We start from the raw sequence: 107500 nt of genomic DNA, 5'->3' as shown, positions 1-107500 counted from the left end.
TCATTAACACTTCATTAATAATTCATAAGCAATCATATCACATTAATAAAGAGGGCAGACATGAGCTGTTCTATCTGATGAATATGAATGTGTGATGAAGCTGGCAGGTTTAGTGCTGACCGATGGAGACAAAGATCAATAAACATGAAAATCTGACCTTAAACAGTGTAAATGAATGACGGTTCAGCATCAGTCCGACAGCAGGTCACAGTGGCCTGTTTTACGTGTTGTAAATGCTTATTATCAAAAAATGTCAATGTGGTCAAATTGGCACACAGCAGCTCTGTCTCACTGTACTCTCTAATAAGCACAGACAGGGGCACATTTAACCAACTTGGGGGGGCTACAGGAGGTCTTGGGCCCTATAGGTGTAGTCTCACACACACCTCCAGCACTGCAATGTATCATCTCTCCATTACTACACAAACATATATGAAACTAAAGCAGGTTCTCTGTTGTATTTCCCGTCCCACCTTAAATGGTGCCACAATAACATTCTGACACCTGCACCATTTAAGGTGGAACAGAAAATTTGACCATGAAGCCTCACCAAACTGTGGGGTTTCACACCTGCCTTGCTTGGTATGGGTCATCAGACTTTTCAGTTTGAACCAAAACAGCAGGTGTAAATGATGCCACAGACCACAGTCTAGACCAAAGAACCAGGATTTGGTCCAGCTAAAAGAGGTGGTCTCTGTCTGGATCAAACAATCATGGTTCAGGTTGCCTGCAGAGTGAAAACACTTTTTAGATGGACTTTCGGACCAATTACAGGAAGCTGAGAACTACAGATCAGAGTGCTGTGATGTCGGTTATATGTGTTTATCGTCCTCTCTCGCCTCATTTTAGCACTATATGACACATTTGGCTTCATGTAATTAGCCAAAAAAAAAAAGCCTAGTCAAATGATGAGTAGCAAACCATGTTGCACAACACCATCAGTCGCATCACCCCGGCGAAAATTTCAGCACCCACAGCTTAAAACATATTGCGCGTCCCTGCTATGAAGCTTCTTCAAATTTAACTAGCTGGCTAATGTGAACATTGTTCACGTCATGCGCCAAATACTGAATAAAAATCAGTGTGTTCACAGTTTCTGATAGTGTTTTTAAAATGTAGCACTACTGGCTCTTTCACTCTGTATATCGGGGGTGTCAAACTCAACCACTAAAAGGGCCGAATTAAAAAATCTCAACTAATCCATCAGCCAAACAACGGTTACGTTTCTATTCCTTTTCAATTCATTTTCTGTTGTAACCCAAACTGGCCATTGTTTATTCAAAATATGTAAAAACGTCAGCAGTAAAATATAGGCACTTGGAGTAGACCATGAAATATTACATGAGTCCTTGAAATATTGAAAGTTAAAATAACCCCAGAAGCTTGGTTTTTTAAATTGCTTGAATTAGACACCTGGCGTTTCTTTGCTGCAAGTTCATTAATACTGAGCGAATGTTAGGTGTAAATGAAACTAATGCGTTTGGTGATTTGACTGAGTGGAATTGTGTAAAATTGAGGTGTAACCACTGTCCCATAAGCTGTAGTTGGGGTAGGAGAGTCAGAGTGCACATTTTGTAGCATTGCATGCTGGGGACTGTAGTGCAGTGCATTGTAAAACAGGCCAATATTAATAGAAAATTAAAACACTTTTGTGAGCCAGATAGGATTGGGCCTTGTGATTGACACATGGGCTGTTTATTATAGGTTTTGAATGAGATCTATTGTTTAAGGTTTTATCTGAAATCCTTTGCAGAATAAGAGCCCCGCCCACAAGACTGATATGATTGGCTTACATCTTATGAGGCCTGATATGATTGGCTAACAATTTGCGAGGTCTGATATGATTAACTAGCAACTTACATGGTCTGATATGACTGGCTAACAACTTACAACATGTAATGGCTGGGAGCGTTGAGGCGGACGCATGTGTGGAGAGAAGCGAGACGAAATCCAAAATCAGGGTCAGAACAGTCCATGGTCAGAGAGCCAATATGGAGAGCAGAAGGGACAGACATGGCAAACAAAGAACACAGAACTCCAAACAGGCCAGAAATAAACAAAACATACAAAAAACCAAAACAAAGAAGCACAAGGACAGGACTGGGAAGTAAACACAACACGAGCACACGGACAGGACTGGGAGGGGCCAATCATGACACAACATGTGTTATGATTGGCTAACAACTGAAACCCCCCTAAAGCTGGTATAGCAATGCCCATGTTTTCGTCTTTAACATTTAGTTAATAATTCTCTTTTATTTAATTCTGTTAAGTTAACATGTGGCAGCTGCACCAAGCCGTCACATGTAAATAGACAATTCAAATGTAGAGCCGTTTTAGCTTCAGGGCTTTCAGGGCTGAGAGATGATGTTCTAAGAAGTTCTACTGCACTTGTTTTTGGGGCCAGTATCATCAGCGCTTTGTGAATAAGAACGAGTTTTCCTTTAGTAGGACACTGGGGGCTATTCTTAGAATGACCACATCAGGTGGATACTATAGTGCACACAATGTAGAGTGGGAGAGAGTTAGAGAGAGAGAGGTTACAGAAGGACAGGAGTATGGTGTGAAAGTGGATCAACCGGTATGTTTCTAGAGTTGCCTGTTCACACACACACACACACACACACACACACACACACACACACACACACACACACACACACACACACACACACACAGCCAGGTGTGGCTGCCTCAAAAACACACAGCTTCACAGAAGAAGAAACCACACATGAGCCTCAACAGCTAAATCTTATATCAGCTGTGTGAGTGTTGAGTGTGTCACTCTTTACCTTTATTACAGCTCCCTTTCTTTTCAGGTGACTCACTTTCAGTTTCTTAGAAAATCTGCAGACACACCTCCAAAGTTCAGTCTTATGGCTCACTTTTGCTCAATGTTAAACACAGATTAGGACAGATGGATGTACATGAAACGGAGCAGTACCACTGGAAGCCATTGGGGGGCAGAGTAGCCAATAGTTCTTGTGAAATATGATGTCAGTTTCTCTCATTGGTATTATTAGCGTAAAGACTTCTCCGTCCCCATGTCGCAGAGTGTTTAACAACCTCACAGAGACCACAGACTACAGTGCTGCCTCTTTCATAGTTGGTACATTAGCTGTGCTCCAAAGCCTAGGCTGCAGCCGAGGTAATGCGGCTCATCGGTACGTCTGTCCTAGTAGTCTGATAGTCACACAAATGGAACCGTTCTAACGAGGCTGCATTGTGACGTCACCAGAAAGACCTGGCTCTTGCAATTGTGGCATGAAACTTGTGAGGGAACTGGTGAGAGAAACTGGAGGCTGTTGCATTGAGCTTGTTGGTAGTTAATACACCAGTGAGCTTATGTAGTACAATAAACTACATAGATACAAATACTTTCACTTTAATTAATCAATATTTTACACTTTAAGATGAATTCAAGGACGTGAACAACTTACTTTTTAAAACAAGCTCTGCTCCAATGGGATAGTTTGTGCAAATTTCATGGTGCTGTTTTTTTTCTTGGTGTTGTTAGAGCACTGAGTACTGTGGGTAACTGAAGGACACATCAGTTGTGTCCTCAAAATCACTGCATTTCTAGGCTGTGAACGAAGGGTCCTTCACTTTGGAATAGGCTTCTATGACGTAGTGGCTGAGAAATGAAGCCTACCTTGGCTGCAGCCTGGACTACTTTTATGGCCTCCTCCACTGTCGCCAGTGTTTGTTGATGTCAGAAACTTTTTTCTTTGCAACGTAAGTATGTGGGCAGTGTCGGTTACATCGTTTGAAATAGCCGTGCTCTTTTTTTCCTACATAAAGAGTAAACATGAGCCTTTAGAAGCTGTTTCATCAGTGATGTTGAGCTCTGGATTTTGGGGTTGCATCTTCACGTGGCATTGATTAACTTAAAAAACACTCAAAAGGCCATGTCACGAAACGCCAGCGCAGTGGATTACAGCAGACACAGGAGGGAGTGGACGAGAGCCACAAGCACAGCCCAAAGTAGGTGGGTATGGGGGGCATGGCGTGTGGCTAAAGCGAGCAGGCACGGACAAAGATCACAGTAGACTTCACTCCAATCATCCTCAAAGTTCCCTGCATAGTGAACTGCACAGTGTAATCAGATATTTTAAGGGCGATTCCAAACCGCAGGGAGTGAAACAGTTCTACTGCACAGAGAGTGAACAACAGTTTATCACTTCACAGGGAGCTGCAGGAAACTTTACCCATCAGTCATTACAGGTCTTCAGAAGATGCGTGTTTGATTATGATGCTTCTGGACATTCAGAATTAAGGTATTGCTCAACTGCACTTCCCTTAACCGACATTCCGTACTTGAGTGTGTAGGGAATATAACGGCACTGCTTAGGGAGCCTGTGGTCCCTGCATGCTTAGATTTTGCAGGCACATGTGGACATGATTAATGGTTGAATCAGGGAGCATTAATAATCAGGCCCATGCAGACCTGTAGTCAGAGCTGTTCACAGTGGTGGTGATAGGAACCAGACGTCCACCTCTAAAATCTCCCTCACAGAAAGTTATTACATGAAATAATTGTATACACACTGCGATTTGAGACGTTTTTGGCCAGAAACGTAAAATCTATTCATGAGGTAGAGGTACATGTAGGGAGTTGTAGCAAGTCCCAAAAAAGACTTCTTTACTACTCTACCATTATCAGTATTCCACAGCCTATAAAAACTTGTGTAGGTGCACTGGTCATTGTAGATAATGGAAAGAAGATGTCTGGTTCCTATCACTGAAGATAACCACAGCATCCACACACACACACACACACACACACACACACACACACACACACACACACACACACACACACACACATACACACACATACACACACACACACACACAGACATTCACTATAAATAACTGAGGAAATGAATAAGAAATCATCTACAGGGAGAAAATAGCGCAGAGCAAACCGCAAATCAATTGTGCATGAGAGTCAAAATCACACGAGTGGCACAAATCAGACCGAACACACCTCACTGAGCAGCTGCAGCTCCTGAGAGGAAGGAAACATTCACATTTCACAACATGAATATCAGTTAAAGCATGAAAACAGTTAACCTGTTCACTGTCGCCCCATTTCAGCCTGTAATGGAATACCCAAAGTAAACGGGGAGCTGTTCACACTGCTCTACAGTCATGATCCTGGTCTCGTTTGAAAGGAAACAGTCGGAATAGCTGCCTAAATGACTGACAGAGTGACAGAGTCTAGAATTTATTTCCTCCTGACTCAGATCTCTAAACTGAGCTCTGATTTTGGCCTGATCGTGGTTTGCAGGGTGCATTTTTGGCATCAGCGATCTGAGTGGTGACCTGGTAAACCAATCCTGGTAAACTGCTAAACCAATCATAAAGCTGAAGTCTAGTCTTTTATGGCTGCTGATAGACACAGACCTTAACCATCACTTCTATTTTCAAGGTGTTGAATGTGAAAGTAACAGACAACGCTGTTTGTAAACAGCTTGATGTTTTTCAGAGATGTTAGCTAGTGGAGTTTGAACCCAGTGAAGCTCAGCCGCATTTCTTTTGAGAGAGAGAGAGAGAGACGAGCAGCAGCTAAGGACGAAAGAGCTGAAAGGCTCTAGTGAAGAGAAGGACTGAACAATCTACTTCGCATAAGCCATGGAAAAGTGGCCAGCTTAACGTAGCGCTGGTTTTGTTTGGTTTATTTTGTGCATTTATTTGGGTGAATAAAGAAAAATGGCTGCTGCAATCCTGAACCCTGCCTCCAGCATCCTCCTTGAGCCCGTGGTAGCACATGCGGTGTTACAGTGCCATAAAATGGTTTTCGGAATCAAATCCTGAGATTTCCAGCTTTCTAATGGTGTATTGCAGCATCACTGCTGGATGACTGGACATGTAAAAATGAGATATAAAAAGTGAAGGCTTTGATAGAAGTGTGTTGGTACCGTTGCAGTGATCTAAAAAATGTAAAAGAAAATGACTTTACACCCGACATCCTTTGCACAACCTTTAACCCTAAAACCTGAGTCTATACTTATTTCCTTGTATCAAAATATTAATGAAAAAATATATTGTTGCTGTCATTTCAGTTCCACACAATCCTTTTAAACTAGTTCAGTATTACTCATTAAAGTGTCACTGCATTTACATACTTAAAAGTTGGGAATGTTTGTCCACCCCAGTCGCTGGTTTAGAGATATGATATTTTGCTCAAGCAGTGATGATATGCCAGTTGCGCTGTTGCCTTAATAAACTGTAAACGCTCTGATCTAATCAAACTGGTGAGCTTCAGAGCAGAGGAGTGCGTTCCAGAGCAACAATCAGGCTGCTGCTTTCTCCTCGTGTTAATGAGGGCGTGTTCAGAAAAGCCTGAGCTAGATTACAGTGCCGAGGGGGGAGAGAGATAAAGAGAGACAGAGAGAGAGAGAGAGAGAGAGAGAGAGGAGCAGATTAGAGCTCCAGTAAAGCCCTGAGAGCAGAAGAGAAACCCAAAGACAGAGATTTCACACATATTCACTGTGCAGATAACATCCAGCCTTCACTCTCCATCGCTCAACACTCCCCCTTGCTCTCTCTCTCAGCACTGAGATGTATACGAGCCATAATGAGGAGAGAGCAGAACAAGAGACCTTTTACCAACATATCCCATAATTAGATGCAAAAGAGGAACAAAGGATGGAGCGCCGCAGGGAACACCACATTAAGAGGAGCGCGAGGAGGAGCAAGAAAGCTCGGAATAGAATTACTATAAACAGCCTGTTCTCCACACAACATACCTGGTATCACCACTATCACTAACATAACAAACATCACTAATGTAACAAACATCACTAACATCACATAACATCACCAGCATAACCAACATATCTAACATGACCACGATCACTGACATTACAAACATTACTAACATCACCATCATCACTAACATATACATCACTAATATCACCATTATCACTAATATCACCATTATCACTGAGATTACAAACATTACTAACATCACCATAATCACTGACATTACAAACATTACTAGCATCGCCATCATCACTAACATAAACATCACTAATATCACCATTATCACTAATATCACCATTATCACTAACATTACAAACATTACTAACATCACCATTATGACTAACATAAACATCACTAATATCATCATTATCACTAACATAAATATCACTAATATCACCATAATCCCTAACATTACAAACATTGCTAACAACACTATCATCACTAACATAAACATCACTAATATCACCATTATCACTAACATTACAAACATTACTAACAACACCATCATCACTAACATAAACATCACTAATATCACCATTATCACTAACATTACAAACATTACCAACATCACCATTATCACTAACATAAACATCACTAATATCACCATTATCACTAACATTACAAACATCACCATCATCAGCATCACTAACATAAACATAACTAATATCACCAATATCACTAACATTACAAACATTACCAACATCACCAATATCACTAACATAAACATCACTAATATCACCATTATCACTAACATACACATCACTAATATCACCACTATCACTAACATTACAAACATTACCAACAACACCATCATCACTAACATAAACATCACTAATATCACCATCATCACTAACATAAACATCACTAATATCACCAATATCACTAACATTACAAACATTACCAACATCACCATTATCACTAACATAAACATCACTAAGATCACCATTATCACTAACATAAACATCACTAATATCACCATTATCACTAACATTACAAACATTACCAACATCACCATTATCACTAACATAAACATGACTAATATCACCATTATCACTAACATTACAAACATTACCAACATCACCAATATCACTAACATAAACATCACTAATATCACCATTATCACTAACATTACAAACATTACCAACATCACCATCATGACTAACATAACAACCATCACTAACATCATCATCACCACTAACCTTACCATTATCACGAACACTACCATCTGACTAATAACATCACTGACAAATGTAACATCACATCACTGTCACATCACCATCAACATGACTAACATCAACAATATCACCATCATGAAAGTCACTAACGTCATTAGCATTATCATTATCATTCTGTCACCATCATCACTATCACCATCACCAACAACACTAACATCATAAGCATCACTAACATCATCATCACCAATGTCATCATTAATATCACCATCAGTTTCCCACACCATCACTATTGCCAACGTCAAGACATCAACCTCGTAATCATTTACACCATCATCATAATCGTCACTATCACCAACATGACCAATTGCTCACATCAATAAGATCACTGTCATATACATTAGCAATGTCAATAACATTGACACCACTGCTAACACAACTAACGTCAATAACATTATCAGCGTCATAATTATTAAATCACCACCAACAATAGCAACATTGCTGCTCTTACAAAGATCACTAATACCACTATCACAAACATCACCAAAACTACATCATCATTGCCATTACTAACATAATCTGCTAAAATTTCTGGCTTTGTTAGTGTTTTGTAAGCACTGAGGGCTCATCGATTTCAATATTAACATAAATATCTCTCTGTCTGGGTTTAGTGATCAGAGCCAGAGATTAACTTTACTGATGTCTGAAACAGTGTAAATGCACAGTTGCACTGATACTAACATTTGGAAGTGAGTCCTAAAGCCTGAGCTGAAATCAAAGCTAGCAGAGATGTTAGCAAGGCCGCTGCTGTTCTGGGTCAGAGCCTCCTGCCCTCAGGGCCTGTTCCCCGCATGGCAGGCAATCAGAGAGTACACGCACTAACGTAGCGAAGAGATTAATTAGAGAGCTTAATTAAAAGCACTTCTGAGGCGGTCCTCTGAGTCACTGAGGGATTACAGAGAGAGAGAGAGAGAGAGAGATGACAGAGAGGAGGTGCAAAGGTAGAGAACTGAATGAGTTATATAATTTATAATGGAACAGAAATACGCTGTGACCGACATGCAGATACATCAACACAGTAAATGTAACGGTGTGATTGCAACAGCATGTCAGACAAACAGACACAGCGGGAAGACAGTGCTTAGAGTGATATGCCATTACATCTACAAAAACAGATAGATAATGCTGCTGTTTGTGTTCAAAATGCAGGTCATGAATTGGAGGTGATGCACATTACAGGCTATACAACATAACATGTCATGCCTCATTTGTGTACAGTTATATTTGATACTGTTAGCGAGTAATTAGAAGAATAAATAATAGAAATACAGTTTTTACAAGCATTTCTCCAATACATCACCAACATCACTATTGTCACCGTCACTGGCAGCATGATGATGACAAGCACAATCATTACCAACATTGCTAGCATCACTATCATTATCTACAGCAGAAACATCACAAATGTAATCAGTGTTGCAAACGTTCAATGACACTGCTAACATCACCGTAGCCACCATCCCTAACGTCACCTTTCCTGACATCATCCTTACCAAGATCACTGATATCACCATCACCAACTTCACTAACCACCAATGCACCAACATTACCAACACTACCATCATCTTTACTAACATCACAATCACTAACATCACTAAAATCACAATCAACAACATCATCTTTACTAACATCACCAACACACCAACATCACTAACATCACCAAAATTACTAACATCACCACCTATATCACTATCACCAACACTCTACCATCACTAATATCACTAACTTCACCATCACTAACATCACTAACATCACCAAAATTACTAACATCACCACCTATATCACTATCACCAACACTCTACCATCACTAATATCACTAACTTCACCATCACTAACATCACTAACATCACCAAAATTACTAACATCACCACCTATATCACTATCACCAACACTCTACCATCACTAATATCACTAACTTCACCATCACTAACATCACTAACATCACCAAAATTACTAACATCATCACCTATATCACTATCAGCAACACACCACCACCACCACTAACATCACTAACTTCACCATCAACAACATCACTAACATCAGCACCTATATTACTAACACCATCACCAATGCACCCACATCACTAATGTCTACACCAACGTCACTAACATTACTGTCATCACTAACATTACCATCACCAACATCACTAACATCATCACCTATATCACTAACACCATCACCAATGCACCCACATCACTAATGTCTACACCAACGTCACTAACATCACCAAAATTGCTAACATCATCACCTATATCACTAACACCATCACCAATGCACCCACATCACTAATGTCTACACCAACGTCACTAACATTACTGTCATCACTAACATTACCATCACCAACATCACTAACATCATCACCTATATCACTAACACCATCACCAATGCACCCACATCACTAACATCACCATTTCTAACATCACCAACATCTTTAACATGACTACCATCAACAAAGCCAACCTCACTAATATCACTATCACCATTGTTACCAACATCATCACTAATAAATAATAAATAGTAAAAGACAGAAATACAGTTTTTATAATGCATTTTCCAAAATTGGTGATTAGAAATGCTGAGCTTGCTGTATGGCCTTAAACTCACCTCCACGAAGAGAAAGCAGGGAACGATGTATTTGCTCTTCTTCAGTCCTCCTCTTCCTACCACCATTCTTCTGTCCATCCCTCTCCTCTGTCAGGGTTTCACAGACACTGTGCAAAAAGAGAAACAAGTCAGCTAATGTAATATTCTTCACTAAACCCTTAGATGTATAGAATTATTATTGTTGTTTTCCAATACTTTATATACCCAATTGCATGATTACATAACTAATTACATAGTTAGCTGCATAAATGACATTTACATTAAATTTACATTCTGTATGAACAGCATTTCTGCTTGTTATGACACCAAAAAGCTTCTATACAGAAAGTTATTACATTTTACAAGTTATTACAACCATATTATTACAATATGGTTATGAATACACTAATTGATGTCTGAGACAGTGTTTTATGACAGTTTTGAGAAGATGTTTGCCTAAAAATCCATTCATGGTGGGGGGATACATAATATGCATGGTGCTGTAAGGTGATTTTTCCATCATCAACATTCCATATAAAACTCAAAAGACACGTGTAGGTTCACTGGTCTATTTGGACAGTAAAAATGGCTATATTTATGTTGTAGTCATGACGACCCCTGGTTCATATCCCCACCACTGTAAACACATCTGAACCAATTTCACACCAATACACTCTGAATCACTCTGTTTACATCTCACATACTCATTTAGGGAAGAATCTCCCAGGCACTTTATCAGAAACCAATCATAGGAAGCACAAGGTGGGTGTTTCTAATAAAGTGGCCAGTTAGTGGAAGCACAAGGTGGGTGTTTCTAATAAAGTGGCCAGTTAGTGGAAGCACAAGGTAGAGAGAGAGAGAGAGAGAGAGAGAGAGTGAGGGAGAGAGAGAGAGAGAGAGAGAGAGAGAGGGAGAGAGGGGGAGAGAGAGAGAGAGAGAGAATGAGAGAGAGAGAGAGAGAGAGAGAGAGGGGGGGAGAGAGAGAGAGAGAGAGAGAGAGAGAGAGAGAGGGAGAGAGAGAGAGAGAGGGGGAGAGAGAGAGAGAGAGAGAGAGGGGGAGAGAGAGAGAGAGAGAGAGAGAGAGGGGGGGAGAGAGAGAGAGCGAGAGAGAGGGAGAGAGAGAGAGAGATATAGAGGGGGAGAGAGAGAGAGAGAAAGAGAGAGAGAGCGAGAGAGAGAGAGCGCGAGAGAGAGAGAGAGAGAGAGAGAGAGAGAGAGAGGGGGAGAGAGGGAGGGAGAGAGAGTGAGAGAGAGAGAGGGGAGAGAGAGAGAGAGAGGGAGGGAGAGAGAGCGAGAGAGGGGGGAGAGAGAGAGCGAGAGAAAGAGAGAGCGCGAGAGGGAGCGAGCGAGAGAGGGAGAGAGGGAGCGAGAGAGAGGGGGAGAGAGAGAGAGAGAGATCGAGAGAGAGAGAGAGAGAGAGAGCGAGAGCGAGTGAGAGCGAGAGCGAGAGAGAGAGGGGGGGGAGAGAGAGAGAGAGAGAGAGAGATATGAATAAGGCAAGAGGCAGTAAAGAAGCCTGCAGCTGTCATCATTTATGCTCAACAGCTTCTGATGGACAAAACAGAGATCAAGCTGTAAGATCAGCCTGAACTGAAGCCCCACTAGAGGATGTGCAGTGAGAACTGCCTCTCAGTGATGTCTTACAGGTTTGTCAGCACTGGAGGGCGCTCAAGAGAGAGCCTAATATGAATGGGTCCCTATTGAGCTTTTGTACAAAATTATAGTTTGTGCTTGTTCAATCAACCAATCAGCACTCTGTAGCAGTACTGCTAACGAATCAATCAGTGACCAGTAGCACTAAAGCTAACCAGTCAGTGATCAGTAGCATTAATGCTAACCAATCAGTGCTCACTAACAGTAATGTTAACCAATCAGTGCTCAGAAGCAGTTATGCTAAAGCCTTTTTATTCAGTGATGTTGCCAAGACACATCTCAGAGTAAAGTGACAGTACTTTTTCTATTAAATGTAAAACATATTTTTTATTCCAGGGTCCAAACACAACACCAGGTATTTACCCTATCTTACCCTACTTGTGACAGCTTGTGTGCTTCTGACTAAAGTACATGCTGTAGATATAAATAATATGAACCAAAAGCTTTTTTATGATGTTTTATTCACCGTTTTTCTTCTTTTGGGAATAACAATAAATTATTATTATAAATGATAAATTATTGAATTATGAATAATACTGTAATTATCTATTTACTGTCATTTCTGGTTAGAGGATTACTTTGAGATTTGCTATGCAAATATGAGACCATCTGTATGTTCATTTTTACCCCAACGTCCCACAGCTTTCTCAGCTCCATCTGGAGTCATCTATGTTTGTCTGAATTATATTAGAATCAAACTAGAATTATACATTTTACATTTTAAATTCAAATCAAAACATTTGAACCTTTTCGTATTTTCAAACAAATTATAACCCCGTTTCCAAAAAAGGGGACAAAACAGAATTCAATGATGTGCAAATAAGTCCTACGTTTTATGAAAATGACACAAAGGCAACAAATCAATGAAACGGGCAGCCAGTATTTGTTCCTTGCATACAGAGATTTCTCTGGATTCTCTGAATCTTTTAATGATATTACGTACTGCGGATGATGAGTTCCCTACTTTTTGGGAAATGTGGTTATATTATTTATGTTTTTTTTTTTTTACTCAGTTCTCCCCTTCAGTCGTATCCAGTTCCCACCTGTTAGGTAGGCCTATATTACAAAGCTAGGAGGATGAAGGCTAGAATGAGCTTCCTCCAGGACATTTGAAGCTCCACCACACCTTTACAAACTGTACACACACAGTGTTGGAAATATCCTACTACACACTGCTCGTGTACTGATTCTGCCCAAAAGCAGTGAGCGACCATTGTTCTCTCAATTACACCAAAGAGACCCGAGTGGTGTTCTGCTCTGGCCAGAGCTGTCTCCGTGATATAATCCAAAACTGAAGATACACATGTTCCCTCTGCTGGTCTTGAGGTGGTTTGGTTACTTTACTTTTGTTAATTTTCTGAATAACGTTGATAAAACAACAACTCAGCTGAACAATCTGCTCAGTATCAGGTTCTCAGGCTCCACACTGATTATCATTCAGTCAGACGAGCTGATATTACCAACTATATGTGTAATGAAATGACTCGCAAACGGAGGAAACCAGGTGTGTTTGAAAACCACACAGGTTTACCACACTGACTAACCATGACATTTTATTTCTGGCTTTGGAGACGAGTAGAAAACCCCAACCTGCCCTCTGTCATGGTATATGGTGTATTTTAAGTCGCAGAGGTTCATCTCACCAAACACCAAAATATATGCTGAAAAGCAGCTAGCAACAGTTGGAGGGCTGAGAAAAATGGGGTGGGTCTTGAGATGGCCTGACTGGCCCAGTCTCTGATGATAGCAGGCTAGTCCCGCCCCTTTTCTTTAATACAGCACACAGATTGTGTTGTGTACTGGATACAGTGCTATACACCACTGATGAAGAGTGTACAGTATATACTGACGCAGTACTCAGTCTGCTTTTTTGAATGTCACTCAAGCTCAACACGCTTGGAGGAGAACACTAATTGCTAATTCGTTTAGGTCAACTAATAGATACTCATGCTGGACCACTCTCCCCACCCACAGAAAGAGAGAGGACAGTCATGATCTCTAAGATGCTTGGTTATCTGCTCTTCACATGACGCTCACAGGTTTCATATCAAAACGCTCCGTTGTCTTCATTGACTTTCCAAAACCACTGCAGCAACTTCAACAGCTGTAAACTCTCTGCAAGCCATTTCAAATGTGTCTCCAATGTGGACTGAATGAAGAACGAAGGGTTTCTAATGTGATTGGAACCTATAATGTGTCTGTATCTCTGTGATGATCCAGCTTAGAAACACAGCTCAAACATTTCCATTCCATCTTATCATGAGATCACATGTGACTCTGGAGTCATGAGCCTATGAAGAGGAGCTGAAATACACGTCATCTGCCTCTCACCACGTGGAGCTGGTGGATTTGCGTTTCCGTCTACATTCTGTATGAAACTGACCAATGGACACTCAGGAAATCACTAAGGACTGACCCATTAAACTGGAAACCCTTCATACTTCATTCAGTCCACATTGAAGACACATGTGAAATGGTGTGCAGAGAGTTTACAGCTGCTGAAATTGCTGCAGCGGTTTTGGAAACCAGTGATGAAGATAAAGGAGCATTTTCATAGGAAACATATGAGTATCATGTTATATGAAGAGCCTTTTAAAGAGAATCAAAGAACAAATTAGACCCCAGAGGGTTAATGACTTTGGGATACTCAGTGGTATTCGTTTGTACTGCCCTAGTTACAGCAGCGATGTCAGATCTGCAATGCAAGGATTTTATATTATTGAAAACGATGGAATGTTTAAATGATGACTGTGAACATGGAGGAATTCCAACAAACCCACTGTTAACACTACACTACGGAGAGAGAGAAAACTGGAAAAGAAAAACTTTTTAAGAAGATTCATAGAGGCTGAGTGTACTTAGGGTAAGTGCTGTGTTTGGGTTGGAGATGAAGATCAAGTTAAAGTGTCAGAGACAGACAGAGGCGGTTACTCTGCAGCGCTGCATCATTAAACACAATTACAATGAGGGATCACATTAGCCTGATAATGCAGTGATGTCAGAACACAGTTTCGCTGAGCCAGACATGATGTCAAATGCACATCTGGGGATGATTTGTTAAACTTTTGGTGCTGGGCTGCCACTAAAGGTCCATTGGCCAGGGGTGTCCAAACCTTTTTCAAAGTGGGCCATCGTACTTTGTCAAAATACCTAAGAGCAAAAATATTATTCACAAATGACATGAACTATTACGTTTTAAAATATTAGTGCATAGAGGACATTGGTAAACACATTATGAGGAACCAAAACAATTTGCCCACATGAATAAAGCTATTTTCACGAGGAATATTAAGAATTTCGAAAACGGAGCTGAGATTGTTCTGAACATTTTTAAATATAACATGTGGGTATCATGTCACATGTAAGAGTCTTTAAAGGCACATTTAACATTTAAGGATATATGCAAAAATCAAGAAAATGCCCTCAGACCCCAGAGGGTTAAGTACCGATGACATCTACAGTACTCTCAGAAAGGATATTGTGAGATAATTTATCACAATAATGATGAAGTATCATCACATTACCCACCCCTAGATATGCCCTTTCTAAATCTCACCCCCAAGTTCCGGGAGTTCGTTCTTTAACAAAATAATGGTTCTTACAAAAGCACATGAGCCAAACAGGTGGGTGTATTGCGCTGCTCATATGTCAATTACAAAGTTGCGTCTCAACCTCATAGAAGTTCGTAACAGATACATTGCTAGTCTGGCCACACCCACCATCACAGAGCATCAGTAGATTGTGTTCATGTTCAGAAAATCTGCCCCGTGTGCCCATTACCTTTACAGAAAAATCACATGGCAAGTGTCTAGAAACTTAGTGATCAGATGTAAACATGTGAAAAATTATGCATCACATAATATGTGATCAAATGTGGCATGCCCTGAAATGGCCCGCGATTGCATTTTTCCACGTGATAGCAAGCTCTTCCACATGTGATTACACAATTTTCATGCCACATGCTCACAAAATGCAAAGGCAAGTCACACATTTTTCATGCGCCATCACAGTTTTTACATGTCAAATATCCGTCCACATGTAATTAGGTATTTTTCACAATTGATCACACATTTTTCACTTAGTCATTTTTGCATGTGGTCACACGCTTTTCCGCATTTTTAACGTGATACTTTTTTCACAAGTGTGTGGAAAATAACGTGTCATGTGATTATTCATATGTGAGGTATGTGTTTTATCAGTTAGGATTAGCATTAGTATTAGCAAGGTTTTAGGTGAGTGAAGAGTTACTGCAGCATTACAATATAAAACACACACACACACACACACACACACACACACACACACACACACACACACACACACACACACACACACACACACACACACACACACACACACACACACACACACTCACATGCACACATTCATGCTTAGCTTCACTTAGTGCACCAACAGATTCACACACACACACACACACACACACACACACACACACACACACACACACACACACACACTCACATGCACACATTCATGCTTAGCTTCACTTAGTGCACCAACAGATTCACACACACACACACACACACACACTGATGTTTTTGTGGCTCTAACCTGTTTTAATCACAGCTCACCATACAATATAAACACTACAGGGACAGAGAGAGACAGAGAGAGAGAGAGAGAGAGAGAGAGAGAGAGAGAGAGAGAGAGCTCTTACCTATGTTCGATCAGACGCTCTGACGAGAGTGCAGCTACATCACACACATTCTCACACGCACTCACACACACCTCCGGGCAGAAACGAACAGCAGTTCAGCTCCGAGAGTGCAGAACAAACACTCACTATACTCACTCTACCTCTGGCTCTCTCTCTTTATCTCACTCTGCCCCTCTTGCTCTCTCCCTCCCCTCTCTCCTCCTCGCTCCACTCTCTCTCTTTCTCCCTCTGCCCTCTCTCTGTCTCTCTCTCTCTCTCTCTCTGTCTTCCCTCCCTCTACTCTCACGCTCTCTGCTTTCTCTATCTCTCTTTATCCCTCCCTTTGCACTCTCGCTCTCCCTCTGCTCGCTCGCTCTCTCTCTATCTGCTTCTCTTTATACTCTCTTTACTCTCTCTCCACTCTCTCCTATTGCTCTTTCTCACTCTGTCCCTCTCTCTTATTCTCTTTCTCTGACAGCAGTGACACGCCTGTCCTCGGATCAGAGAGGCGTATACACTGGAGGAGCAAAAGAACTGATGGATCAGACAGAGAGAGAGAGAGAGAGAGAGAGAGAGAGAGAGAGACAGAGACAGAGACAGAGAGTGTAATAGACATGACAGTATGATCTGGTGTACTGGGGTAAACACTGGAAATATTTAGTGTGTCTATATTAGAGAGTGAAACAGACACAGGGATTAAAAACCTAAGAACCAGAACCTGAACAGGGACATACAACTGGGGAAAGTGACCAGGACTGAGAAGGGGGAAAGATAAAAGCAGAACCAAGAACAAGAACAGAACTAGCGATGACAGCAGCAAGTGAAACAGGGACAGGAACAGGTCAAGGTACAGATGATGCACCAGGGACAGGAAAAAGACAAGGTATGGTTCTGAGACCAGGGATAGGAACAGAACCATGTATGGGGCTGGACCAGGAACAGGACCAGGTATGAGTGCTGGACCAGAGGGAAACAGGGTTATTGAAAGGACCGGCCGTTTTTGGTCCGTTCATGAAGAGGAACCAGAGAGAGGCCAGACAGGTACAGGAACATGATAAGGTGTTGGTAATGGGTGAAGGACAAGAACAGGAACAGGTATGAGTCATACACCAGAGACAGGAACAGGACTAGTTATGGGTGCTGAACCAGGAACAGGAACAAGAGATGGACAAGCAACAAGGGGAGGACCACGAACAGAAGCAGCACCAGGGATGGGAGCAGGACCAAGGACAATAGATGGCGTAGCAATAAGAGCAGGACCAGAGCAAAACTATCACAACAAACAAGAGCAGGGCCAGTGATAAAAGCAAGACAAGGGGGAGGAGATGAACCAGGGACAGAAGCTGTTCTAGAGACAAGAGTTGGACCAGGGGCAAAAGATGAACCAGAGGCAGGAGCAGGACCAGGATAAATACAAAGAACAAGACTCGGAACAGGAGGTATACCAGGGACAGTAGCTCAATCAGGTACAGGAGCTAGAAAAAGGACAGGAGCTGACTTAGAGACAATAACTGTACAAGAGCAGGACCAGGGCTGAAATCTGGACTAGGGACAAGAGCTGGACCAGGGAAAAAGGACAGGACGAGGAGTTGGAGCAAGGACAAGAGCAGGATCAGTGATGAGACCAGCGCAAAGAACATAAGCAAGAACAGGAACAGAAACTGAATCAGGAACAAGATCGGGATCAGAGAAAAGAAGAGCACCAGAAATTGGACCAGGTTCAAGACCTGCACAATAAACAAGAGCAGGACCAGGAACAGGATCAAGAAGAAGAACAGGACCAGGATATAGGCCAGGACCAGCAACAGAGGCATGAACAGGAACTTGATTAGGGACAAGAGCAGGACCAGAAGCAGAGACAGAGGCTTCTTGCTGGAGGGGCTGAAAGTGTTGTAAGAACTCAAAATCTAGTTCCAACTTCTTGTCCTCAGTGACCCATTCCCTCACCAAACTCACTGCATCCAGGTTTGTTGGTGTAGTCACCTGTGACAAACAAAACATGGAGACAGATCCTAACAGATAGAAACAGAGAGAGAGAGAGAGTGTGTGTGTGTGTGTGTGTGTGTGTGTGTGTGTGTGTGAGAGAGAGAGTGAGAGTGTGTGGGAAAGCGAGCGAGTGAGACTGAAAAAGACAGAAATAGTTTTGTATTGTGGAGCAAAAAAAAAAAAAATCACAGCCAAAGACAGAGAGCATCACGGAGACACTCAGACGAAAGAGATGGAGAGAAGGTGAGCAAATGACTAAGTGACTGTGTGAGGGAATGTATGAGTGAATGAGTAAGAGCTGAATGAGAAAATGAATGAATGACTTAATGAGTGAAAGAGTGAATGTATTAGTGAGTGAATGAGAGTGAGAAAGTAAACAAATGACTGAGTGAATGAGCAAATGGAAATATGAGTGAGAGAGTGTATGTGTGAGTGAATGAGTGGGTGAGTGAGGGAATGAATGAGTTAGAGAAAGAAAATTAAGGAGAAAGTGAATGAATGACTGAGTGAGACTGACGGTGAATGACTGAGAAAGTGAGTGACTGAGTGAGTGACTGACAAAGAGTGAATAAGTGAGTGAGTGAGTGAGTGAATGACGGATTAATTGAGTGAGGGACTGAATGAGTGACTGAGTGAGTGAATGAGTGAGTGAGTAGAGCAAAGAGTGTTAAAAACATTACACACACACGGTTAAAGACAGGGTGAGAGGTGGATTCAGTGTTCCCATGGAAACCCTGACACTGTCACACACGTAGAAGGACACACACACACACACACACACACACACACACACACAGCTTCGGTTTTTTAGAAGCTGAGTATATTGTGATTAAAGTGAAAATCTGGAGAAAAATCGAATTCCCACAGCGGCAGATCCAAAGATCCAATCCCCCCAATGCAGTCAACAGACATGTTTGGTGTCTGAAGTTTGCTTCTGTAGTTTTACCACTAAAGCTATGAGACTAACATAGCTAACTAGTAATGGAAGCTTATACCCACCAATTAGCACAGTGCTAACTGGAGGCCTCAAAAAGAGTGGAGCTGTTCAGTATCTCTAATAGACTTGATTATGTGGTTTCTGTCTCTAAATGACTCAGTTATCTATAAACATTTTATATGAAATTAGACAAAACCTGAAATTTCCCTATATTTTTGCCCATGTGATTTTTTCCAAAAGTCTGTAATTGTACACCTACAGTGGAACAATAAAATAGGTGTTTCTAATAAAGTGGCCAGTGGGTGGAAACACAAGAGGGTGTTTCTAACAAAGTGGCCAGTGGGTGGAAGCACAAGAGGGTGTTTCTAATAAAGTGTCCAGTTAGTGAAAATACAAGGTGGGTGTTTCTAATAAAATGGCCAGTTAATAGAAGCACAATGTATGTGTTTCTAATAAACTGGCCCAGTTAGTGGAAGCAGAAGTGGCCAGTTTGGGAAAGCACAAGGTAAGTGTTTTTGAAAAAGTGGCCAGTGAGTGGAAGCGCAAAGGGGTGTTTCCAATAAAATGTCCTGTCAGTTGAAGCACAAGGTAGGTGTTTCTAATAAAGTGGCCAGATACTGAAAGCAGAAGGGAGGGTTTCTAATAAGGTGTTTCAGTTTATTTCTCTCTTGTCTCAATCTGGGTTTATCTGCTGCTCTAGAAGAAAAAAGCCTTGTCAATATGTTGACTTTGAACACTCGCAACTGTGGAACAGACACAAATACACACACACTAACACACCTTCCCCACACCAAAACACTCTCCATGTGAACAGAGCCGTTTGGTGATCCAAACTGGGTCAGATCGAAGCTGCGTGCCCAATTTTATTTATGCTATGTGGACACTCACCAAGCACATTTCCTTGAAGTGATTTTAGACAGGCATGGATAATTTATATGACTGTGAAAATGCAGTGAGAAAAGACTAAACGAAGGATAAGTCGAAGCTCCAGCAGGAACATACGATGGTAATGAAGAAGAGAGAAGCCGACTGTATGTGTAATCTTCAGCAATCAGTCCACTGTGCACTTAACAGCCATCACCTTGCTGAGAACACCACAACTTCTGATGAAGAGCTGCTTGCTTCATTGTGAGTGTAACAGAGCCCAGAACAGACACTTTCAACAAGAACAGTACAAGTGATCTGCGCAGGTGCCATATGGCTTAGGCAGGAATCATAAGGCCTGTGCAGGTATCATAAAACCTACATATAAAAACTACAAAGCAATTAGAATTCTTATATGTAAATACTTACACAGCTGCTTTAAGACCTATATAGGTATTATACATATATCATAAGCCTTCATAAGGCATCATAAGACCTGTACACTTGCACCTATTAACAGACCTACACATGGGCTATAAGAACTATACTGGTATATAAAACCTATACCGGCATCATGAACCATTGATAGGTCTATACAGGTGTCACAAAACCTTTGCAGGTATCAAAATACTTATGAAATTTTCACAGAAGTTATGTAGAGAATATCATAAGAACTTATAAGTATCATAGGCTTATATTGGTACTATAAGGTCTCATATAAAGGCCTTACAGATCATAAGATCTGTGTCAGTATAATAAGACTCCCAAGACTACTTATAGGACTTACAGGTATCAGAAGGCCTATACATGTATTATATGGCTTATGCAGATATTCAACATTCACAGGTATTAAAAGACCTGTATAGTCATCATAAGGTCTAAACAGCTAATGTAGCGCTTATACAGATATAATAAGACTTATATAGGTATCACAAATGTCAGTGTTATAAAATCTGTGTAGGTATTATAATGACTGTGCAAGATATTTACAGGTATCATGATACCTGAACCGGCAGCATAAAACCTATACAGGTATCACATTATTATAATGGTACTATAAGGCCTATGCATTGCCCTGTTATAAAACCTACACAGACGTTGTATTGTAAGATCTCCTCAGGCATTATAAGACTTTATTATGACTTATATAGGTATCATTACAACTGTGCAAGTATCACAAGGGCAAGTATTAAAGGACAGGTATGATATGACCTGTACAGGCATTACAGCACTTATAGAAATATTTTAAGGCCTTTACAGGTATCTTAAGACTTATATAGGTACTGCAAGGTCTATATAAAGGTCCTATGGTCATAAGGTCTATACAGGTATCATAAGACCTATACAGGTATCATAAGACCTCTACAGGCATTATAGGTCTTACATGAATCATGAGGCCTATGTAGGTATCATAAAAGCCTGTGTAGCTATGATAATACCTGTACAGGCCTCTATCTAAAGATAGAGGAACCTAAATGTGTGTTTTCCTGCTAATGAAGTGAATCATGATCCTCTGGGCCCAAAATACACGTCTTATGAAAACCTTCCCAAAGTCTAATAAATATCTGCTTTATTTCACCAGCATTCTCCCTTTTAATGTAAACTGGGTGGTCCTAATAGTGTGTAGTGCTCTGCATTTCCTCACCAACCAAACGACAGATGTCACCGACGTCAAACCAAACAGTTTCAGAGTCTGAGAAACTAATGATGCCTTTCCACTGCATGGTACTGCCTCAACTTGACTCACCTTTAGTACTAGCTACTTCGTTCTCCACTGCAGATATAGAGCCCCCCTCAACGTTGAAAGAGACAGATTTTGTTCAGAAGAGGGTGACGGCAGTGAGTATGTATTTAGCATTTATCTCCAACCAATCAGTAATCAGCTTTCTTACATGACCTTTTCGTATCGGCTCAGCTGATTTAAAACCCCAGTGGAGGTGACACCACAAATAGTACCAGGTACAAGTTTTGCCCAGTGGAGAACCCAAATAGGTGAGTAGGGCCGAGCTGGTACCATGCGGCAGGAATGAAGCCTTAGCGAGGCCTTACATCTGTTAGTTTGTGACTTTTTTCATCCACTTAGCATCACATAAAGGCTGGATAATGGTGTTAGCCTCTGTATGTGGGCAGAAGCTTTGTTGGATGTTTAGTAGAGCATCCAAGTTCAGTATCATATAAACATTTTTAATATTTTAACTAAAAAACCATTATAACACTTACACACTTACTCATTATAAGACCTGTACAGGTATCAAAAGACCTAAACAGCTACTACAAAGCTCATATAGATAAGGCAGGTATCACAAGGCCTGTTGCAGGTATAAAACCTGTGTATGTATCGTAGCACCTGTATAAATGTTATAAGATCCGTACAGGTATCATACCATCTATACAGTCATGCTAAGACCTAAACAAGTACAATATAGTACGATCTATGCCAGTATAACATATACACATGTTATAAGTGCTAGCCATAACATTTATACAGGTCTTATAACACCCATACAGGCGGTCCTGAGTCTTAATCAGGTATTATTAGACCTATTCATCTTTAATACAGGTGTAAACAAGGTTGGGTCAGATATATACACGCTAACAAATATGGTTCTTCAAAGGATCTTTTAGTAAAGACAGTACTTCTAGAACCATTAAGCATTTTGGATGGTACATGATGAAATGGTTCTTTAGATTGATGGAGAATGTGTTGTATATGGTCCTATATCGCACCAAAAAGGGTTCTTTTATTGTTACGAGACTGACATCACAACGCAGCAGAACTTTTTTGGTGCTATAGAGAACATTTTTAAGAGTGTGGTGCCACGGTTCTGCAGAATGTGTTGTATTTGGTTCTATACAGCCAAAAAGGGTTCTTCTATTGTATCAAGTATAGTGACATCACAACAATAGAAGAATAGAAACACCTTTTAAGTGTTGCGTAACAAAACGCTCCCCAGCGATCTGCAGAACCATTTCATCATGAAAAGGGTTCTTTGAACCTTCATAGTCCTACATAGAACCTTTGTTTTGCTAAAGAACCCTTGAAGAACCTTTACCAGTGCGGCTGGGAAAGTTTCTACTGTCCTCTAAAAGCGCAACAGCTGAACTTCACTAACCTCACGCACGCACGCACACGCGCACGCGCACACACCCCACCTGTCTGCGGCAGGTAACCGGAGCGCGCGCTCAGCGCGGCCAGAAGAGGCGGAGAGAAAGAGAGAGAGAAAGAGAGAGAGGAGGAAGGAATAGAGAGGAGTGCAGGCTCAGAGCTCAGAGCTACACCTCCCCGCAGCAGCGCTCGGCTCACTCTGAGGGGCTTCAGCGCGAGTTTGAAGTGGTCTAATCTGCCGGAGCGCGCGAGCCAACTGCACAAAACTTCCGCGTGGAGTCTCGGGCGCAGCTCGCGAGGACATTACAGCCAGGTGAGCGCGTTCAATCACTCATTAATCATTCATCGGTGCTCGCGCTAGCCTCACTGCTCGTCTGTCGGCTCGCTCGCGCCGTTACGGGGCGCCTCGCGCGCAGCTGGGCCTGTGTGCGTGTGTGTGTGTGCGTGTGCGTGTCTCTGTGTGTGTGTGTGTGTGTGTGTGTGCGTGTTTGCGTGTGCGTGTCTGCGTGTGTGTGTGCGTGTCTGCGTGTCTGCGTGTGCGTGTGTTTTAGCGCGAATGTAAACAGTACTGCATCAAACAGAGACAGTTTGCATATTCATACTAAACTGATACATTTGCGTTAACCAGACAGTCTGTTACAGTTCTAGACTGTTCTAGATAGCTAAATCACACCCACACACAGCTTTGATGATCTGGGAAGTCAAAACACTTTATAAACTAAGAGTAAAGAAAAATAAACATAAATACAGTAAAAAAGATTCAAAAAGCTTGTTTTCAGTAGTTGTTGATAAGCTGGTTATTATTATTATTATTATTATTATTGTTAAGCGCTGTCAACTCAGTTCCAACCAGACGCCCTAAAAAGAAAGAGATCTTCAAGGTTCTTTAGTAAAGGCAACAGTTCCTTACAGAACCGAGAACCCTTTACCATGTTTGATGTTACGTGGATAAACGACTCTTTTCTATGATGAAAAACCAAATGGTTCTGTAAAGAACCTTTGTGATGATGTAGAACCACTTTTGCCAAGAGTCTGTGTGGTTTCTCCACAATGTCCTGTCTCCTGTTTGGGCCTTAAAAATAGTTAGTCATGGGTTCTTTAGCAAAAGCAATGATTCTACATAGAACCATGAACACTTAAAGAACCATTCGAATGGTTTGATCGTCCTTTGTACATTGCAAAGCTAAATGGTTCTTCTCTATGATGGAAAACCTGTTCCAAATGGTTCTTTAAAGAACCTTTGTGATGATGTAGAACCACTTTTGCCAAGAGTCTGTGTGGTTTGTCCACAATATCATCTCTCTTGTTTGGGCCTTAAAAATAGATTGTCAAGGGTTCTTTAGGAAAAAGCAATAGTTCTACATAGAACTCTGAACCATTTGAATACGTTAATGGTTCTATGCTAGGGAAAACCTGTTGTAAAAGGTTCTTTAAAGAACCATTTTCATATATGTAGCACCAAAAATGGTTTCACTATTGTTATGTGTGTGGAGAGTGAACCTCCACAATACTTCTGTTTGGGCCAAAAAAGTAGAGGCAATAGTTCTATATAGAACTGTGACAACTCAAGAACCATGTGAATGTTTAGACGGTTCTTTGCCTGGTTCCAATGAAGGAAAACCTGTTGTGCATCTGATTCTCTGAACAATCTTTTTCAAATAATTCTATATAGCACCAAAAAGGTTCTGCAATTGTGTTCTAATAGGATCTTTTTGGTTCTGTACATTTTTTCAGCCTTTTTGAGTGTAGAAGAACACAGGTTTGGCTCCTGACCTCTAGTTGAACTCTAGCCATCACATGGATCTGTCCAGTTCCATCAGCAGAACCTGATTTAATTTAATGAAGTATTGATTAGATAAAGCAGGTATTGGACTGTAATTGTATAAAAGTGTAAAACAATAAATTGTTTAATTAGTAAATAAGTGCTTACTGCACAGATAAACAACCTTACAGATCATTTTCTTGACTTTTGCAGTCCCACGCACTCTTCAAGGGTTCTTTAGTAAAAGGAATGGTTTGATTTAGAGCCATGAGTTCTATATAGAACCATTTCTATGGTACCATTAGGATCGTAACAGTAAAAGAACCCTTTTTGTGCGACGTAGCAAAGAAAGTGCTCCTTTATAGAACACACTCAAAGAGCCCTTTGCTTGATTAAAGGGTTCTTTGTGTCATGAAATGGTTCTTCAGATGGGTAGAGAATGTGTTATATATTCTATGTAGCACCAAAAAGAGTTCTGCTATTGTTACAATGCCAAGAACCATTTTTGACTAACCCTTTTCAATGAGGCATGTAGAACCATCTACAGCACATTCTACATCAAGCTGAAGAACCATTTCTCCATGCAAAGAACCATTTAACCGCGCAATGTCTTCTTTGAGTGTTCTTGGTTCTATGTAGAATCATTTTCTTTACTAGAGATCCCTTGAGGAACCATCTTTTTTTGAGGGTGTATATTAAGGAAAGCTATGAAGCTCACAGAATCTTACGGAGCCCTGCTGGTGACATCCTGTATAAATAAAAATAATGCGTGGCCGTGACTTAGTAAGGTGTGAGAATGAGATGATTAAGTCGTGGCCACGACTTAGTAAAGCGTGGGAACGAGATTCTAATGCATGGCCACGACTTAGTAAACCATGATCTCGTTCCCATGCCTTACTAAGTCATGGCCATGACTTAACTATCTCATTCCCATTCCTTACTAAGCCACACATTATTTTTAGTTATAAAGGATGTCACCAGTGGGGCTCCATAGAATCTAGAGAGATTAGAACAGAATACCAGAGAATATTTACATGTAATATAAGATGAAGTTGATCAGATGTAAAGGTGATTATGTTAAGTGATACTTTTTTAATCCCACAAACGGGGAAATTTCACCTCCACATTTAACCCATCCGTGATGTGAAACACCACATACACACTAGGGGGACAGTGAGCACACTTACCCGGAGTGGTGGGCAGCCCTATCCACGGCGCCTGGGTAGCAATTGGGGGTTAGGTGTCTTGCTCAAGGACACCTCAGTCATGGACTGTCGGCGCTGGGGATCGAACCGGCAACCTCCTGGTCACAGGGCCAGTTCCCTAACCTCCAGCCCACGACTGCCTCCTTAATAAAGCTAGGGGGCAGTGAGCACACTTGCCCAGAGCGGTGGGCAGCCCAATCCGCAGTGCCCGGGGAGCAGTTGGGGGTTAGGTGTCTTGCTCTAGGACACCTCAATCATGGACTGTTGGCGCTTGAACCGGAGACCTTCTGGTCAGGGGGCTGGTTCCCTAACCTCCAGCCCATGACTGCCGCATTATGTCATTGTTTATAATGTGGTTGATTCTGAAATCCTTTTGTTCTGTGATGAATTGTTACTTTATTGTTTATTGTTGTCTTTGTCACACCAGTGGAACTCTAGAAAGCCTGTTTTTTTTCTGCGAACTAAAATATTTTCATTTTGTTGTTTGGTTTTGGCTTAAAAACAAAGTGGTTAAAATCTAAAGTCCAACAGATAATGATCCTATCAGAATTGTTCTGTCTGTGATATCTTGGTAGATACAGTTGAGTGAACTCTCCTGTTGGTTAGGACTTCCAGAACTGGTGTGAAGGCCTCATCTCACTTTATTTGAAAAGTCCACTAAAGTCCTCTATAGATTATCTACAGTTGTGCAAATCTGTTGAAATTCAGTTGATTCTAAACAGTGGTGGGTTTATGGTTAGGACAAGGGGCAGGGTGAGCGTTGAGTTTAGGTTGTAGGCTGAGGTTAAGGTTAGAGTTAGGATTAGAGCCAGGTTTAGAGAAAATTATGGTCAATTTAGTAGATATTTAGTTGAATGTAACTTGAAAGTAAATTATCTGCAAAGCATCAAAAGTGGACTCTCCAAATAAAGTGCTATCAAGGCCAGACACATTAGATTTATGAAGTGTTTGAGTGGTGTTGGAAAAAACTAGGGAATAACAGTTTTCCCACCTGTTAATTTGTTCTCACATGGCTGAAAAAGTCGTATCTATAACTGGTAAATACACAATTATAGATCATATAGTTGACAACCTTTTACCTGAGTGAAAAAAGTTGCTAGTTAGTATAATTAGAAAATGAACCAGTCACATTTTGATTAACAATGGGTGGGAACAAAAAAAGGAAGTTCTGGATATGTCACTTCTGGAAGTTCCACTTCTGGAAGTTCTAGATATGTCACTGACTGTGAGTGTGAGCTGAAGTCTAAGCAGCTGTATGTAGGACTCTTTACTGATAGAGTCACCCTAACACTGATACATACAAGCTTAGATATACGATAATAACTAGAGGTATAATGATACTTTCACAAGTTTCAAATATCTGTGTTTAATCTAGTATGTTTAAAAAGTTCATGTGCACCAGCATTAGTTTAGTGCTTAGATTAAGATTTGAGATTAAGTGACCCTTATTAGCCCCACAATGGGGAAGATTCACCTCCACGTTTAACCCATCCGTGCACTGAAACACCACATACACACTAAGGGTAAGGGTAAGCACACACACTAGGGGGCAGTGAGCACACTTGGCCGGAGTGGTGGGCAGCCCAGTCCGCAGTGCCAGGGGAGCAGTTGGGGGTTAGGTGCCTTGCTCAGTTATGTACTGTCGGTTCAGGAGATCAAACTGGCGACCTTCTTGTCACAAGACTGGCTCCCTAACCTCCACCCCACAACTGCCCCTAGGGCTAACACGCTATTTGAAATTCCTTAGGGTTGCTAGCAGAAATGAGCATTATTATAGAGGTGTTTTTTCCCTTTTTTGCCCAAATTTTGACTGTATGACCTAAAATGAAGGCCTAGTGCTAAGTTCACCACTGACATACACAGAGCTCTGCATCCAAATTGCGTTAATGGACACAATTCAGGCTGATACTGTTTTTCGCTTTGCCTCAATGTTTATAGATGACACATATAATGATATCTATTAGCGATACTGAACAACTCCACCCGGTTTGAGGTGAGCGCATGATGATTCAGGCATGTAGTTAGCAGCTAATTATGCTAATACATTAGCTTCCATTACTTGTTGGCTACCTCGTAGCTCCAGTGCTAAAACTAAAGAAGTGAACTTCAGACTCCGAACACGTCTCAGCTGATGGGCTACGCTTGGGAGAAGGTGGGGAAATCTTAACCAAGCTATCACTTGAAATGTGAGGGGCTGAGCACTAGCATTGATTTTGGTGGGGACAAAGCGTCAGCGTTTCTCTTGACCATAAGGTGTCATCTGAGTTAGTGCGCCACTGTAGCGGTAGCATGCTTTGTTGACAGGGCGAGGTGAGAAAACAAACAAGGGTAAACACACTTCCTGCCTCATTATGGCTGATAAGTGGCCAATCAAGCGCGGAGGAGAGCAGGGCGTTGGGGTGTTTCAGTTACACAGTGAGTGTTCCTGCATGCAGAGAGCTGAGTCAGCTACAGCAGAACACACTGGAGCATTTTAACCTTCACTAATCTCTCACACACACACACAGACACACACACACACACACACACAGACACACACACACGCAGACGCACACACACACAGGTGCACACACACAGGTGCACACACACACACAGACGCACACACACACACACACAGACGCACACACACACACACACACAGACACACGCACAGACGCACACACAGACGCACACACACACAGACGCACACACACAGGTGCACACACACACAGACGCACACACACACACACACAGACGCACACACACACACACACACAGACACACGCACAGACGCACACACACAGACGCACACACAGGTGCACACACGCACACACACACACGCACACACACACACACACACGGCATATACATATACATAACAACACTGTCTGTTAAAAGTTTGGGGACACAACACTCTTAAAAAGACGGTTCTTCAAGGGTTCTTCAGTAGAACAGAAGAACCTTTTTGGTACTACATAGAAGCATTTTCTTTTATTAAGGGTGCTATATACTACACATTCTCCATTAATCTGAAGAAACTTTCATGATGCAGAGAACCCCTAAATCATGCAGAGTGTTCTTTAAGTGTTCATGATTCTATTTAGAACAATTTTCCTTACTAAAGAACACCTGAAGAACCATCTTTTTAAGAGTGTATGCGTACACATCTGAAGACAGAAACAGAACTAGGTTATACACTGTTAAAAGTTTGCAGACTCTTAAAAGATGGCTCTTCAAGGGTTCTTTAGTACAGACAGTGGTTCGATATAGAAGCATGAACACACAAAGAACCCTCTGCATGATTAAGGAGCTCTTTGATAGCATTACATAGAAAAAGCACATTCTCCATTAATCTAATGTATCATTTCACCATGCAAAGAATCATTTAAGTGTATGAATAGTCGTTGAATATTCATGGCTCTGCACAGAACCGCTGTCTTTACTAAAGAACCCTTGAAGAACCATTTTTAAAAGAGTGTAGTCACTCTAGGCTTTTTAAACACCGTGTTAACTCACTGTCCACTCTATCAGACGCTCCTATGTTGTTGGTCTACCTTATAGATGTAAAGCCAGAGACGACAGCTCATCTGCTCAGTTTGTGCTTGTCATCCTTCAGTCCTTCATCAGTGGTCGCAGGTTGCTGCCCACAGGTTGCTGCCCACAATCCGCTGTTGGCTGGATATTTTTGACTGGTGGACTATTCTCAGTCCAGCAGTGACACTGAGGAGCTTAAAAACTCTAGCAGCCCTTCTGTGTTTGATCCATTCAGACCAGCGCAACACACACTAACACACCACCACCACGTCAGTGTGCTGAGAATGACCCATCACCCAAATAATACCTGCTCTATGGGGTCCTGTGGGGGTCCTGACCATTGAAGAACAGGATAACAAAGTATGCAGAGAAACAGAAACAGATACAGAAACAGTCAGTAGCTGTAGAACTTCAAAATTCTCCTAAATGGTCAGTGGACCTGATAAAATGGACAGTGAGTGAAGAAACGAGGAGATATACCTAATACGGTGACCACTGACCATCCTTATAGTCAGATTTTCCACCTGGGGACCCCTGAAGATCTCTGACCCAACCCTGGCCAGTGTGCTTTCACATTATTCACTGTACGATGAACTGCGCAACATCTACAGCTCTGCATGTGAGGAGTTCTCCCTGCAGGAACCTGCCGTCAGCTTTTGACAGCGTCAACTATTTTCGTTTCACCAGTATTCACTTTAACGTTGGTGAACGTTCGCCTCAAATGCACACACATATGCACAAAACCTGCCTGTAAAGACGGAGACCGTTTGACAGCTGCTTATGCAACATTTTATGTAACATATTTTATGCAGTATGTTCTCTGTAATACTGCATTTTGAGCTGTTTAGCGAAGGTGAAGCTCTGTAGACAGCCTTTTACTTTCCATACGCGTTAATATAGACTCCAGCAGCATGCGCTGATTTGACCTCCAAGAGCTGCTCATTTATTCCTGTTCATTCTTTCTGATCCATCAGAAACTCTCAGCTCACTTCAACCGATTAAATTCTCCCCACACAGACGTTATATAATCATTTAACAGAAATCTATAATAAAATCTGCTCTGTACACCCACACAGCCGCCAGACACACCGCTCTGAGCCGCTGAATCAATGAGAAGTGAGTGGATGTAAACTGCACCCTGCTGAAAAGCACAGAACAGCCAGCATTTCATGTTGTTTTATGCTGGTCTGGTTCTGCTTTAGCTGGTCACCCCAGCACGGTCATAGTGGTTGACCAGCATACTAGCATCGAAACAGGGGCACAGCTGTGAAACTAGGTGTAAACCTTCATACACTGCAGGTTACATAAGCAGAAGAAGAAGGAGAGTGAAGATACTCTCTGTTTCTATGTCTGTTCATGTGATTCACATGCAGGCCTGAGATGTGGCTTAAAGCGATAGTACAGTAATCAAATTGTCACAACCATAGCATTTTAGCTAAGAATTGATAGCCGCATAAATAATAGCAAATGACACTTTGGTTGGCTCAAGTAAACAAACAATTCAATTCAATTCAACGTTATTGTCATTATACAATACAGGGTAGTACAGTATAACAAAACACTATGGGGCTACTTTTCCAGTGCAGTAATGAAGATGCATAGTAAACAGTGCAAAGACAAAAGAGTGTAAAAGACAGACAAAATGTGCATAGTTGGTAGTTACAGGTGTCGAACGTAGACAAGATGTGCGTAGGCAAGTGTTATAGGTGTATTGGATGTATAGACAGTTAGTGCATAGTCAGATATTCAAGTGTATCAGGTATATAGACAGAAATGTGCTGGTGAAACACTACTCACTGCTGCCCTCTGAAGGTGCTGTAGCACCAGTCAGACATTAGAACCACTGTTATTTTTGTTTTGAGTCTCAAAAAGTTTTCATACAGGAAAAATGCACAGAAAACTTCGTTAAGATTTTAAGTGCAAAAACTTCCATTTTTTGGAATGCAGAGTGATGTGAGGCCGAATAATGAACTTATTATTATGAATATTATTATGAATTATTATTTATTATCACTCCATCATCAACATTCCATATAAAACTCAGAAGACATGAGTAGATTCATTGGTTTTGGATAGTAATTAAAATGTCTATATTTGTGCTGTAGTCATGGTGACCCTTCCTATAACCACCACTCTAAAGAACATTGAAATGAGAGCTAACAAGTCTGGAAAATTATCCAATAATTCAGATCAGGCGATGTAATACGTAATAAATGTGACCCACTTTTTCCAAAGCAAAAACACAATTGATGTTCAGGACTGCACTTTTAAACTGATCATTCTTTAAAAAAATCGAATTTACCTAGTTTTCTCCCCTTTACCGCAAACTAATCAGCCAAGATAATATGGTGGCTAGATTGTTCTAACTGAATTACTTCATACTGCAGTCATACCGTACTAAATTACAGAGAAGTTGTCATTCAGTGAGTCAGTAAGCATTTTTAATTTTACTGATTTGCCTTTCAAGGAAATCCACCGTTAAAAGGCCATTAAAAAGTCAATGAGTAGTCGTGTTAAATAATCGTAATCTCAATATGGACCAAAATAATCGTGATCAGGATATTTGCCCTAATCGAGCAGCGCTCCTACATGTTTCATAACAAAGTGAGCACGAGTCCTGTTTAGTTAGATTTAGAGAAGTGCAGTTTGAGAAACATTGAATAAAGCAATTGTAGCTGTAGCAGCAGCCCTGGGATGAAGGATGAAGCAGTGGCTCAGTCTGGCCTGCGTCTCACTCCGGCTCCACAGAGGTGATAAATCTGATGAGGTTTGTTTAGCTGGTCTGGTCAGACTTGTGTATCTGTTCTGTGGTGAGTATTGTTGTGTGTTATTGTGTGAGTGAGCGCGGAGGTGGCTGATAATCCCTGAAGGACATTCAGGCTGCTCTCTTCCTGCCTTCTCATAACATCTGAAAACACAGAGGCCTTGCTGAGCAGAGCTGGTGCTGGTGCTGGTGCTTTCCTCAGACGGAGCACACCGGTTCAAGCTGGCAGTTTACACAGCACAAATCAAATCACACACACACACACACACACACACATACACAAACATACATATATATATATATATATATATATATATATATATATATCTCAGAAGAAAACCTTGTGTCTCCATTTTTGGCATTTTTAAGTTTTTTGACATAATTTGAAAGTTTCTGTTACTCTTTACATTGTTTGTAAATTTTATGATGAATGGCCTAAAAGAAATGACCCAAAATGACATGGGAAAAATTCTGGTTCCATTAACTTACATTGAAAGTAAAGTATGTTATTTCCTTCTCCTGTAAAGTCACTACTTTGGAGATACAAGTTTTTCTTCTGACAGCAGTGATATATATATATATAAACACAATTGACAATACAGTATCGTTACAAAATAAGTACATGAACTACCCTTTTATCTGGTGTATCATGTACAGTATCCTTTATAGAACAGTCACACACATTTCACATGTGCACACCACTACATCTGTCTATAAGTGATCACACACTTTTTCCACATGTGATTAAGTATTTCTTTCATCTCTGAAATGTGCACAAACCCTGTCTTTATCCACACGTGAAATTCATGTGTTTCTTCTGACCTCTACCACAGTTCAAGCTTTGCTTATGGAGGGTGCAGTAACAGGTGGCTACAGGTGTAACTGTATACCTACACTGGAAATGTTTGTAATAATATGGCCAATGACACTAGCAAAAAAATGGGTTTGTAACACACTGGCAACCCAGTCTGTGGCTATTCTTCTATCAGACGTTTACACTGAGGTTAAACTTCTGATTCCTGTTGCTGTATTAACCTACCGGGAGGTGCAGACTGACATGCAGTGGAGCATTAAAACACATGGAGCAAAGTACACGCTCTGTGTTTCTGTAAACCCAAAACAGCAGGAAGAGGAAAAGCCACACAGGCTGGTTTTCGCTAATGCGCTGCTCTGAAGGCCTTTGTGTGTTTGTGTATTGTGTTGGGGCATTTGTCCCCTTGGCTATCACAGTAAGTGCAGTATGTGCAGAGCTAAGAGGGAATAGTTACTGGGCTGTGATCTTTTCTAACAGGTCATTAAATATTTATTGCCCCACTACCGTTTATTGACTCTCTGTGGGATCTCACTGGTACTTCTGACCCATTGCTGACCCCGTTGGGCATCAGGAGGCTTCATATTTGACCTTTTTCATGTGGGTTTAGACAGCACCATACAAAAAACAACCCACATTCTGCTGTCACTCACTATATCAGCCGCTAAGCTGGACTATTTAGTGCCGTCAGTCTGGAGTGTTGCTGAAAATTCCTGCTATGACTGAATTTCACTTTGAAAGCAAGCAACAGAAAAGCAGGGAGTCTGTTTCTAATAAGGTAAATGTTGTTCTTGCAAGTAAACATGTACAACGTTTACCCTAATGTTCCCATGATCAATAAATATATATTTCATCATATTTCTTCACTCTATGTAAACTGGGCGCCCACACAGAACAGTGTAAGAGTCAGAGCAGCTTAGTGAGCTAAACCTAGCCCTTCATAGCCAAAAGGCAGCGAGGCAGCGCTGCCTGTCGCCCACTCACGTTTTTCTGTCCGTCTGCACGATTGTGACTTTTTTCACCCAGTTATCATCACATAAAAGCTGGATAATGATTTTAGTGCTGTTTGTGGGGCAGAGCGAGCTAGAAGTGTTGAACAGAGAGCTGTCTATCAAGCTAGCCACACCCACCCAGTTCTCAGATAGGTCTGATCAGCTTTTGTTAAGCTCAAGTTTAGTATCATACTAACATCCTTAATATTTTACCCTGAGTCTTTAAATATGTCTTACAGAAGCACAGAGTCCAGTGCCTTTAGCTTGAGCATTAGCTTGCATATTTACTGAATAATGTTTATTAGCAATCAAAATAGCTGCATTTAGTCCTTTACTTGAAACTGAAGTCAAAGTAAAGCTGCTGTGATTAAAGTGTTTAAGAGAAAAATGTCCTCGAGTTGCTGTAATTACCACCTTAACCTGTCAGTCAGGTGTGATGATTGCGTTAGTGAGAAAAGGAGTGACTTGTGTCAGAGTTGTGACATTATGTGACGTGTATTTAGTCTAATCCACCTCTAATCCTGAGCTAACGTTCAGCGGAAACCTCTTGTTAAAACACAGGTCCTGTGTGTGTCTGCTGAGGTCCGCTCTCTACAACTAGAGCTTTAAACAACGACTGTACAGACGGTGGAGGACGGTTCTGGGTTGATTTCATACTGATTTTATTTGCTTTTATATGCAAGTGTTGGTCTATCTGGCAGATCTTCATATAGAACTTAATAGTTTTGCCTCATGTCTGTAATTGTGATTAATTCTGGTGTGAATGTTGTGGACCAACAGTGTAGTTGGGACAGATTTTCATCCATTACTACTGCTCACTTTACAGTGTGTTGGCCAGATTTGGGCCAGGGGCCCAGTTCTATACTGGGCCACAACAAAAACGAGGATGTGGTCCACAGATGTGCCAGACAAATTATGTTAACTGGGACAGCTTGACGAAAAGCTTAACAAATTTCCTTTTTTGCCCAAGACAAAATGTAGATGACTGACCAAGACGTGTCTGATTTTTGCTTCTTTAGTATTAACCCTGGAGCTACGAGGTTAATGTAGCTAAGAATGGAAATGTATGTACACAAGTTAGCGCTACCTACAGGCCTAAATCATCACATCATCACCTAAATCATTTCTTGACTGTGTGCTTTCTGACATACATTTATCTGTAAATAAGGATTAAAGTACATTAGCATAGCCAAAACAGTTCAGTTCAGAATACTTTATTAGTCCCAAAAAGGGCAATTCATTTGCAGCATTCTCGCCCATACAGACTGTACACACACACACACACACACACACACACACACACACACACACACACACACACACACACACACACACTTTAAAAACACACAAATAAACAAAACACCCTTACATATGTCAGACTTGCTACTCGAGTCGCACACTATGAAGCTCCCCGGAAGAGAGTAGCAACAGCTGCCCTTAAAGTCCTTAAAGATCTAATTGGCCACTTTTTACCTTAGTTAGTTTACGTCCTTTGTCACCTAAGCAAAATCCATAGTTGTAATATTATTCAAAATACATAATTCATGATTTTCTGTAGTCTTTCACCAAAATGTAGTGATTTCTGTGGCCTCTAAACGCTGTTTGACAGTTGGTTGCATCCAGTAGGAACAATTATACTTACCAATAATATTGTAGCATGTTAACTCTCTCACTTTTGTCGGTAAAGGTTTTAAAAGTAATAACTTATGACTTATTTCATCTTTTTTACTTGGAAAACCTGTGTTGATGTTAACAGGAGTGAGGCAGTTCAGATATGTGGCAGTGTTTACACTGTTTGCTAAAGATTTCTGAGAGGCTGCAGTAAAAGTGAGAAAAGCAGCACAGATACAAACAGGCTAGCCTGCTAACTGACACTTTTAAAAAATGAAAAAATGAAAAAATATTCAAATCAAACTTTCAACACATGAATCGTGTTTCACAAACTAGAAAAAATACACAAAATATTGTATTACTTCATTTTCTGACAAAATATGTTTGTTTTCATGTATTGTTTTTCTTTATCTTCTCTATAAATCGAACAGATTCCGCTGACCACCAGAGTTTACCACTTACCACTATCCAGTAAAACCCGAGGTATAAAATCAGGTCCGGCCCACACGCCTCTCTGCCCTAGTAGCCTTGGAAAGATGTCGGGTTAAGGCAGAAAAATGTGTTCTGATTTTTGATTCACATTGTCCTGAATTTTATCCACTGTTGTCCAATTTTAGCATCATTAGCTTCATAGCTCTACTGCAGACCTTAAGAATAAACTTCAGTTTGAACACTTCTCAGTTGACTGACTGGATTTAGTGATAGTATCTGTTTAAACATTTGAGTGCAAAAAACTGGCCTGAGATCAGCACCCGACACGGTTAGCGTAGAATACAGTGATATCGGTGATTAGCGGGTGTCGGAGCGTGTTTCGCTCTCAGACCCAGCGGCGTCAACACCAGCAGTGACTCAACCACGTCTGAGGCCGGAGGGGTGAAAATATGAAAAGTTCTAGATTTAGAATCTGACAGGCTCTGAAAGTTCACACGTACGGTTTGGAAACGAGTTTTAAAAGTTTAACTCAGGGGGGAAGAGAATTCTGCAGAGAAGTAAAGTAATATTAATGTTTTTTCTTTATTTGCCTTTAAAAAAAAACTGTTTTAGTGGTCTGTGGTGGGGGGTGGGGCGGGGTAAAGGCTTTCAGCTTGTAATTTCCTGTTTTTTTATTCCACATTCATTTCTCTGCGTAATTTACGTCTGTTCTCACTGCGATCAGAGCAGGAAGAAATTAGCACTAAACAATGTCTGGGCTGCTGTAAAAGGCGAGCAAACTACACGACACCTGTCAGCACCGCCTCAAGACGAAAGGAGAAAAAAAAATTCCAATTTATATATATATATATATATATATATATATATATATATATATATATATATATATATGTGTGTGTGTGTGTGTGTGTGTGTGTGTGTGTGTGTGTGCAAAATGATAGGTATTTGTACATTGGTACATGTACAGTAACTGTGCCAATATGAATAGGGCAGTAACAGGCTGTACAAATATAAGTAGTGCTTGGACATAAAGTACACTAACAGTGCAGTACTGAAGTGTCTATATCTTTCACTTTTCTTATATTTTCTTTTTTAGAGGGCATTGAGTATTTTTATGTAGCAAAACTACATACTTCATTTTTACAACCTCTTTTTATCCCCAACAGGCCGATTGTGATATCTGATCAAAAGATTATTTTAAATTATCTTTGATCTATTATCTGATATTATTTATTGTTTATTGTTACTTTTGCGAGTTAACTGGGACCTCGAGTACACTATTTTGTTCCACCTCAAGTACCACATGTGAAGCAAATGACAATAGAGCCTTATCTTATCTTATCTTATCTTATCTTATCTTATCTTATCTTATCTTATCTTATCTTATCTTATTTCTTATGGTGAGATGGTTGTAAGCTTATTATGAGAGCCTTTCGCTTAGTTTCAGTTGTTTTAAGTGATTTTATTATGTAGAATCTACCTATATTGTGAGATAATTTTGCGTATTTTAGGAAATATCCAAAAGGAACTGCCAATTTAGTGAGATAATTTCAATTAATAAAAACTGAAACAAGTGAAAAATGTGTGTAATTACTAGATATAAGAAGATTTCCCTTGCTCAGATGTCATTTTTTGCAGTGCCTACTGTGCCTTTAAGTCTGGTAACATGTACATAAGATGTCTTCTGATTTGTCCTTAATTGTTGTGTTCAAGAATTAGCCTCTTTACACTTATACTCTTTATAATTTCTTTATAATAAATTTCATTGGTAATGGGTGGGGCTAAACTGCTGTAGGTTTAACAAACATGTTTATTGAAAGGTGTTGTTTTTGTGACATCACAAAATTCAAAACAGGCTCTTGTTGCCGTTTTAGTTTTTGAAAGGTACATTTTGAAGCATCAGTAATGTATATATCAATCTCTTTAATTAAAAATCGTGTGTGTGTGTGTGTGTGTGTGCATGTGTGTGTGCGTGTGCGTGCGTGTGTGTGTGTGTGCGTGTGTGTGTGTGTATTCTGAGCTGCTGTGTAAGTGGAGCTTTTAAAGGATTACACCTGAATTGCATTCCCCCAGAACCTGTTTGAGTTCAGCTCTATCACCACAATGCCGCAGCTGCAAGCCTCTGCAAGCCTTCGTAGCACCATTACAACACATGGCAAACATGTCAGGAGACTGCAGCGGAAATGAAAATGAAAACAGTCTCTGTTTCTATATCTGTTCATATGATGTACAACATGAAACTCATTCGGCCAAAAACAGAACGGAGGCAGCCGCCGCGTGCTAGCACTGACACAGCAACTGTAACGTGAGGGCGATATGGCAGAAACATTATATCACAATACTTAAGGAGGGCGTATTACAATACCCATTGCTTAGCAAAGGATATACTACATTGTGCTCTATGTAGAAAACAATACATCTCCCTGCTGAAAAGCCTTTAGTTTTAGCATAGGAGCTATGAGACTAGCTAATGATGAAAGCTAACACCATTTAGCAGTTAACTGCAAGCCTCGCTCGCCCTCAAACTGTGTGGAGCTGATCTCTAACAGACTCAATTATGTCAGATTCTGTCAGAACACCAGAACACTGTTATTCACTGTTATCTATAATCATGGGCTAAAGCACATTAGCATAGCTAAAAACAGTAGCGGCCACCCTGAAGCTTTAATTGTGTCCATTGCTACAGCTTAACTTCTGTAAATAAGGTTCTCCTGGTATTAATGTCTGACTGTATTACAGCTGAGCTAGTATAGTTCCTCATTCTGAAATGCAGCAGCAAGCAGAACATCCTCCTCAGGATCTTTTGCACACTTTCAGATTAAATGTGTAATGAAGCGTGCAATAAATTACCTGCTTAAGTGCAGGATATCACAGCGAGGACTCGTAATGGCTAATTAAAGCAACACCTCTCTGAGCTCCTCCAGATAATGACTGAGTGCTCAGAGGGTTTAATCAGCGTCTGCTGAGACGAAGCTTCACTAATTTAGCACCCAGAACATCATCTCTACAAGCTGCCTGCCTCGTGTCATTTCTGTGAGCTAAATTAATTTAGGTACAGAGCCACCTTCAGTGATTCAACACCTCGTTCTTACCAACAGGGGAACTTTATTGCCACACAGACTTCCTATCCTGCCATAAAGCATTGTGGTGGAACTTTCTAGACTTTTATTTCCACCATAACGGGCACCGCGCATGCAGAGGCTTGCAGACGTGGTGCAGCGTTAAAGCTCAAACAGGTTCTGGAGGAATGCAGCTGTAGCACTTTTAAAAAGTCACTATTGAGCGCTTACAGGCGTCTGTCTGGCTGTTTGACCCTGACAGTTAACCATTTGATGTCTGTCTTTCTGCCTTTTGATCTTCTCCTTTAAAAGGCCTCAGAGTAATAGTGGGTGTTATACAAGTTCATCCAGTATAGCGGTACAAATTCGGTGTAAGGTGCTGAGATTTCACAGCAAAACATATTTTGGCATGTAAAACCACCCTATAGCTAAAGAATGTATCTAATATATCTCATTCCCATTGCTGTAAGTATATTCTAAAATTAACTAATTTATTTTTAGCCATTTTTACTTGTTTTAACTCCTTAAAATCTCAGTCTTACATGCTAAGGCTTAACATTCAGTGACTACAGGGGCCTCAATGTAAAATGGCTGAACTATTCTTAGAGAAGAATACAGAAGTGTGGGCTGTGGCCGTTTAAGGGGTTAAGTAATTTTAAGTAAATCGGTCTCACTATATGCTAATATGCTAGAAAATGCTTAATTATCTGGCAGTAGAGTGAGATAATTTCACTTAAAAAATTGCTTAAAACAATTAGAAATGTTAAATAATCTTACAGCAAACTCAAAATGGGAAAAATTAGACGTTCACTAGATTTAAAATGATTTCACTTCCCAAACTTGCATATTTTGCTGTCATTAACATTATACTGGTATGTGGCAAATAATGCAACATATACATACTTGCAAAACACCTCCTGGGCAGGGAGCTGCCATCTGAGGTAAATTAGCCCAATTTGTTGTTAAAGAAGCAACAATGGGCAGTAATGAGTTAATGAGGAAAAGAGAGCGGAAGCAAAAGCTGTTCTCTTGGGGTTAGCCGTTAGCTCCTAGCCATTAACCTAGCATGGAGACAAACCTGCGTTAGGTGACACCGTGATCTCTGTACTCAGTCGTAGTACATTTTCAATGTAGTGAAAATATATAATTGCAATACACAAAATGTCACAGTATTTAATTTTTGGAACAGTGAAGAAAGAGCCAGGTAGTGCTACATTTTTAAAAATACTTTCAAAACCTGTAAACATAGTGATTTTTTTCAATATTTGCCACTAAATCCAGTTAAACAGGACTAATTTTGCTCTCTTCATAATGAAACATGCAGTTGGTCAGTGTGTACATGTACTAACAATATGCTCAGAAAAGCATATTGTATTGATTTGTGATAAAATTCATCACAACAATGACACGTACTGTCATATTGCCAAGCCCTAATCTCATGCATGAGGCGGAAAACTTCTGAAATTTGTATGTAAAACAATATTAAAAACTGTAATTTTTAAATCTTTTGAACAGAACAGAAAAAAAGGAACAAAATAAACCAGAGACGTTTGATAACCAAGTACAAATGCATGTGTTGAAATTCATTGAAATTCTTTTAAAATCATTGCCTCAGGGCCTGTATGACACACTGTTGCCTATAAAAATGTGCAAAAGTTCAGAGAAATTCAGTTTTCCAGGTGACTGCTATTGTTTTTAGCTATGTTAAAGTGTTTTCGCCCATGTCTATAGATAACACGGAGTCATACAGTGTCAGAAACCACATAATCAAATCTATTAGAGACACTGAACCGCTTCACACACTTAGCATGCCATTAGCACCATGCTAATTATACTAATGCATAAGCATCCGTTATTTATTATTTACAGTAGGCTTGTAGCTCCAGCACTTAAACTAAAGAAGGAAACTGCAGAAACCAAACATGTCTAACGTGGACAATTTTCTTTATTAACATATTAATTTATTGGAGTATCACTTGAAAATTTGTGCAGTACATACTTGCTGACCTTTGACCCTGCTGCTGCATTATGAGGGCAGTTTGTTTTTGTTTTTTGTGTGTTTGAGGTGAGGTGTGTGAAGAATGTCGGATGTTTTTCTTCTGAATGACGTGTTGAAGTTTACAGCCCAGATACCCCCCCAAAACACTCCCACCCTCATCATCAGGGCGTGTGTGAACAGGAATCTGGCCTGCTGTTGTGTTTTTATCTTCACTCTTCACCTTCCTGAGCTCGTTTCAGTCTCTGTTCTGTCTGTGTTCAGGATTACTCAGCGTTCTGCTCCAGTTCAGCTGCTCAGACACATTAAATACTGCACATCTTCACTCTTTCATATGCTGCTGGCAGTGATATTGAAGCTCAGTGCCTGTTGGAGCTGGATTAGGTTATCTGGGGAGGTGCTGCAGTTTGGGTGATTACAAATGAGATCTGTGCACAATACAGATTTTAAAAAATGCTGATAAAACTCAAAGTCTAGTATTACAGGGGAGTGTAAGCACACAGTGAATTTGCCAGTGTTAAATCTACACTGTGATTGTTAAGGAACACCACCTTAAACGTCAAACTTTTACAAAATTACAGTACAGCACCACCCGAAATAAAACAAATCCAGCTCCAACAGATCTATAGGAATGTATAGATGCTTAAAAATGGTACTTCAATGTTTTTTTTAGTAAGAACAATAGTTCTATATCGAGCCATGAACACTCAAGAACCATTTGCAAGGTTAAAGTGTTCTTTGCCTGGTGAAATGGTTCTTCAGATTGATGGAGAATATGTTGTAAAACTTCTGTATAACACCAAAAAGTGTTCTTCAATCACTACAAGCTTAACATCATCTGCAGACTGTAAGACAGGGGCGGAACATGTAGGGGCAGAACATCTCTGGCGGCTGGCTAATCATAACAGAGTGGGGGAACTGACCAATCAGTGCATGCTGGGCTCATCGGGAGGCAGAGCTTAAAGACATAGGAGCTCTAACAGAACGTTTGAGACAGTGGGTGAATAGAGATGTACAGTATGAGGAAAATAATGTGTTTTTGTAACACTGAAGCTGTAAATCTGTTCTAGTAGAGCAAAAATAAAATTATATATACATAATATATCCCCTTTAAACATAGACAGTAACAGAAGTTCAAGTAAATCAACATAGTTTTTTATTAACAAGACTGAACACACAACAATAACTTGATCAGTTTCAAATCATAATAAAGTCTCCTCAGACACTATTGTGGTGAGTTGAAAGTTTCCACAGTTTCTCCTCTTGTTTCAGTCAGAAATAAACAAACAGAATGTAGGAGGAGGTGTTTTAAAATGTACACACCATGGTGCGGCAATGAGGTTTACTAAAGGTTGAAGGTGGCATTTCATGAAGAGGAAATTACTGCAGGAAAAAGCACTTCCTGTCTGCTTTCATCTGCGGAAAGTGTGCGAGAGCGGCTTCAGAGAATAGCTGAAAAAAAAGAAAAGAGGTGTAGAGGAACTCTTTCTCAACTCTTTTTCTGAAATGCGTTCAACCATGAGAAAGCGATTTAAATCAAAAATGTTTGTGAGTGAGAGCTTTTAAACCCACAGTGAGCAGATGTTTGAGATGTGCTCTTTAATGTTCATATGATCCACACAGTCACTCTGACAGACTGTAATACACTACAGGAAGCGTAGGGGGCGATACGGCTTCTACTGTTTCATTTAAAACGCTCTTTAATGTTCATATGATCCACACAGTCATTCTGACAGACTGTAATACACTACAGGAAGCGTAGGGGGCGATACGGCTTCTACTGTTTCATTTAAAAAGCTCTTTAATGTTCATATGATCCACACAGTCATTCTGACAGACTGTAATACACTACAGGAAGCGTAGGGGGCGATACGGCTTCTACTGTTTCATTTAAAAAGCTCTATAATGTTCATATGATCCACACAGTCGCTCTGACAGACTGTAATACACTACAGGAAGCGTAGGGGGCGATACGGCTTCTACTGTTTCATTTAAAAAGCTCTATAATGTTCATATGATCCACACAGTCACTCTGACAGACTGTAATACAATACAGGAAGCGTAGGGGCGATACGGCTTCTACTGTTTCATTTAAAAAGCTCTATAATGTTCATATGATCCACACAGTCACTCTGACAGACTGTAATACACTACAGGAAGCGTAGGGGGCGATACGGCTTCTACTGTTTCATTTAAAAAGCTCTATATTGTTCATATGATCCACACAGTCGCTCTGACAGACTGTAATACACTACAGGAAGCGTAGGGGGCGATACGGCTTCTACTGTTTCATTTAAAAAGCACTATAATGTTCATATGATCCACACAGTCGCTCTGACAGACTGTAATACACTACAGGAAGCGTAGGGGGCGATACAGCTTCTACTGTCTCATTTAAAAAGCTCTATAATGTTCATATGATCCACACAGTCACTCTGACAGACTGTAATACACTACAGGAAGCGTAGGGGGCGATACGGCTTCTACTGTTTCATTTAAAAAGCTCTTTAATGTTCATATGATCCACACAGTCGCTCTGACAGACTGTAATACACTACAGGAAGCGTAGGGGGCGATACGGCTTCTACTGTTTCATTTAAAAAGCTCTATAATGTTCATATGATCCATACAGTCGCTCTGACAGACTGTAATACACTACAGGAAGCGTAGGGGGCGATATTGCTTCTTATTGTTTCATTTTAAAAAAAAAAGCTCTATATTGTTCATATGATTCACACGGTCAGTCTGAGCTATGCGTAACTTTTAATGTGAGTCAATATAATGTGTGTTTACTCCATTTGTTCATTGGTAATGAAATGTTTACACAATGTAAAGATCAGTTTTCAAAAGGTGGAACATTTTTTACACGGAAAGGAGGAGCTGGCTTTTCACAGTGTTTATCTTTTTGTTTGAGCATTTAGCAAACGTGCTAAATATACAAACAATTCGCTGAGCTAAACTGATATCGCATTTCCGGAGAATCTTCAAGGAATGTCATATCATAGCTGGATCTAGTTATTGGAATACTCCATCATTTTACAGTATAATGTCTATTTGGTGTATCTGTCCACTAAAGCACCTGCCCAGTGAGTTTAGAGTCAGTCACTATCTGTGAGCATATGCTGAAGACAGGGGTGTGGCTAGTAGTGTTGTAGTACTCAGGTCTGGTCTTGGTCTTGAGACCATAAATGAGCCTCTGTCTTGTCTCGATCTCGGTTTTAGGTGGACGTGGAGATTGTTGTCGAGACCAGCTCAGTCTGATGCCTCAGTCTTAGGGAACTGCAAGCTGAATTATTATTGAATATCAACAAAACTAGAATAAACAATTTTTCTCATCATTCTTCAGCTGCGACGAGACGGACAGAGGCAGCCGGAGCTGCAAAACAAAGGAGTAATAACAAAGACAGCTTTCTTTATTCTGTCACCTGCTGTGTGTATACGACACTGTAAGTAATTGTTTGTTAAAGTTTTATTTGCTTATAACCATGTTATAACTTAGTAGAGAAAGTTATTTATACAGTTTAGCTCATCACTCAGTTGTGTAAGACCCACACTAACTGTGTTCTGATCATTCTGCTTTGTCAAAATGTCTTACTGTATTTATAGGCTGCACATAAAACTAGTTTTACATATAAAGCTTAAAATTTACTGCTCATTACATTGATTACAAATCCGTTGGTAGAACATCATTAGTTGTAATTAATCTTTGGCTGTTTTCTGCTGTATTTTTAGCCAGTTTCATTATTCAGTGTGATTGTGTAAAATTATTAGCTTGTTCCTACAACAGTCATAGTTATGGAATATTATTGTTGTCATTTTATAATAAAAGTGGATGTAGTTTATGTTCATTTGGCTTTATGTGGAGATTCTGAATAAGTTTTACAGGAGAAAGGAACAGAAGAACCTGCATCCAGTTACAATGCGAAGTGTGACTAAGACTGTAATATTATAATAATTAATAATACATATATATACTGACTCAGCCTTGACTACTAAAAGTCTTGGTCTAGACTCAGAATCCACTACTACAAATCTTGGTCTTGATTGCACTCAGCCCCTAAAAGTCTTGGTCTTGACTTGGACTTGCCTCTAGTTGTATTAAATACAACACTAAATCTATAATAGGCCTATCTATAATAGACTAATTCACATTAAACAGAACCTGTCGTGCAGTTCTATAACATCTAACTAAAACATCAGACCACTGTTCCCTGGTCAAACTTTATGCAAATGAGCAACGACCAATCAGATTGTTGATATGTGTCACGGTGACCGATTGAGTCGCCCACAGTCAAACACAGACATTTAACGCACACTGAGTGGAAGATACAATGTTGATAAAATGTTATAATATAGATGATATATTTAACGTTTAACCCCTTAAAATCTCAGGCTTGTTACACACTAAGGCGTGTTATTCTGTAACTACAGGGACTTCAGTGCAAACCGATTGAGTTATTGTTAGATTATGGGGGTTGAAAAATAATATAAGGCTCATTTGGGGCTTAAAACTCTGCACAGACAGTGTGTTTGATTGACGCCCACAAAGCAGCTATTTTTCATCTCACTGTAATCAATGCACCAAATAATGACATCTTGTCAAGCAACATTATCCTAAATATAGTCAGTAAGTCTAATATTTCTCCTGTTGAGATTGTTTAATTTAGAATTTAAGGCTTAATTTAGGATTACTTACCTTATTTCTAGACATTGTTTACTTGTTTTAGGTCATTTTGTTAAGATAAATTGTCTCACTATATTGGCAGACAATTTAACTTGCTTAAAACCAGCAACACTCTCTGCCAGTGTAGTTTCACTTGACAAGATGCAGTGATGGAAGTACAGTGTTGACTTAAACAGAGCAGCTACTGCAGATTTAGAAAATGCAAAAACATTAAATCCTTTAATGGATTAATGTCCCCCCCCCCCCCCCCCCCAAAAAAACAAAACAAAAACAAAAACAAGACAGAACAAAAAAAAACACGTGTCCGGGTGAGAGAGTGATATTTGGTCAGGCAACAAACTAGTTTACTGTTGCATTAGCAGGAACTTGGACTCGGCACTGGATCCACTTCTGATGAAATCTACTCTGCATTATTAAACAAACGCATGAATTTAGCTGAATTTAGATTACAAGATAAGTGACAGATGCTACTATGCGATACGAGTAAGTGTTTAGTTACTCTTGTTTGATAGTAATCTCATCTCATCATCGTATATCCTGCTTCATATACTGTAGCTCACAGGGCAGCACTGCTGATGTTCACTGGGCAAATTATTAATATGGTCAGAAATTCTGTGAAGACAATATAATAAATGTTATGAACTGCTTAATCACATTTTACATGCACTTTCACTGTAGAAACACTGGCAGTGATGTCCTGTTTTGCGTTGTGTTCTGTGAAAAATATTTATTGAGATTTTTTTTCTGCTGAATATAAATGATGTCTACTGAGCAACTCAGTCACAGTAATGTCACCATAACCATGTACACTTTGAAAAGATGGTTCTTCAAGGGTTTTTTAGTAAAGGCGGTGGTTCTGTTTATGTTCTGAACCACTTGAATGCTTGAGTGGGCCTCTGCGTGGTGAATTTGTTCTCAGATAGATGGAGAACATGTTCTATATAGTCAGTGTGTGAAATCCCCCCTGGTATTTGGGGGTTCCTGTTGGCTGGCTGCTAACTCACTCACCATAGCAGCGCTTATGCTTCAATGGCAGCAAAATGTTTGGTTTATTAGTTCTTTTTCTGTAAAGTCTCTGTTCTAGTGTGGTGGTGCGCCCTTCCTCACATTAACTGAGATCTTACTCATCTCCTCTTCTGTCTTCAGTGTGAGAAATGAGGAACAGTCACTCTTTACAACAAACTCTTGGGAAACTGGGCAAGTTTTCAGATTTACGGATCTGCTGCAGCACATTGTAAAGGTTTTCAGAGGAATCCAGGCAGAGTTACAGTTTCTAGACTAAAAAGGACCAATTAGGCGAGCTAGTCTGCTACAGCGCCACCCTGAGGCAGAGCAGTGCTGCAGCTCTAGTTAGTTAAGAACACCAAAGACTTAAGCTGATTGTGGGAGAAGCAGATAAACTTAATCTGTATTTGAGTCTGTTTTTTGTTTTTAGACATTCAGAGGGTCCAGTAGGTTCATTAGACCACTCACGTCTTGTCTGTAGAACTGAAGCAATGCTTCCCAGGAGGCTGGCACTGGCCACCCCTTGGCTGCATCCCTGATCACAGATACAGCAGATGGACACTGTGTTATAAAAACTGAAGAATGTAGCTGCTAAAATGTAAACTGTAAATGAATTGGATGTTGTTGTGTGCTGGAATAAAGTTTTGCTTACAGTAGATGACATCATTGATAACATCAATCGAAATGGGTCGATTTCTCCACTTTTTTCTGAAGATGCATCTTTGTTCACATAGTTACCAGAGATGACAGCAGCACAGATCATCACAGAAAACCAGCTTTCCCATGACTTTATTTTATACTCAATAGTTAAAGGGGAACCCTTGCGATACTAAAGAACTGAACATCTCATAAAGCGTTCTCTGAAATTTAGTACTGAGGATCAATATTTTAGTTTTTTTTTTCATGATTTTATTGAAGTACAATCTGACGCACACCTGGTCAGCATGTCAACAGAGTCTTGGTTTTAAAAATTTATACTAATGACATCACCTAGAGGTAACATTACAGAGAGAAAAGCAAAGGCCCAAATCTGAACCCTGTGGGACTCCACAAGAAATGTTAAATGTTTTTAACGAATGGCTTCCCAGTGAAATCATGAACTATCTATTAACTAAATGTGATTTAAAGCATTCTTAAACTGCCTGAAAGGCCTACCCAGAATTCAAGATGATTAGATTAAAATGACAAAACCTTTCTTTGGAGACTCTTTTGCCTCCTGCATGTATCCCTTCACCATGAATGGATTTAAAGACAGAGAGTGAATCAGACATCAGGCAGTGTATTTACTGCCTTTACATATTCAGTGTATCTAGTTCCTATCACCACTGCTCTGAACAATTTTGAGTCTGTAAGTTTCTATGGTATAACAGACCATTTCACACCAAACCACTCCAAACAACTCTCTTTGCATCATTTAATTATCCAGGTGTTTTGAAAAACAAGTGGAATTTCCCCTTTAATTAGAGAGAAGCACATGGAAGATGCAGGAAATATTGCTTTAAGCCCAACTGATCCTGTAGAGTAAAGTTTGTAGAGCCGCTTGGCGCTAATTGGGGCAAAGTGGACAAGCTGTCTGTCCACAAAGGATCCAGGAACGCTGTCCTGCTCTCTCACCTTTAATCTTTCCTCCCTCCTCCTCTTCCTCAGGACTGACCCTCACCCGCTGCACTGACAGATTTCTGAGGGGTGTAACCAAGCATTGAAAAACTGTTATATAACTGAATATCACACCTTCTAATATAACACACTTATACACATGTTTAGCATATCAACAAGGCCTAATCATGATCACTCTTAGAACTGCACTGACACTGATATGGTTTTGGTGTTTTAGTGTATGTTGTTAAACAGTCCAATGACTGTCCATTTTATTAGACACTCCTACATTGTTAGTCCACCTTGTAGATGTAAAGTCAGAGACGATAGCTCATCTGCTGTAATACACTACAGGAAGCGTAGGGGGCGATACGGCTTCCATTGTTTCATTTAAAAAGCCTCTATAATGTTAATCTGATCCACACAGTCACTCTGACAGACTGTAATACACTACAGGAAGCGTAGGGGGCGATACGGCTTCTACTGTTTCATTTAAAAAGCTCTATAATGTTAATCTGATCCACACAGTCGCTCTGACAGACTGTAATACACTACAGGAAGCGTAGGGGGCGATATGGCTTCTACTGTCTCATTTAAAAAGCTCTATAATGTTAATCTGATCCACACAGTCGCTCTGACAGACTGTAATACACTACAGGAAGCGTAGTGGGCGATACGGCTTCTACTGTTTCATTTAAAAAGCTCTATAATGTTCACATGGATCCACACAGTCGCTCTGACAGACTGTAATACACTACAGGAAGCGTAGGGGGCGATACGGCTTCTACTGTTTCATTTAAAAAGCTCTATAATGTTCATATGATCCACACAGTCACTCTGACAGACTGTAATACACTACAGGAAGCGTAGGGGGCGATACGGCTTCTACTGTTTCATTTAAAAAGCTCTATAATGTTAATCTGATCCACACAGTCGCTCTGACAGACTGTAATACACTACAGGAAGCGTAGGGGGCGATATGGCTTCTACTGTCTCATTTAAAAAGCTATATAATGTTAATCTGATCCACACAGTCGCTCTGACAGACTGTAATACACTACAGGAAGCGTAGGGGGCGATACGGCTTCTACTGTTTCATTTAAAACGCTCTATAATGTTCATATGATCCACACAGTCACTCTGACAGACTGTAATACACTACAGGAAGCGTAGGGGGCGATACGGCTTCTACTGTTTCATTTAAAAAGCTCTATAATGTTCATATGATCCACACAGTCGATCTGACGGACTGTAATACACTACAGGAAGCATAGGGGGCGATACGGCTTCTACTGTTTCATTTAAAAAGCTCTATAATGTTCATATGATCCACACAGTCGCTCTGACAGACTGTAATACACTACAGGAAGCGTAGGGGGCGATACGGCTTCTACCGTTTCATTTAAAAAGCTCTATAATGTTCATATGATCCACACAGTCACTCTGACAGACTGTAATACACTACAGGAAGCGTAGGGGGCGATATGGCTTCTACCGTTTCATTTAAAAACCTCTATAATGTTCATATGATCCACACAGTCGCTCTGACAGACTGTAATGCACTACAGGAAGCGTAGGGGGCGATACGACTTCTACTGTTTCATTTAAAAAGCTCTATAATGTTCATATGATCCACACAGTCGATCTGACAGACTGTAATACACTACAGGAAGCGTAGGGGGCGATATGGCTTCTACTGTTTCATTTAAAAAGCTCTATAATGTTCATATAATCCACACAGTCACTCTGACAGACTGTAATACACTACAGGAAGCGTAGGGGGCGATACGGCTTCTACTGTTTCATTTAAAAAGCTCTATAATGTTCATATGATCCACACAGTTGCTCTGAGCTTTTTGTAGAGATTGTAACTTTTAATGTACGTTAATGTAATTTGAGTGTAGTCCAAGTCCCATTTGTCCATTGATGATGAGAAGTAAAGATCAGTTCTTAAATGGTGATGATGTTAAAACTGTGGAAAATCTGTTTTCTTTGGGGGGTATTTTGCCTTACAATGCCCTGCATATATCCCTCCACCATGAATGGAGTTTAAAAATATGTTTTAGAACTAAAATCTTCTTAAAACTGTCAGTAGGGAGAGTTAGCTCCAACATCAGCTGGATTATCCCACAGTGTGGGTCAGGTTTTAGAGAGTGTGGGATGGAGTGATGGACAGAGTGAGAGATCACTCACACTGCTGAGATGTTTCTCTGAGGTTTTATGATGGATGTGTTGTGGTTTGTGACTTTTCCCCTCTCACAGAATTATATTGGAAGGCTGTGTTTGCTCCTTGTGCATCTTGACATTCATGTTGACCTTTCAGCACCGTCACAACTGACTCGCTAAACAGTTCAAATTCTTTTCATTCCTCCCCTCACACACACACACACACACACACACACACACACACACACACACACACGCACACACATGTAGACACACAGCACCAGTAAGTACAGACAGAACTGGAATGCTATACGTTCAAAAAGGATTTGAATTCTCAGGGCGTTTTCACATTTCTCCCGAATATTCGGGTCCGCACCCAGGGCCGATTCTGGGCTCGTTTTGGAGGGGATGTTCATCATTCACACATGAGAATTCCATCTGAATTGTAGATCAACTGCACAATGTCACTTTTTCATAGGCAGAATGGTCGACACTAGTTTCATCCATTTGCTGTTTTTACTATTTTCTTTGGATACAAACACTCTAGTAGAACTAATGAGACTTTTTAGGGTTGTGGCCATTTGCGTGTGAATGCTTTCATCACTCTATATACAGTTCTGTGAAAAAGTATTTGTTTCTTCTAATTTAATGGTTCAGATCATCAAACTACTTTTAATTTAAAAGACTCATCGCAAGTTATTGCAAATGTTTGATTGCAGTTGTTTCTGCCAATGCCGGCACATCCAGCTATTAGGTTTAGGAGGGCTATCACTTTTTCACATGGGTGATATAGGTTTTGAATAAATCTTTATCTTTGAAAAATGGGATGATCGCTTTTAAGATGCATTTTGTGTTTACTGATGTCCTTATCTTATATTAAAAATAGTTGGCTAATCTAAAATATTTAAATGTGACAATTTTAAAAAAGGGTGAGGAGCAAATACTTTTTCACAGCACTGTATCTGAGGCATACCGTCTTCTCCGCTGTCCACAGGAGTCCTTTCACTGCCATCACGAAATTAGATAACACAATAAGTCGAAGCAGTCACAAGACGAGCCAAACACGCAACCCCACACGCTGCAGTGGAGAACTTCCACATACTTTGTGGAACCACCAGAGTTCCCTGAGACAACCGATTTTAGGAGAACCAGAGATTGGTTCTCTGTTCTGTTCCCGGGCTCAAAAACAGCTTTCACATTCAACCAAATAGCATTTCTCTGGGGAAAGAATACTAATGTATACTGTGTAAGAGCAGGAATACTAGTCTGTGTGTTGGTACAGGAATGCGAGACTATATGATGTTAAGGCAGGAATGCCTGTCTATGTGTTGAGGCAGGAATGCCTGTCTATGTGTTGAGGCAGGAATGCCTGTCTATGTGTTGGGACATGAATGCTAGTCTATTTTGTGTTGAGGCAGGAATGCCTGTCTATGTGTTGAGGCAGGAATGCCTGTCTATGTGTTGGGACATGAATGCTAGTGTATTTTGTGTTGAGGCAGGAATGCCTGTCTATGTGTTGGGACATGAATGCTAGTGTATTTTGTGTTGAGGCAGGAATGCCTGTCTATGTGTTGAGGCAGGAATGCCTGTCTATGTGTTGAGGCAGGAATGCCTGTCTATGTGTTGGGACATGAATGCTAGTGTATTTTGTGTTGAGGCAGGAATGCCTGTTTATGTGTTGAGGCAGGAATGCCTGTCTATGTGTTGAGGCAGGAATGCTAGTCTATTTTGTGTTGAGGCAGGAATGCCTGACTATGTGTTGAGGCAGGAATGACTGTCTATGTGTTGAGGCAAGAATGCCTGTCTATGTGTTGGGACAGAAATGCTGGTCTGTTTTGTGTTGGTGCAGGAATGCTAGTCTGTGTGTTGAGGCAGGAATGCCTGTCTATGTGTTGAGGCAGGAATGCTAGTCTATTTTGTGTTGAGGCAGGAATGCCTGTCTATGTGTTGAGGCAGGAATGACTGTCTATTTGTTGAGGCAAGAATGCCTGTCTATGTGTTGGGACAGAAATGCTGGTCTGTTTTGTGTTGGTGCAGGAATGCTAGTCTGTGTATTGAGGCAGGAATGCTAGTCTATGTGTTAGTACAGGAATGCTAATCTATTTTATGTTGAGGCAGGAATGCTAGTCTATTTTGTGTTGGTACAGTAATGCTAGTCTATGTGTTGAAGCAGGAATGCTAATCTATTTAGTGTTGGTACAGTAATGCTCGTCTATGTGTTGGTGCAGGAATGCTAGTTTATGTGTTGGGACAGGAATGCTAGTCTATGTGTTGAAGCAGGAATTCTAGTCTATTTTATGTTGGGACAGGAATGCTAGTCTATGTGTTGGTACAGGAATTCTAGTCTATTTTATGTTGAGGCAGGAATGCTAGTCTATGTGTTGGGACAGGAATGCTAGTCTATGTGTTGGTACAGGAATTCTAGTCTATTATATGTTGAGGCAGGAATGCTAGTCTATGTGTTGGGACAGGAATACTAGTCTATTTTATGTTGAGGCAGGAATGCTAGTCTATGTGTTGGGTCAGGAATACTAGTCTATTTTGTGTTAATGTAATGTGTGTTAGCATCTGTTAGCTTGTGGTGTGTGTGTGATGAGGATATGGTTGGTGTGGTTTTCTTTGTTGGTTAAGCTTTTGTTGGAGAGTAAATAATGTATCTTTTATTATTGTTAATGCTACATATCTGAGCTACGCCCCAGCGCTGACCTGCTTTCACACTAACGCTGAAACGGTTTAACCCTTTTATGGCCTTTATTTGGTTTGTAATGGTTCTATACAGCACCCGAAAGGATTATTCTTGTAACAGTGTCAAGCTTGTAACAGTGGAAGATCCCATTTGGATCCTATGAAGAACCCATTTCAAAGAGATATCAGAGAGACTATATAGAAACATCTCCAGCACATTCTTCAGAAAGTCTGGAGAACACTATCATGATGCAAACAATACTTTAATCATGCAAAGAGCTCACTTAGTGTTCATGGTTGGAACCATTTTCTTTACTAAAGAACCCTTGAAGCAACGTCTGTTTTAAGAATGTGGCATTTTCCATACTGGTCGCAGCTCAGAGTGCTCTGAAAACAGCTGATGAAGCTTAACAGTAATAAGAATATTATGAGCATTAATTTAAAACCATATAAAATGATTAGATGTGATTCTTTTAGAAGAATAGAGCTGTAAAATGATTAGTCTCTTATATGGCTTCTTACTCGACATGTCCGTTCCACCTTAAACAGTGCAGCTGTTGCGTTTCAGGACGTCAGTCTCAGCCTCGTAGCGCCTGTGCTGATAGATGCTGGATGAACTTCCACTGCAGCTCTGTAAGTCACTCAGTGCTTCAGTTGTGTTTTTGAGCTGCTGCTTTTGTGTTTCTAGTTACTTAAGTTATTTTTCTACCAGTGCACTTTAAATGCTGTTGGCGGCCTTGAATGAAACATCAGAGCTCTGCTGCCTCCATCCATCTCCGCACACACTCACTCCTTATTTTCACTGTGTAAACATCAGTGTGCAGAGTGACCGCCAGTGTGTCCACTGAGCTCAGAGAAGACAGACTAACGGTTCTGCACTTATTTACTGAAGTGCCGCAGTCTATCTGAGATTAGTGCCATTTATGAAGCAGGTCTTAAATTACTCATTAACAATTCAAGGCCAATGAAGAGCGAAATCACAAATTTTCATTAATTGATACTTATGTGTTGAGGCAGGAATGTGTGTCTATGTGTTGAGGCAGGAATGCTACTTTGTTTTGTGTTGGTGCAGGAATGCTAGTAATACTGTATTAATGCAGGAATTCTAGTTTAGTTTACTACTGTATTAATGCAGGAATTCTAGTTTAGTTTACTACTGTATTAGTGTAGGAATGCTAGTTTAGTTTACTACTATATTAATGCAGGAATCCTAGTTTAGTTTACTACTGTATTAATGCAGAAATTCTAGTTTAGTTTACTACTTTATTAGTGTAGGAATTCTAGTTTAGTTTACTAGTGTATTAATGCAGGAATTCTAGTTTAGTTTACTACTGTATTAGTGTAGGAATTCTAGTTTAGTTTACTACAGTATTAGTGCAGGAATTCTAGTTTAGATTGCTACTGTATTAGTGTAGGAATGGTAGTCTAGTTTACTACTGTATTAATGCAGGAATTCTAGTTTAGTTTACTACTGTATTAGTGTAGGAATTCTAGTTTAGTTTACTACAGTATTAGCGCAGGAATTCTAGTTTAGATTGCTACTGTATGAGTGCAGGAATTCTAGTTTAGATTGCTACTGTATTAGTGCAAAAATTCTAGTTTAGTTTACTACTGTGTTAGTGCAAGAATTCTAGTTTAGTTTACTACTGTATTAGTGCAGGAATTCTAGTTTAGTTTACTATTGTATTAATGCAGGAATTCTAGTTTAGTTTACTACTGTATTAGTGCAGAAATTCTTGTTTAGTTTACTTCTGTGTTAGTGCAGGGATGCTAGCTTAGTTTACTACTGTATTAATGCAGGAATTCTAGTGTAGTTTACTACTGTATTAGTGCAGAAATTCTAGTTTAGATTGCTACTGTATTAGTGCAGAAATTCTAGTTTAGTTTGCTACTGTATTCGTGCAGGAATTCTAATTTAGTTTGCTACTGTATTAGTGCAGGAATTTTAGTTTAGATTGCTACTGTATTAGTGCAGAAATTCTAGTTTAGTTTACTTCTGTATTCGTGCAGGAATTCTAATTTAGTTTGCTACTGTATTAGTGCAGGAATTCTAGTTTAGTTTGCTACTGTATTAGTGCAGGAATTCTAGTTTAGCTTGCTACTGTACTAGTGCAGAAATTCTAGTTTAGTTTACTTCTGTATTCGTGCAGGAATTCTAATTTAGTTTGCTACTGTATTAGTGCAGGAATTCTAGTTTAGTTTGCTACTGTATTAGTGCAGGAATTCTTGTTTAGTTTACTACTGTGTTAGTGCAGAAATTCTAGTTTAGTTTGCTACTGTATTAGTGCAGGAATTCTAGTTTAGTTTACTACTGTATTAGTGCAGGAATTCTAGTTTAGTTTGCTACTGTATTATTGCAGGAATTGGTAGTTTAGTTTGCTACTGTATTCGTGCAGAAATTCTAGTTTAGTTTACTACTGTCTTAGTGCAGGAATTCTAGTTTAGATTGCTACTGTATGAGTGCAGGAATTCTAGTTTAGATTGCTACTGTATTAGTGCAAAAATTCTAGTTTAGTTTACTACTGTGTTAGTGCAAGAATTCTAGTTTAGTTTACTACTGTATTAGTGCAGGAATTCTAGTTTAGTTTACTATTGTATTAATGCAGGAATTCTAGTTTAGTTTACTACTGTATTAGTGCAGAAATTCTTGTTTAGTTTACTTCTGTGTTAGTGCAGGGATGCTAGCTTAGTTTACTACTGTATTAATGCAGGAATTCTAGTGTAGTTTACTACTGTATTAGTGCAGAAATTCTAGTTTAGATTGCTACTGTATTAGTGCAGAAATTCTAGTTTAGTTTGCTACTGTATTCGTGCAGGAATTCTAATTTAGTTTGCTACTGTATTAGTGCAGGAATTTTAGTTTAGATTGCTACTGTATTAGTGCAGAAATTCTAGTTTAGTTTACTTCTGTATTCGTGCAGGAATTCTAATTTAGTTTGCTACTGTATTAGTGCAGGAATTCTAGTTTAGTTTGCTACTGTATTAGTGCAGGAATTCTAGTTTAGCTTGCTACTGTACTAGTGCAGAAATTCTAGTTTAGTTTACTTCTGTATTCGTGCAGGAATTCTAATTTAGTTTGCTACTGTATTAGTGCAGGAATTCTAGTTTAGTTTGCTACTGTATTAGTGCAGGAATTCTTGTTTAGTTTACTACTGTGTTAGTGCAGAAATTCTAGTTTAGTTTGCTACTGTATGAGTGCAGGAATTCTAGTTTAGTTTACTACTGTATTAGTGCAGGAATTCTAGTTTAGTTTGCTACTGTGTTAGTGCAGAAATGCTAGTTTAGTTTACTACTGTGTTAGTGCAGAAATGCTAGTTTAGTTTACTGCTGTGTTAGTGCAGAAATTCTAGTTTAGTTTGCTACTGTGTTAGTGCAGGAATTCTAGTTTAGTTTGCTACTGCGTTAGTGCAGGAATTCTAGTTTAGTTTGCTACTGTATTAGTGCAGGAATTCTAGTTTAGTTTGCTACTGTTGTATTAGTGCAGAAATTCTAGTTTAGTTTGCTACTGTATTAGAGCAGAAATTCTAGTTTAGTTTGCTACTGTATTAGTGTAGGAATTCTAGTTTAGTTTACTACAGTATTAGCGCAGGAATTCTAGTTTAGATTGCTACTGTATTAGTGCAGAAATTCTAGTTTAGATTGCTACTGTATGAGTGCAGGAATTCTAGTTTAGTTTACTACTTTCTTAGTGCAGAAATTCTAGTTTAGATTGCTACTGTATTAGTGCAGGAATTCTAGTTTAGTTTACTACTGTATTAATGCAGGAATTCTAGTTTAGTTTACTACTGTATTAGTGCAGAAATTCTAGTTTAGATTGCTACTGTATTAGTGCAGAAATTCTAGTTTAGATTGCTACTGTATGAGTGCAGGAATTCTAGTTTAGATTGCTACTGTATTAGTGCAAAAATTCTAGTTTAGTTTACTACCGTGTTAGTGCAGGAATTCTAGTTTAGTTTACTACTGTATTAGTGCAGGAATTCTAGTTTAGTTTACTACTGTATTAATGCAGGAATTCTAGTTTAGTTTACTACTGTATTAGTGCAGAAATTCTTGTTTAGTTTACTTCTGTGTTAGTGCAGGGATGCTAGTTTAGTTTACTACTGTATTAATGCAGGAATTCTAGTTTAGTTTACTACTGTATTAGTGCAGAAATTCTAGTTTAGATTGCTACTGTATTAGTGCAGAAATTCTAGTTTAGTTTGCTACTGTATTCGTGCAGGAATTCTAATTTAGTTTGCTACTGTATTAGTGCAGGAATTCTAGTTTAGATTGCTACTGTATTAGTGCAGAAATTCTAGTTTAGTTTACTTCTGTATTCGTGCAGGAATTCTAATTTAGTTTGCTACTGTATTAGTGCAGGAATTCTAGTTTAGTTTGCTACTGTATTAGTGCAGGAATTCTAGTTTAGATTGCTACTGTATTAGTGCAAAAATTCTAGTTTAGTTTACTACTGTGTTAGTGCAGGAATTCTAGTTTAGTTTACTACTGTATTAGTGCAGGAATTCTAGTTTAGTTTACTACTGTATTAATGCAGGAATTCTAGTTTAGTTTACTATTGTATTAATGCAGGAATTCTAGTTTAGTTTACTACTGTATTAGTGCAGGAATTCTTGTTTAGTTTACTTCTGTGTTAGTGCAGGGATGCTAGTTTAGTTTACTACTGTATTAATGCAGGAATTCTAGTTTAGTTTGCTACTGTATTAGTGCAGAAATTCTAGTTTAGATTGCTACTGTATTAGTGCAGAAATTCTAGTTTAGTTTGCTACTGTATTCGTGCAGGAATTCTAATTTAGTTTGCTACTGTATTAGTGCAGGAATTCTAGTTTAGATTGCTACTGTATTAGTGCAGAAATTCTAGTTTAGTTTACTTCTGTATTCGTGCAGGAATTCTAATTTAGTTTGCTACTGTATTAGTGCAGGAATTCTAGTTTAGCTTGCTACTGTACTAGTGCAGAAATTCTAGTTTAGTTTACTTCTGTATTCGTGCAGGAATTCTAATTTAGTTTGCTACTGTATTAGTGCAGGAATTCTAGTTTAGTTTGCTATTGTATTAGTGCAGGAATTCTTGTTTAGTTTACTACTGTGTTAGTGCAGAAATGCTAGTTTAGTTTGCTACTGTATTAGTGCAGGAATTCTAGTTTAGTTTGCTCCTGTATTAGTGCAGGAATTCTAGTTTAGTTTGCTACTGTGTTAGTGCAGAAATGCTAGTTTAGTTTACTACTGTGTTAGTGCAGAAATGCTAGTTTAGTTTACTGCTGTGTTAGTGCAGAAATTCTAGTTTAGTTTGCTACTGTGTTAGTGCAGGAATTCTAGTTTAGTTTGCTACTGCGTTAGTGCAGGAATTCTAGTTTAGTTTGCTACTGTATTAGTGCAGGAATTCTAGTTTAGTTTGCTACTGTTGTATTAGTGCAGAAATTCTAGTTTAGTTTGCTACTGTATTAGAGCAGAAATTCTAGTTTAGTTTGCTACTGTATTAGTGCAGGAATTCTAGTTTAGTTTGGTACTGTTGTATTAGTGCAGAAATTCTAGTTTAGTTTGCTACTGTATTAGTGCAGGAATTCTAGTTTAGTTTGCTACTGTATTAGTGCAGGAATTCTAGTTTAGTTTACTACTGTGTTAGTGCAGAAATGCTAGTTTAGTTTACTACTGTGTTAGTGCAGAAATGCTAGTTTAGTTTACTACTGTGTTAGTGCAGAAATTCTAGTTTAGTTTGCTACTCTATTAGTGCAGAAATTCTAGTTTAGTTTGCTACTGTATTATTGCAGGAATTGGTAGTTTAGTTTGCTACTGTATTCGTGCAGAAATTCTAGTTTAGTTTACTACTGTGTTAGTGCAGGAATTCTAGTTTAGTTTGCTACTGTGTTAGTGCAGAAATGCTAGTTTAGTTTACTACTGTATTAGTGTAGGAATTCTAGTTTAGTTTGCTACTGTATTAGTGCAGGAATTCTAGTTTAGTTTACTACTGTCTTAGTGCAGGAATTCTAGTTTAGTTTGCTACTGTGTTAGTGCAGAAATGCTAGTTTAGTTTACTTCTGTATTAGTGCAGGAATTCTAGTTTAGTTTGCTACTGTATTAGTGCAGGAATTCTAGTTTAGTTTACTACTGTACTAGTGCAGGAATTCTAGTTTAGTTTGCTACTGTATTTGTGCAGGAATTCTAGTTTAGTTTGCTACTGTATTAGTGCAGAAATGCTAGTTTAGTTTACTACTGTATTAGTGCAGGAATTGGTAGTTTAGTTTAGTTTTCTACTGGCTTAATGGGTGGGGCTAAACTGCTGTAGGCTTAATGGGTGGGGCTAAACTGCTGTAGGCTAAATGGGCGGGTTGCTTGTTTTCATGACATCACAAAACCAGTGCATTTAAAATTGGTTATTTTCGCAGTTTTCTGTTTTCTATAAATGGATTGACGAGTGAATGGTGCATTTTGAAACTTTTGAAGAGTTTACAAACTACACTAAAAATGAGGAAATTCTTTAACTGCTGTATCTGTAATATAAGCTTTCCTTATTTGGGGATAAAAACACTGTTTGCTTACTATGTGAACTGACTCCATTTGCCAGCTTGTGCTAACCTGCAAACTCTGAATTCATCTGGCTCTGATCATGAGTCAGATGTTGTGATTGATCATGCTCTCTTTCGTTAATAATCCTTTATTTGTGGTCTTCTGTTCACATCAAAAGGATACAGGTATCCATGGCGATGGCTAGTACAGTACAATAGCAGTGTGCTTGTCTGATCTCACTGCTCTGGCCTCCTTCACTCTGACATCAAGGCATTTAAGGTCACAGCTGTAGCGCCACTGTGGAAATGACTGATCATGTACACATGCTGGTGTACACTGTATTATACACTGTATTATAAATGATTATCAATGTGTGTGTGTGTATATATATATATATATATATATATATGTGTGTGTGTATATATATATTTATATGTGTGTGTGTGTGTGTGTACACACACACACACACACACACACACACATATATACTGAAGGTTTTCTCTAATATGTCTGATTGTTGCCTTTTATACAGTATCAGAAAATGTAATCAAGTCTATTACAGGTTACTCTGAACAATTACTATGAACAATTAGCACCATGCTATTTGGTGGGGTATAAGTTTCTATTACTTGTAAGCTACATTAGCTATGTAGCTCCTGTGTTAAAGCTAAAGAAGCAAACCCTAGGCACCAAACCTGTCTCGGCTAAGCATCTGTATTCGGGCGGAAAGTAACGTAAATGTGATATTTTAACTTGACGCTTTTATCTGTGACTCATGCTCTGTTGGGTGAATTTCTATGGCTGGTTTGAACGTGTTGAGACTCAAAGTCAGTCCAGGATTCGCTCTCCAAAGATTTCCATTCACATTAAATTATTGCTAGCAGCTACTGCAGAACAGGAATGGGTGCAGTGCTGCAGTATTTGGAACCCTTATAGTACAATTTCACGGACATTGATTAAGCCTAATCTTGGTGTGTCAGTGTTACTGAGTTACTGGAGTTACTGGAAATTCTTTTTAGTCTACACTCTTAAAAAGTTGGTTCTTCAAGGGTTCTTTAGTCAAGAAAATGTTCTAATTGAGAACACTCAATGAACCCTTTGCATCATTTAAGGGTCTTTTGCACTGTGAAAGAGTTTGCCAGACTGATGAAGAATGTGCTGTAGATGGTTCTATATGCAACCTTTTTGAAAAGAGTTCTATACTGCACCAAAAAGGGTTCCACTATTGTCACAAGCCAAAGATACCTTTTTGCAAAGAGCATTGGCCAGTTGTCTTTTGCAACTCACAGCCCTCACAAATGACCACTAAAGCTTCTGCGACACATAAGCTTTAACAGATCAGATCATTTTTCTGGCTCCTGATGAGAGCTGGTGTTGTTGGGCAGATACTGAGTGCTGGATGTCAGGCTGAAGAGAGTAAAGCTGCAAACAGTTTTGGTTCAATTCCACAGCTTTAGATGCATATGAGATATATTGTATATATCATAAATATAATATAAACAGTCAATAAGTGTATATATCATATATATCATATCCAGGTGATGAGTGTAAATATTATATATATATATATATATATATATACACAGTGTTCCCTCGCCACTTCGCCGTATATTTGATGAATTTTTACATTAAAAAATCCCAAAATGTATAAAAATATATTAAATATATTCATTCTAAAAACAAAGGAATGTTATAAATCATAAAATATTACGATTTACAGTAAATAGTGCATATTTACTCAGTGGATTAATACACACCGAAAACAAGAAGCAGCATCGCCCGCCTGAGACGCTACTTGCCTACATGAGATTGTAAACAGCACACAGTAAGTGTAAAGGTACAATACATGCACAGAACAGTGTGGGAATGGTTATGAAGGGAATGGGAAAGGTTTATGTAGCGTAAAATTGTGGGGGAGGGTTTATAAAGCCTTAAAATAGTATATAAATACATAAATAAATACAGCATCCCTACTTCGCGGATTTTCGTTTATCGCGTGTGGTCCTGGAACGTAACACCCGCAATAAACGAGGGAACACTGTATATATCATACAGAGTCAATGAGTGCATTTATCATATATATCATTTATAGTCAATTAGTACTTGTATATCACATATACAGTCGATGAGTGTATATATCATATATAGAGTAAAGGAGTGTATTTTTTATATATTGTGTATACGGTCAATGAGCATATATAATATATATGTCATATACAGTCACAGTGAGTACAAATATCATGTATTCAGCTCCTCTGTGATTGTAGCCTCTTGCTCTTGTTCAGTCAGCTCATGGGTTGAATCATTTAGTACTTTATTGCATTAACATGTTAATAATGCACTAGTAAAGCTTTAAAATCCATTTTTAAAAACTTGTCATTTGTATACCGTTGTGTCTATTTATAGTCTATAAACTCTACACTCTGGCCTCCTGAGATAAAAGTTTGGGCACCCCTGCTTTGAAAACACAGCCCTTGCGCCTAAAGGGGCGTGCGAGCTGTGTTGTGAGGGTTATGCTTTCTTCTCTCTCTCTCTGCCTCTCTCTCCCTGTTTCCCTGTTTGTCTCTCTCCCTCTCCTCCTCCTCTCTCTGCGCTCTCTGCAGGGACTCGGTGTATTTTGGTGTAATTATCATACAGGCTTGTGCTGTTGTGCTGGGAGCTCCGCAGTGGAGCTGATCAAAGGCGAGTTGTGTTGTTTACTCCTCTGTGTCCTCCTCAGCAGTGTTTGTGTGTGTGTGTGTGTGTGCGTGTGTGTGTGTGTGTATGTGTGTATCTCCTGAAAGTTCGTTTGGAGGTTTCCCGTTACTCATACGTGGGAGTAGACACATAAAAAAACTTTCACCGGCCACTCGAAGTCACCACGTCAATGAATCATGTGATCATGTGATAATAAATAGCTTAAAAGAAGGGCTATTATTTTTTCAGTTTTTTCTCTTTCCTTTTGTCTGTTGTATCTTTTTGTGCATGTAAACATTCTGCAAAGTTCCAAAGCTCAGCCTTCCCTCCAGAGGGAGAAACTCTCTCCCATGGAAACCACTTTACTCAGCTGCCTGAAACGCCTTGTTGGAATTCCAGCCCTTTTCCTTTGTTACAAGATGACACAATCTCGTAACACGGTCCTTACTGCCCGCCTACCACGCCTCACACAGAGCACAGCAGCTCCTGGAGGAGCAAGAGTGTGTTCAGTGCTGTGCATCAACACTTTAAGGACCCTTTGCATAATCAAAGCGTTCTCCAGATTGTTGAGAAAGTGTTCAGAAAGTGTTGTACATGGTTCTAAGTAGCACCCAAAAGGGTTCTGCTATTGTTATAATGTCAGGGTTCTACATACCATCTACAGCACATTCTCTAGCAATGAGAAGAACCATTTCAAGATGCATAGAACCCTGTAATCATGTAAAGGGTTATGAGTGTTCATGGTTCCACGTAGAATCGTTTTCATTATTAAAGTACCCTTGAAGAACCATCTCTTTAAGTGTGTACTACTAACAGCTCCTCTCTGTAGCTGAGGGTCTAAACTCTTAGTGTCTGATGTTCTTCTGCAGTGTTTTTGATTTGTTGACTGTATTATTTCTGATTGCTGTCTAGCCTACAGGGTTCTGTTTAACCAGATATGACCCTCTGCATTTCTTTGGTTATGCATGTTTGGATTGTCGCTGCCCCCCAAAAAACAACAACAAAGAAGTCTCTATTTTTTCTTTGTTTATCTTTTGCATCATTTGAACATCACTGTTCTTTACATTGAGTGAAAATTTCATGAGGAGTGGATCAATAGAAATGCTCCCAACTTGCTTGGAATAAAATCTCTTTGAATTAACTAACATCACAAGTAAGGAAAATGTTGGAGATACTTGTTTTTCTTCAGACAGCAGCTGGTGTTCCTCATTAAACAGTCCCTATTTTACACTCCTGGGGGAAAAAATTGGCCAAGCCCAAAATTGAATGGTTGTGACTGATGGTTTTGTCTGGTCAGGGTCCAGATTTAATCCCTTCACACATTAAACAGAAACTGGCTCAGCAGTGGTTTTCAGCTGTTTGAAGGCATCAGTGCTAAGTGGATCAATACTGACCCTTCTTTCTGTAAAAGACTGTCTGCGCATTTACACAAAACTTCAACATTTAAAGACATCAAAGGGAAAAGCTCTCGCATGTTAAGTTACCTCCCCTATTTGTTTAATAACTTGTTAAGACCATTCAAAAAGGAATGTTAGACAGTTTTCGTTACTGTGACTTTAAGACTTAAAAAGCTCTGTTCTGATTGGCTACTCCTTGAAATTCGAAAAAGTCTAATTTTCATTATGGACTGGGGAGTTTTTGAAACTTGAGAATATTACATTTTATGGCTTGAGGCTTGAACACTGAACATGGTGCACCAGACTATCAGTTAGTTGTGCTTGTGATGTCACTGAAAATGGGTTGCTTGTGATTGGTCTAACTAGCCAGTTCCAGGCTCTGTGTTACTGGCTTAAATTTCCCAATTTCTAACCTAACACAGGGTTGATGATTAGAATAGAAAAGAATAGAATTTACAACCATTTGTCACTGTGTTTACACGCTGTGAAATTAGACCTCCGCATTTAACCCATCTGTGCAGTGAAACACCCACATGCACACTAGTGAGCACACACACACACACACTAGGGGGCAGTGAGCACACTTGCCTGGAGCAGGGGCCAGCCCTATCCTCAGCGTCTGGGGAGCAATTGGGGGTTAGGTGTCTTGTTCAAGGGCACTTCAGTCATGGACTGTCAGCCAAGGGGATCGAACCAGCAAACTTCCGGTCACAGGGCTGGTTCCCTAACCTCCAGCCAACGACTGCCCCCATGATAATGTAGGGTATAAATATAAAATTGGAGCTTATGCAGTTTGAAAACTGCACTCTTTAAAACTTAATTTAATAAAATGTAATTTTATTGGAAGCGATTCATCATTCAGCACTACTAATGGAGCTATGGAATAACTGAAGTTTGGAGGGAAGAGCTATACCTGAAACCCTCCGCCTTCCAATCTAACACTATATATATATATATCTAGCACCCCGCCATGTTTAGCACAGTCTTCACAACCAAAGGTTGACCAAAGGAGGATGGGTTCCTCTGTTGAGTCTTGGTTCCCCTCAAGGTTTCTTGCTCGTGCCCCTGGAAGTTTTTCCTTGCCACCAAATCTAATTCATCTGCTCCATCTTTCCTCTCATCTTTCAAGCCTTAAAGGTGCAGTGTGTAAGAATTTGGGGGATCTATTAGCATAAATGGAATATAGTAACAGAACTATGTGTTCATTAGTGTAAAATCACCTGTAACTCTGCATCGTTGTGTTTTCCATATCTTAGAATGAGCCCCTCATGCCTACATAGTAAGTGGCTCCGCTTCCGAATGAGGCTGCCATGTTGTGCCTCACTGTTTCTACTTTAGCCCAGAGTGGACAAACCAAACACTCTAAATCTCTAAAGGGCGCATTTTACATTTTTAAGCTGTAGCTCCAGTTGGAAGGTGTAGAAAGAAGAAGAATCAGTTGTTGCTGCCAGTTCTGGCTGATCATTTTGTGTTGTGAGAAGTTTGCAACCCCAAATTCTGACAAATGTTGGGGGCAGTTGTGGGCTGGAGGTTAGGGAACTGGCCCTGTGACTGAAAGGTTGCCGGTTTGATCCCCAGGGTCGACAGTCCATGACTGAGGTGTCCTTGAGCAAGACACCTAACCCCGGTCGCTCCCCGGGTGCCATGGATAGGGCTGCCCACCGCTCTGGGCAAGTGTGCTCACTGCTCCCTAGTGTGTGTGTATTCACTAGTGTGTATGTGGAGTTTCACTTCACAGATGGGTTAAATGCGGAGGTGGAATTTCCCTGGTTGTGGGATTAAATAAGTAACACTTAACTTAAATGGAGGATCAGACTTATTATTTAACACAAGGGTGCACAACTTCAGTCCTGGAGGGCCCTTGTCCAGCACAGAGTTGTGCACCCCTTATTTAACATGAGATGAAATAAGGGAGGGTGAATCCTCTCCGTCAAAGAAGAGAAAACATGAAGGAGCGTAACAAAATTGGGAAAACCTGTTGGCCACTGTAGGTTCTTCACTTGGAAAGGGAGGGGTGAGGGAGGGGGATTCAGCTGGGTGCAATCTGCAAACTCACCACTAGATGCCACTAAATCTTAAACACTGCACCTTTAATAGCAAAGCTTGCTGCTTTACCCCAAGTGCCATAAGAAGGGACAATTTGAGTCAACCTCTATGTCACACCAAAGTCCTCAACAAACCCCAGGAATCCTAGCACATCACACCTAACTCAAACTCCCAAATGCTCCACCATCTGACCAACCTCTCATTCTGAACCTAGCTCCTCTATATCCCACTGGCATACACTCATACCAAGTTCTCAACCTAAGCTCTACACTTCTCCATACTGGGCTGCTGGACAGAGACTTTTGGACTATGGTCCCTCAGCACGTCCAAGACCTGACTGATTTTATTACTGTACACTAAAATACAGGAAACTGGAACTGTCCCTTTGTTTTATTAACAGAAATAAAAACATTGGATATTTTAATGAGATATTGACCACAGAACTGGACATGTCCCCTGTTTTCATTTCAGAAATCTGCTCACCTTGGCTTATAGTCAGCAGTGTACAGTGTCAGTGTACTGTGGTATATTTATATAGAGTGGGTCCTGCTGTGTCCTGTGCTTGGTCTGAATGGAGCTGTAGAGTTTGTGTGGGTGGTGTTTACATCGCTGTGGGAGATTTCTAGCTATGACAGCGTTCCAGAAAGCATCAGCTCTGCTGCAGAGAGAGAAACAGGAGTGAATAGGACTTCTGTGGGCGTGAAGCTTCAGCCTCTTCATTTTAAAGTGATAGATTGCCTCAAATGCCACCAGCCTTTATTTAAATGCAGTCGATCAGCCAAAATGTGTTCGGTGTCTTTTGTAGTTTTAGTGCTGGAGCTACAAAGCTAAAGTAGCTAAGAAATAATGGAAGCTAATAGCCCACCAACTAGCATCACACTTGTTTTAAACCATGTGGAGTTGATCAGTTTCTCTAATAGACTTGAATCTGCGGTTTCTGACACTGTGTGACTCACTGTTATCTTTAAACATGGACTGAAGGACGATACCATAGCCAAAAACTAGTTTCTGCATTTATGTGCATGAAAAATACTCTCTGGTTTTGGGCCGAACGCTCTTCCTTCATTCGTCACATTGCTGTGACGGTGATTTATAAAGATTGAACATGGCGTGAAATGAGAGTGCAGCAGTCTAATGATGTAGCTGCAATAATTCTTCATTAACAGTCTGATCAGATTGTCCTCACACTGACCTGATTTTTCTCCCACAGATTCAGGATGGATGAAGCGGAGAAGTACCAGCAGAGGCTGCAGGCCATAGCGGTATGTACTATATATACATATATATGTGCCTATACATAATGATAATATCTCCCATATGTGTTATAGAGAGACATGTGCAAGAGTCCACTCTTCATTTATTTACTTTCCAGTCAAAATGATCATTAAATACGAGTCATTCATCTTAAATGGTCAGGAAAACAGCAGAAAACATACATTTAACAAACTTTTATTACATTATTTTTTTTATTTTTGTACATTTATTATTTCCAATCTTTTTCCTTTTATGTATTTCTCTGTTTAAACAGCCATTAAGTGCACATTGTTGATCCTTCGGTGATATTTGTGAGATTAAGTGTGATGATGTGTGTGTCTCAGTGTTACTGCATTCAAAGCTCTACAGAAATCAAGGTTATATTTGTCTGTAATGGTTGGATCTAGTCCCAATTTCTGCATTTGACAGATATGTACATGAAAATTATCGGATATGAGCGCCAGTCCAGAGTTCCGGTATCAGTGCATTCCTATTAAAAACATTAGCACCCTGAATTTTTCCATTTTAGTTATTTGGATAAAAGTGTGTCTTGGCTCAACTACATTATATAAGTATCTACACTCTTAAAAAATATCTTCAAGGGTTCTATAGTAAAGAAAAGGGTTCTGCTGCTGTGACTATGTCAGGCTTTTAACAATAGAAGAACCCCTTTTTGGTGCTATATAGAAAATGAAAAGAAAAAAAGTTGTACCCAGAACCATCTACAGCACATTCTACATCAATCTGAAGAACTGTTCTATGATTGTTCATGGTTGTATATCGAACCATTTTTATTAACTAAAGAACCTTTGAAGAACTATAATTTTTAGAGTGTATTCATAATAATAATAACAATAAGAAGAAGAAGAGGCAAACACAGTATTCCTCCAAGTCCTGTGACGCTCCACCGCATCTTTTCGAACTGCCACTAATGCAACATCTTTGGGCAGCTCAATGCGCTTGGAGGAGAGCACTAACCACCAGTTCCGTTACATCAGCTAACAGACGCCTGCACTAGCTAGCATCATGCCGAGACATCAAAATGATTTAAGATAATATCACTTTTTACCATGTTTTGCTGTGTGTACTAAAGGTAAAGACTGGACACTGAAACATCTGATATTAGATTTAGTTGTTGAGTCATTTTCTGTTCAAAATGTGTTTTGTGCTCTTTTCTTGATGCAGTATTTCGTCCTTAATGGCCGTTCTGACTGGACATTGAATGGGTCTCTGATGTTTTCACAGTACTACACATAAGTATCTACATATATGAAGATGATGATCTAATCCTAACCGTATTCTTAGCCTTAAATATGGTTTTGTAAAAGCAATTCATAAGTAGTATTTTGTGGCTCCTGTAGGTCAGACCTGCAGTTTTCAGGACATTTCTGTACTAAAAATGTGCGAAGCCATTGGGGTGGCATGCTGTGAGCATGCAGTCTCTAGGGCTTGAATAATTGAGTGTGTGTACAGTGTGGTGAAGCCAGAGCCTCCACGCCTTCAGTAACCAAACACCCTGCAGCAGAACAGCCACACACACTGCCGCACTCAGCATGAAGCGACGTTACTGTTTCCAACAGGTCTTTTTAAAATATCGTGGTAAATAAAAATCGTTCACACTGGAATTTGAAAATACAGATGCTTTTTTAAAAAATTCCAAGCGTCCGTGAAGCAGTACGTTCACTAGAGGGTTGTACAAAGTTTCTGACAACAACAAACCTGGTGACGGTGGAGGAGGCCATAATAACGTACCAACGAAAGAGATGAAAGAGGCAGCGCTGTAGGCTGTGGAGTCTGTGAGGTCAATAAATACTTTGTGACGTGTGGGTGGAGAATTATTTACACTTAAATTACCAATAAGAGAAAGTACCATCATGTCTTGCATGAATGGTTGGTCACCCTGCTACCTCATGCTCCAATGGTACTCCTCTATTTCATCCATGTCCGTAAACTTCCGGAGCGCCGCTCGTATGCGTGTCTGTATTTAACGTTGAGTATAAATAAGCTTTAAGATCCCTTGGCTAGAGGACCTGAGTGGTCTAGCATTTAAATATGGGACAGAAAAGTCAGAAACACATTCCGGTCCATCTCTGTGCACTTTCTGCTATGTTAAGACCAAGATTTTAAAATTTACCCTAAAAGACATGAGCAGTGGCATTTTGAACCAATCTGAGCCTCATCATACCTCCCTGACCAAGTCATGTGAATAAAGCATTACAGTGATCCAAACGTTATGATATAGAAGCATGAATAATTATCTCTGTATCATAAAAGGAAATAATTTCTAGGATTTCTCAGTTGGAGGTAAAACAACTGTACAGGCTTTTTATATGTATTCAAATATCAAAATGATATCAAAAATAAAAAATGATGCCAAAATTTCTAGAACAACAATTTTTCCTTAAGGCCAGAAATCTAAGATCCTTTTTCAAGGCACTGGCAACAGTTTGGGGACTCAAAATCAGCACTTCTGTTTTATTTTCATGCAACGTAAGAAAATTGAAGGCCAATTAATCTTCATATTCAATAGTTTGAATACACTGGATCTAAACTAAATTTTACGCGTAATCATATAATTGAAAATCTTTTCGCTTAGCAGAGAGATAAAGCTGCGTATCATCAGCAGAAAAATGATGCGATACATTAAAGTGACAAATTTCCCAGGCAGATCATGTACAATGAAAATACAATTGGGTTAAGGACAAACCTGAGCGGAACCTTGTATCTCCATTTTGTCATTGTGGGTTGTTTTCAGTTTTTGACATACAACCCCAATTCCAAAGTTGGGACGTTGTGTAAAACATAAATAAAAACAGAAGACGCTGATTTGCAAATCCTTTTCAACCTATATTCCATTGAATACACTACAAAGACAAGATATTTAATTTTGAAACGGATAAACTTTATTGTTTTTTGCAAATATTCACTCATTTTGAATTTGATGCCTGCAACACGTTCCAAGGAAGTTGGGACAGGGGCGTGTTTACCACTGTGTTACATCACCTTTCCTTTTAACAACACTCAAAAAACGTTTGGGAACTGAGGACACTAATTGTTGAAGCTTTGTAGGTGGAATTCTTTCCCATTCTTGCTTGATGTACAACTTCAGCTGCTCAGCAGTCCGGGGTCTCCGTTGTCGTATTTTGCGCTTCATAATGTGCCACACATTTTCAATGGGAGACGGTCTGGACTGCAGGCAGGCCAGTCTAGTACCCGCACTCTTTTACTACGAAGCCACGCTGTTGTAACACGTGCAGAATGTGGCTTGGCATCGTCTTGCTGAAATAAGCAGGACATCCCTGAAAAAGACGTTGCTTGGATGGAACCTCACCCCGTCCTTGCTTGTGAACGACTGAGCCTTTCAGGGATGCTCCCTTTATACCCAATCATGACACTCAACTGTTTCCAATTAACCTGCTCACCTGTGGAATGTTCCAAACAGGCGTTTTTTTGAGCATTCCTCAACTTTCCAAGTCTTTTGTTGCCCCTGTCCCAACTTCTTCGGAACTTGTTGCAGGCATCAAATTCAAAATGAGTGAATATTTGCAAAAAACAATAAAGTTTATCCGTTTGAACATTAAATATCTTGTCTTTGTGGTGTATTCAATTGAATATAGGTTGAAAAGGATTTGCAGATCATCGTATTCTGTTTTACACAACGTCCCAACTTCATTGGAATTGGGGTTGTAATTTGGAAATGCCTGTCTGGTTCCATTGACTTACTATAAAATTGAAGTAGGTTTTTCCTTTTCCTGTAAAGTTTTTGGAGATACAAAGTTTTCTTTCGACAACAGGGATATGTAAGCTGTATCCTCACAAGGCTGGTGTGATTTGCCTCACCCACACAGCTTTAACTAAACTGCTAACCACCAAGTGTAAGCTTACCTAGCTTACCTACCTGAACTTTAAGTGCATCTGTCCATCGGTTTGTCTGTTCGCTCATTCGTTTGACCATTCGTCCATTTGTTAGATTCAAGAATTAGAATGACTTGTTCCTGCACATCACAGTTAACAGTCACTGTTACCGAAGTAGTAAGACGTACATTACTTGTGTGCATAATGACATTAGGTATTGATTTGGAAGGTCTGTTGGGTTTGTACAGCTGATACCGATGTGTTTGTGTTCTAGAGGAGAGCTCAGAAGTAACGAGTAGTGAGATTACTCTTTACAGTTTGCCAGTAATTAGTGGTGTATACATTTTTGGATAATTACTGCAACACTGGCTGCTACATATGGATGAATGCAGCAGTGCTGATGGTATGTATGTGCAGGAGAAGCGGCGGCTGCAGGAGGAGCAGGACCGAGCCAAACGAGCACTGGAGGATGAAAAAATACGACTACAGCAGCAAAAGGTAACATACACAATCGTTTCAATAAAACACCACACCAGACTCAGTAACACACAAACAGTACTTTACACTCACCATTCACTTTATCAGCACCACACAGACCGTATAGTTTCACTGTGCAGTCCATCTGTTTCTCTGCATACTTTGTCACCCTGTTCTTCAGTGGTCAAGACCCCCACAGAGCAGCTACTATTTGGATGGTGAGACATTCTCAGCACTTCAGTAACACTGACATGGTGGTGGTGTGTTAGTGTGTTGTGCTGGTGCGAGTGGATCAGACACAGCGGCGCTGCTGGAGTTTTTAAACATCTCAGTGTCGTTGTTGGATCAAGAACCAAAAACATCCAGCCAACAGCGTCCTGTGACCATTGATGAAGGACTGGAGGTTGACCAACACAAACTGTGCAGCAGATGATGAGCTGTCGTCTCTGACTTTACATCTACAAGGTGGACCCACAAGGTAGAAGTGTCTAATAGTGGACAGTGAGTGGACACAGTGTTTAAAAACTCCTTTTTCTGTTCCACTCATACTAGCATAACACACTGACACACCACCACCAGACCAGTGTCACTGCTGTGCTGACGAAGATCCACCACGTAAATAAAGGTTCTTCAGAGGTTCTTTAGTAAAAAAACGAACCATGAATGAAAAATGAAAAATATTTCCCTGCTTAAATGTTTCTTTGCATGGAGAAATGGTTCTTCAGATTGGCGGAGAATGTTTTGATTCTACATAGCACCAAAAAGAGTTCTTCTGTTGTGATGATGTTAAACTTGTAACAATAGAACCTTTTTGGTGCTATATAGAACCATTTCCAAAAGCGACACATTCTTCATCAATCTGAGGAACCAATTCACCATAATCACTGTCTTTACTAAAGAACCCTAAAAAAACATCTTCAGGAAGAGTGTATAGGAAACTAGAACTCTCTAATGGTAGCAATTAATCTATTTCCAATTAGAAATCAAAACAATCAGGTTTTAACAGTTAAAGCTAATGTTTTTTTTCCAGCCACGACAGGGAATCGGTTCCTCATCTGGTCACTGTTTATGAGATTCATGTCTGATAAACAGAAAAACAATACAGTAAAATACTGTTGTATCTTACTCCACTGAGTCTGAGTTACTTTCAGTTTTACTGTTGCATTCCTGAGATTTAACACCACACACACCCTTCCTGAGGCTGTGGAGCTGATGTTCAGGATCAGTTTCTCTCCTCAAACAATGACTGTGTACTCTCTCTCTCTCTCTCTCTCTCTCTCTCTCTCTCTCTCTCTCTCTCCCCCCCTCTCTCTCCCTCTCTCTCTCTCTCTCTCTTTCTCTTTCTGTCTCTCTCTCTCTCTCTCTCCCCCCCTCTCTCTCTCTCTCTCTCTCTCTCTCCCTCTCTCTCTCTCTCTCTCTCTCTCTCTCTCTCCCCCTCCCCCCCTCTCTCTATTTCTCTGTCTCTCTCTCTCTCTCCCCCCCTCTCTCGCTCTCCCTCTCTCTCCATTGTTTCTCCTCCACTCTGCTGTTCCTTTATTCCACTTCCTTATGGTTCCTGCGGCTACAAAACCGTTGTGTGTGTGTGCGTTTCGGTGCTGAACTCTGACTGTCAGAGCTCGGCCTTCAGTTCAGGACATGAATATCAAAACACAAGAAACCTCTCCTCTACGATAGTGCTACTGCACTCCTGTACATGTACTTTTTACTGTAAGAGCACAGTATTCCATACACTTCACTTTTCTGTATACTTGCAACTTTTCCTATTTGTGTAATAAAAACCGGGAAATTAAAAGAATATAAAAATCCATTATTTTGTGTTTGGTTTCAGCTCCGCTCCAAAAGTGTTTTCCTGCGGCACTACTGCTTTGTTATTTCTGGTACCGCTTTCCACACATATGCAGACAGAAATTTGAAAGAAATCAGAATCACTCTTTAACAGATTTCTATGTGCATTGTGTTTACATGACCATCTGAATAATCCGATAATCCGATTATGATTGGATTATTAATGAATTTAAATGTAAATGTACTCATTAGGCGGGCGGCACGGTGGCGTGGTGGGTAGCGCTGTCGCCTCACAGCAAGGAGGGCCTGGGTTCGATTCCCCGGCCGGGTGACCGGGGTCCTCTCTGTGTGGAGTTTGCATGTTCTCCCCATGTCTGCGTGGGTTTCCTCCGGGTTCTCCGGTTTCCTCCCACAGTCCAAAGATTGGGTGCCAATTGGGTGTGCTAAATTGTCCCTAGGTGTGAGTGACTGTCTGTGTCTGTGTGTCTGCCCTGCGATGGACTGGCGACCTGTCCAGGGTGTATCCTGCCTTCCGCCCGAAGACTGCTGGGATAGGCTCCAGCTCCCCCCCGCGACCCTGACGGAGAAGCGGCTTGGAAAATGGATGGATGGATGGATGGATGGATGGATGTACTCATTAGCATATACACTATATTGCCAAAAGTATTCACTCATCTGCCTTCACACACATATGGGTGACATCCCATTCTTAATCCATAGGGTTTAATATGATGTCAGCCCACCCTTTGTAGCTATAACAGCACTGACTCTTCTGGGAAGGCTTTCCACAAGGTTTAGGAGCGCGTTTTGGGGAATTTTTGACCGTTCTTCCAGAAGCACATTTGTGAGGTCAGACACTGATGTTGGACGAGAAGGTCTGGCTCGCAGTCTCTGCTCTAATTTATCCCACAGGTGTTCTTTTGGGTTGAGGTCAGAACTCGTACTTCGACATCAAAATCGCTCATTCATGTCATTATGGACCTGCTTTGTGCACTGGTGTGCAGTCATGTTGGAACAGGAAGGGGCCATCCCCAAACTGTTCCCACAAAGTTGGGAGCATTAAATTGTCCAAAATCTCTTGGTGCTGAAGCTTTAAGAGTTCCTTTCACTGGAACTAAGGGGCCGAGCCCAACTCCTGAAAAACAACCCCACACCATGATCCCCCCTCCACCAAACTTTACACTCGGCACAATGCAGTCAAACAAGTACCGTTCTCCTGGCAACCACCAAACCCAGACACGTCCATCAAATTGCGAGACGGAGAAGCGTGATTGGTCACTCCAGAGAACACGTCTCCACTGCTCTAGAGTCCAGTGGCGGCGCTTTACACCACTGCATTCCATGCTTTGCATTGCGCTTGATGATGTAAGGCTTGGATGCAGCTGCTCAGCCATGGAAGCTCTCTACGCTGTTCTTGAGCTGATCTGAAGGCCACATGAAGTTTGGAGGTCTGTAGTGATTGACTCTGCAGAAAGTTGGTGACCTCTGCGCACTATGCCCCTCAGCATCCGCTGACCCCGCTCTGGCATTTTACGTGGCCGACCACTTCGTGGCTGAGTTGCTGTCGTTCCCAATCGCTTCCACTTTGTTATAATCCCACTGACAGTGGACTGTGGAATATTTAGTAGAGAGGAAATTTCACGACTGGACTTGCTGCACAGGTGGCGTCCGATCACGGTACCACGCTGGAATTCACTGAGCTCCTGAGAGCGACCCATTCTTTCACTAATGTCTGTAGAAGCAGTCTGCAGGCCTAGGGGCTTGGCTTTATACACCTGTGGCCATGAAAGTCATTGGAACAGCTGAATTCAATGATTTGCATAGGTGAGTGAATACTTTTGGAAATATAGTCTATCCTTTTTGTCCATCAAAACAGCTGGCGTGACCCAAAAATTGCAGGTAGAGAAACTCAGGGATGCGAATGAGAATGGGGTGGGAAAACTTTCACGGCCAGTTAAATTTTTTTGCATGTTTCAACATCATATTTAACACTCCAGTGAATATTAAACAATGGATTAGCAGCATGAGACACATTTTCATGCTTGATATGGTATGTTTAATATTGACTTGTGAATCTAAGATCAAACTATCAGTTGAAGTACCTTAGCAGCTTCACACCACAGTCTCAGCTGACTAGGCTTTTTTGTCCATGGTAGCCTCATTCATTGCACACATTAATACTTTTTAAAAATATGTTTAAATAGTTTATGGCAATTTTTGTTCCATTTGATTCTATAAAACTTGAAATAAAAATGCAGGAAAACACTCTATGAAAAACTACTTCTTCTGGAGAAACTGGTGTACAGAACGACACAAGCTGATGACACAGCTGACTGTTTTCTTATTTCTTTAAAAGTGTTGTTCCAAATATGACCAATCAAAATGCCTTTTGCTTGGTACACATAACAGAGACAGTAACACTAGTGACATTTTTTCATGGAAAACGCATTGCTAAAGGCTGCTACAGAGAATCAAACCACATGTTGTCAATCATAGAATATCCACTAAAACGTCATTTAATCCATTTCTATTCAATTTTTTCATAATTACCCAAGAATAATGAAGGTCACACCACTGATTTCAACTAAAAGCTCATATGAAATCATGAGCTAAATGAGAAAATTTCTGATAACTGAAAAGACACAGTGAACTTACCATGAACTTTTCTTCACCTTACCAGCTTTTCTTCATACATCTTTGGAAAATAGGTAAAAGGAAGTCAAGTGATGTCATCAGTGTGATTATTATTTTAAAATAAGACATTTTTTGTTATGCAGTAACACCAGTGACACAACCAAAACTTTCATTATACATTTTATACAATCCCATTTCCTAAAATGAAATGGAAGCTGTGCAGAATGTGAATAAAAAAGGGATGCAATGATATGAAAATAATGTAAACCATATTTTTAAAGGAAAAAACTACCATGACAGCATATCAAATATTGAAACTCAGCAATATTACTTTTTTTTTTTTTTAATATATGCCAACTTTGTATTTGATGCCAAAACATGTTTCAACCCTCTTCTTTGAACAACACTCTGTAAGGGTTTAGAACTGAGGGGAACAATTGCTGTAGTTTCTCATTCTTATTTGATACTGGATTTCAGTGCTCAACAGTTGGTGGTCTACTTTGGTGTATTTTTCATTTCATAATGTGCCAAATGTTTTCAGTGGGTGACAGGCAGGCCAGCTTAACAGCTTAACTGGAATACTGGCTTTTGAACCGTGCACTGATAACAAGCTGAGTGGTCTAAACCTTACACACTAAACGCTACATCCTACACACTGTCCTTACACCCTACACACTAAACCATACACCCTACACACTAACCCTAAACCATGCACACTAAACCATACATCCTACACATGATCTCTAAACCCTGCACACTAAACCCTACATCCTACACATGATCTCTAAACGCTGCACACTAAAGCCTACATCCTACACACTGTCCTTACACCCTACACACTAAACCATACACCCTACACACTAACCCTAAACCATGCACACTAAACCATACATCCTACACATGATCTCTAAACCCTGCACACTAAACCCTACATCCTACACATGATCTCTAAACCCTGCACACTAAACCCTACACCCTACACATGATCTCTAAACCCTGCACACTAAACCTTACACCCTACACATGATCTCTAAACCCTGCACACTAAAGCCTACATCCTACACACTGTCCTTACACCCTACACACTAAACCATACACCCTACACACTAACCCTAAACCATGCACACTAAACCATACATCCTACACATGATCTCTAAACCCTGCACACTAAACCCTACATCCTACACATGATCTCTAAACCCTGCACACTAAACCCTACACCCTACACATGATCTCTAAACCCTGCACACTAAACCTTACACCCTACACATGATCTCTAAACCCTGCACACTAAACCTTACACCCTACACATGATCTCTAAACCCTGCACACTAAACCCTACATCCTACACACTGTCCTTACACCCTACACACTAAACCATACACCCTACACACTAACCCTAAACCATGCACACTAAACCATACATCCTACTCACAATCTCTAAACCCTGCACACTAAACCCTACATCCTACACACTGTCCTTACACCCTGCACACTAAACCCTACACCCTACACATGATCTCTAAACCCTGCACACTAAACCTTACACCCTACACATGATCTCTAAACCCTGCACACTAAACCTTACACCCTACACATGATCTCTAAACCCTGTACACTAAACCCTGCAACCTACACATGATCTCTAAACCCTGCAACCTACACATGATCTCTAAACCCTGCACACTAAACCCTGCAACCTACACATGATCTCTAAACCCTGCAACCTACACATGATCTCTAAACCCTACAACCTACACATTATCTCTAAGCCCTGCACACTAAACCCTACAACCTACACATGATCTCTAAACCCTGCACACTAAACCCTACAACCTACACATGATTTCTAAACCCTGCACACTAAACCCTGCAACCTACACATGATCTCTAAACCCTGCACACTAAACCCTACAACCTACACATGATCGCTAAACCCTGCACACTAAACCCTGCAACCTACACATGATCTCTAAACCCTGCACACTAAACCCTGCAACCTACACATGATCTCTAAACCCTGCACACTAAACCCTGCAACCTACACATGATCTCTAAACCCTGCACACTAAACCCTGCAACCTACACATGATCTCTAAACCCTGCACACCAAACCTTACATCCTATACATGATCTCTCAACCCTGCACACTAAATCCTAGATCCTACACACAATCTTTAAACCAATCCCTAATCCACTATACACATACACATTAAACCATACATCATGCACATTAACTATAAACCATACACACTATACCCTAATTGGTGGGGTATACATTTCTATTGCCATGTTAGCTGAATTAGCCTTGTAGCTCCAGTGCTTAAATTAAAGAAACAAACTTCAGACACCAAGCAAGCACATTTAAGGTAAGTAGAAAACTGCAAGAATTTTTTTGCCTTGAAGAAGTCAGCAGGTCATAGTCAGTTGGTCACAGGGAGTTAACTGTTTGTTTTCGTTCATATCTGCAGAAAAAGGACCTGTTTGTATTAAACGTTCTCATCTGCGGTAAAACTTTGTTGACTTTTCTCTTTCCGCAGTACTGGGAGAGCTTGTTTTCATTGTAAACGTTCTGATTCATGGTTGTTTTATTCTGATTAGCAGATTAGTAGCTGCAGTGGATCTTCACACTATGCTCGGCCAAAGACACAGCAGCTCTAAATATACATAAAGACTGCTGTTATATAACTCTGGAGACATTAACACACTAGCAAAAAAATCTTACACAACATGTTTTACTTCATACATCATTTGTGAGTAAAAACATATGTGCATTATTGAGCTCCTGCTGTTGTGGGTTTCCTCCCTTTCAATGATGAAACACACTAAAAATACTGGACACAGCTCCTCCTTGTGGACAGGCTTGAAGCCTGAGTTGATTAAGTCTAGTGCTTCACATCTAAAAATAACTCATGACACTTATTACTCTCTCTCTCTCTCTCTCTCTCTCTCTCTCCCTCTCTCTCTCCCTCTCTCTCTCCCTCTCTCTCTCCCTCTCTCTCTCTCTCTCTCTCTCCCAGAGAAAGTCCCTAAGGGATCAGTGGCTGATGGAGGGTCCCCCTACTTCTCCGGACTCCGCAGGACCCCGATCACCTCTCTGGGGGTCAAAGGCCCAGCAGATAGAAGCACATATAGAGAAGTAAGTCTTTATCTCTCTCTCTTTCTTTCTTTCTATCTCTCTCTAAACTCTACATCCTAAACCTGACTCTCAAAAAACCCTACATCCTACACACTAACCATAAATCCAACATCCTACACAATAAACCTAAACCCTATACACTGAACTCTACATCAAACACACTAAGCTTAAGCCTTACATAATGAACTGTACACCTTACACACTAAACCCAAGCCCGACACATTAATCTTGCATCCTACATACTATATCTAAGCCCTACACTGTAGTGTTATACCCTACACGCTCTCTCTAAATCTCTAAAGCCTAATTCTTAAACCCACCACATTAAATCTTGCATCGTACACACTATTCCTTAAACCCTATTCACTAATTCTAATCCCTAAACCTAATTCCTGCACTCTGTACCCTGATCTTTAACCCTACATGCCTCTTTATCCCTAGGCCCTGACCCCAAAATCCTACATACTGACTCTAAACTCAGTTCCTACTTCCTACTCCCTAAGCCCTACACCCTACACCTAGCCTAAACTCAGACCCTAAACTCAGTGAACTCTGAGAGTGTGTGGCTCTCTGCCTGACTGAAGTACAGTGTCATTACTGTGAACAGTTGGCAGTGGTGCTGTTGCTCTAACATGCTGTTTGAAGCTATAATTAGGGGCTGATAGCAATGCTGAGCTAATAAGCTTCAGAGGGCACAGACACACGGCTTTAAAGGAAAACTCTGGGCTTCCTGGCAGCGGTCACACATTCCACAGAAAAACGTGTTTGATGTGAACTCAATTTTTCCAACAGAGATTTTAACACAGCCAAAGAACTAACCCCATCAAAGTCCAGAACAGAAGAAATAAATAATCAAAATGCAGATATTCCATCTTGAAGGAATAGTTCGTCACATTTACACAATTTCCCTGCCATCATCACCCAAATAACAGGATAAAAACGGATATTTCTCATGATAGAACTGGCTGAACTGTACTGAGAGTAATAAATAAAACAAACATCACTTTAAAATTTGTTAAAAGTTTGATTTACTGTTTATTGTCCCACATATCCATTTTCTCACAGAAGTTAATAGGTGATTGCTATATTATGCCAAGTGGTTGCTAGACAGTTGCTGCGGCAACCAAAGTGGTTGCTAGGGTGTTTTTAATTGCCGCTGTTGGAGTGTCTCTCTCTATGGGCTCAACTTCAACTTGATTCAGCCTATTAGATCTGTTATGCGATGAACTACACTACCCATAATTCTCTGTTACCCAGCCAGGGTCTGAGTGCTAAAGGAGTTGTGATGTGCACAAACTTGATTTATCGCATTAAGACCCGTTCACTCCAGACGCGTGATGTGTTCAGGTTGCAGAGTGAGACAGAACGGCTGGGTGAGGCAGTGGAGAGGCTACAGGACCAGATTGAGAACAGTTCAGATTCAACACAGCCTCACGCCGGTCACCACAGCAACACAGAGGTGAGACACGCGCTGTTAAAATATGCACTCATATTACAGAGTATGTGTTTTTAATTAAACACACAAACAAAATAAATCACTTATTCCCTTTGCATATGCAAATATATACAAGCTGAATTTTTCTGAAGCATTCATTTGCATATGCATGAGGGCAGTCATCGGTACCTATAACAACACAACTAAAATGCTGAGTTTTGCGGCTGCACAGTACAGACGGAATTTATTACTACACTGTGATGGTGACACTGCGCAGTGTACTTAAAGATGAATTAGATATTTTGGCAATAATAAATAATCTTCCTTTGTAGATAAATAAAGCTCTGCTGATCATTCTAATGCAGTTTTAACAATAAATGGTCTTAAACACTCGAGTTAATGTAAATATCATGTAATGTAAAGTCATACCTAGGTAGTAGCTAACAAAAAGGCAAAGAGAAAGATTTAAGATGAACATTGATCATTTGGAGGTGAAAGTCTCATTTGCCAGCTTCTTGTTTGAATTGTTCCATTCTGCCTTAAATGGTCCAGCAGTTACATTATGGCACCTCTGGCACCATTAAGGTGTAACGGGAAAATTCATATAAGAAGCAGGTGAATGAGAAGCGACTTCAGCCTTGTAAAAAGTCAAACGTTGAGAAACTGTTCTACTTTTGTGGAAAAGTTTCCTGCCAGAGATGCAAGAAAAGCAGCTGTAGCTGAGCTAAAGCTTAAAGCAGAGCAAAGTAAGACTGCGTTTTCATTTATATTATATTTTTTAGCCAGTACTAGGACATTAGCACACACGGAGACATATCTACAACCAGGAAGACAAAACGTTACTTCTATAAAATGAAAGGTAAAACGGCGCTTCTTAACATTTGGGTTGCTGACCCCTGGTTTAGGGCAATATCCTGATAACGATACAGATGATATTGTGTGCCTGTTGGGTATGATGATGAGAAGAGATGTTTGTGGTAAATAAAACAGCCTACTCTTTTTCTTTCGGTTTTTCATGTTAAATTCCCTGCTTCCCGTCCTCACTCTGTCCTATAATCCCCCTGTGGGTTTGTTGGCGCTCCGCTCTGAGCTCTGGGAAGGAGAGGGAATGTTGCGGAGGCGACTTATCTGTTCACAGTAACCCTGCACTGTGCCCGCAGCCAAGGCCGCCTCAATCATACACGCACTTAAAGACTCTCACTGCTGACAGGCAGCCGCAGGAAGCGAGAGCTCAGAATGCAAATCACAGATAAACATTTATTCTGCGCTGACAATTCAGCACAAACAGGTTTAGGAGAGCCTGTTTACTCTGGCTCTGTTACTCCGCTCTCAAAGACATCAGACACACCAGACACTCGGTGCCAATCATACAGGCATCAGTTTTGCGGTGCAATTCATATGAGCATCAGACACACCATGCCAGTTTTATTGTGCCACTCGTATGGGCATCAAACTTGCTGCGAGCAACAGGCACACAATGCTCCTCATATGGGGCATAGAGTGGCATGAAAATAGGCATCAGGTACATGGCATCATTCATCTAGTGTCACTTGTATGGGCATAAGGCACACAATACCAATCATATGGGCATCATACACAGTGCCACCCATATGGGCATTTGACTCATAGTGCCAACTTTAAGGGAATCAGGTACACAGTGCCACTCGTAAAGGCATCACCTACACAGTGGGGATCAGGCATACAGCAGCATTAATACAGTGCTGTTTGTCTGGGCATCAAGTACATTGTACCAGTCATATGGGCTTCAGCCTCAGTGCCACTTACATGGGCATCAGGTACAGCTCACACTAGTGTTGCTCTCATACTGCTATTCATATGGATATCATTCACACAGTACCACTCGCACGGGCATCAGGTACACAGTGATATTTATATGATGCCGCTCATACATGTGTCAGGCTCACAGTGCCACTTCTGTGGGCATCTGGTACACTGTGCCAGTCATATAGGCTTCACACACTTGTACAGACATCAGACCCATAGTTCCACTGATATGGGCATCAGGCTCACACTGACACTTATATGGGCATCAGTTCTACAATGCCACCTATACAGGCATTAGGGACAGAGTGCCAATCATACAGGAATATAAAGAAACAAACTGCTGTATCTACTTTGCGTCTTAAATCTCTGTTTGCAGACGGTCTGAATGTTTAACTGTACGTCTCACAGTGAAATGCCAGTGCTGACTCCCTGGCTCCCCCTGGTGGATAATGAGTCACCACTTTAAACACGGTCTCAGCAAGGACTTGGAACAGATTATCAGTCATGTATCCTTGATCCTGGGTGATCAGTGAGTGTTTTTCTGAGCTGGACTCTTGGAGCAGGCTGGAGCTCGGAGGAAACGTTAGAGAAAGACTGTTACTGATCTTATCACTAACAAAACAAGTGTGATAAGGGAGCGGAACAGTATTGAAAGGCTCTTACACTGTGTGTGTGTGTGTGTGTGTGTGTGTGTGTGTGTGTGTGTGTGTGTGTGTGTGTGCTGAGGAAACTGAATGGGTGTGAACTATTAGAACACGTCTACACTATTTATTGTAGGCTATTCACACTATTCACATGTATCAGAACTGCAGCTATTTCTATAATCAACTAACCTACTAACTAGTCTTTGTTTAATCTTCTGTTATAAAATTAGAATTGCAGTTTGATCAGTCAGTCAACTTTGATTTAACCTCGGAGTACATTTAGGGTGAAAATCTTCTTCACAATGTAGCCGAGCCAATAAAGAGATCAGGGATTGAGCGGCTAAAAACATAACAAATGCTAAAAAGTAATAAGAATCATAGTAGCAAAATCAATCAATCAATCAATCAATAAACCATTAAAATTTCTAAATCTGATTGGTTTCTTTAAGTGTGTGCTGCTGTAGTGAAGTACAGTTTAGTTCTAATCAGCTAATCAAGGAGGAAGAACGCCACTGTGACCACCTGCTAACTGTCTCTCTCTCTCTCTCTCTGTCCCACAGGGAAACGCTGCAGTGACAGCAGGTAAGTGTAGCACACCTGTTCATTCTCCTGCCCTCTGTCTCACCTGGCATGTGCTCTCGTTCTTCATCTGTCTGTGCGCTGTGTGGAGGACAGAACAGCTGATTGGCTGGAGATGTCGGTTCACCTCTTAATGAAGCGGAGAGATTTTTTAAAAGACTCGTTTCATAAGAAAACAAACATACCATTCATGTCTCAGTCCATACAGTGCACACAAGGAAACTGATGTCCTTTTGGAGGAGGTCTGGTGATGTAACTGGTGCAGGATATTGTACGGAATCAAAGGATCGCTGTAATTTCCCCCCAAAAATATCTCGGATCCAAACATCATTGCAAAGACGTTAACAGACCAGATATCCGGTGGGGTTATAGCACTGAGTGCGTTAACATACACTTAATAATCTATAAGTGCAGAAAATCAGATGTCAGTAATCCAATCAACTGAGAAATCTGATTACTGAGCTAAAATCCAGCTCTCTTTATTGGATTTCTGAATCAGATTTCTAGACCTTACTTACTACAGATTATACGGAGTGCATGTCTATATAGTCAACATTAGCTGTGAGCGACAGAGCTTAATGCGCTGTGCTGGTTTTGACTGACGCCACGTTTCTGTTTCCAGTGTATTGCATCGCTCTGCAATTCCACTTTAAACAGGATGAAAAGAAAGTCTTCCATGAAGTGGAGAAGAGAGGGATCTCTACGACCCTCCCAATAAACAATTTAGAGAGAAACAGCCAGAGTGCCAGAAGTTAGAGGTGAAAACTGCTTTGTGTTAGATAGTCCAGTCAGCTAAGTAACATAACTGAGCCGTTCATCATCACAGCTGTATAAGACTGCAGATGTTAAATGTGGGGATGAAATGTACCCCGTTACAAACTTTATTAACCCTCTGAGGTCCATGAACTCGCCTGTGTGTCAAATTCTCTGTTACTTTATCTTTGTGATAATAAAGCACAGAAATGCAGTTCAAACATTTGATGAATCTGCAGAGTCGCCCTTTCCATTGCATCTTATGACAAAATAATACGTGACTCTGGAGTTAAGAGGCTGAGATACACGTCATCTGCCTCTCAATCAGGAAATCACTAAAGACTGACCATCACACTGGAAACCCTTCAGCCCTCATTGGAGACACATGTGAAACGGCCTGCAGAGAGTTCACAGCTGCTGAAGTTGCTGCAGCAGTTTTGGAAAGAAGTGATGAAGATAACGGAGCGTTTTGATATGAAAATAGGAGAATCATCTTATATGAAGAGCTTTGAAAGGAGAGTTTAAGAAGATTTGAACCAATCGAGAGAGGGTTAAGTACATACCCCAAACCACAGCTGGGCAGCTCTGTCTAAAGCAGCTATCACCTAAAAGGTAGCCAGGTCAGGGCCCACCAAACCTTTGTGCCCAGGGGCCAGTAACTTGATGATCTGGGCCCGGCCAGTTATTACATTAAAGTGGTGTTGATTCAAGCGGGACTGCTGTTACCGAGGAGCTCCGAATTCAGTTAGTTATAGAAGATAATTCACTCCAGAATTATTACGGATCAGACTGTAAGAGCTGCAGACAATCATGGAAATCATGGAAAATTGTCTGTTTATTTATGGGAGATGAAGAAAAGTGAACACAGAGTGAAACCTTGAATGAAACATATTAGATGTAAGAATGATACATATAATAAAACACAAAAATCACTGATCATCTCTGTCTGAGAACTGTGTGGCCGTGGCTAATGAGCAGTTTGATTGACAGATGTCTGTCCACCACTCCCAGCCTGCTTCATCTCTCATACACAACTAACGTCATTATCCAGCTGTAATGTGACGCTACCTGGACGAAAAAAGTCACGGCCGTGCAGACGGACAGACGAAGCAACGAATGAAGGAACATATGAGCGAACGATTGTTGGATACTGTTGGATAAGTGTTGGTTAATCATGTGAGTGGGTGACAGACAGCTACTGAGAGGTTTAGCTCGATAAGCTTCTCTGACTCTGAAACTGTTCTGTGTGGTCGGGACAAGAGACGCAGCCTTGTGACTGGTCAAGGGAATGCTTGTGGAAGTGTGACCTAAGATTAGCAGCGCCCAGTTTACATTGAAAGGAGAGAAATATGGTTAAATATACCGTTAATTCAATGATCGCTGTAACATCATTAAAAGGGTGAATTTAGTACATGTTTACTGTTTACCTGCAACAAGATTAACCTAATTAATTAGAAAAAAAACATTAAGGTTTCCTGCGTCTGTAAGAAAAGAAAAAATAGGAGAAAATTGAAAAACGGCCCCTTAAATGGCCCCTTTAAAACAAGTCCATGCACTGTCATTGATGCAAAGCACTCATTTCGTATCAAAAGGTACTACAGTGCAAATGGTGCCCCCTGCTGGAGAACGTTCTAAACATGAGTGAATGAGTTACACACCAGGGCTAAGGGGTGCTTCAAAAAAATGGGGAGCGTTTCAGAGATTATTGTGTTATTTCCAGCTGCTGCTCTCCTCTCATTTTCCTCCTCCTTTACTCACGTTCTCTCATGTTCTCTCCCCTCTGTTTTCTGCTGCCTGTGTTTCTCCTGCAGCTGCTTCTTTATCTCTTCTTAACTCGGTAAGACTTCACTCACCGCCTTGTCGGCTAAAACACACAAACTGAACAATACAGTCTCTTAGCGAGTGATCTAGTCTAGTCTGGTTTGATCTAGTCTACTTCTCATTCTGAGATTGTTGTAAGCTTATTAGTGAGATAATCTGATTCACGAGAAATCATGAGAAATATTAGATGAATAGACTAGATTTTTTTGCCAAGACCTCCTTTCTTGCAGTGTCTGATTTAAAAACAGTCAAACAAATAACATTGTATAAGGAATCCATTAGCTTGAACTTAATAGCTAAATTCGTTAGCCACAGGATTGGTTTAATAAACAGCTGCAGTGTTTGTTATTCTAAAAATGACTTAAATTAGTTCAAAAGTAAAAGGAAAGTTTTTCGTCTATTATAGATTTAACATCTCCACAGAGTTTGAGATGATTAACAGGCATGCAGTTAGCACCATGCTAATTATGCTAATACATAAACCTCCCTCATATTTTAGCTACATTAGCCTCGTAGCTCCCAGTGGCAACACTAAAAAAGCAAACCTCAGACACCAAACTTGTCTTGGCTGATCGACTATATTTGGAGTATGATGGGGAAACTTTTGGCCAAAGTACTGTTTTAAAAAAGTATTGAGTTTTATAGAATTCTAAAGAATCATGTGACTCCTGATCCCTGTATAATTTGTCTGTAGGTCACTCGGTGGAGGTCAACGACATTCCAGAGGAAACTACAGTCACTCCAAAAGCTCCAACTCTCACCAATGGCAGCATGGAAGAGGAGAAGCCCCACAAAGCCCCTGTGCAGGACGGCTTAGTGCACGCTAACGGGCTAAATGAGGGCCCAGTCACTCTGACCTTCCTGGGATTCTCAGAGGCGGAGCCTGGACAGGGAGTGAGTGACGATGACAGCACGATCATCCGGGCGGAGAGAGTGATCATCACGGACGAGGGAGAGGTGATTCCAGAAGGGTCCACGGAGGAAGAGACACCAGCCAAGGAACCAGGAGAGAACTCAGAACTGGAAGAGGAGGAGGCAGAAACACAAGGAGCTGAGAATCATCTAGAAGGTTCTGCTAAAGACCACACTGCACACGGTGCTGTTACAGAGGGAGAAGAAAAAACAACAGAAAGTGACACAGACGATAATGAGGATACCAGCGCATGCGTTAATGAGGATACCAGCGCATGCGTTAATGAGGATACCAGCGCATGCGTTAATGAGGATACCAGTGCAAACGTTAATGGGGATACCAGGGCAGATGCTAATGGAGATACCAGGGCAGATGCTAATGGAGATACCAGGGCAGATGCTAATGGAGATACCAGGGCAGATGCTTCCGCTGATAGCAGTACCGAAGCCAATGCAGTGAGCAACACAGATATCAATGGAGATACCAGTGCAGATACCACAAATGAAAAGAGCTCTGAAGACACCCACTTAGGTAAGAGCAGTGCTACTGTAGTGATCATTCACTTCAGTACAACCAAAAACATTAAAGGGTCCACATGATGGAAAACCGAATATTCCTCAGTGGGAATAACAGTAACTGTAAATCTTGTAATTTGATTGTCTAATTCTAACTGCAGTTTAGCTCTTCCCATACAACATACAGCTGTTTATTTCCACCACATATATCAGCCTTAAAGGCGCAGTAACAAAAATGCCTGTTTAGTCGTAAGGAATGAAGAGAGGTTGGAAAATGTAGAAATCAATGATGACATTTCTTGTTTCATAAAAGAGAAAGAAGCATTAATGCTAAGTTTTCACTCTGTTAGCTATCTACGCTAATAAAGCCTACGACCTTGAATTTTAGCTTTTTATTACTAACTTATAGTTATAATTCTTTTATTTCTACCTCCGATAGATTCCAGTGCAGATTCCAGTGCTGAGGTCACGACCCCTGCACTGGAGGAAAGTGCAGCAGAGGGAGAAGTAGAGCAGAAAGCTCTGGAGGAGCCCACTTCCTCTGAACCGAAACTCCAGAGTGAAACTGTAGAGGGCGCTGTAGAGGCTCCAGCACAGTCCAGCGCAGCTCCAAACCTTGAAACCATCCAGCAGGAAGCGCGAAACCCAACTGTGTCCTTCTCAAACTCCGAAACCCCTGCTCCATCCTCACCGGGTCAGTTCCAGGACGTTCCCCTGGATGGGGCAGCAGAGGAGGCAGAGTCCAGCCGAAAGCAGCTGGCTGACGGTCAGCTGGTGGAGGAACAGCCGCTGCTGGCATCTAAAGCCGCACCACTGACTGATGCGGCAAGTCCGAACCGGGCCGAGGACGCCGCTGCCCCGAAGAGGAAAACCTGCCAGTGCTGCTCACTCATGTGATGTCAGTCACGTGATTTTTGCCTCCTGAGTCGCTGCCTCATCTCCTTCTGACTCCAGAGCCCCCCTACTGCTGATCTACTGAAAGCTTAGCTCTAGTTGTTAAAGGGGAACTCTACTGATGGTGTTTTAAAATTTCTGAGATGTCAGCAGAGTGATTCAGAGTGGTTGGGTGTGAAATGGTTCAGATGCCTTTTGGTGGTGGTGATGGAAACCAGGGGTCGCCATGACTACAACACAAATATATTTTATTTAGTGTTAAAACAGAACCATCTGTGAACCTACACGTCTTCAGAGTTTTATATGGAATGTTGATGATGGGAACATAGTGGAAAATCTGAAATAAGTTTTCTTTGGGGACTATTTTGCCTCACAGCATCCTGCATATTATGTATCCCTCCACCATGAATGGAGTTTAAGGCTAAAATCTTCTCAAAACTATTATAAACAGTATCTCAGACATCCAGCGGTGTATTTATAACCATTTCATGTCATAATCTTCTGTGAGGGAGCTTTTAGAGGTGGACGCCTGGTTCCTATCACCACTATTGTGAACAATTCTGACTCAGGACGTTTCTCTAGAGCAGAGCGTTTCACACCAAACCACTGATTACATCTCAACCACTTAATTATGCAGAAAGTTTTTTGGAAAATCGGTGGAATTCCCCTTTAGCCCACTTTAAAATGATGATCATATATTCGGTGTTGTTTCTAATGAGGAAACGTAAACAAAGACAGTGACGGATGAGGCAGGTGGACAGCAGGAGCTCGAACCCACTGAGACGATCACTGTTACTGTACACTCTGTTTACGTTGAGGCTTTTTGTGCTTAAAAAGTATCATATGATTACACAATAATCAAAAACATAGTTCAACAGATTAATATGTGTACAATGAAAATATATTTGGGTTATTTTGGGGCTTTTCCATATCAACTTTCTTAGGGCCTGTCTGGTCTCGAAACAACTCTTCATTTAATTTAACAAATGCAGAATTTCAAATCTGTGCTCCAGTTAGTTTTTCAGTTATTAATTCTTTCATTTCATAATTCTACTCTGCAAAATAAATGATATATAAGCAATTCAATCTTAAATCTAGTCAGTACATGTAATATTTCTCATTATGTGATTGTTGCCAGTGTTTAATCTGTTTCTATACATTTTGTACTAGCTATAATTAATTTTATCTGGTTTTACTTATTTTAAATATTATTTCTTGAAATATGCAAAAATGATCCGAACTGAAAGTATAAATGCAACAAAACGCTAATATTTCACGTGTATATTTATATTTCACACTCACACAACACATTCATGCATTAAAGGATGTGCTTCTTATGACAAAATGTGAAATCTTTCACTTTCAAAACGTAAACTTTGTGAGTTTTCAAAATTATTTTACAAAGTGTAGGTTGTATATTGAATTTCTACATTTCTGTCATATGTAAAGATTATTCAGATTTAGTGCAGTATTTACAGCTCAAATGAGCTCAAAAACACGTCTTGAATCTACTTATATCGATGATTCTTTTATAAAATCTAAAAAATTTACAGATGTGCTTGAATTTTTACACCGAAGACCATGATGTGACCACACAGGCGCTGGGTGAGATGCCGTGGAGTGACCCATAAATAACAAAGGAAGAAATATAAAAATGAAGATTAAAATATGTGAGAAAACCCAGATTTATAACATACAGTTGTGTGTTAATTAAAAGTTGCACTAAAACACATTTTACACTGGATTTAAAGTAGTATCGGCTTTTTAAAAGGCCCATATTATGGAAAAGCAGGGAAAGCCCCTCCCATTCAGCCTACAGCAGTTTATCCCCTCCAAAGGTTCTTTAGTAAAAGGAATGGTTCTATATAGAACCACTGCACCGTGCAGAGAACCATTTAAGCATGCAAACGAGTGTTCATGGTTCTACATAGAAGATTTGTCTTTACTAAAGTACCCTTGGAGAACTTTTTGAGTGTAGAAAAGGAGAAAAAAGCAGAAAAACACATGAAATATGTATGATATGGGCCTTTTAATAAGAATGAGTAAACTGTTCCATAATTTCCGGGCTCTGCGTGCAAATCCCTTCTCCTGCTGTATCCTCTCGATCATCCTGCATCTCCAGATGACAAACCTTTTCCACACCTGAACTGATCTGAGACTGAACGGTCAAATGTCCTCTGATTTTGGTCGAGTTTCTGTGATCTGCAGTGACTCAGTGAGGCGAAACACTGGAGCACGTCTGCGTTTTTTTCTTTTTCCGGTTGCCATAACATCACTGGAATCACGGAATCAACACTACCTTCCATAAGGGCTCTGTCTGTCCCGCAGCAGCCGCGTGCCGTCGCGGTCACTCTGATAGACTGACTGGTCATATTGAACGGTGAGGTGGTTATAACTGACTCTGTGCCTGTTTGTGTCTCTGCTTTTGTATTTCAATGTTACAGGTTTATGAATGTTACGGTTATTTAAGGGTTTTTAGTAAAGACAACAGTTCAGGTTCTATATAAAACCATTTATATAAGTGGTTCTTTGCAGGGTAAAAAGGCTCTTCATATTGATGGAGAACGTGATGTGTTTGTTTCTTTATAGAACCTTTTACAAGCATCAAAAGGCTATTTAGAGCCAGGAGTTGTACATAGAACAATTTACATGCATAAATGGTTCTCTGCACAGATAATATGTCGTGGTTCTATGTAGAACTTTTTGAAAATGGTTCTGTATAGTACCGAAAAAGCATTCTGTTATTGTTAGAAGCGTGACTTGTCACAATAGCAGAACCCTTTTTGGTGCTATAAAACAACATTCTCCATCGATCTAAAGAGCCATTTCACCATGCAGAGAACAATTTAAGCATGCAGACGGTTCTATTTAGAACTCTTGATCCTAAACAGAACATTTCCTTTACTAAAGAACCTTTGAAGAACTTTTGTAAGAGTGTAGCTTTCGCTATGAATGTGGATTATTGCTGTTATTATGAAATTATGATTCATTGATCTGAAAACAAAACACATTTAATCAATAAATTCTGAATGATTGTAAAGTCATCAGCTGTTTGACTCTTTCAGCAGCCTGTCTGTCTGTATGTCTGTCTGTGAACTCTGCAGTTTGAGATTATAAATGTTTGTAGCTGTAATCTGACCTGTACAGTTACAGGTGGGCTGTTTATGGCGGCCTCTAGTGGCCAGAGCTAGAGGTGCTTTACTATGTTGAAATTAGCTCGATTGAAAAGTATAAAATGTTAAAAGAATAAACTGTCCCATCTTTCTATTTACGTTTTATCTGTGTTTGTGTCTGTGTGTGTAGTTTATATGTGTAACACCTCTAAGGACACCTTTAAGGCTCCTACGTCCCCCCCCCACTGAAAAACCAGCGTGTCCCCATGCTGGACTCACATTATATCAAAAGTGAACACTTGCAATAAAGGTAGGTCACGGGAACTAAACATGGTGAAATCACAGATGCAGTTTTACAAGCCATGCATAAAGCTAGGGGGGGTTACACCACCAGGCTTGATAACTGTTGTAATGCACAGGAAAATACATAAACTGGTGGTTGGTTAGTGTAGTGGTTCACACCTTTGCCTTCTACACTGTAGACTGGGGTTCAATCCCCGACCAGGGCAAGCACCCTACACTATACCAATAAGGGTCCTTGGGCAAGACTCCTAACACCGCCTTGGCCTCCCTGTGTAAAATGATCAAATTGTAAGTCGCTCTGGATAAGAGCGTCAGCCAAATGCCATAAATGTAAATAAACTTTCTGTTGGGCATTTTAGCACTACACTGCTTAGTTACCACTGGTTCTTTACTTGGATGACCCAACCTATCATATGTTAAATGCTCAGTGGGCCTCCTACTCCTCTCTGACCTTCTCAGACCTTCCCTTACCTCTGTCCCATTTGCACTAGGGTTATGAGACTGAGAACAGCCTCAACTTTCTGTAGCTAGGCCCATCAGGGGATACTTGACCACACTTGTCAATCAGTTTGCCTATGGCATTCACTAGCTCTGCACTAAGATCAGCTTTAGGGGGTTGATTTTTCTTAGCAAAGGACATTACATCATCCATACATTTAGCTTCTTGCTTTAGCAGTGCACACAGCTTGAATTGGAATGCATCATCCCCAGAGCTGGAATTAACAGCTCCTAAACTGCTGACTAGATGTACAGGCCAAGGCCCTATCTCCCCTTCAATGCCAACCTCAGACGGCACTGTGTTTTGATCTAGACCAGTGCTAGTCTCTACTAGAATAAATGCCTGTTTGCCGGTGGAATCCCCACGACGACCCCTTATCCTAGTACGCCCAAAGACCTTGACTGTTCCTAACACTCTCAAGATAACCTCACCTGCAGTCTCCCTGGGAACCTTACCCAGTACAACGGCATAATCTGGGTGTACATCCTCCTGTCTACTCCACTCAACAGCTTGACTTAGATCCATACTGAAAGTTCTAAGCATCAATGCCACATAAACAAACAATAAAAAAATTAATATACACAGTTTTGGCAAAGAATCCCAGCGGGCGCCCAATATAAACTTAGGGGGCATACATCTCCAAATACCAGCCACTGAAAATTTCAGTTAATGTTTAGCTAAATAAGCTGACACTGTATGAATATTAAAATGGTGCCTCCATAAACGTTACAATTACCTTATTAAATAATCATGAGTAAAGGGTGAAATTATAAAGAAACAGCCAACACGTGATTTAGAGAAAATAAATGAGGAGCTATTTATTTAGCTCTCTGAGTTTATCCCTCAGTTATAAGAATGAAATTAAATAAAGAAAAGAAATCATTTCAAATCAAGTCTCAAATAAATCAGATGCCCAACTCTCAAGTATAAAAACCCCAACCTAACACACATCCTTTAAACTCTGACTAATAAAATACAATAAAAGAAAGGAGTAAAGCTACCCTTCGTTTAAACAGTGTGTATTAGACACTCGACTCAGTAAACAAACACCAAACAAATAGAAGGTAAAACACCCATGAAACGGTTCAAGCGCTTTTGTTGGGGCCCATTACGTGGGTGCGCTTTAATTTCACTCCAGAAAGCGAAAATGTACCACATTATTTGTAAGTCGCTTTGGATAAAATCGTCTGCTAAATGTAATGTAATGTAATGTAAAAAATGACTCGACTGAGTCAACCGAGTCAGTTGATTCGTTACTCACTGTTCAACAGAGCTCACTGAGATGGTGTCTCCGGTAACCATGACAACAGCACTCACGGTTCAGGAAGCGCTCCGGTGAAACGCAGCAGTCCCAGCACTCACAGCGGCGACGACGCAGTCCCCGCATGGCATGAAGTTCAGGACGCCGTACGTGTTCAACCAACACACGAAGCCCGGCCGCGCCGCTCAAGACAAGTGTTAGCAAACGCAGCTCCCCGAGCTCTCAGTCCGCCGCTGTGCCCAGTGCCCCACCGTCCGCTGAACTGCCTCTCCAGCCGTTCCGCAGTAAAACTGAACTGAAACACTGCGGTTGGGCCGCTATATAGAGTAATACGGCCGTAACTTTATCTAGAACAAAGAAAAATCTATAAAACGCTCCGGAGAGTCAGAACACCAACTTCTCTCCTCCACTGTCTCTCCCCCTCTTAGTTCCGCCCATACTCAGCGCGGATTGGATAGAAAAATGTCTGTCAAGCTTTCCACTCGTATGACTGGCTGAGCTGAACAGGAAACCAACAGATAAATGGCGTGATAACAAAAAAGGCTTCTGGGAAATGGAGTTCTTTTACACTTACAATGAAAAACAAAGAAAATAACACAAACAAACAAAGGGTCCTACATATGTATATATACAAATATATGTGTGTGTGCATATATATATATATATATTTATATAGCCGTATACAAAAGTTTAAGCGCCTCTTGTCAAATTGCATTACATACATTGTTGTTGATTTCATGAGTGCAATTTTTAAAAAAGTTTAAACACTGAATTGAACATGTTCTATATAAAATATGTCACAGTACATAAATAGTAATTATATGCTAAAATCTGGTGGAATAGGAAATCAGAAATCCTCCTGTTTATTATATTGATATTTTGGTCTGTACTGCAGGTTATTGTAGTATATAAAGTGATGCTGCTGACACCAAATATGCTGAACCAAAATATTACAGGATGAATATACATGACCCCTCCCCCCTTCCCCACCATTCTCCTTGTCAAAGCTGCATGTTTTGCTGATTTTCTAACTTCTACGTATGACATTTCTCAGCACTATTTCTGTTTTTTTTGTATTGTCTCTACAGTATTATATCAGGAGAGAGAGAGAGAGAGAGAGAGAGAGAGAGAGTGTAGAGGGAGAGTAGGAGAGAGAGTGAGTAGAGGGAGAGTAAGAGAGAGAGATAGAGAGAGAGAGAGAGAGAGAGAGAGAGAGTACAGGGAGAGTGGGAGGGAGAGAGAAGGAGAAAGAGAGGACAGGGAGAAAGAGAGCGAGTTAGGTCAGTGGGCTGTCCTCTGTGTATGTGATTATCCTCTACCGGTCTTCAGCTCTTTCACACTCACTCTCTCTCTCGCTCTCTCGCCTGAGGAGCCGGACCCCGACAGCAGGTGGGCTTTATTTTCTCCACTACAGTGTAACAAAAGAACAGCGGTGCTCTAAATTTACAGGATAAAATATATCACTCATCATCACATTAATATATTAGCATGGTTACTGAAGGTGTGCTTACTTTGTGTTGATGTGATTACATTAGTCATGAAATTATACACACGTTAATCAGTGTGTATTAGTGTGTTTGTGTGTTTCAGTGTGTATTAGTGTGTATTAGCTTGTGCTAGAACTCAGTAATGCTTTTACAAACAACAGAGGTTTGTATTAAGAACTGCACTATTATTGTTTTTAACATATATTCAGTATTCAGTACTGTATGGTTCAGAACCGCATTATTCAGTACTGTATTATTACTATTTATTTAATATATTCAGCACTCCCTGCCATAATGTGTGTGTGTGTGTGTAATAAAGCCTATTCAGTGCAGGTTAATTGATGAATTCATTGATCTATCAGCCTCTTCACTTTATCCAATAAAATAGTTATTTGGTTAAAATAATTCAAAACTTAACCATCTCACACTAAAGATTCTCCATTCTGAGTCCTTAGTAAGGACAGAGGTTCTATATAGAACCATGAACAATCAAAGAACCATCTGCATGCTTAAATACAGTATCTGCATGGTGAAATGGTTCATCAGATTCATAGAGAATGTGTTTTATATGTTCTATATAGCACCAAAAAGGGCTAAGATGTCTTTTTGCAACAATAGCAGAACCCTTTTTGGTGCTTTATAGAACCATGTAGATCCATCATAACAATAGAACGTTTTTTTGGTGCTAGACAGAACCACATGGAGCACTCACAACAATAGAGAATCTTTTTTGGTGCTAAATAAAAACTACACAGAACCATCATTACAATAGAAGAACCCTTTTTGGTGCTTTATAGAACCATGTAGATCCATCATAACAATAGAACGTTTTTTTGGTGCTAGACAGAACCATACGGAGCACTCACAACAATAGAGAATCTTTTTTGGTGCTAAATAAAAACTACAGAACAATCATTACAATTGAAGAACCATTTTTGGTGCTATATACAAGCATGTATCAATAGTAGAACACTTTTGGTGCTACATAGAACCATACAGAGCCATTTTAACAATAGAAGAACACTTTTTGGTGCTATATTGAAACATCTAGTACCATCTTAACAATATAGAACCATCATAACAATAAAAGAACCCTTTAAGGGGCTACATAGAACCATACCACTATAACAATAGAAGAACCCTTTTTTGGTGCTATACAGAACTATATAGCAGTATCATTGCAATAGAAGAACACCTGTACTATATAGAACCATGTTGAACCATCATAGCAATATAAGAATGCTTTTTGGTGCTAAATAGAACCATATAGAACCATTGTAACAATAGAAGAACCCTCTTTGGTGCTAAATAGAACAATAAAAGCCTCATAACAAGAGCAGAAACATTTTGGTGCTACATATATATATATATATATATATATATATATATATATACACTGTATAGAACAATATACACTTCACTTCATCCATCAGTCTGAAAAACACTCCCCAATGCAAAGAAACCATTTAAGTATAAAGGTTCTAAAGAGAACCATCTTTTGTACTAGTGTAGTTTATTACATTTCAGTCTACACTGTGTTGAATAACAGTTATGGGCCTGAGCAGGGAGTCCAGACGTTTGAATGGGACTGTAAATGCTATATTAATATTCTGTGAATATCACACGGCGCTAACTTGTGCCTGTAGATATTCCTTACTCTCTGAATAATCGTGCATTGAGGTCATTGCTGCTCCTTGCAGAAGAACACGGTAATTCTGGTGTAATTCCTCAATGGGAAAACAGATCTTGCTCACATGGACAATGGCGGTCAGGCGCTAAGCCGATTAAACGGCGCTAATCCGCTCCTTATGTAATTAGCATTATGCCATGAAGCACCTGCAAACAGTGCTGCTGCTCCAAGCCTAACAGGTAAATATAGCAGGTCCAGAGTCCAAAGCATTAACAGCATCCCAATCCAATCAGCATCAACCCGCCTGCAGCTACAGCAGCTCCACACCAATGGCTAGGCTACGCTAACCACGTTAACTTCAGCTTTGTAAATGAATGTCTTTGAAAAAGAGGTTAAAAGCTTCTAACCACGCTAGCAGTAAAATAAAACCTTCTTTTCGTAAGAAGGCGACGTTCCTCCCAGTGAAACGTCTTTATTCAATACTGTGAGCTGAATTCAGCTAGCGCTGGTCAGCTAATCCTACATCAATCATAATTTTGGCTTAAAGCATTCGTCCCTTTGTTAGTTATGTTTAAAACATTTAGGACTGATTTATTATGGCAGGTAAACAACTGAAGTTGCTTTAGTATCTCAATACAAACATGGCTCTTTCAGGCTCTTACTGATCTTTAACTTTTGGTCTGAAGGGGAAGTTTCTCTGAGCAACACATTATTTATTTTGCCTCTACATAATGAGCTGAATCAATGCTAGTCAGCTAATGCTAGATCCTGTATGCTAGTTTTGGTTTAATGCATTTGATCTTTTTTTCCGTATTTTTACTTTTGGTAGACATGAACTTGTAAACTGAGGTGACTCTGCAAGCATCTCAACATGGACAGCTAGGTTAAGCAAACAAGAACTATGGCTCTTTGTCACAATTGGCCCCTCCCAGTCTTGTCCATGTGTTCGTGTTGTGTTTTGTTTTGGTTTTGTAGTCCAGCCCCCTTGTTTAGTGACTCTGCCCCTGATTTTTCCACCTGTGTTTCCACCTGTCTTGTGATCCCTTGTTGGCCCTGTTGTATTTAAGCCCTGTGTTTGCCCTTTGTCTTGACTGGTCTTTGTCTGACCGGTCTGAATTGTTGGATGTATTGTGTTCTCGTGGTGTTTGGTGTTTGATTCAGTGCTCTTTATTGTCATGTCTGTCCTGCGATCTCTACGTGTTGGCTCTATGACCCTGGACTGTCTCGACCCTGATTTTGGATTTGCTCATAATAAACGTCGCTTACCTCAGCACATGCGTCCGCCTCCTCGCTCCCATCCGTTACACTCTCTCAGTTTCAGGTTAAATGTGTCTAACCATGCTAACAGAACAAGAATTGGGAGGCGTTCTTTCCGGGGACACAGAGTTTATTTTCTTTTTTTGAGCACTTTTGTTGTGTTAACCGCTAACTTTAGCAATTAATCCTATATTTACAAAAAAATTTGGTTTTTATGTTTTTGTCTGTTTTTACTGTTTTTCAGAAGTTCAAAAAGTCATTTCACACGTGAAGAGTACAAAAAAAACTTATTTGCAAGTAATCACATGTCTTGCATGTGAACTACTTTTTACCATGTGACCACATGTGATTACTCATATGTGACTCTTCTGAGAGCGCAGATAAGTCATGCTAATTTCGTTTTAATGTATTTGTGTGGTTTTGCTCTATTTTTTTAGAACGTTTTGGGCAGATACAGATTTCAGTGACAAACATGTCAACACAAACAGCTAGGCTAAGCTAACTATTAGCTTTATCTTTTTAAACACATGCGTCGTTTGTGGGAAGTTCCTCTGAGTGACACATTTTGTTTCTCTGCATTTTATGAGATATTAGGCAGCTAATGCTAGTCATCGTGCTAATTTATTCATCTATCAGGTTTAGGGCAGATTTTTGTCGGATAGAAAATTAATAAATGAAGCAAAACAACATCATCTCAACAGGAACAGCTGGGCTAAGCTAATTAAACTAGCTGCTAACTTTAGAATTTTAGATAAATACAACTTTCAGGTTCAAGCTGTGGTGTTATTAACTACACAGCACAAGAAGAATATCTTTCACCTTCCATACGAAGGTGAAGTTCCTACAAAAGTGAAATATATTAATGCTTAACACCAAATGCTAGTTTTCACCAACCTCTGTCCATTTCTGCCTTCATTCACTGTGTTTTTACATGTTTAGGGCTGATTTTTATTAGCTGATGAGCTGAGTGTAACAACAGCACTACATTCATAGTTATTATAGTTATACTAAATATACACTTTGATACAAAGAAGTATTAGTGATTGTAGGATTGTAGCTTTGCGAAACGTTCCTGCCAGTTAGAAGCAGCTCCTCATTAAGGCTTTAATGATGATCCTTGTTATTGAATGCTCATTTGTCCAGCTTTGTCCAGAAAACTATGTAGTCTGATCACATGAGAAATGAGTATTTAGGACATTAGGACAGTGTCCCAGGCCCTGGACATGGGCCATCTCCATGCTCATCTGTGGTGTGAGGGTAACATTGTGAGGGTTCTCCCCACGTTCCTTTATTAACTCTCCTAGATCACTCACAGCTTTCTGTTTTTTATTTACATTTTTGTCATGTTTTTATTGTTTTTTGATGCCTCATGACTGTATAATGAGGTAAACAGTAACATAAATCAATTTAAATAAATTGTACAATGTAAATTTAAGATACAGCAAAATGGCAATAATTCTAGACTCTACACCGAAAGCCCTGACATTATTTGTATTTAAATAATTAATCGTTTAATAGTTATAATTAATAACTTGCTTGCAATTAGTTGCTATCATTCAGTCTAGACTGAGGCTGTTCGATGAGCAATAAGAGAGTAATGGGTAAAATTACCCAGAATTCCAATAGAATTAGCTGCTTTCTCTTTATTAGATCTTATTTTTCTTTCTAGTGCTGTTTAAACAAACACCACCATCCCATGTATTATCATTATTATTATTATTATTATTGTATTGTATTATTATAATATATAGCTGGTCGGGTTTTACAGCATTAGGGTTAATCGCTCTCTCCCGCTTGGATTCCAGCACTGAGACCTCAATGCATGGCCCACTGAGTGATTAGCAGGTCAGCCAGAAACAAAAGAGAAGAACTAAACAGAGAGAAAAGAGAGAAGAGCTCAAAACAGTCCAAATAAATAAACACTAATTATACTCAATAAACACTAATTGTATTCAATTGTGGAAAGTTTGAGTTCATCTTACGTTCGCAACACAGTTCTGAAGGGAAACCTCTTCAGCTGGTCAGTGAGTTGAGTAATTGTTAAAATTCCCCCATAATTCAGTTATTGCAAACAAAGATATGAAATAGTTGATTGACTCAGATTTACTATCCAAAACCACCAGTGAACCGACACATCTTCTGAGTTTTATATGGAATGTTGATGATGGGAGATCAGTGGAAAATAATACGTTTTCTTTGAGGACTATTTTGCTTCACAGCGCCCTGGATGTGTCCCTCCACCATGAATGGATTTTAAGTTCTCAAAACTATCAAAAGAACAGTGTCTCAGACATCAGGCAGTGTATTCATAACCTTTTCATGTAGTAACTTTCTGTGAGGGAGCTTTTATAGATAGATGTCTGGCTCCTATCACTACCACTGATCCATTCTGACTGGGTAAACTGGGTGAACTGGGAGGTCATTCCAAACCATCTGCTGCTAAGGACCTGCTCACTCTGACCCTCCTGCGCTTTACAGCTCGGACAGAACTAAGCAGATTAGTGCTCGCTTTAGATTAGCGGAAAACAGAGCGTGTTCCTTTAGGATCTGACTCATACCTGAACACGGAGAGAGAGAGAGAGAGAGAGAGAGAGAGAGAGAGAGAGAGAGAGAGAGAAACAGATTCAGAGAGAGAGAGAGATAGATAAATAGATACAGAGAGACAAAGAGAGAGGAGAAAGAGATACAGGGACAGGGAGAAAGATAGAGACAGGGAGAGAGAGAGACAGAGAGAGAGAGAGACAGAGAGAGAGAGACAGAGAGATAAAGAGAGATACAGAAAGAGAAAAACAGAGAAAGAGAGAGAGAGAAACAGATTCAGAGAGAGAGAGAAAGAGAGAGAGATAAATAGATACAGATAGAGAAAGAGAGAGGAGAATGAGATACAGGATCAGGGAGAGAGAGAGAGAGAGAGAGAGAGAAAGGTAACTGTAATAGCATCTTTGTAAAGTCATATTTTTGATAGAGGCACTTTTTCCTTACATAAATAAAATATGCTTAGTTTACTGTTTGATCATTTAAATACTATTACAGTTAATGATTGATGTATATTGAGATCAGTGATAAATTAATGATGAATTAATGATGAAATAATGATGAATTAATGAGGAATTAATGAGGAATTTATGATGAATAAATGAGGATTTAATCAGGATTTAATGAATGGGTTACAAAAATGCCATATGGCTCAGATTGATAGAGGATGTATTGTAAACGGTTCTATGTTACAATTTCAAGCTTACACAATAGCAGAACTTTTTTTGTTGCTACACAGAACAATTTTCAAAGAGGTTCTATTTAAGACCATATGCAGCACATGATCAATCTCTCCATCAATCTGAAAAACCCTTTCATCTCCATCAATCTGAAAAACCCTTTCATCTCCATCAATCTGAAAAATACTTTCAAGGGATCTTTTCAAAGATCCCTTCATGCATGCAGATGGAAATCTGAGTGTTCATGGTTCTAAATAAAACCATTTTCTTTACTAAAGAACCTTTGAGGAATCACCTTTTTAAAATGTGTAGCTAAAGCCAGAAAGACTGAATGATAGATTAGAGTAAAATGAGATGTTTAGCTCATTGTTCCTCACTCATCGAGAGAGAGAGCAACCATTTGATGTGTCAACAAAAGCGGCAGCCTACTAATAAAAGTAATGTATCATTTTTTAATAATAAATAAAGTATTTTGCTTAGTTTATACAACAAATTTAAATGGTACTGGACATGTGCAGAATACATATGTGTGTGTGTGTGTGTGTGTGTGTGTGTGTGTGTGTGTGTGTGTGTGTGTGTGTGATGTGTGTGTGTGTGTGTGTGTGCGTGTGTGTGTGTGTGTTCTAATACAGATCCTGAACTGCCTCTTGTTTCAGGCAGACCTGAAGTTTTATCACCACCATGGACCCAGACTCTTTTCAGAGTCCGCTGGGCTCGGAGTCTCAGGATGAATGGGGGAGCGGGCTGTGGATGGATGCAGAGCATGACTCCTCAGATGAAAGAGGAAGAGCTCCCCAGGCCCAAGAGGAGGATTCACACTCTGTTTCTCCTCAACAACAGCAGACAGGTGCAGAGAGTCCCTCAGAAGCTAGGGCTGAAAGTTTTCCTCTTCCACCTCCTCCCAGCAGCCTAACTGGCATGGACAACGAAACCAGAGATGAGGAGTGGCCTCCAGTACCAGTTCAAGCAGATAAAGCAGTGGACAAACACTCTGAATCTCCTGAGGGCTCAGATTCCATCGTGTTTCTGTCAGAAGATAGCGAAGAGCAAGGGATAGACTGCAAACCTTTGGATTTTTCTTCTACAAGAGAGCAATGGGTAAGGAGGGACAGCAGCAGCTCCAAACCTCCAACTCCAGCCTTCTCCAGAAGCTCTTCCAGAGGCCTCATCACTGAAGAGCACCCTGATGTAATCCATGACCATCAGGGGGAGCCAGATGCACATATTCCTGCTCCAGACACTGAGAGCCAGGAAGTGCAACAGGTGTGCAAACCCGCTCCACCCCTAGAGACAGTTGCTGGTGAACAAAGAGCCAATCCGGATCCTGGAAGCCCAACCTGTGGTGCTATTGTGGTGAAAGAGCCTTTGATAGAGGCAACAGGAGGGTGGAGGGAGGGAGGCAGGGAAAGTGAGCAAGCAGACAGAGTGAGAAAGCAGACGGTTTCAGGTTCAAGCACAGTGGACACGAGAAGAGAGAGTGGGGCTGAAGAGTTTGGGACAGAAACGAAGAAGCTGACGCCTACTGATGCTCAGGAAGCAAAGACATCTAACAGAATGGATCTGGATCAATTTGAAGACAGTCAGAGTGATAGTGGGGTTTCTGCAGATTTCTCCCCAAACAGCACCACGGATGTCTCATCCACTTCTGTTGCCTCTTCCTCTCCAGATCCCAATGAAACCCCAATTGAGAGGGAGATCCGCTTGGCCATCAAACGGGAGCAAAGCTTGCGCAGGTCCCGTGGCCTAAAACCTGAGGAAGACAAGACAAAGGAGTTTGTGGAGATTCCTGTGAGGAAGTCCATCCTTTCCCAGGATCTGCCGCTCAAGTCCGTGAAGAATGAAGGCAAGGACCGGCAGTTTGCTGGGAACAAAATGCAGAGGGAAATCAGGGCTGAGGTAGAAAGGGAGAAGGCTCTTGTCCAGCTGGGTAGGTTGCCTGGATTTTATGACAAAGGTACTGTGAGGCAACTTCGGGAGAAGAAGCTTCTGTTTGAAGCCTTCCAGGAATCCAAAGAGGCTCCTGAAATCCAGATCAAGAGGCCGTCCTCTGTCAACTCCTGTGAGATTTCTAATGGTGGAACTCAGGTTGATGAGATGTCTGGCTTCCTTACAGAACGCACACGGAGCTTGGAGCATCTGCTTCAAGATCCGAGTGGTAACCATTCAACAGTTGGCAAGTTGACTCTGACGTCCAGTGCACCCCGTGGTCCTGGACTCACTGAGGGTACCAAAGGTCAGGTGATCATCCTAGAAAACACTCCTTCACCTGTCGCTCATGCATTTGGCCAGGTGGAAAATCCGACCAACAGGTCTGTGACTGTAGTGGATGGGTCAGGAAGGTCTTTCTCCGTAAAGCCCTACTGTGTCGGTCGAGTGCAAAACCAGGATGACAGCACTGAAGATGGCAATAATGATGAACAGTCAGCCACTCTAAATGAAAACCCTTTCTTCAAGCTGCGATCGTCACTGTCTCTACGGCCAGAAGTGCAGCAGGACATCCGGGAGGCCAGAGAGAGAGAAAAGGAGCTTCGCAAGCAAAGGACCAGCCTTTATGGCCAGGGGTCAGAGGTTGAGGGTGCCAGATCCCCTACAAATACCCCGTCGACAAACAGAAACCTGACTGCATCACAGGAGCCAGCAAAAACATCGATCACAATTACAACTACATCAGGTAACATCAGAAAATAAATCTTTTAAATGTTTTTCCATTTTATCTCCTATATTTTAGACATTCAAGTTAAAACCACCTAAGGACCAAAAGAGCTTCAATATTAGCTTTTGATAACAGTTTGGAAAAGAAAACTGTCAAGTTCTTATTTAAAACCTGCTCTTTATACCAAGAGGAAACTGTGATGATCATTAAGATAAATATACACAGAGCTGATTTATGATAAACTAAACCTTTATAGAGAGTTTATTATTATTTATTTCACTGAAAAGTAACAGTGATAATCAAACATTACTGGGAAAATTTCAAAACAAGATGAGCTGTCCCCAAACCTTTGACTCGGTATGTTTGTGCAGGTAAATGAGTGCATCAGGTGTGTTAGGGAGGGTGTAAGATAAACATTTCTCCCTTTAGAATAATTAAAATAATAATGTTCATTTTAAGAAGGTCTTTTATTGTTTTCTATTCATTCAGTGAAGCCTAAATTAGACTCACATTGACTCTGCATTACATTTTATTTAGTACTTAAAGTCTGTTATGTTAAAATCACTAATAATTACATTATCAGACAGATTAATATGCTATTACTTTAAGACCTTGTAATACAAATTATTGAGCATAATCACCAAAATTCACAATGTATTAGTATGAATTGGCAGCACTTAATTTGAATAGGTTCTAGATAGTGTCTAGCTTATTGCTTAATTGAGCTATCTAAGAGTTAACAGTGAGTGTCAGGTGAGTTGGGGGGGTGTGGGGGGTTGTAACATAAACATTTCTCCCATTGGAATAATTATAATACTTATTTTAGGAACATATACTGGGGGGTATTAATGTTGTTCTTTGTTCAGTGAAGCCTAAATTAGACTCTTGTAAAAGGTTTATTCACTCTGCATTAAGCTGTACTCATTTCTGAAGGTCTATGATTTAATAATCACTAATAATTGCTTCATCAGTTGTATTAATGCACTATAATCACTTTAGGACCATGTTATTCAAAATATTGAGCATAAATTAACCCCCGAAATTCACAATGTATTCATATACATTGGCAGCATTTAATTCCTATAGGTTCTAGATAGTGTCTAGTGTGCTGCTGCATTGCAGTTACCTAAGAGTTAACAGTGAGAGTCAGTTGTGCTAGGGAGGGTGTAAGATAAACATTTCTCCCTTTAGAATAATTACATTAATCATATTCATTTTTAATATAATGAATAATTAATTAATATTATTTAAAGAGGGTTTATTATTGTTGTTTGTTCACTTTGTTCAGTGAAGCCTGAATTAGACTCTTATAAATGACTTGTGAACTCTGCATTAAGCTTTACTTATTTTGAAGGTCTATTATTTAAAAATCACTAATAAACAGTATTAATGCACTTACTTTAAGACCTTGTTGTAACTTAATTGCAATAAATGAATCACCTAAATTCACAAAGTATTCGTATATGAACTGGCAGCGCTGATTCCAACAGGTTCTATAAATTATCTAGTGTATTGCTTTATTGCAGTTATGTAAGAGTTAAAAATAAGTTTAATCAGTTACAAGATGTGCTGCATGTTCCAAAGTGCATTTTTAGCCTCTGAACACTTGGGCAGAACATGTGGTGACATATTAGTGAACTATTTAATCGTTTAGCAACCAGGAAAAAAAAAACACAAACAGATGCTGAATCTGTAATGCAGACCGGCTTTAAGGTTAGATTCAGGGCGTTACAACATCAAGGACACCTCTTGAGGTATTACTGACTTATTACACTCATTCTGCATCAATCTGAAGAACCATTTCATCATGCATAGAACTGTATTTATAGTTCTAGATATAAGGATTGTGTTTACTAAAGAACCCTTGAAGAACATTTTTAAGAGTGTGGAGTTCTAAAATGACGCATCCATGTTTTGTAAAAGGTTCAAACTCCTTGCTGTGTCAGTGCCAAGGCAGCACTGCGTGTATGTGTGTCTAGCTCAGTCTGCAGATCAGGTGACTGTAAATACAGGTTTTAGCTGTCAGGACGCTGAGGTCATTACAGCACATAGTGTAATTACTGAGGGAAGAATAAACAACCCAGGATTTCCAAATGGAGAATCGGCTTTATAGGAGTCTAGATTAGGATTAATCATTAACCCGAGAAAAGTATTCTTTCATTATGCTTTGATTCAGCCCATTACATAACCATACGTCCACCGCCATGACCTCGAACTTTTAGGACAGAAAACAGCCAAACCTGCAAATTACAGGAGGCCACATACGGATACGTACTGGGGGTTCATTAGCACTCGAGCTACGAGGCTAGTTGCTAAGTCATTCAAGTTTACCCCAACAATTAACACTGCGGGACAAAGAATGTTGCTTTAAAAGCTTTACCACATAGTCAAATCTGTTAGAAATACTGAACACCTTTTTTTGTTGTTGTTGTTGTTAGGCTGTTACGGTATTTTTTATTGTGATCGATATCCACCTTTAATCTAAACCGATCACACTCCTGAACTGACCCACATTCATGAAAGAACATCGCTTCTGGCTGCAAAGTGCCCTTGAGCATGGAAAAGGCTATATAAATAAAAGTGATGTTGAGGAATGGCGCACAAATCCGGAGGTAAACAATCAAAATAGAGTCAACAGTAAAAACCGCTCCCGGATTTCAGACTTTTAATTATTCTTTGACACTGTAGTGTCGTTCTCCTCTGGCCTCATTCAGCTATATCTTTCCAAACCTCCTGGAACATGGAGCATTTGCAGCAAGATGCAAAATACAGGGGGCTCAGGTGGGTCCAGAAGCCCCTAATTAAACCCCTTGGACTCCCTAAATATCTCAAAATCAAAATTCTCTGGGCTCTGACTAGGGAACGATATTAAGCAGCATGACATTCCCTGCTAGAAAAGCATAAACCAG

The 107500-nt window shown here is 40.2% G+C and overlaps 3 protein-coding genes across 8 annotated transcripts in view; 2 read left to right on the top strand and 1 right to left on the bottom strand.

The window, feature by feature from the left end:
• Nucleotides 1–17077, bottom strand: part of plppr2b (phospholipid phosphatase related 2b) — a 43346-nt gene extending 26269 nt beyond the window's left edge. For both annotated transcript variants that reach the window (XM_017722083.2, XM_017722082.2), the window contains exons 1-2: nucleotides 16918–17077; nucleotides 10608–10714 (exon numbers count right to left, since the gene is read on the bottom strand). In XM_017722083.2, the coding sequence (XP_017577572.1) occupies nucleotides 10608–10685 (78 nt within the window). In that variant the 5' untranslated portion in view covers nucleotides 10686–10714; nucleotides 16918–17077. The remainder of the gene's footprint in view (nucleotides 1–10607; nucleotides 10715–16917) is intronic.
• Nucleotides 17078–23931: 6854 nt separating this feature from the next.
• On the top strand, nucleotides 23932–89404 carry palm3 (paralemmin 3). Of its 3 annotated transcripts, XM_017722100.2 has the most exons (9): nucleotides 23932–24102; nucleotides 45281–45380; nucleotides 67901–67952; nucleotides 72217–72297; nucleotides 79716–79834; nucleotides 81182–81293; nucleotides 84259–84280; nucleotides 87546–88295; nucleotides 88719–89404. In XM_017722100.2, the coding sequence occupies exons 3-9, from the start codon at nucleotides 67908–67910 to the stop codon at nucleotides 89174–89176; spliced, it is 1587 nt and encodes a 528-aa protein (XP_017577589.1). In that variant the 5' UTR covers nucleotides 23932–24102; nucleotides 45281–45380; nucleotides 67901–67907; the 3' UTR covers nucleotides 89177–89404. The 3 variants fall into 3 exon arrangements, with proteins under 3 accessions (XP_017577589.1, XP_017577588.1, XP_037392415.1); XM_017722099.2 differs by lacking the exon at nucleotides 45281–45380; XM_037536518.1 differs by lacking the exons at nucleotides 23932–24102; nucleotides 45281–45380 and adding an exon at nucleotides 54659–54703.
• Nucleotides 89405–95610: 6206 nt separating this feature from the next.
• si:ch211-207j7.2 (mitotic interactor and substrate of PLK1) overlaps nucleotides 95611–107500 on the top strand; it is a 19391-nt gene continuing 7501 nt past the window's right edge. Inside the window, exons 1-2 of one of the 3 annotated variants that reach the window (XM_017722103.2) lie at nucleotides 95611–95738; nucleotides 102599–104609. In XM_017722103.2, the coding sequence (XP_017577592.1) occupies nucleotides 102620–104609 (1990 nt within the window). In that variant the 5' untranslated portion in view covers nucleotides 95611–95738; nucleotides 102599–102619. Of the gene's footprint in view, nucleotides 95739–102570; nucleotides 104610–107500 lie in introns of all 3 variants that reach the window. The other 2 variants (XM_017722101.2, XM_017722102.2) reach the window with 2 other exon arrangements.

Source organism: Pygocentrus nattereri, chromosome 30 (genome assembly GCF_015220715.1).
Source record: "Pygocentrus nattereri isolate fPygNat1 chromosome 30, fPygNat1.pri, whole genome shotgun sequence".
NCBI lineage: Eukaryota > Metazoa > Chordata > Actinopteri > Characiformes > Serrasalmidae > Pygocentrus > Pygocentrus nattereri.
Note: the sequence above shows the minus strand (reverse complement) of the source record. Positions and strands in the feature narration are given on the sequence as shown.

Bases quoted from the DNA above. Each gene is read 5' to 3' on its own strand.
- palm3 (XM_017722099.2), top strand. From the start codon at position 67,908: ATGGATGAAGCGGAGAAGTACCAGCAGAGGCTGCAGGCCATAGCG. The intron at 81,294-84,258 runs GTGAGACACGCG...TCTGTCCCACAG, and splicing joins GTCACCACAGCAACACAGAG to GGAAACGCTGCAGTGACAGC. The intron at 84,281-87,545 runs GTAAGTGTAGCA...ATTTGTCTGTAG, and splicing joins AAACGCTGCAGTGACAGCAG to GTCACTCGGTGGAGGTCAAC.